The following is a 121,896-nucleotide window of genomic DNA, read 5'->3' as shown; positions in this document are numbered from 1 at the left end:
GTAAATACTACTTTGAGCAGAAATAGTAAGACTTTAATCACAATTTTAAATCTTAAAATTTTTAATTCATATTATACTCTTGGCCACAATACACTTGTGCCAACTTTTTTTCCCAATCATCGAAACAGTTGTTAAAGTCAATTTGCAGAATAACCTTCATAGCACAGAGCGTTTTTAGCATAGATCCAAGTCTCATCGTCAGTAAAAATCCCTTTCATGACATACTGGTAGTTGGAAAGCATTGTTTCAAAGACGTTACCCAACACTGTTTTTCGAAAAAATTTTGTGATTTTGGAACCAATCGTGCTTTCACTTTTCTTAGGCCCAAATGATCTTTCGAAATAGTTTCCACAGATCCTTCCGGTTGCGATAAGGCTGCATGACACCAATCTTGACTGTGTTCGCAGCATAGCTTGTGGGAATTTTACGTTCAGCTATATTTGCGTTAAGATGACGGTGAAATCGTGTGCAGAATGAGCGAGGTAGCAGCCGTCTGGTATGTTTTTTCGACGTGCTTACTCCACACTTATTTTTTCTGTTATACCTAGAGTGCATAGAGATCTATATGCTGAAGGTGCTCTAGGCTCTCCTTTCATCTTGTTTTTAGGGTCAGTCGATGTCTTTTGCATACTAGAACATGTATACTAATAAGTGGGGGTATTACTTTTCGATTTTCTTTATTATTACTACCCATATCTCATAAGGATTGGTAAGCACAATAAACTATCAAATTTAAATATTTTTATAAATTTTAAAGTAATCCTCGAAAAGAAAATAATGTCTTATAAATGCATTCAGAAACTCGAAGCAAAAAAAAAAAATGACCAAAAGGCCAGAATATTTTTTTTTTTAACTAAAGTCAACAGCCAATACTAAAACAAACAAAAAGAAAATAAATTAAAAGTGTCCCAAAAATGCTCGATGCATAAAAAAATTATGAAGAAGTTTGCGGAAAGCCTAAACAAAGAAGGCGACCTAAATAAATCAATATTTTTTCCTAAAAAATTAAAATACTAAGGCCAACAAAAAATTATTAAAATATGCAATCAAAGCTCAAGTATGCAAAACAAAAGTAAAGCAATCTGAAATTTTTAAAAATTAGAAAGCAAAATATGTGACAAAAAAAAATAAATATAGTAGTGAGTGCATTCTTGAAGAAAATTCTGAGATTTGAAAATAAGAAGCAAAAAGTAAATAAATATCATAGAAATATTAATAACATAACAAGTTCACACAAAGTATACCGGAAGCCGGAAAAAAATGCTTAGAAACTGCGCTCATGCCGCAACTAATGAAAAACTGGCACTAGCAAAGCATAAAGTTGAAAAGTAAACGAAATTGCGCCACCAACATAAAGTGCAAGTTAAAAGGAAAAGCTTTGAAAAGTGCATAAGTGCAATAAAAAGTAGCAAAAAATAGTTTGTGACAAAGAAAGTGTTAACGGTAAATTGCATACTTCAAAAAACAAATAAAAAAGTTAAAAAAAATCTCAAAAAAGGCTTTTTAAGCTTACATTTACACTAAAACCCGCTGACCACCTTGGCGTATACGTAATAAAAAAGCGCGTGCAATTTCAAAGAATGCCTAAGTTAGCAGAGGCTGCTTGAGCGGCAGGGGAGCGCGTGCGAATGCTGCTGCTGCCAGATTACGCTTTACAACATGGATGGCGAAAATCGGATTATACTCAATGTGGGTGGCATAAGGTGAGTGGCGTCGCGGAAATACTTACCATTTGCCAGCTTTTGTTGTCGCCTTTATTTTCAGCTATTTTCTTTATGATACTCCACGCTTGTAAAATAGTACGCTGACGTTGTTGGCATTGTGTTTGTGTGTGTGTGCGTTATAAACAGCGCTTAGCTGCGTAAGTGTGGTCATTTTAAGTGGCGTTTTCAGAAGTAATACCTTGAAAAATGCGCTGCAAAAGTGATGCCTTCGCTCGGCGTGACTTTGTTTACCTCATTATTAGATTTTTTAATTAGCTGTTATGTTTAATCACCCTTTTCATTTAGACTTAATGAAAGTTAAGCCATTTTAGTTTCTTTCAACTTACCTGCAAGTCAGCTAACGCCACTTTTGCAGCATTTTTTCGTATGTAGGCGTAATTATGTATGATTTTTTGCTGCATTTGTAATTTTTCGGAAAAATGTGAGTTAATTCCAGCAATCTCATTCATGTTATGGTAGTTTGGGCTAACCAAAGGTCTCTTTTTACAGAGACACTAACGATCACTTGTGGTCTAAATTTTCATTGACACGATTCATACCCAAAACTATAACCAAATTTTATGAGTTGATAAGCCCACACGTGTTGATGATATCTTCTGATATCTATCTGATGCCAACATGATGATCTTCAATCACAATTTCCTTAAGTTTTTCGATGTTATCGGCATTAACAGAAGTGGATGTTGATGACTCGGATGAGATAACTTTTTCATGACTTCAGAGCCTTTACTAGATGCGATGTGCCACTCAAATACTTGTGTTTGTGCTAAAATAGTTTCCTCATCTCGAACGTGCTTTTCATACCTAAAGAAAGGTAAACGCTTAACCACATTTCACCACACCTCAAGTGAACCTAAATTCGTGGAAGCTGCAAATAGCTCAGTAGACTTACTCGAAAGGCTCTAAATATATTAATTTTTACTATAACTAGTTTGTAAGATGTTGAGCTTATTTACATTCAATTATTATATAAGATAGGTTTCTAAATTAGAAAGCATGGTAATTGGTGTTTCGAGTTCATTTTTCTCTTCTTTGAGAAAGAGTATCAAATTATAAAATTGTTTCTCAAACAAGGAACTGATGTTGCCGTAGCTGACAGTACTGCTGCAGACAAAAGTTCTGTCCAAAGTAGAAACTGTAAAGTTCATAGTCTGCTGTAATCCAAATTTTGCTGTCGACTTCTCAAAACGAGTGCAAGTTTCTCTAAAATTGTCTCCCCCAAAATGTTAGAGGCTTGAAGTTCTTAGGTCTCCAATGAAGATTTATATCTTAGCATAGTCTTAAAAGAGGTGATGATCAGAAGTAGTGCAAGATTTTTTAAAATAAGCTACCAGAAAGAAGAATAGTCTTCCCCAAAAGTCGAAATATTACAGTCTTGATGTTTTTGGGTTTCCAATGAAGCTCTATATACTAAGATGCTCTTAAAAGAAGAGATGATCAGTACTAAAATCAGTTTAAATCGTTTTTTTTTCATTTTTGAGTTATTTTGGAGGCTAAAAAGGTATTAAGTCCAATATAGCCTACATAACATCCATAGGGTTCAAGATTTTCCAAAGCACAAATTGGTTAAAAAGCTCAGTTTTGTTATATTCATGTCGATAAGAGCTTAAAATAAACTCTATACAAAAAGTAAGTATATGTTACACACAGAAAAAGTGGATTTGAATCTTCAAAAGTTAGGTTAAGTTAACTTAGATTGAAGAGTTGTATCTCGAAAGAAAGTTAGCGTTGTATCTCACTTGATCAGTTGAGGACGTTGCTGCTCACAGATATTCAAAAATTCCTTAGAATTAATAACCAGATTCTCACAGATTGACAAAGTGTTTTGAGCTCACCACAAGTTTCAAGAAAGTTAATGTCAATCCCAGCCACTTCACTAGTTTCGAAGAAGGAGTATCTGCCGAGATACTTAACTTCGCCTTCCTCCATACTTCTTTAAAAAGAAGCGTTCAACAAAATGTTTAGGAACACTGCGTGTGAGCTTATTGAGTGTGAGTTAAGTTAGAACCTCTACAATTGCGGCTAGATTGACTTTCTTAAGAGCAAGTAGTTCATTGCAGCTCTTATGGTTTCAGAAAGATCTCACAGCCGCACAAGTTCTCGTTGTTGACCAGCGATTGCCGAGGTTCGTAGGTACAGCGCTAGTGAACAAGACGACAATGCTTTCAACCAGTTGAATCTGGAGTAATGCAGTTCATGGTGATTCCTCTGTGACTGGGCTTCCAAACAAGCCTAAAACAGATAAGTTTAAAGATATGGCTTGTCGAGTCATGCAGTCCTTGACTGGCTTGACCAAAGAGTCGCCTAGCTCATAGCCAATATTGCCGCTATTGGAATGAATGCACACCTTTCTGAGAGAAGTTGCACTTCGGAGCACTACATCGTCTGCTATCTTCATACCAGCCACCGTCACTTGAAAGACCATTGGCCCACAGATGATGGAGGGATGACAGTGGACGCTTAAAGTTTTTTATCTTAAAGAATCGTACCTAACATCGAATCTAAGCCATCTTCTCTTTTAGGTATACTCATGTACATATACATATATGTTTTTTCCTGTATTTTATTTTTTTTACTTATTTTAAAGAGCAATTAAAGTCAAAAGACAACTCAAGAGATGGCTAATGTGTGGCCGCTTGCGATCGAGGGTCCTTTCGAGCTCTCCTTTCATAATTATTTCTACTGGCTTAACAAAGAACTATTTAGGCCTGCAACTGGATATACATATTTATCCAAAGTATGAGTGTTTGGTCTTCCTTGATATACTTCAGGCTTCTAAAAGCGTTATCTTAGAACCAGAAGTATGCTTCTGAACTATACATTGGTTTTCAAGAAACATACGAACTTTTTTTCCCAGGAACTCATATATCTTCAAGACACAATAACATCAAATAAAAGATTTATGCCTGACAAACCCACGCCAAACTCTTGATACTTGTAGTAAGTTCTATATCTTTCCCTCCCTCTCGCTCTACCTCTACCTCTATCTCTACTTTGACCAGTATTTATCAGCTCTTAAAAATCTATTTACCGTTAAAAGTTATGCATCGCAACGAAAAATAATAATTTTCCACTTTTTAAGACCCAGTGTCCTTATTCAATCTGCTGTGAAACTAGTCTACAATTATTTCATGAGGATATGCCTTACTCTCACATCATTACTGCTCACATAATTTTTCTGCACATTCATTTATGAGCCTCTGTATGTAGCGACAAACTATTTATGTACATTTGTATGATTGAACAACAACAATTGTGCTTCGTTGGTTGCAAAGCAATTGACTGTATTGATGTGGCATCAGAAAAGTGACGCAAAATGCTTTTAAACACACAATTGCTGGCGCTTAATTCACCACCAACCGGCATTGATGGTGATGATTTTTTGTGGCAGGCATTCATAGAGCTATCAATCAATACAAAACGTAACGGTTTGCAGGTAACGGCCTAGTAGGAAAATTTTAAGAGACAGATAAATTTAAAAATATTCAATTGTAGTTATCGGGAAAGCTTAAGCTCGGTTAGGTTAAAAGGTCCGTCCGAACCAGTATCTGACTTGGACAGCTTATAGCTGATCCGTTATAGTATTTAGAACTTCTTATAAAACTGACCATAAAAACTCTCATAAATCGATGAAGCTTTTGAGCTGATCAAAATTTTGGTTTACGTGGGTAATGTCAGTTTCGGTTAACTTCTGTTGGCCGAGGATAAACCTGCCGAGATTCAAACAGAAAATGGACAATGGAAGGGAAAGTGCTTGGATGTTTCTACCTCACCTTCTTGCTTACCATTTTGACAGTTTCCGTCATACTGACTTTTTAGTCTCATTAATGCCTAGTGAAAATGCCCATAAGAACTTCTATGATTGTGGCAAGATAAACTTTTCTAAGGACAAGTAGTTGAGTAGATCTCCTACGTTCTATTCTGGACCAAATTATTCTCGGAGTCACGCAGAGACTAGTCGACGTCTACTAAGCTCATGCGTGATCCGTATTATGTTAGCGGGGTAAGTTACCAGCTTTTGCTCTATGATCAGGCACCAAAACGAGTTTGATAAGGAAGTAGCCGGATGCTATCTCTAGTGAGATTATAAACTCGTTCACTAACTTTATGACCACAGTGTGTAAGCTGAAAGAAACTGTATTCCGGATCCTGCTCCTCGGATACTGCTTCTTAATATAATGCACGTTTGCTGAGAGACACTACAATAATCCAGTAGCCTAAGGCCAAGCTTGTCGGAGTTCTTCTTACAGAAGTTTCCCCCTCTAATTTTCCCTCCTATCTCCGACCAATCCTTGAGAAAGCTCTATGCGTTTCTTCTTCTGCGACTTCTTCCCGTCCAAAATACCATCTTTGGTTAAAGTCCCCATTTATTCAACTTCTCTATGGACGTTTAAGACAACTGATGATTTCTTTACCTTTAAGTAGGTCGTTAACTTCCAAGATTCAAAGCACTGAGGAACGTACCCTACCTTTCGTTGTGTTCTTGTTTACCTTTCGGGATATATTTTGCATTATTCTCGTCCGCTGCAATCGTTTTGTCGTGAAGAAGATTATATATGAGATACTTGAGTTTAGATTCCACCTCAAACTTTTCGAAGGTTTTAACCACCGCACCCGCCCATACATTGATCGATGTCGAGAAAGGTGCCCATAGCAAATTCCTTGTATTTAAGGATTCTTCGCAGCAATGACACTACATCGTACAAAGCAGTGCCGACCGACCTGCTTTTGATGTAGACATGCTGAGCCTTTAACAATTAACCCCTCGATATTCTGCTCCTAATTTACATACAGATCCAAGTCTCACCAGCTCTACAACGTTTTCAAAAGAAACGTGGATAAGACCCACAAGTCTAAAATCCCTGGCACCGACGTGAGAGGTCTTTCTGGCCCTCCGTATAAATGCCACCTTAACTAGCCAGTTTTACCTAACACAGTTCGCGTAGATGATACCACCAATTCAAGATACCAAGTGTAGCCAGGTCCTTCTCCACCTGTTTTTCGAACTATTTCAAACGGAATGGAGGTCTTCTTTTTCTTCTGCTTCTCCAAGCGGCTACTGAGTCGAATACTCTCAGAGCTGGATCGTTTTCGTCCACTCTTCTCTCAATTTATTTCAATTACAATACAATTTCTTCAATCGGTTGTCTTTTGGTTACCCTCCGGATACTTGGTCTGATTTTGGAAGTCGTATGCTGCTTGAGCCATATGTAAAAGGGTCATTTCTGGCGACTCCCAAGTGTATGGCGCTCAGAGAACTTTCCTCACTTGCGTGAACTTCTGTACATGATTCCATCTTCCCGCAGATGATTCCATCTTCCCACACATCTTTTCCACTCTAGAGTTTTCCAACTGGGCACACAAACCGCACGTTTACATCCGGTCTCTATGTAAAAACAGCAAATGTACAAGCGATCATATGGGTACACAGCGCTAGCTCAGTGCACAGAACCGCAAAACCGCAGAGCTTTTTACACTGTTTTCAAGTTTTCCTTTCAAATATTACAATATTTTTTTGTGCTTTTGTTTTACCATTTTGTGTTTCATTACACATTCATGTTTTTTAAACATTTACACTGGCATTTTTTCCCATTTAGTGGGAATTTTTACCGAGAACACACAACTCACTCCACCTACACCACACACAGGTACACACATCTGCCATGTAGACACATACGCCACTCATAGTTTTACCGTTGCTCACCTTTTAACGGTACCTATGCATTTTATTTTATTTTTTTCACCGTTATCAGCTTACACGTTTCACTGACTTCGAGCATGTTCTGCAGCATCCCGCACTGCCCTGCCCGACCGCTTGTGTTCGGTTCCTTTGAGCGCGCTTCCCCACGGTGTGTCGGCTTCGTTCACTGCCAGAGCTCACACCTGCTCAGAATAGTATGCGTACAACGGGCTTCAACGCTACTATTATCGTTTGTGTTCGCAACATTTTATAACTATTTTATTTATTTTGATTTTATTGTTGCACTTGGTTTTTAAATTTACAGTTGTATTTTATTTCACTTTGTTTACACACGACAAGCGAAATGACCAACAGTTGCTTTTACCTTTGCTTTGCTTTTAATAATGGGTTTTTGTTGCTGTTACTTTATTTGCTCTTGCTTTCCTCTTCTTTTGTTCAACGGTAAATGTGTGTAATTTCCTTCAGGTGGGAATGTTTATTTTCTGAATTGATTAAAAAATAGCTTCACTTGGTTTAATTAAAGTTTCTGGGTGCTGGTCATTTGGCTAAAGCTTGTTTGTGAAGAGGGGTTCGGAATTATAAAGTTATCAGGTTAACAGGTCGCTTACTTCAAAAAATTTGATATTCATAGGTTTATGGAAAAATAAGCAATTATTCTCTAATTTCTTGATTTGGTCTATGTCTATTTAATTTACGTGAAGTTCGTAATAAATCGCAAGGTTTTTCGTTCAGTTTCATTTTGGTTCTAAATAAAATGATACTAACTTCTTTGAGTTTCCTGAAAGCCGTATAGGTGTCCCTACTATATTGTCTTAGCCATCAGAATATTTCATATCGAAAGTTTAAATTCCAAGTACTTTGATTCCATTCTTACAATATGTTCCAGACATAAGCCTAAACTAAGTAATGGATTAGATGACACCTGAAACTTCACATTGTGGTGCTTTCGGCTTTAAAAAACAAAATCATCGTCCAAGTGTGAGTGTTCTGAATGAGTAATTTTACATAAGAAAACTTTTAAATTCCTCCGATCTTCTGAATGAGTTCCAGCTTCAGCTTAAAAATAGTAATTTTGATGGTTCCCTTCCTAATATACAACACTTTTCCTTATGATTCTAAGATTCGATTTGTTAGAACGATCGACATGCGTTTTATCGATTTATTTTGGACCCTCTCCACATCATCGTCGGAAATCCAGTCATTCTGCATCAATGACACACTCAAACCCCTTGTTACCCTGAATGCAACAGCACGCTGTATGACAATCAGGTCAAGAGGGGGTGCACCTAACAAAACCTGCATCGAATCCGTTGAGACGATGCGACATACAGGCAAACAAGCCAGCATTACACAACGCTGGATTGAGAGGAGTTTTTGAGACCCCAAGACAGTCGTGGCTGCCTCCCACTATACGGCGGCTCAGGCGGCGGAGAGTAATTTCGCGACTATTTCCAAAAAATGTTCTGTCAATGGTCACTTCTTCTCTTGAGGCAAACTTTTCACCAGCGAATTCATTCGCCTTAGACAGGAACAGCTGCTTCCAGAATTTCTACTGAGTCACTATGAAGCCAAAGCTGGACGTATCTGGGCAATTGCTATTTTCAGATGGTCCAATTGTTGGCAGTGTATGTCCTAGTTAAGAATTTGACTATAGAGGAGTAGCTTATAGATAATTTCCAGCCAATTCCACTAAAAATATACTTTTACTTTCTTGACTTGGCTTGACTATCGCCTGCGTTGGCTTACCGCGATTCGTCCTCGACTGTTTTCGCTTACCCACTTTTCAGCAGTAAAGACTGCGGAAACGATTCGATTTTTTTATTCAGCACCGATTCTCAGATGGAAATTGGGTACATGAGGTTGATTTCACCCATATATTAAGTTGCCTTTTATATCCAGTCTTAGATTAACGGTTCTAAAGTTGTTTTGTACAATTTTTAGTTCCAGGGAAATCAAAACAGCGCTTACAGGATGGTAGGAGTCTACCGCCTCTTTTATTTTATCGACTTTTCCGACAACCGACATTCCAAAGCTTGAAGCATCTTTGACATTAATATTACTGGCACGAATTCGAAGAAACTAAAATTACGCTTGGTTTGCTTTTATAGTATCAGAACACCATTCTCATTGAAGGAAAACTGGAATCCTCTTCACCAGATTATACTTAGAACCGCTTAGCTATTAAACTCTATATAGTAACCTTCATAGGATCGGTGAACATAGTACTCCACAAGATCCCATAAGATGTACTTTGAGGAATTTGGGGATTGGGAAATGTTTATCATAATTCGAAAGAACATTTTTCAGTAAATATTTTTTGAAGATTATCTCTTTCAAATGTTGGCTCCGGCTACATCTCAGATATTCCATTCGTGCAGTCCACTTTTCGAAGACTCGTTCGAGCATTTCGACTGATAATTGGCGAATGAACGCGTGATTTTTTGCTCCAAAGCCTGAATCGAAGCGAGATTGTCCGCATAGACTCTAGACTTTGCATATTGCCACAGGAAAAATTCTCACTGTGTGACATCACACGTTCTTGGTGGTCAAGCGATCGGCCCAAAACGTGCTCACCGAAGTGTTCTCTCAATAAATCTATTGAGTGATGCGATGTGTGGGAAGTGGCGATGTTGCTTGGGAAGTTCGAGGAGCTTCAGTTCTATCATAAGCTGTATTTCGTAAGCTTTCAATTTAAAATCTCGACGTAAAATGCGTCAAGTCGTGCCATACGTCAATCCGAGTTGCTGTGAACGTCACTGAATTCACTCTCCACGGCCGTCGTGTACATTCTCAGCTAAGGCTGCTTTATTTTCTTCACTGCGTGCTGGACGTAGTCCATTCGTTCGAATTTTATCCAAGAATGAATGATGGGTTGGTCTCAAGATGGGTGATGGTGGACGTGGATTTTCGTAATAAAGTTGAACGATTTGATAAGTACCTCTACATGGATCATATATATTTATAAATTTTTGTATCACTTAAAACGTTTAATACCAAAAGTTTGATAGTATTTTGATCGAGCTGTTTTATTATGTAATAAGACACACACACCCAGCTGCCTATTAAGTCCGCACATATTAAAGGAAATGGATTTAGTACACGATTAAAAATATCCTTAAAATAAAATTGAACGACTATAATTAAATATTTATGCAGCAGTCAGTGCAAGCAACTCCACATCCTCCTCCCTTGCATTAGCAGGACTTTTTGATTTCTGCGCTCCGTTGCTTTGTGCAATTGCTAGAGAAATCCCAGCAACAATTTAATTGAATGTCCTTGCAACAATAAAAAATGATTTTTTTACAACCACTTGGTTATTCTTTCATGATACTCTCTCTCTAGCCATAAAGTCACCAACTGCTCGTTTGCCTCATTTCATGCAACATTACAATTTTTTTATGATGGCGACAATACCCCCGATTATATCGGAGGATGTGAGCTTGGTGCGTGTGTTTTATATGCCATATTGTGGCTCGTATCATTACATATTCGCTGATTCAGCATAATTTAGTCTGTGATTATTATCATTAAAACGTTTGTATGTATGCGTGTGTATGTGGTATATTCTTTGTTTGTCTAATACTTAAGCGGCACGTCTTCTCAAACCAGCGCTAGGCAGACGTATCACGCCCGCCTTTGGTGCCATAAGCATATATTATATGGAAGCCTGTATGTCCGTGTGTCTGTGAGTGCTTTCCGCGCTCGATAGCGCAATTTAGACAAGTTGATCCGCTCGGAGAGCGAGGAAATGCGCGAAATACCATAAGTGATTTTTTTGTTTCATTGAAAGGCGCACAAAGGCAGCTTTGGATTTGATTTTTATGCCAACTGCAATGGCAGCTGGTGTGTAACCCAGTTAGTAAATGACATATAACAGGGCGGAGAAGTAAAGTGGTCGAAATTTTAATGCAATTTTAGTGAAAATACTAGTCTATTTTTGTATTACCGGCTCTGAAGGTTCTTAATGGATTAAAATATATCCATAAAATAACTTAAAAATCGAATTCAAAGCCTTTAACAACTTCTTTTTCACGTGTTACTTTCGATATAGATCATATCTTACTCCAACTTCCTAACGCTTTATGAACCTAAGTTCTTGTTCATTTGGTCCGTCCTTGTAGATACTATCTTACTCTTTCTCATCAACCATTTCATCTCTGTTGTTTCAAATCGAAACTGTTCAGAGCTGGGTTTCATCTGATTCCACAATTCCTTCCACATATTACAGTGTAAGATGCTAGATCTGCTAGATATATTGGAATTTTAGGGATGGGTTTTTCTCAAACTTTCTCTCGATTACTCCAGTAATCACATAGTCTGGTTTGTTCTTTATGATCGTACCTCTTCCATTTATTAACTGTTAACTATTAATTTTCTTTGAGTTTCCACACGCCCCAGTTTCAACAAGAAGAACAGTGTTTTATTTCAAACGCCGATTCAAAATCTTAAATCTCGATAGTTGAGAGTTCGAAACTTCTCATACTTTCGTTTTTAATTGTTGATAAACTAAATTTGGGAGCTCAGAAAATCATCTCGCAAGAAAAAACAATAAAATATGTCAAGAGATTTACATTAGAACTGTTCTAAAGCTTCAGAAACAATCTGGAACTTATTAACACCTAACGAACAAGTACTTAATCAAAGTTCAAGCGTGAGTTTCAGTTTCGTGATTATTTTCGGGTAAAAAAGGATACAGACGATTTTTGGACATTTTTTCTGTATCTTTCTTCGAAATGAAGTTAAACCAGAGTCTCACTTGGACAGCTCGAGACATTCAGAGGCGACTAATATCAACTCCAGCGAATTCGGCGGGTTCGTTGAAACTTTGGCAACCGAGGTGCTTCAACTAAAGTTTGGTGTAAGCTGTATAGTAGAGGATAAAGTTGTCTAGATGTTTCCATCTAATCTTCTTCAGTGTAACTTTGACAAGATGCGACCTCCAAAGCCTACAGCCTCACCGCCTGGATGCCAATGGGACCGTGTCCAGTTAGGGCACTTATCACTGCGGTGATGTACACCTTGCAAAGAGCTTTCATTTTGCGGTTCACTCTAAACCAAAAATCTCTCTTAACCCCACAAGTGTTAGTTGCGGTTCAACTCACATGCTTTCATGAGGCCCATAGATCTAGCGCACAAATGAACGAAGACTGTGGCTCATTCCGAAGGAATGTGGGAAAGGATGCCTTTTCTTACAAGCTAAACGGCTTTACAATTTCAAACTATTATTCCGTTGTTGCTAGAAATTCTGACATGTTTAATATAGAAGCAGCTTGATGCTACTGCTAGTGAGATTATAAATTCTTAGTCTCGATTTGAGCTCACTCTCAGCGAGGGCCTGTATAGTATTCCCTTTTTTATCAAAAAACTAAAAATCAATTTCATTACTTTCTGCTTACTGGGTATTTGCTTCGTTCCACAGGCATTTTGTATTGGTTTCGATTTTTTGTATGCACGCTCAGATTTCCTTTCAATTTTTGTCCGTCGTCTGTTAGTGGCATTCGTGGTACTTTGCGTTTCGTTTGTCTGATTTGTACTGCTGTGTCACCCCGGCATTATTGGGCTTTTGTCTAGCGCCACTAAATTTGCGCTCATTGTTATTCTTGGAAATATCGCCGGCTTTATGGCTGAGCTAAAGTGGCTAATGAATAGCTTGTTGGTACGAAAAAAGAAAAATTAAAATAGAAATCTGTGTAAATGTGGCATCACTGCCAATGACATGGCTGTGTGAAGGTACTTAAGGGAGAAAAAAATTGTTGCTTAAATATTTCTATTTTTATTTGTGTAAATTGAGTGAGATATTCTTGAAGTTATTGTATATATTCTGAAACATGATTGAAAAATTATCCACATTTTAGTACCCTCAAAGCAGTTAGCATAATATAGAGTGATCCAGCCTATGCGTTTGGAAAGAAGTTCGAAATTCTATGGAGTTTAGAAAGTTCTGTTGGCTGACAAAATATGTGTTCATCGGTTCAAAAAATTATCAATTATAAGCGTTGTCCAACAAAGTTCTTGATATTTCATTTCACCCATTTTGTACAAATTTATCACAAATATTCCTTAATGAGCTAAGCCAGTCCACAACCACGTTTTGGCAGAGGGGTGTCAGATGTGTATGGGCATGCAAAGGTGCTTAGTATCATGCGGGGACTCGCACGCTGGACATATATGAGACGGGTCGATTCTAGATAAGTAGATGTTTAACCCGCTCCAGTATCCAGAACGAAGCTGCGCAAGGGTCACTCTCGATTCTCGTGGCAACTCGAGCTCTTCTCTTGTTGTCCGGAGTACATTGTTCTGATAACTCGTCTGCATTTCACCGCTTCCATGCGACCATTTTGGTGTGGCGTAGTTAAGGGCCAGCCGACCGATTAGACCGATAGTGACTTGATGACCTTGTTGCGGCTCTCTACTCTAGCAATAATCGGGGTCGAGCGAGGGTGAAGGAGCACAGGCTGTCGACATTTTAACGCCATCGACTACAATATTAAGGTGAAGTCTGTACTCCTTCTTCCGGTTTGTCAATATGGTCTTAGTGGGGAAAGTGTGAGTTTCCGTACAGCGAAATCGAGAAAGGTCGGAGAGATTGCCGTTTACTTTTAAGCACATACCATCAATTCTATTGCTCAATGTCATTATCCTGCAATCATCAGCGTACGAGGTCATAGAAATTCCCTCTCGAGGTTGAGGAAGTTTCGAGATGAAGAAGTTGAACATTAACGGGGAGAAGAGACCATCCAACACCGTGTTTAATTTATTTCAGTTTAGAGTTTTACCTCAAAACAGTACAGATGATTGTCGGCGGTCGGGTAATACATAGTCCACCTCTTCAGCCTGATGGAAGTGAAGATTTTTCGATGTCTTTAAGTAGCGTTGTGTGGCTAACTGTGTTCAACCCTATGAGGATAGGTTTTTGGTTTAAGGCTATAACTATCCGGCCGTAAGTGCTGTGCTGGAGCTGTGCTCTTTTCGGAAGCTATGCTGGTTGTTTGCTAGACTCAGGCGGTGCGTGAAAGTCGGGAGTAGCAAGGCCTCAACGCACGGTGCTCACCGAAGATGCCATTGCTGCTGGGGAGCAGAGTATAATCCGCAAGCCGTTACATCTTCAAAATGTACCTTTTTCTTCGCAATATGTCTACATTCTGGCATACGCGGAATCGAATCTAAAATGTAGTTTATTCTCTCAAATTCTAATATCTTGAAATTCTAATATAAAATTAAATATAAAAAATCATTAAACTTGAAATAAATTGAGGAAAGAAATTGTCAAGTTATTTAATAATAAACCGCATTTCTCTCCCTCACTATTTAATTATTTTACTCCCCGTTTAACAGACACACCCACCTGTCAAAAGCCGGTCCCTGCCACCATTTCATTCGCGCACCCAGCCAAAGGCCTGCTTAATCGCTGATAGCGCTGACTTCGGCCTTACATTGTCCGCGCGCTTTTGTTGGCTGGTGGGCTGGCTAGTAGGGTTCGCTGAGCTCGGTGTCTCCAACGGCTTTACGCTTCATTAAATTTTTGGCCTTTTAATAAACTGCGCTGCTACTGAGTGCGCGCCTTCAATTTCCGTGTATTCATTACGTTCATTCATTTCCGTTCGCTTTTCATGCGAAATTGTTTGGAAAGCGTGGAAGTGGCGGCGGGTTCGCGTGACAGGAGGAGGCGCCAGTGTTTCGAAAACCTTCAATGAATGCATGAAAGTGTGTTGCGTTGAGGTAGATGAGGGGGTGAAAATATGAAATGATAAACAGAAAGCGAGGCAATATAATGAAATAGCTGGCTGTCAGGCTGCTGTGTCCTTTCTAGCGAATTGCAGGCGTTCACAGTCAACTTCAGTAAAGCTGATATAAGATGCGTATGACTGTGTGACGCAATAGTATTGGAAATATAACCAGTGAACCATATAGTTTTTGTATAGTATATATTTCGATAGAAGCTATAAAGGATCTTTTATGAAGGTTCGGTCGGATTGAAATTAGAAAATTCATATCTGAAAACTTTCTATTCAGTACCCGTTAATGGAGCAGAGAAAGAGGAAGACCCCCACAGGTGGAGAGATCAGGAGGAAAAGGACCTGGCTGCACTTAGTATCTCGAATTGGCGCAGTCGCTTTCCGGCTGCCACCATATGCAATCTCTCCCAGTTTCTCTAACTCAATGCGATGTAAGATTGTTGCTTAACCGCCGCTTGCCTGTTGGCCGTTCTGATGTTCTTTATGTCGTTTCCTGCATTATAAGCTTGTATTCTGGTAACTTGAAGGGTCGTCTGAGATACAGGCATTCCATCTATCAGTTATTTTTGATCCATCCATGTTGAAAATTCTGCTGAGGGTTTGGCTTGAGATCTAGATCAAGGCGTACTCTCTATCAGGCATTTTTGATTTATCCGTGTAGATTTTGAGAGTACCGCTGAGGGTCGCGTGCTCCTGCTCATTCGCCATCTTTTAATGTGACTTATGACCAATTCTCTCAGCTAAAGCATGAGCGAATGTGGATTTTTTTTATGCAGAGCTTTCCACTGCAACGTCAATTGGTCGTATACACTGCTAACGTACCCGAAAGTTTAGGTTAGGTTAAGTTAATATGCTAACAGGGATCTCACTTGGATAACCAAAAACGCCGATCCGTTATAGTACCTAACTATAATACTCCGATATACTGGTTCATCACACCATTACAAGTCGACGAATCGCTTTGAGGCTCCCATTAATTCTCGGCTCGGCTGTATGAGTAAATGCTCACTTTTCTACCAGCTCACCTCGCAGCAGCACGTCTACCGCCACTTTGATGGCAGCCATTTCTGTATTAAAAACACTACAATAACCCTTCCAACCTTCCTTCCTAGCTTCGATCCATCTATGATAAAACTCATTACGCTTCCTTACCCGCGTCTTCTCTCCAACTACATAATTCTCGTCGTTATGTGAGCAGAGAAACAGCCACCAAGTGTGGCCTATGAGACGCAGTGATCCAAGTTTCCAGGGATGCAGTTGAAGAAAGAACGAATTTCTGCGTGTCCTGGTACGTATTCCTTCAGGTACCCATCTTCCCTGAGCCTAAGAGCATACTTCGCAAGCATACACCTAACGGCTATGTCCACGTATCGTATTTCGTGTTATTTTTGGTGTTGTCCGTAGTGAGTCCTTTTCGAGCGCCTTCCATCAGATGAATACATGGCAGAACATTATTGGATTGACTACGGTTTCGTAGAGCCAGAACACCATATTTGGTGAGAGTCCCTACCTTTTCCTTTTAGCTCTCCTATAGCAATATAATTCAACCGAATATTTGATCGCCATGGGCAGAAAATGATCCGTATTTTCATTGAAAAATCATCTTCAGCAATGAGGCTCATTTATGGTTGAATGTCAATAAGCAAAATATCCTGATTGGTCAAGCAGCAGTTCCCACGTACTCCATAAGTCACCACTGCATCACGAAAAATTTAAGGTTTGGTGCAATTTAGGGCTTGCGGCGTAATTGGGCCGTAATTCTTCCGTGATGCTAAAGATCGTCACTGTGAATGGAAATCGATACAATTTGACCCGAATTGGATGATATGAACTTGGACAATATGTCTTTCCGAGAAGACGCCATAAGCCACACTTTTATTGAAAATCATTGATATCCCAAACCGTTTTCGTAGCGGTTTTATTGAAAACCCCGTAACTTGTGTTGACGACTTAAGCGCTTCTACTCGTCCAGTTGGATACGAAAGCTTAAAAAAGGTTTAAATCTCGTATATTGAGGTGGCAACTCCAAAAGTAAAACTACATTAAATAATGAAAGAAAAATCAATAAAAGTTAGTCAAGTCAGTAGACAAACTAAGTTGATCAGTAAGTATCTTATTGTAAGCAATACCAAGTCTTCGAGATTTGCTCCAACCTTTTCGCTTATTGGGTAAACGAACATCATTTTACTGAATGTAGGCCATTTTCGCTTTAAGCACTTGTGGATGCGTACACTTTCAACTTCCGTTTGACGCCGCAGCTGCAGGCATTTCCGTGTCGCAAGGCAAAGTGCCTTAAGCGCTACATTGGGTCCAAACAAATGCCTCCAAACAAACAACATGTCATTGTGAATGTGTATGTGCGTATAAAATCCACCTAATGTATGTGACACACAACACTGGCTGCCAAAGCCAAAACACAGGTTGTATCAGCCTAAGTGGAGCATACACTGATATATACATATAAGGTATATATGCGTGCATACATACATACATACATAAATGAGAAAAATACATGCATATGTACATACTCGTATATGGTAGTATATGTACACACATGTAGTTGTAAATAACGTGGGCTCAGCTGCAAAAATGTTACGACCCTAATTTTGAGCCGAAAGCTGTCACGTACAAAAGTGGTCGGCTCCATTAAGTTACAAGTTTGTTGGTTCGGTTAGCCGACACACCCCAAACCAATTTATGTACTCATATGTTTTTGATTATTCATAGCGAGTAGCGCAATTTATTTGCTTTTTATACATTCACAAGCAGATATTTGTGAGTAGTAAAGTACTTGCGCACATGTTGCTCACCCTGCGGCTAAAGGGAAATGTAAAAATTTATTGGATTATTGAGGTCTTTAACAAAGATTATTAAGTTTTTTAAGTCAGAGTAAATATACTCGAAATAGACTTCGAATGAAACCGATTTCGCAATTTTTTTAAATACAAAAAAAGCTCTTTTAACTGAGTAAACTACATTCTGCAAAATCTACTAGAAACAACATTGATTGATTGAGTATACGACGGTCTACCGAAGAACCTACAAAAGTATAAAGAATCATAATTCTATGATTCACTACCAGAATCCTCAGGGTCTAGAAAAAGGTAAAGGTAAAAGTAAAGGTAAAGGTAAAGAAGAAGCTTTCCTAGGATCTATAAATTTTTGGTAGTAGATCATGAAGTTCTGCTCTATCATATCCCTCATACCTCTATACGTTCATCGATAGTTCTCGGAGTTGATTTGTTGTTGAATCATATAGATTTTGCAGAATGCACTGTAATTCTAATCGGTTAGCATGATATGTTTTGACCATGTTTTTAGATTTTGCATCGATTAATTCGCTCATTTGAATTTTTGTTTGGCCGTCGCGGCTTGCTTCCAGTCAAGCGACATCCTCTTAATGCTGTTTGGAGCCTTCCTCTGACTATGGCCTATCCAACGAAATCTCTTCTAATAACCGAGTTTACAACAGCGCACCAGTCGTTCTTCCGTTTCACTGTGAGACGCCAATTGGAGATTCCAAGTACAGCCATGTTCTTCTCCATCTGATCTTTCCCAGATTGAAGGTCTTCCTTTTCCTCTACCTCCTTACTTCTATACTGCGCCGAATACTCTCAGAGCTGGAGTTTTTTCATCCATTCGGACGACATGGCCTAGCCAGCGTCACTGTAGCCTCTTAATTCGCTAAACTATGTTAATGTCGTCGTATATCTCGTTCAGCACATCGTTACATCGACTGCGGTATTCGCCGATGCCAATGTGAAAAGGACCATAAATCTTCCGCAGAACCATTTACTTCGCTTCTTTGTCCAATCCTGGAGAAAGTAGAATTCACGGCGCGGTTGTTATGGCCAATGATATCGATGTCATCGGCGGATGCCAGTAGATGTACGCTCTTGTACAAGATTGTACCTTCTCTATTCAGCTCTGCAGCTCGAAATATTTTATCCAGCAGTAAATTGAAGGAGTCCCAGGATAGGGAATAACTGCAATTTAGCTCGAGTTATATGCTGAAGGTATCAGTTCACCTATGTTTCCATCAAGTAGTGCTATCGCCTTAAAGACAGAGCAAAGAAAGATAAATCATTCCTTTCCAACTTTTCAATATAATGTAGCGAGGGAGATTGAGAGAAGAGCTACGATTAGATAAGATAGATAGAAAAGGATTGCACCGCGACCTTAGGTCTATTGTGCCATCTCCTAGGACTCGCCTAGCCCCAGCATGTTGATAAAGCCTATGTACTGCTAGGTGGTAATGAGACGATGTATCTCTATTTGGAAATATGATCCTATGGCCTTTGCTCTGCAGGACCGCAGCCAATTAGCAGATGTTCTGGAAATTCAGGCTCCTTGTCGCAGAATTGCCACTAGGCTATTCAGCGTTCTCTACACCATAGGAGAGATATTGCTTTAAGTACCGATTGACAATCGCTAAGTATGGTTATACGTTTGTTGCGATAGTTGCGTTGGAGGTTTATCTCTTCGCACCGACTTATGGCAAAGATTTCTGCCTGCAAAAAGCTCGGCAAATTTCCATAGGTATAGAGAGCTTGATGCGTGGTCCTGCAACTTCTGCACTGATTCCCTCCGAGCTTTTCAAGCTGTCGGTTTACCACTTGATTGTACTACCCCTAAGTAATAGCTCGAGAGTGTAATCATTTTATTCAGCCTTGCTGCTAAGGGTAACCTTGAACTTCTTGGTGAGGTTTATCCTTTTGACAATGTTGTCCCTTGGGAGAAGGGCCAATGGTGTTACACCACCTAACTCTTTCAACCGCTGGGATGAGATTACCTTACCTCTGCCATACCCTTCTGCTGTCATTTGTAGCAGTGAGTGTTTGGCTACCTGACCGATTACTAGGTGAAGTAGTGTGAGCCCAAGCATGACTTCAAGTGCTGCCGTTGGAGAAGTGCGCATTGCACCCGACATGTAGATGTAAGCGAGTCGTTGCAGCTTTTTGTAGTTGAAGCCTTACCGAAGTCTGCGAAGTTTTGAAGGTCCAAACCACCGCCGCATACGAACATGTGTTACTACCTTCAGGTTTGTGGTTATAGGATCACCTCATAGTAGATAACTCTTTGCAAATTCCAGCATACGTATAGACAATTTTTCTTGACCTTCAATTCTGCCTTGCCACCGTTTCCACTGAAATCTTCTAATCTAGTCATAAAGCGTAACCTGATTGCACTCATACAACACTAGAGTAATCTGTATTACTAAAGCCAGCTTTGTAAAAAAGAATTTCTTCTTACTAGACTTTATATTATTGAAATAGCTCCCTTCGTATCATAAATATCACATTCATTATTGGTACATTTCCATACTAAAATATCAAGTTTAGCTTAGACACACACCTATAGCCTCCATACCAAAGTTATGTTGTATTACGGAAAACGGAATGCGTTAGACGAACAATGTCGAAATGGACGAACAATCTTAAATTCGAAGTAATTTCTCTTCATTCAATTTCCACCCACATTCTCCATGATTTCACACGTTTTATTTGAAAATAGATTGCACTTAAATTTAACGAGCGTGGTACAAAAGAATTTGTACCACGTCAAACAACAATCTGCTCATTACACTTGACATAAAGATGCGCACATGCAATGAGATGAGCAGCTGTAACAGCAACTAAAATGCCAACCAGCGCTCAACGCCCGGCAGCTCCATTTAAGTAGGTGTGTGTTTCGGCGAGTTTATTGACAGCTAAGTCCGAAGGATTCCTTGCGCGTGACCTGCCAGTAGTTGTGGCAAGTAGCAGACATTACATTGTCAACAGGAATGTAACAAAAAGCAACAACAGTAACGTTATGCTCCTTGAAACGTAACGTAGTGTGAGCAAAAAAATCAATATTCACTTGAAAAACAAACGAGTTGGGGTTCGTCTTCCCCTGTTTATCTCCACCAACGGTGACTCACTCTCACTTAAACAACCTTTTTAGCGTCACTTGAATGAGCTGGCAAATTAAGCAAAACGGCTAAATGCTCACTACCGAAAATGGGGCGCTGCTTAGCGCAACAGTTGCAACGCCGGGTTACCGTGCTCCCCACGCTCTGACTCCCTCCAGGGGTGTGCCTGCTGGCAACAGTTTCGCAAAATTAACTGGTAGCTGGTGTTAGAATGACTTTGTTTCGCTGCTGCTTTGTTGCGCCACGGCGCTGTTGGTGCGGTAAGCTGCCAGGGAGCCGACAACACACCGTAATTACAATTAATGACGGTGTTTGGGGTGTGAAACGCGAACTTGGCGGATTAAATGAGTTGTGGAAAGTTCAATGCGCGCAAAAACAATGACGGTACAGCTAAAGGAGATGCAGCGAGAAGAAGTAGTAGAAGAGGTGGAAAAAAGTTCACAACAAAAACAATACAAAGCGCCAACAAAGCGCTAACAACAATAACGTCTATTTCTATAATACATTTTCCGTCAGCCAGCGTTGCCAACTTGTGTGTGTGAACTCACGAAGTGAACGCGCTTGCATGAAGATTAGCGACTGCCGGTAATTAGTGCGAATTGTAGCAAAACTTTTGCCTTATAGTAGTGTGTAGCAGAGGAAGAAAAAGGAAACAATAATTACACATAAAAAGGGTTAAACTACGCGCGAGCGAAAAAGTAACTTTGCGAAGTGCAAAGAGCACATAAATGAGTGCGGTTTCGAGAAAAGTGCAAAATATCGCAAAATTTGCTGCACAATAACTTGAATTCAATTCTAATTGACGTGGTTGCTCGTGAAAAGCGATTCATTAGTGCACTCATTATTTAAGTTTTGCTTTGTGCGGTGATGCGATTTTTATTTAATTCGACATTTTCATGCATTTTATGCGCTATTTTGCGGTGGATACTGGAATGCTAAATGAGCGGAGCTATATTTTGCTCAAAGAAGAATGAGAAACCCCCCTTTCGATGACGAACATGGCAAAGGCATTAAGGATTACGATTTAAGACCATGCAACTGGAATGTGTGGTCCCTTAATTGGGAAGCTGCCGCTGTCCAGCTAGTTGATGTTCTCGTGAGGGTAAATGCTGGCATCACCGCCGTGCGATGGACAGGACGAAGGCTGAGATGAGTAGTCTTGTGGCATTTTACTACTGTGGCCATATAAAGGTGCGCAAATTCAGTGTAGAATTCGCGATGTGAGAGAGCCTCCGCCCTTGGGTCTTGGCGTTCACCCCGGTGTATGGACATAACGCTGATTGGCGCCCACGCCCCGACGGAAGAGAAGGACGAAGTGACTAAACAGATGTCTTCTATTATCACTTCGCACAACGGTCGGTAAATTCAGCCTCCATGATGAAATAACCTCAAATGAGTTGAGGCTGACCGACTTTGCCATGCCAGGAATATGGCTAACAGTAGTACTATATTCCAGCATAGGAAAATTCATCAATCAAGCTACCTGGGCCCTATTCCACAAAACAACTTATCAACTTTTCACTTTGCACTTGTCAATTGTTATTGTACTGCAAAGTGAAAAGCGTTTCTGTTCCACAATATTCTTTGCGAATCTCACTTTGCATTGAGCATATTTTGGCAAAGATTTTACGCTCTTTCCGCTCAGTGCAAAGTCTTTGCGCTTTATTGGCAAAGTCTTTGCACTCTCTTGCAAAGTGAGTGTGCAAAGTGTTCCACAAAGCGTTTTATCAACTTTGCATTTCTGTCTCATCACTTTTCACTTTGCATTTAGGCTGTTCACGGTAAGGTGGTTATCGGGTTATGTGGTTATTAAATTAAAAATAACCTCTATGCTTCGTGAGCACCCTATGTTGTATGGTTATTTGCTTATTTTTACACAAACAGCTGTTCATTGTTTTTCACTTTAGTGAAGGTATGTGCTTATTAAATAATCCGAATTTTAAGGGTTCAAAAATTCTTTGTATAAAATTTACAGATATCTTGCATAATTTGCTGATTGTAAACAAAAAACAGCTGTTAATAGCAGATTTTCCAATAAGAAAATCTAAATGGAAATGCCATTCGCTTAGTTTTATTTATTTTTTGTGCTGCCATTTAGTAAAATTTCAACGACTTTCTAACACTGGAAATAAGCAAACAACCACATAATCTATAAACAAGGGTTTTGTCATACCGCATTTTGTTGTTGTTTACTTAATCACATAACCCGATAACCACCTTATCGTGAACAGCCTAATTATTGCTTTATATGTGTTGTTAAAATGAGCCGCAAAATACAAATTGAAAAAAAACTTGCTGTTTTAAATGTAATAAAAGAAAAAAAAAGCATTTTATTTGCTAGTTTTAAAAACAACAGAGTAAGTATTTTTTAAATAAATAATTGTAAATTTCAAGCATATTTAAGTATATATTTCTTTGTGAAGGTTAGCAAATTAGATAAACAGGCAGCATGGGAGGATGTGTTAAAAAAGCCCAATCCCTACAACTGGCGTCAGCACAAAAAACATGGACCTATGCAAGGGACAGTTTGTTTGGGCTCTGGAAGAGCCGGACAATGGTAAGTACAACAATTTATTGCCTACACATATCAAATAACTATATTTGCATCATTTGTTGTTGTTGGAATTATTATATTGTGCATTGCTAATAACTAACAAGCATGTTGTTGACAACAACAAAACAAAACGTCATCATAGACATTGTTGTTGTGAGTTAACAGTGCACTCAATCAACAACTCTTGGTGATAACAACCGGTTTAACCAAAATATTACTAATTGCTATGTGTACTAGAGTGGGTCAATTTTTTTTTTCGACGAAGCGGTTATCAAAATCGCAAGCTACGATGAGTTCTAAGAAAATTTGCCCAAGAAACCATGGCTTTAAAATTAAAATCGAGCTTCCGGTTTTTAACGAGAAACTTTTTGTATTTTTGTAAATTTAATTTTCTTAATTTGCAGAGTAAAAGGGATAACGCCCGAAATACTGGATCCGGAGGTGGGAAGGACAAAGCAATAAATGAAGCTGACTTGGCCATCCTCGATATTCTGGAATCAGACTCAGCTGTGGTAGATGGTTTGAATTTGCCAGAAAGTTATGGCAACTCAGAAAATCTACCGTCAGCTGAGAATGATTCCAGAATATCTATTTCAGAAGAAACTATTGCCAATCCACCTCTAAACCCAAGAAAGAGGAAGCGCTCTACCAAGTTTCCAAGTGAAACTTTGGATAGAGAGAAAAAATGCCGGCTGGAGCTCCTTGAGGTTGAGGTTTACTACCGGAAACTTCAATACCTAAAACTGGAGAGGGAGCTCCTACTTCCACCCTCTGCTATCACACTGGGAATTGCAACGGCAGAAACAGAAAATATATCGCGTGTGTTATTTGAGGAGGTTTGATTACCAAAGGCCAATTTTTCATTTGTGTATATTTAATTTCTAAACATTTTATTTTGAAATAATTTGTGATAAAAACAAAAAAACTCTGAAATTAATAAAATTATGTATAAATACAAAAATACTTCCTTTATTATTTATTCTCTGAGACCTTAATCTTAAACCCAATAAGATACAACGCTTTTGCAGTGGAAAAAAAGTCATGACCAAAACACCACTTTTATTTTAAAACAATACTATAATAGTTGGCATTAGGTAAAGTATTGTAGCAGGGAAGTAACCCTTTCCATTCCACTCTCTTGATCTATATTATTAAGGGCATCATTTTCTTCTTCAGCATTTTCATCCAATTCCTCGCTTTCATTGTCAGTGTCTTCAGTGGGCTGCATATTTTCACTACTTCTTCCGATGCTACAGGCAATATTGTGTAAGATGGCACAAACTATGACTGTCTTTCCTGCAAACTCAGGCCTCAGTCGCAAATAATTTAGACACGGGAATCTTTCTTTAAGAATGCCAAAACTATTTTCAATTATGCGGCGTGTTTTTTTGTGGCAACGATTGAAAACTTCTTCAGCAGGATTATTGGGATTTCGGCGTAATGGTGGGATCAACCAGTTTTTCAATCCATAACCACTATCACCCAAAACAACAGCATCCGGAAATGGTCTCCATCCATTGTCAAATTTTTGACTTACAGCCGAATTCCGTAGGACCCTTGAGTCATGAACGCTGCCCGGCCAACTTGCATTTACACTGTAAAATGTGTAGTCTGGCCCACATATCATCATCACATTCAATGAGTGGTTTCCATGCCGGTCAACATATCCTTCCTCGTGTAATGGAGGCGCATCAATTTTAATGATTGTGCCATCAACGCAACCACACACAGAAGGGAATCCACCCATCAGAAAAAACTTTTCAGCAATACCACTGACATTATCGGGCCATCGCACTGTTTTTTGAAATAAAACGTCTATTATAATGTCGACAACTCTATGGATGGTTCTGCAAACTGTGGATTTTGCAACACCATGCAAGGCTGCAACTCCATGGTACTGGCAACCATTTCCGAGCCAATGCAGGCACAGTAGCAGTTGATTTTCAGCCGACAAAGCATGACTGCGCTGTGTATTGTGCTCTAATTTTTGTCCAACATTATTTAAAAGAAAATCCACCTGGATTCGATTTAAACGGAAGCACTCTTTAAAATTGAAATTTTGTAGTCCCGAAAAATTAATTCGGTCTCTATAATTTCTAGCTTTAACCGCGTCTTCACTATTGTCGAACAAAAACTCACGTCTTAACATTTTGAAAGCTTGACTAGTTATGATAATATGAATTTGCAAAGCGATCATTTACCTAGCAAATTTTTGACAAACTTATCAAATTTTGCTTTGCAAAAATAGAGTTTACAGTTTTTGTGGAACGGAACAGCATAATTATATGCAAAGTCTTTGCGAATTACACTTTTCAATATAAGCTTTGCACTTTGCAAAAGAGAACGTACGTGGAACAGAAATTGCAAAGAGAACATAAAAATTGCAAAGACTTTGCAAATTACACTTATCAATTTCAACTTATCACTTATCAAATTTCATAGTTCTGTGGAACAGAAAGCTTTGCAAATTGACGAAAAATTTGCAAAGTACAAAGTGAAAAGTTGATAAGTTCTTTTGTGGAATAGGGCCCTGGTTGTCTCCGGATCCAAAAGCCATCAACCAGATCGATCATGTTGTGAAAGATGGAAGACACGTCTCCAGTGTTTTAAATGTGCGTATGCTCCGAGGTTCTAACATTGACTTGGACAACAATTTTTTTGGGCGCAACCTTATCTGTAGAGTAAAAAAATACTTCAACAAACTCAAGGAATGTTGGTTAATGTTGATTCGACGTCGAGAAACTGCAATCACAATAGACAGCCGAATGATTTTCTGCGCGACTTGCACTCACCAGCAACTCGGTATAAGGTAACTGTGTGACTGAAATACCGTCTACGGCTGCTACGTACAGCTGCAAATGAAATCATTGGTTTTCGGACAAAGCAAAAGAACAGCTGGTTCGATTAGGAGTGTCGTGTCGCAGTAGAAAGAAAACAGACTGCCTACTTTCGACGTTACAATCGACCACAATACGTGCGGGATGGCTCCCACGTCACTCTTGACAGTCATAACTTCGAAACCGTAGGTAATCTCGTCTATCTGGAAGCAGCATCAAAACCATCAACAATGTCAGTCTTGAAATCCATCGCAGAATAACTCTTGCTAACAGGTGCTGCTTTGGACTGAGCAGGCAATTGAAAAGTAAAGTCCTCTTACCGTGAAAAAAGACTAAACTCTACGAGTCACTCATCAACCCCGTCCTGCCATATAGTGCAGACGCATGGACGGTTACAACACCTAATGAATCGGCGCTACGAGTTTTCGACTGAAAGGTTCTGCGGATAGTTCAGTAAGTTAAGAGACAGCGGCTATGCTGACTAGGACATGTCGTCCGATGGATGAAAACACTCCAGCTCTGAGAGTATTCGACGCAGTAACCGCCGGGAAAAACAGAAGAAGCGGTAGAACTCCACTCTGTTGGAGAGATCAGGTGGAAAAGAAACTGGTTGCACTTGGTATCTTCAATTTGCGCCAAATTGTGAAAAGAAGAAACCGCGTAGAGTTGTGTACGCCAGTAAAGAAGAAGAACTTGGCCTTTTTCAACGTTTTAGCAGGGAGATTTAGTACTTAAAATTTTCTAAACAAATGTTTTCCATCTGCGAATCGGTAGTCCATCGCAACCAAATCTGAAGCGGTTAGTTACTGGTGATGTAAAACTAGTTACTTAAGGCATTGCCAAGCGAAACAGGTCTTGGTTGAATCGCATTATCAGCAGTGGTTCAGTCAGGACTGACAATGAGGAAGGTTTTGTTATGTGTTAGGTGGGATTGGCAGGAAATCATCTATTACGCGCCACTCCAGCAATCGGACCAGAAGTTAACAAAAGGCCAAAATCAGTCAGCTGGACTGCGCAAGACTATGAACACATATAGATAGTCACTTGTCAGAAGCTGTGGGTTCCAATACAGCCACTTTATAGTCCGAACTTGGCACCAATACCAGCTGTTCCAGTATATGTCTAATGCAAACTGTTCTGGTTTTTTTTCAGTAGTATCGATGGTTTCTATTATATTATATCAGAGTGGCTTAAATATTCATTTCTCTTTTCACTAGGCCTTACATATTCGAGTTTTTCTGACACGATCTTTATACTGCAAATATGTTTACTGTACTCATTTCACGCAGAGTTCAAAGGAAATATCAAAAAGTTCACATTTAAGAAACGTGACCTCTACGATACTTCCACAAACGCGCGAAATTCCAGAGCAAACGTCACGTACGTTATTCCAAAACAAAAAAAAAAATGGAAAAGCAAGTAAAAACAATGCGTCAAAATGCTTTGTAATATGTGCTTCTACACACACAAAGCGAAAAATACATTCGTATTTGCTCACATCCTCAATTCTGAGTAATTTTGTATTCAAACACATGTCGGGTCATTTGAAAGCAAAAAAAAAGTTGAAAATTAAAAAAAAGACTTGTTCAGAGAAAAAAAGATCTTAGCAAACAACAATGTGCCGTGAGCTGTCGGCTGCCGGCTGCAGTAGCCTCAGCAAGTATGTGCACTTTTAGTTGCGAAGCACTTCTGCGCTGATTTCAAGAGCGCACTTGTAACTTTTTGTTGTTAATGCATTATGTTTTGTTGTGTGCGTGTGTTTGTTGTTTGTCGTTTTATGAGTGCAAGTGCAATATGCTTTACTGAATGCGAGTTGTTCAATGAATAGAAAATAACAACAATAAATACTTTTACAACCGGTAAATGCGTCTGGAACATAAAACTTTGCAAACCCAATGAACCATTTTGATTCGAGTCAGTGGAACCTTACACTGAGTTCCTCGTTACGGGGTTTTCACACAATATTAAGAATCTTGATACATTAGGACATTCGTAAATTATTTATTCTGTATCCAAAATTTTCGGCATCCAGGAACACACTCTTCCAGTCTCGAATTTTGATACTTGCGATTCTTTCGAAGATTTCTAAATAAATTCAGGTTTTTATTATATTTACTAGTTATTAAAATATTTTTCATACTAGCTAAATTTTCGGGATCCCGGAAAAAAATTTTCTAGAATAACACTTTTTTTATTTGCAAAATAATTAGTTTAATTCAGTTGTTCATTATTTCTTGTGTACATACAATTTTCGGGATCCCGAAATGCATGTTTCCAGTCCCGAAATTTTGATACTTGCGTTGCTTTCAAAGTTAGCTAAAAAATTCAGGTGTTCATAAAACTTACTCGTAGTTAAAATATTTTTTTGTGCTTGCTAAATTTTCGGGATCCCGAAATAAATTTTTCCAGACCAATAATTTCTTTATTCGCAAAAAAAAAAAAAATAAATTCTGTTGTTCATTAGGACCTACATACATACATACGTAAATTATTTCTTGTGTATACGAAATTTTCGGGATCCCAGAAAAGATTTTTCCAGTCCCGAAATTTTAGTACTTGCGTTACTTGCGAAGATTTTGAAATAAGTTCAGGTGCTTATTAGATTTAACAGTAATTATAATATTTTTCTTACTCGCTTCCGGGATTCCGGAATAAATACTTATGTATTTCCACACTCCACACTAATAATTTCTTTATTTACAACAGATCAATTCAGTTGTTCATTGAGACATAGGTACATATGTAAATTATTTCTTGTGCACCCTAATTTATCGGGACCCCGAATTTAAATCCCGAGGCTTAAGTTTTTTCCCTTGAAATAAGAATCCAATATGATTTAGCTTTTTATTTTCAATTTAAGACATGCCTAATTGATTTTTCTTAATATTTTATAGAATCCCGAAATTAACTTCTACAATCCCGAAAATGTTTCGTAGCTTATAAAATACTAAAAATATTGTTAAAGTTTGTTATCGAATCGAAACCTTATTTTGTGAAAACCCGAAAATATTCCAGTCCCGAAATTAAATTTTGCAATCCCGAAAATTATGTAGTATTTTAGAATACACTAGAAATGATATTATAGTATGTTATCGACTTGAATTCCAAAATAACTTTTCCAATCCCGAAATTTTTATAGTATATTCTAAAACAATTTTCAAACTTTTACACAACAATAAATAGTTTTCCATCAACTGTAATGCGCTTTTGTGAAATTCCGAAAATATTGGGTAACCCGAAATAAACTTTTCCAATCCCGAAATTTCTATCGTATTTTTTCAAACAATTTTCAAATTTTTACTTCACAATAAATTGATTTCCATCAATTTCAAATGCATTTTTGTGAAATCCCGAAAATATTGCAGAACCCGAAATAAACTTTTTTTATTCCGAAAATTTTATAGTAATTTCTAAAACAATTTTGAATTTTTTACAGTACAAAAAATAGTTTCCCATCAATTTCAAATGCATTTTAGTGAAATTAACTTTGCAGTCCCGAAATTTCCATAGTATTTTCTAAATCAATTTCCAAGTTTTTACACTACCAATAATTTTTCATCAATTTCAAATGCATTTTAGAGAAATCCCGAACATTTTCGGGATCCCGAAATTAACTTTTCTAATCCCGAAATTTTATTTTACAAAAAATTCGTTATTAACTTTAAAGTTTCGGTAAGTATTGGTATTGATCTCATAAACATAGCTATTTAGAATTCTTTTAATCGCACTGAGTAACGCTTCACATATAGAGTCTACAAAATATGGAAAACTTACTTCACCAGTTCTACTAAACAGCTACTCTAGTTGTATTTACTGGGTAAACAACTACTCATCGACATTTTACTTGTGCACTGGCATTGCGCTACGCGTTGAGCAGCGTGCGAATGAGCTTAAAGAAAACTGCATTGGCGTGCGATTCCGCTGCATGTTCTGAGATGCGCGCCTATTTATTTACATGCACCTGTTTATTATACATACATATACATTTATACATATGTATGTACATACATATATACATACGGATTACTGAAATCACGTGCCATCGCAGCAATGGAACAACCACACCTCCAAAGTTGTTTCAACAGCTGACTGCTGAATGATGTATGAAATGGCGCACAGCTTAGCGCAGCTCAGCTGCTTATTGTTTTTGTTGTTGTTGACGCGGCTCAACACAAAGTGTGCACACAGCTCAATGCACACGAGTGCACCGGTAGCGATGGGTCGCGCATCGAGATTATGTGCAGTGTATTAATGGCGCTATTGGAATGCCTGAGCTAAATAAATAGGTGTACACATACATATGTTTATATGTTTATGTGTATGTGTATGAATGTTTGTGTAGCAATGAACATCTTGGTTACTTGTTAAGAATTATTTTTAGCGTTGTAAATTTATGCAAAAGGCATTAAAAATACAACGATGGCTTTAAATATGTTTTACTAATTTTTATAGATGTGTACATATATGTATGTAGTGTGTTCATACTATATATGAGTGAATATACGATACATAAATTAGTGAATAAGCTGAAATAATTATACCATAAACAGGGCTCCCACTGTGTGTCTCTACGCGTTTTAGTGCTTAAATTTTCACGATATGGCGCTGAAATTTAGCAGACGTCCTTTTCTTTTCAAGAAGTCGCTTATTTGTTGGAATCAGCGATATCGGTTCACTATAGCATATAGCTGCCATACAAACTGATCCATCAAAATCTAGTTTTTGTATGGAAAACTTTTTTATGTGGGAAGATATTTTTACAAAATTTGGCAGAGATTATTTTTTATAGCAAGGCTATAATCTCTAAGTAAATTTTTTTAGATTGGATCACTATAGCATAAAGCTGCCATATAAACTGAACGATCAAGATTAAGTTCTTCTAAGAGAAACTTGTATATTTGTTAAGGTATCTTCACTAATTTTTGTAAAGATTATTTTCTATGGCAAGGCTATAGTCTACGAATAAATTGTTTTAGATCGGAATACTATAGCATATAGCTACCATACAAAGTGACCCACCAAAATGAAGTTCTTGTATAGAAAACATGTTTATTTGGCAAGATATTTTCACAAAATTTGGCACACATTACCCACTTAATCAAGGCTGCAATCTGTGTACAAATTGTATAGATCGGACCACTATAGCATATAGCTGCCATACAAACCGATCGATCAAAATTATGTTATTATATGGGAAACTTGTTTATTTGACAAGATATTTACCCAAATTTTAGCACAGCTCATTTTCTATAACAAGGCTATAATCCCCGAGTAAATTATTTCAGACCGAACCACTATAACGCATAGCTACCATACAAACTTACCACTTAAAATCAAGTTAAAGATCTTTTTACACCCTTCTATGCTATAAAAAGGCAACTGTGCAGGGTATTAGCTGCGCTGCTGTTGAAATTAACATTTGTTCTTGTTTTTGTTACAATGTTGCTGCTTTTTCCTTGCACAGCTTTCATACTGGATTAATTAAATCGTTGCATTATGCATTACAACACACCGATACGTATAAACTACACACATATATGTATATAAATAGATACACACACACACACAGTAACATACTCATTTACTAAAATGCCAGGTGTTCCATTTATTTATCGCTTTCAATTATTACTTATCAATAATTAAGTGTGCGCATACTTTATTGTGCTGTAATTTATTTGGTTACGTATACGCCATGACCCACCCATCATACGCCGCGCCTCTGTGTGCATATCAAAGTGACTCCGGTTGCTGCATAAATCATGGAAAAATCGAAATTTCATGTAGTCTAACCACAAATTCCATCATATTGTGTTGAAAATGTGACAAGCGTAGTTCAAAATTAAATTACTTGTTTGCATATGCGCATATGTGTGTGTGCGTGTGTGTTTGACCTCATGTGTTTTCGCTGCTCATCTGTGGTTAGCTGATACTGATACAACGCTTGACTGCATATTGCTATTTTAAACACGATTTGCGTTTAGATTCACAAATATTTTACCGTTGTTGTTGATGTTGTTTTTGTAAAAATTTGCATTTTATGCAGTTTTAGCTGGTTTAAGTTGGGGAAATGCTTTGACATGTTAGTTCTATTGAAGTTCATGTCAGCTGACATTTACCGCTAAGTTGTGTTTGTCGGATGTTTGGTTAGCTGAGCTTGTATATAATGTATATGTACATACTTATGCGATTATTTGTAGTATGTATATGTATAAGTAAAGAACGAATTTTTGAACTTGAATGTTTTGGGCCGCAAAAAAAGTTTGAAGATGAGGAAATGGAGCCATTGATCGTTAAAGATTGTTCCATGCACAAAAAGAGCTCGCAAAATCTTTAGAAGTTCTGTAAGCAGTCATTAGGTAAGGGCTAACTAAAAGTCATGGATTTAATTCTAGGATCATTGATATTCAATAGCCTTTAATGTTACTGAAGGGTCATTAATTTCATCTAAGCTTCAGGCTGCGTACTTTTCAGTTAACCTGTTATTGTGCGAGGTAAAGTTCAGCCAAGTTCTTCTCGACTGATATCTTTAACGTATATAGTATAGGTCTTCTTCTTCCTCTGCTCCCACCGGCGTGAATTGGAGTGTTTTCTTCCATCCGGACAACTTGACTCAGCCAGTGTCGCTGTCTTCTGATTCGACGAACTAAGTTAATGTCGATGTTCCATCGGTACTCGCCGTTGCCAATGCGCAATGGACCAATCTTCCGCAAAACATTTCTATCGCACACTTCTTAGGCCGACTCATATTGCAGGACGGGAATGATGAGCGATTTGTTATATTTGGCCTTTGTTTGTCGAGAAGGCTTTACTTTTCAATTGCCTACTCAGTCCAAAGTAGCACCTGTTGGCCAGAAAACTGGAACGATGAGGACTGATGTATCGCAGTGGAGAGAAAGCAGACACACTACCTGACATCGTTGCGATCGACCACAAAATGAGCTTGGTGTGATAGATACCAAGACTTGCAGAAAGAGGCCGAAATGTATAATATGAATCATACTCAGATACATACAGAACTTAAGATCCACAGACAGGGGTAGTGCTCCAAAAGTCTATGAAAGGATGCGACGACTAAAGGAAGGTTTCAAGACCGCAACTCTTGTAAGCCCCACAATGATGATCTAGTGGCTGATGTTCAGACCATACTGAAGTTATGCAAGGAACACTTTTCCAGCTTGCTGGACGGCAATGAATGTGCAACATCTGGAGATAACGAAACCGATTCCCCAAACGATGGAGCGAATTTTCCATTGCCCGACCATGAAGAAGTTCTAATATCTATTACCCGACTGAAGAACAACAAAGCGGCGTGGGCCGATGGATTACCGCAGGAGCTGCAAGGTGCATGCATCAGTTTGCCGATGATTGGAATCTCATTATGTTCTGCTCAATCCACAAAAAGTGGATCCCCTCACCCTATTTCAGGTGCAAAGCTTCCTTGGTTCAATTCCAGTTTTTGGCTACATTAAGTATCAAAGTTCGGAAAATGGAATAATATCCGATATCTATGTGATAACTCAAGCCACAAAGGAGGAAGAGCTCGGCAAAAAATCCATCGTGAATTAAATTATTTCCTTTATTTAGAAAAAAGCACGTAAAAGGAAAAGCTAAAGAGATCACTGGACTGCGAACTATACTAACTTATATGGTATGTGTCAATACCGGGCACTCGAAGATTAAAAACGCCATAAATTCGATTGGAAAATTATTTTTATTTCTTTTAAAGTACAAAATGTGTGAGAATAATCATCAATTCAGGACTAATTCACTTTTGATCGATATAACCACCTTTTGCTTTAACTATGGCCTTGAGACGGTCAAAAAACGAATCGCAGGCTGTCCGAATGTGACTTGCCGGTATTTTGGCCCACTCACGGACAATGGCTTTCTTCAGTATCTCGAGACTGGTGTTTTTTTTACTTCAGACCTTGTTCTCCAAAATGGCCCAGAGAGAATAATGAAGTTCGGAACGTTGTTTTTCAGCCATTCTTGGTTCACTTGCGCTTTGTGAGACGGTGCTGAGTCTTGTTGAAACGTCCATGGTTTGCAACCGAAATGTTTGTTTGCCCGCGGCTTCAAAGCAGCCTCCAAAACACTTTCCCGATAATATGGCGCATTTACTTTGACGCCAGGCTCGATGAAAACAATTGGAGAGCGCCCATCAGCGGCCCATTCCATTCTTTGTGGAAGTTGCTGCCTCCTGGTGGCCAACCAATGACTTAGATTCTCGTATGAACGGTCGGTCAAGTAAACCCTATTAGTAGGGGAGCCCGGAGTGCTAAATTTGCAGTTACTGGAGCGTCATGGAGACTTACTAGATTGTCAAGATAACGTTTAAAAAAAAGAAAGTCTAGGTGAAGTTTTCCATTTTAGTGGGGAGAAGAGCGGGAAATTGGTGTCAAAAATGTAAAAAAAAACAGTCACATGAAAATACTCAAGCGCGTCAGTCATTTATGGTATATACGCGCATTGTATTTCTGATAGTCGATATATATTAATCTGACAATCAAGTCAGGGTTGAAGGCCGTAATGACAGGTTAAAAAAAAAAAAAATAAGTTACTCGAGCGCGTCAGATTTTCTAAGCGAATGTTAATGAACCTCTAAAAAGTGTACCATTTAATATTCTGACAATTTCGACGTGGACAAAAGTCATTTATTGATTTTAAAACTTGTAAAAAAAAGGTGACCTTGAGATACTAGAGCACCTCAGATTTTTATACAGTGGGATGAACTTGCTGTCAGAGTCTTCCCAAAAGATAATCTGATAATTATATAGAGGCATATCGTTAATCTGACGATTTAAAAGTGGAAGAATTCTCTTTGGTTCTTGTTTTTGTTACAGGATGTAATAAAAACAGAGTATACATATACATATACATAGTATATATATATACATATGTATATGTATACAATATTATATGTATTTATTATGTATATTGTATACATATACATATGTATATGTATAGAAAATTGAATAATTTATTAATATGAAAATAGATCTAAATATTAATAAAAAAAAATTTAGAGTATGTGGAATAAACTTTTTTTCATACGTTTCTTCGCCACAGTAAACACATTTGACACTAATGTCACTCATTTTTACAATGGATGTAAAACTGATCGCTGTAAACGAACGAAACAAACAAAAGTGTCAAGCGTTTACTAACAACAACCACGCTATGGTGATTAGTACGCTTGACCTTTTATCGACGATTTTACCTGTATCGCCCCACGGAAATTGTCAGATTATATGATTTTCGTGATTCTGACAGAATTACCTTTAAAATGAAAAAAAAAAAATCTATCGCGCTCGAGTATTTCAAGGTGACGTTTTTTTTTTACAGATTTGTCACCCTGCTATTTCTCTAAGCCACCCTCAAACTGTCAGAATATTGAAATATACACTCGTCTTCATGCATTTAACATACCATCTCTTAATCTGACGCGCTCGAGTTTCCCGAAGGATCGATTTTTTTTCTCTAATCTGACGAGCCCCTCCCAACGCACGCCTCCATATTAAGGGTTCATATTTGGTAGGGGTACATAAAAGTGTGCAATGTTTCTCCCCATATAGTTTTTCTGACACGCTTAATTAACTACAAAAATCCCCTCTTGGGCTCCCCTACTATATCGTTTTGAGAGTTTACGAATTGCTCAATTAAAAAAACTTTTCATCAGAAAACACAATGTTCGGAATTTGACCGCTTCGCTCTCTCAAGTCTTACTTGTTGCTGCTTCGGAACTTGTGAGGTTTGACCTTGAGCTCATTTCTCAATATGCGGCGGTTGCTGCGGTCGGATATTTTCAGTTCTTTAGCCATTTGATTGGCACTTCGTCGTGGATTTCGCTCAAGTCGCTTCTTCATCTTCCGAACCGTCTCACGTGACGTTGTAAACTTTTGATGACCACCTCCATGGCGTTTTGCAATGCTACCAGTATCATTGTAAGGAGTGATGGTGCGATAAACAAAAACTTTATTCACATTAAAGTGTTTGAGCTCACGAATAATTGCGTGCAGTGATTTTCCAGCTAAATATAAAGCAATCACATTCCATCACTGATCACTTTTTTGCGTTCACTTTTGGCAAAACGCTTTTGTACACTTGTGAACAATACTCCGAACTGTCATTCAGCAAATTTATAAACAGCTGATTCCAGTGCGACTGCTGCACTAACGGTGTGAAGTTGGATACACTTCGAATGCCGGACTGTGTCTGTATCTGTGTTTAAAAATCTGTGTTTGTAAGGCCGAACGATGACGAACTATAAAATTTTATCTTACCTCTGTTGGAGGATTAAAATTAATAAGCATTTCGTCTAGTGAGAAATATATTTTATTCTGATTATATACAATTAGTAATTTAGTGACTGGAAAATTTGTTTTGGTAACTCGAATAATATGTCTATCTCCGCTCTAGAAGTCTCTTATCCCGAGTTCATTTTCCTGCTATCATAAATTAAAGGCACGTCCGTTCTATTGCCACTAAAAATGCTTCACATCTTAAGTACTTAACCTCACTTTATGATGGTGTCGTTTTATTTTTATCGGTCACTTAAACTATTCTCACACATACATGTGTAAAACACATATACTAACGTACGTATGTACGAATATATACGGAAACTCTATCTAAAATATATATATCTTATAAATCCTCCATGTGTATACCCTATGTGACATTGCATTGGTGATGCACTTGACAGTATCAGCAGCAGCAGCTTTGGCTCAATGTAAGCTGCAATGTGGTAAAAAATGCGTTGCCATTTAAGCGGGTTAAGTGGGCGGCAGCGTAGAGGTCAGAATATTGAAAGATTTATTTGTGTTTGGTTGGAAGCGTTTATCTCTCTTGCCGAAAAAAGGAAATTTACGCAGTGTGTGATTTTGGGGAGAAATGCTGTAATGGTTTGGCTTATGTGTAGGACAGAAAAAAATTAAAGTGAAATAGTTTTGTAATTCTAACTTATCTTTAAGGAAATTTATATGGAGATTTTTAATATTTTATGCTTTAAGGCTTGGCCTGGTTGATGCCTTGGAGTCATTACCAGTACTTCTCCTTGCCTACTCCTTCCTTCTTGCATAATATGTAGCTCCTTGATAGTATGAGGATCATTTGCTATATAGGAATCCGGTTCTATACGGGTGGAAGCTGCACTCTCTTTATTTTTTGCCCATATTAGGACATTCATTTATCTCTGAAAATTAAATATTTAAACTTTTCGGAATTCACTGACCATATTTGAGGCATCGTAGTTTGGCACTTCTGACATGCACAGCTAATAGCTACTGACCTTCAGGACTTAAAGAATACTATAAGCTTAAATCCAATATAAGCATACATATTTACGCATACTATAGAAAATCAGTTGAGCTTCTGTTTTCGGGAAATAAATTGCTTAAATCAAGCTGATGACTGCTGTGTGTGTGTGCATGCATTGATTTCGCAGAAAATGAAACTTTCAGCAGCATTCGAAGATATACAAATGTGCATACATACATATGTTATATATATATGAACATATACAGATATATTTACATATATATGCATACTTATATACCTTATTGCCTATCACTGTTCATGCTCTAAATGCATTAGCGCCATATGCCACAAGGACACAGCTGCTAAGTGTCACGACATATCGCTTACTGAAGTCTGTATATGTATGTGAGTAGGTCTGGAAGTTTATTTATGTGTATGTACGTGTGTTTTGCGATAGTCAAACACTTGGCTTTTAATGAAATTATGTGTCAAGGCTTTTTCAAAAGGCAAAAACAAAATAAAATGTCCTTACTGCCAGCCACCGCTGACTGTGACGTTGCAGACCACAAATGTGCTTCTTGTATATGTATTTGTATGTAATTGAATGTATGAGTGTATGTGTTGAATTTATATTTTTTTGCCTTATAATGTCATTTCTTGTGCCACTTCAAATTAATTATTCAAAAGCATATACTACAAGCATTTCTTATGGATATTGCTGATGTACTTACAGACTCATTTATATGGTACTGACATAATTACATATATACTTCCACGCTTACCTACATATATACATATACCTCCATGTTTACATTTATGTATATAAAATATCCCACTTCATTTTCTCTTTTCGCCTTTCGTCTCCGACTTTTAATTTTACATTTTATTTATTTCATTTCTTTTCTTGCTTGCAGATATGAAACTTATAAGGCGACATTGAAGAAAATACCCGCCACACGCCTCTCCCGCCTCACTGAGGCGCTGGCCAATTATGATCCGGTGCTGAATGAATATTTCTTTGATCGCCATCCGGGTGTATTCACGCAAATACTCAACTACTACAGGTGAGTGTTGTGCTGTAAATTTATATTCGTTCTTCATACATATATATTAGGGTGAGCCAAAAATTAATTAATGTCGATTTTATGGATTACAATAAAATGAATACAGAGAATTAATGAAAAAACTAAACTTCGTTTGGTCCAGTGCTATAGCAGCCTTAATAAATAAAAAAGTTTTCCATACAAGCACTTGGTTCCGATCGTTCAGTTTGTATGGCATCTATATGCTAAAATGATTCGATCTCAATAAATTTTTCGTAGTTTACACAGCTGCCTTACATAATAAGCCATGGCAAATTTGGTAAAATATCTCGTTAAATGAAAAAGTTTTCCCTATAATGACTTGATTCCGATCGTTAAGTTTGTATGACAGCAGTATGCTATAGTATCCCGATCTGAACGGTTTCATCGGAGATTATAATGTTGCATTGGTCATTATTCTTTGCCTAATATCGGGTCTCTCATCCGAGGCTGTTTTTGTCTGTTCATTGGGGATTTTTTACGTGGCAAGTCCCAAACCCAGCGCACAACCCCGTGGAGGAGATGTTTCGACTTCTCACTTTAGCTTGCTTTCAAACGGTTATTCTCTGGCTATCCAGAAAAATACTTGGTCAAAGACCGGTAGTCGTGAGCTGCTTGAGCCATATGTAAAATAATCGTTTTAGGCCACTCCTAAGTGAATGGCGATCAGAGAACTTTTCTTATTTGCGTGAATTTCTACACATGACTCCATCATCATCCAGAGGAAGAGGAAGACCCCCACTCCGGAGGAAGGACCAAGTGGAGAAGGACCTGGCCTCGCTTGGAATATCCAATTGGCGCCATGTAGCGAAGAGAAGAAACGACTGGCGCGCTGTTGTTGACTCGGCTATAATCGCATAAGCGGTGTCTACGCCAGTAAAGAAGAAGAAGAATATCGGGTAGATATATTGTCAAATAAAGAAGTTTTTTATTCAAGGACTTGATTTTGATTTGTCAGTTTATATGGCAGCTATAGGCTATAGTGATCCGATATCGCTGCTGCCGACAAACTAGCAGCTTCTTAGAGATAAAAGAACGTGTTCAAAATTAGAGTTTGATATCTCCAAAACTGAGCGACTATTTCTTGTATAAGCAGACGGACGATAATGACTAAATGGGCTCAGCTCGTCACATTGGTCATATACCTACGTACCGGGTTTTCCAGTAAAGATGATATGATATCTAAATGTCGTTTAGTTTTTAATATGTCAGGCGAAGTTAATCTGGTAGACTAGTAAGCCACGCATAGACCAGTTTTGGTCCTTTGTAATACCAGATGGAGTTCTGTTGCTAGTTCCAAGAGGAGTAGCCGTCCTTTAGGATGCCGTTTGACGCGAATTTTAACAGAGTCTGCGGCTTCACTATCGATACCTCTACTAGTGCATCAATAAGTGGGGACCCCATATGCTTGCAGCGTAGTATTGCCAATGCGGGATAAGTGCAAAGTAGCCTCTGTTCTAGACATTTAGAGGTCTTCTCGTTCAGTCCGCCCAATCCTGCGGGTGCGTGTCGCCACCAGACAGTATACCGATCATTTTCCTACAGTCTTTTCTATCGAGGACCAATAGGAATTCTGGGTACTTTCCATCTACCGTTTTTGCACACGATTTTTACAATTTTGCTCCCAGGTTTTGATTCTCTTTACCATGCTTCTGTCCAGATCGTTGTACAGACAATACATGACTTTCCCAATATAGATTACATTTTCAGATGTCAGCCGCACACTATTCTTGTCAATCTCGTTCACTATTTCATTGCCCTCGATGCTTTTGTGGCCCATCACTCAGTTTCACTTTCCACTCCTGCCCTGCTTCCCAAGATACTTCCCCAGAAGAGCAGTTTTCAGCGTTTGTTACCAGTTCAAGAGCCGCCGTTGGAGTTGTTCGTAAATCTCCCGTTACACAGAACGCAACGAGCCTTTGAACCTTTTCCATTGGCTTCCGGTAGGGGCACGGGTTGTGCTGAGCATCAGCCTTCACGCATATAAAGCATTACTAGCTTTTCTCACGCTTTCCTCCACCTTGTGTTTCCACAACATTTTGCTGTCCAAAACTACCCCTAGGTACTTTGTGCGATGTTCAATTCTGTACTACATTAAGAGTAGTGGTAATAATACTGCTGATAGTTTACTGACACCTACCCGTTATTAAGATGACAATGTCGTCCACGTATGCCACTATTTTAGGGCTTTGCCCTCAAGTTACTTAGCAGTTTATTCACCACTAATGCCCATAGAAGTGGAGTTAGCGCTCCAGTCTTCCTTATTCATTTTAGCGTCGTTCCATTCAGCTCTTATCCGACTGGTTACTATACAGAATAGATTTCGTAAAGATGTTGTTCAAGGCTCCAAATATGTCCAGGAATGTTCCAAGAGCATATTCCTTATGTTCAGGAGCTCTTTCGATATTAAATACCAGTTTATGGAGTGCAGTCTCTACTGATCTGTCCCACGTATATGCATACTGCGCCTTGGACAAGTTTCTAGGAGACGCCGTGCCCTAATGTGTACGTCCGAGATTTTCTCTAGCGTTTTCAGCAGGAAGGAAGTTAGGATTATAGGCCTTAGCCCTTTTGAGTAGGTTGGGTTGTTTCTGCCTACCATTTTAACCCGTGAATTCGAAGTGCTATTTTTTTTGTTCACCATACTTTATATAAATATACTTTATGTACTATATTTTTACCTATTTATCAATATATTTATTTTTAGAAGCATACTCGTATTCAATCTCATTAGTGCTCCACAAATCATTCTTTGAATTCTTGTAAAATCCCACAATTTGTGGCTAAAATCCGGTTCTGAGCGCATACCCAGCTCTATTGACATGTCAACCTTTAGGTTTTTGTTGCTTTTGTTCATATATTTGAAGTAATTTTGTAAATTACTCTTCAAAATATAATTTATTTGCGGTTAATTTTAGGTTTTTGCTCAAGTCTATTTAATTTATGACCGTAACATTTTGTTCATTAGTTGATTGACAGCTGAAGTCTCTGACGTCTGCTACTTCTAGTCTGTTTATATTGTTCTCGTATATACATACATATGTGCATTAATATCGGTATGTATGTATGTATGCATTTTCTGTCTGGTGATTGTTCTGCTGTCAACAATAAGTGAAGCTGTGATTAATCTATAAGTTGGACAGGCGGCACTTTAATGGCACGTATAACTTATATACCATACAACGAGGGTGGTTCAATAAATATCTACTTTGAAAAAAAAAGAAAGAATTAGGAAGCAACTAATCCTAAAGATTCACTTTTAAATCTTGTTACTTTTAAATAATTGTTGGTTCCGGGAAAATGAACATTACTAGTACCTGCTACATCTTAGGGTTAAGCTTGACGATTATGCCTTTTGGAAATAATCTTGTTTGCGTATTTTTACTCCGGTGTATTATAAAAACACAGTGACAAAAATTATTAACCCTTGTCTCAAAATTACTATTTCGGCTATGGGGATTCACTTACTGAAAATGTATGCGTCACGTCAGAGCGCTTAAAGTTTTTTTTTGCAATATACAAGATTGTAGATAGTCATTAAATAGATATAAATTTTTTAGTAACCTCAGGCATTTTTGTGAAATCCCAAAACTTATAATTAATATATCTATTTTTGGACATTGCGGAGATGTATAAATATATTATATCTATTAATATACGAAGGTGGTCAAAAATGTTTACACAAGAAAAATTTTTTGCACATTCCACAGTAATCGTGTTTTCTTGTTGTTGCTGTGCAAAAAAATGCTAAGTTGTTGTAGACCTTGATCTATGGGCTAGCCACTGAAGACAATTTGGTAAAAATAACGGTAGTAAAAAGTATTTACACATTGAGAATTATCATTTATTCTTAACTTTAATTTGAATCAAAGTAGTGCTTCATATCTATTGCTTTGTAGAATTGTAAAGAAAATGCCGAAAATAAAGGAATTGTCGATTGAAACTGGCTTGGAGACTGTTATGAAGTTCAAAAGTGCTGTTTCAGCTTCAGATTCAATAAATTGTTACAAAATTTCAAGGAAAATGGCTTACAATTTAGTTAAAAAGAAGGAAAATAATAGTTGCCTTGACAATCTAAAGCGGACAGGATGGAAACCGGTGATGACTAAAAGAGAATGTCGAGAATTAGTAAGGACAGTCATGTAAAAGCCCAAAATAAGTGCTGTTTGGATTGCAGCAGCATCGAGGCAACTTATTGGAAAAAAGTCAATGATACTACACGTTGCCGGAGATTAAAAGAAATTAATAATAAACACTTACGTTTTACGAAAAGTGGTCAATAATTCTGAAATTAATAGAGCAAGACGCCTCTCATTTTGCTTTAGAGTACAGCCAGAAGTCTACACAGTTTTGGTACAATATATTGTGGACAGAAGAAGCTGCATTTCAGTTCCAGGGGTCGTTAAGTAAACACTGCATTTACCACTTGGGAAGAAGAAAGATGCAGTTCATCCGCTAAACAGAATCGCAGGTAACACGGTGATGTGTCGAAGATGTTTGTCTTGCTACGGCTTTGATGATTTGGTATCAATTGAGGGCACTGTAAATCAGTCAGGGTATACCACAATTTAAAACGACCGTGTCTTTTTATCGGACAATCGACTTTTTCCAACTGTCGACTAGATTTTACAACACGAGAATGCTCAATGTCATAGAGAATGGTTAACTATGAAACTTTGTAATGAAACAAAGCAAGTTGTACTTCAATAACCTCCGCAAAGCCCCGTCCTAAACATTAAATGTTTGGGCCTTCATCAAATGACAGAAGACAAGGATCGAAAACGTAATGACAGAATGCCATATATTCAGATTTCCTTGACCGATTTCAACCAAAAATCAGACTTTAACCACATTTACTTTCCATATAGCAATGTTTTAGAATCAATTTGATTCTTTCACTTTCCGGTATACAAATCAAGAAGTTATTGATATAACGAGAATCAATTTTTCATCTTCATCTTCTTCTTAATTAGCGTAGACACCGCTTACGCGATTATAGCCGAGTTAACAACCTATTCTAGAATAGTGATTTTCAAGTATGTCACCTTATGACCAGAAATTTTCTAAATCGGACCAAAACTGTTCAAACCGCTAAGTATCGAATATATGGACCACAGTGCCCAGAGTTGACCCTTGACCAAAAATAACGGTCAATGTGTAAGATATGTAATTCAGAGAGAATCCTTTCGTAGTGATATTTAGTCTGTAGGTCAAAAACTTCTCATTGAAAAAGTCGATGAAATTATAAAAAATATTGACCAGAACTGTCACATAAGCAGCCACTACATCGCTAAGGAACTTAACATTCATCATCAAACGGGTTTAAACCATTTAAAAAAGGCTGGCTATAAAGAAGAAGTTCGATGTTTGGGTGACATATGAATTGTCTGTGAAAAATTTAATTTTAAGACCGAAATTAATTCTGCGATTCTTTGCTGGAACGAAATGAAATTAAACCATTTCTAAAGCAAATGATAACAAGAGATGAAAAGTGAGGTGGGGTGCGATAAGGCCATGCGAGATAACGCCATATGGCCTTATCACTCAATTCAAAGAGAGATAAAGCCATATTCACGTCAAAATTTCTGTATGGCTTTATTTCCAATTTCAAAGAGCGATAAGGACATATGGCGTTATCTCGCATGGCTTTATCTCTCTTTTGATTTTCCCTTTTACGGAATATTTTCTGTTCTATATGCATTCAAGAAGGTGTAAGCATTCTGTAAAAGGGAAAAATCCAGGTGCAATGAATAACAATTAAATGCATATTCACAATGAAAAATAAGGGTTGGGTTAGTTTAGTATCTCATTTTCACTGCTTATTCCTCTTAAATGCGTGCACGGATTTTTAAAATTTATATAGCACGGATAGCCAATGAATTAAGCTTTGGTTTAAATGTAAATTTATTGTTAAATGTTAATTTGTTTTTTAGATATAAGTAAGCAAAAAACGCACACTTTCCCATTTGCTCAAAAAATGGCTCTCTTCTTTTGAAGTTTTTGTTGCACTGCTTGCAAAAAATTTAACCAATTTAACACACACACATTTTTTGAAATATATTTAATTGAATTAATGATAAATTATGAATTTTAAGTTGCAATTTCATGTACAATTTAATAAATAAAACAGTTTTCAATTACGTGTTATACTGTTCCTTGAAATGTAAGCAAAATTACTGAATATGAACTGTCAAACGACTAAGAAAATAAGCACAAAAGGAAGACAGTAATAACCCAACGAATCAAAATGGTAGGTCTTATATACTGCGGCGCTTGTTTCAATGTAATATATTATACTAAGAATATAATGAAAATTTGGAATAAAAAATCGCGCGATTTTTTATTCCAAATTTTCGCCTGCGGCGCTTGTTTCAATGTAATATGCTGAAAATATAATGAAAATTTGGAATAAAAAATCGCGCGATGAAAACCCAATTTTATTATTTAGGATGTCTTGTATAAATGGTTGGTTGGGTTATCTTGGTACTTCAACTACTTGTATGCATTATTACCGATGCATATACAATTTTTAATTTTCAGTGTTTTTATTATTTAAATAAAGTGGATTTCCACTTTAATTCATTGAAATAATAAACATAGAGTCACTCTATGTGTAAAAATACATTAATTTTATAATAATTAGTGAATTGTATGGAATTGTATGGAAAAACTATGATTTTACACCATTTTCAGGAGGCTGCCCTAGAGCCCCCCGTGGTCCTAGAGGAGGAGGGGTGCTATTATTCAATAGCTCCATTCATTACCTTTCAAATGAGGGGGGTAGCAAGCCCCCAGCCCTCTCCCGCTTTGCGCAAAACCTCTTAAAAATGGGATACTAAACTAAACATTCCCCAAAAATAAATTCATATGAGAGATAAGGCCATATGGCTTTAATTCACAATTGACAAAAAAAAATATGGCATTATCTCTCAATGCGAAGCGTGATAATGCCATATGGCTTTATCTCGCAATTGGATGGGAGATAGAGCCATATGGCGTTATCTCGCATGGCTTTATCGCACCCCACCGAAAAGTGATTCAAATACGCCAAAAATGTCCGAAAAAGAACATAATCCAAGCGTTGTGAAGCTCAACAAATAGTCGCAAAGCCAGAATTGACGTTTCGAAAGGTTATGCTGAGTATTTAATGGGATTAGAGAGGTATCGTCCACTATGAGCTGCTCCAGCCTGGCCAAACGATTAATTCTACATTTTACTGTCAACAACCGATGAGATTGAAGCAAGCAATCGAACGAAATGGCCAGAACTGATTAACAGAAAGGGCTTCGTCTCCATCAGGACACTCGCTGGATCACACACAACCTTGATGACTCGGCAAAAACTGGTAGAGCTTTGCTGGGAAGTTTTGATGCATACACCATATAGCCCTGACCGTGCAGCATCAGACTACCATTTGTTTTGGTCAATGCGGAACTCCCTTAATGGAGTAAAGTTGGTTTCAAGAGAAGACTGTGGAAATTACTTGTCGCCGCTTTTCGCCGAGAAACCTCTTTATACTGATGGAATAATGTCTCTAGCTGAAAAATTGCAAAAACTGGTCGGCCAAAATGTTCACTAAACGATGGTTCGACGCTTAAAAAATTTTCCTGTCCCTCTGGAATCGACTGACTTCACACGTAAGCGGATTGACTCTCACGTGGGTGGGCGGGTATCCTGTAATTGTATCCGTCCTTCAAATAATCTGAAACAAAATTTTCCATGCAATTGTGCCCTTAGTTCTTCACGTCCTTCAACTGCTGACTTTACACAACTTATTCTTCCCACATTATCTGTTTTTTTTGTCTTTGTATAAATACACGCATAGCTGTGAGAATATATTTATATGTATATTATGTATTTACCGATACCACACACTGGAGGTGTTGTTAAGCTCCACTTATTTCTATATTATCTTTCCTCGATTTTTCTCACCTCTCCCACTTTCGTTGGTCTCACGCTTCCCGTCTGCAGGGAAAGCAATTTCCTTTATGGTAATAATAATTTAATTTCATCACGCTTTAGTAAAGCGCATTACCGCTTTTAAGCATTTTCTTAAAACGCCGCTGCGCTCCCATGCCTTCTCACCTCCTCCTCCCGTTCTCATCTTAATTCACTTACTCTTATACATGCATGTGTTTATCCACACACATCTTCCTTTACGGTTTTTTGTTTTTGTTGCTTAAAAAAAGCTTTGTTCGGTAAATTAGATGGCAAAGCCGCAACCACCTGCTGTGCATCAATGTCTTTATCATGCCTGTCGGGTACACGACGGGAATTACTAATTTTATTTATATCCGCTGTTTGGCATTACAACCACGCACATATTTATATACTCACATGTGTGTGACTGCGTTGATGATACAAACATCCGTTCAATATTTTTTAGAAATGTGTGAAGTAAAATGATGGAAGCTACCATTTAGCAACTGGTTACAATTTGCATATTTTTGGACTAGTTATGAACTGGACCGACATTATTTCAAAAGTGTATTCGAAATTTTTCTTTATGTTATGTATTCTGACTTTAGCCAGTTTCTTTAAACAACTAGGTAAAAATTAACCCGTTCACAACTAGTTACCAGACTAGTCCAAAACAAACTACTTGATCTCTCTCTCTCTCAGTCTCTTTAAACAACTAGTTACAAAAAAATCAGTTAGTAACTAGTTAATAAACTGGTCCAAAACCGACTACTTAAAATAAATCACTTTAAATAGTGTTGAAGTAATTTTTTGTTGATATATTTTGTTGCTTTCAAAGCATTTTTATTCAATATTGTACCGAACTCCTTCGTTTTATTGTTGGGTTATCACGTGTCCTTGGCGCGTTGTAAATTAGATTGAGCTGATTTTCGTGCATTGACTTAATTTTCGGTTTACATATCTTTTTTAAATTTTTAATACTTGAAATTCAGCTAACTGTCGCTTTAATGGTAGACCTAAAACCTAAGATATTCCTGTTTTTAGATAATTGATCTCTTAAAGTTCGGTATATATAAAGAATACACCGTAGAAACGACTGTAATTGATTTTGGGTTGATTGAGGTCTAACTCTTGGCCTTAGATACAGAGATAATCTCATTAAAAATCATATAATCGAATCGCCGAGGCTTTCCACAGCGTGAAGCCTTATGATCTCAAACCAAATATATCTACTAGTGAGATCCGAGAAAGTATTTCAGTTCTTAGGAACTCTCTGCAAGATGGAATTCTTAATTCCAACAAATTTTCTTAGTTCGCAGAACTTCTCCGCGAGAGAAAACTCTTAAATCCCTTGTACAGAAAGTTTTATGGTTGCTTTGGAGGCTATAGTTAGTTCGATTGTCTTTCACGTCCACATTGCCTGAGGTCGATTAACCAAAATTTGATATCGCCGATCTGCAGTATTGAAGATTACCATTGATGACCCATCAATGGGCAGCTGTTAGCTCTAATAATGATGGATTCAGTGGATCATAATTTGGATTGTGAAAATTTTGTGAGGAAATCTGATATTTAATTGATTTTTTTTGATTCGTTTTGCAGAACCCTGAAAGATTTTAGAATACAATTGACTTTTATAGACTTTTTACAATCCATCGGTCTAATAGAAAACTACATTTCCCGACCTTCGGAGTTTACACTAAGTCATATGCTATTCTCTTGCCTGAATTTATCAATTTTCTTTCCCATCCAATTCCAGTTCAGTTATCTAACTTTTAATCTCACTTTACTTTCAGAACCGGTAAACTACACTATCCCACAGATGTCTGTGGACCACTATTCGAAGAGGAACTAGAATTTTGGGGACTCGATTCGAACCAAGTAGAACCATGCTGTTGGTCCACCTACAGCATACACCGTGACACACAGGTAAAAGTGTAACCACACCCAAATAAATACCCAAAACAGTAGTTTTAGTCGGACTCCATTTTTCTCTTTTAGAATACTTTAGCCATTTTAGATAAATTAGATATTGAAAATGAAAAACCCTCTGAAGAACAAATTGCACGTCTATTCGGTTTCGAAGAAGCACTGATCAATGGACGACTTAGCTGTTGGCAACGCATTAAGCCGAAGGTGTGGGCGCTCTTTGACGAACCCTCCAGTTCGACGGGTGCTAAAGTACGACCGAGTCATATTACTATTATTGTTCAGTCTTTGTAAAACTTTCAATTCTTTTCGCTCACAGATCGTAGCTAGTATGTCGGTTTTCTTTATATTCGTTTCTGTGATATCGTTCTGCCTGAAGACCCATCCGGGTTTTCGTGTGGACTTTCCCGCCACTCACACCGAACATGGACCAAGTCCGTCGGCTGTACCGCACACGCCAGCCGTGCACATACCGAGTATACCTCATCAGCATAATATGCCACCGGTGCCGCCGAGCGCACACATAGCCACCACAGTGACGGCGGCACCGGGTACACGTAGCGGCGCTGTGGGCAATATGGCACCGCCGGTGCACGCGAACAACTATGGTGTGAACGTAACAAGTGCCAGCGGCATCAACTATACGCTGGCGCACACCTTTAAAGTCACAAATTATACAGCGCCGGGTAATGCCAACACCAGTCAGTCCATTGCCACATTCACGCTGAAAGGAACCGGCGGCGGCGGTCCATCCAATCGCAATCGCCTGAAACGTTCCATACGCAACGTGAAGGATTTAATACAACAGAAATTGCTCGGCGGTGTCGATCATCACGGTCATGGCTGGCATGAGTCGTACGGACAGCCGCACGAGGCTTTCTTCTACGTGGAGTTGGTGTGCAACGTGTGGTTCTTCATCGAGGTGCTCATCAGGCTCATTGTAAGTGCGAAACTTTTGCTAAAACTAAAATTTTTATCAACAAATATAATCTTTTAACGCAGGTCTCACCGAATATTTGGCAGTTCATCAAATCGCCGGTCAATATAATTGACTTTACCGCCACGCTCAGCTTCTACACGGACGTCATGCAACGTATGGGCGAATACACTGGGCTGTTGGAGGCTTTCTCGATAGTACGCATTATGCGTCTCTTCAAGCTAACGCGACATTCGCCTGGTCTACGCATCCTCATACACACATTCAAGGCCTCCGCGAAAGAGCTGACGTTGCTGGTTTTCTTCTTGGTGCTTGGTATAGTGTTCTTCGCCAGCTTGGCTTACTATGCGGAGAAATTACAGGTAAAGTAGCTTTAATTTATATTTTCTAAGTTATGTTAGAATAGTTCTAATGAAGTTATGTTAGAATGTTGGCTTAATCTTTATCTTTTCTTGTCTTTCTTTCTTCATTTTCATTTTAGGACAACCCTGAAAATCAGTTCAAGAGCATACCACTTGGCCTCTGGTGGGCCATAGTCACTATGACCACTGTCGGTTACGGCGATGTGGCGCCAAAAACTTATCCGGGTATGTTTGTAGGCGCGCTTTGTGCTCTAGCTGGCGTATTGACGATAGCACTGCCGGTACCCGTCATCGTTAGCAACTTTTCCATGTTTTACTCGCACACGCAGGTAAGTTGGTTGGATTTTATAGCATATAGTTGATACATGGAAGTGAATATATGATGTTAGAATGCTCAAATTCATGTTGAGAGGATCTGTTAACGATTATTTGCTTTTAAGCATAACAGAAGATATTTTACCTAAATAAAGCCCCTACACTTCTATTTAGGGAAGTTAAAAGAGATATCCGCCATACTAGATGGATTTACTAAGTCACGACGAGCCCTCTCGGTATGTACTATATCTAGTTGGGTGGACGATGTCCAGATGAGTTACAGAAATCTTGAAAGTACTGCTGGTAGCCGGGCACGTACTGGTTTTTAAATAGTTTAGATTAGGTAATCAGGCTGGTGCTCATGAAGTAACGAACAACCTCTCTTTGACAGCTGGAAACGCCAGTCCGTTGTGTTGCTCAGAAACCCTAAGTGTGGATAAATAAAACCCTCCCATATCTACAAAGCGCCTTGAGCCGACCACAGATTTGTTAAAGCAGCTAATATCAATTCCAGCTTCACGCTTTGTTAAGCGAAAGTGTTTCGATGTTTCCACTTCACCATTTAGCAAACAGTTTTAGCAATAGGCGTGCTTAAAAATTTTCATCCTAACCGCATAAATACTCGTATCAATAGGAATTAGTTAGAACACCTAGTATTGTGGCAGATGAACCTTGCTGACAACAAGGTGCTGATGGCTAACCAACTATTACTGAGCTGGCACAAGTTACACAGCTGAAGTGTAGAAAGCAAGTGGCCAGCGGAACACTAACTTGTTTCCAGTCTGATGTGACCTTGATTGTTATATCTTCAGTCTTGCAGTTTTATCATTTCCGAATGTAGCTGACCTTCAAATCCGTGAATATACTGCTACTTTTTAGACCCTAGACTGTTAGTCTCTCAGTGCTCTCTTCTAGCGTCGCCTTGGATATATGTATGTATGTGGTCGTGAATATACAGAGTGTAGGTGCAGTATTCTTAATTTTCTTCTTTATTAGAGGTTCCAACTGTAGCCAGGTCTTTCTCCACCTGGTCTTACCAACACAGTGGAGGTCTTCCTCTTCCTCTGCTTCTCTCATCATATATTGTCATCGTCCTTTCATCTGCAATATTTTTCCAAAGGAGTGCCTTCCTCTTCCTCATCTTCCACCGACGGATACTACGTCGCATACTCTCAGAGCTGGAGTGTTTTAGTCCATCCGGACAACATGAACTAGCCAGCTTAGCCGCGGTCTTTTAATTCGCTGAATTATGTCAATGTCGTCGTATATCTCTATTCACCTCTGCAGATCGGATTATTATTTTTATGATAAGTAGTCGCATTGTATGAAACCTCGTTTGATATCGAACGGTTCGGAGAGGTCCTTCCCGATTCTGAGAGAGCTTTTGGTATTACTCAACGTCAGTTTACACAGCCGTATTAGTTTTGCGGGGATACCAAGTTCGGACATGGCGGCATAAAGGCTGCTCTTTTTCGTGCTGTCAAAAGCAGCTTTGAAATCGACGAAGAGATGGTGGGTGTCGATCTTCGTTTCACGTATCATCTATTACATTTGGCGCATGGTGAATACCTGGTCAGTTGTTGATTTTTCGGCCCTAAAGCCACACTGATAAGGTCCAATCAGTTTGTTGACAGTGGACTTTAATGTTTCACACAGTCTCTCGTCCGAGACTGTTTTATTCTTTCTATTGGCGTTTTATTACGTGACAGGTTCAAAGCTAGCACACAACCCTGGGGTTTAATGTTTCGCCTTCTCATTTTAGCCCACCTTCAAACGAATTTTTTTTGGCTACCCATGGCTTGAGCCATATGTAAAAGAATTGTTTTTGGCCACTCCCAAGTAAGTAGTACTCTGAGAACTTTCCTCACTTGCGTGAACTTCTACACATGGCTTCATCCTCCAATACAGGAGTGGATACTGTCAAAGATTACGTCAGCTCTGTTCGTTTGGGTCTCAAACAAAGAGCTTCTATCAGGAAAGATAGCCAAATCTGATGTTTTTGGAGGTAGAAGCACGCGCATTATGCTAATCGGTCGGCTCTGGATCAGTAGATTCGTCTTCTTTATTGATACGCGGTTATAGCCGATTAGTACATTGTCTCGATTAAAATTGAGTGGACCTTGCCGTTGTTTGAGAGGATGAGCTTAAAGAAAGTTTTATTCTTGTTTCTTTTTCCTTTGATCGGTAAACTTGGTAAAACGAATTGAATACGAATATATTCAATTCGATTTCGAAGTCTGAGCAGCAGTAACATCTGTTCCGATATGACTACAAACTGTCTTCGAAAACTTCAGTTGTCTTTATAACTAGAACAGTCTACAATAAGTTTGCCACGAAGTTTGAATACCCAAAAGGAAACAACGGACGTCCTATGAAATATTCGTCTATGCGTCTGTAGCTCTGAATATGCTTGTTTTGAGATACCGATCGGAAATTTGACAAATGTTCTTTCCTCCCGAAGGAGCAGCTCATTTGTCGGTATTATCGATAATGGAGCATTATAGCACATAGCTGCCATACAAACTGAACGATCGGATTTAAGTGTTTGTATGAAAACCTTCTTTATTTGGCCAGATATCTTCATGAAATTTCTATATATTATCTTATAAAGCAAGGGCTTATACGAAGAAATTTTTCGATAGGCCTCTGTATAGCATATAGCTGTCATAGATACTGACCAATGAAACTCAAATTTTTATATGGAAAACTTTTTTATTTTCATGAGATATTTTCACGAAACTTGGCACAAATTATTATCTATGAAGAAATCGGATCGGGCTACTTTACCATATAGCTGCCATACAAACTGACCTATCAAACTCAAGCCCTGGTAGTGAAAACTTTTTTATTAGCGTATAGCTGCCATATAAACTGGCCAATCAAAATCATAATTACTCTTTAAACGCAGCTGAACTATAATTATTGATATCCATATTCATGGTATATAAGCATTTAAACCGAATACCACTTATAAAAAATGAATTTATTGAAATTCAAGGCCATAAGTTCAAGTAAAGTTACTCGAACCAAAAGTCTTTCGTCAACCCTTGCATGTCTAAAATAAAATACCCACTTCTGCTCGTTAAATTCAATTTACAATTTCTTCGAAATTAATAAGTTCACAGAGAATATGAAAATATGTAAGCACAGACTATAAACTTTCACTTCAATTACCAACACACACACACAGCTTTTAAGCACGCTCATACAAAGCAGGCAGCGCATATAAAGGGCTATTTATGCAAACATTACCCTTTCATTGATTATGCCTTTGGCTACACACATACACACACATACATATAAACTACTTGTAATTCAAAGCTTTTTATTTATCTTTTACGCTCACTTACTTACTCACTCGCTCCCTCTCTTTCACTCACTTTTACTTTCCAGGCACGTTCGAAACTGCCAAAGAAACGTCGGCGTGTGCTACCCGTCGAGCAGCCGCGTCGCAAACGTGAACAAGGACCACCGACACGTGGCCGTGCGAACGCCATAAAACAGACAACTTCACTGCCACATGGCCACCATGGCGGACACGCCGGGCATTTGTTGAGCGCCACCGGCCTGCATCATGGCGTTGCGACGGCGACGCCGGCAACAGCGACGACGATGTTCAAGGATCCTTTCGGCGGTGCCAAAATCGGTAAATTTAATTAAAATAATATTTTTTTTCTTGGGTATCAATTTCGTATTTGCCTTTGGGGCAACCTAACGGCGTTCACACATACGCCTCTTTGTGTGTTGTGTATGTGTTTACCTATGCAGTTTATTCGGTTTATACAGTTAATCAGCGGGCTTTATGTCATGCCAATTTGTTAGCTGTTAAGCTGCCGCGACACGACACGAGCGCGACATTAGCGAGCCGGCAGCTTAAGATTTTGCATTTTCCTGTGTGTCGCTTAGTGTAACGGTGTTTGTGTGTGTGTGTTTAAGGCAGATAATCTTGTAAAAACACAAAAGCGCACAGATATTTGCATACATGCCAAGTTATACTTATACATATATATGTATGAATATACATACAGATATACTCACATGCTTATAGCAATATATACTCGTATACTTACATATATAATTATACAAAACCACTTCCTTGTCCTCACATACATACTGAATATATCTACACCTATGTATATTTATATATTTACATAACCATATTTCGGTTTATATATTACATATACAAATTTATTTACATTAGGGTGTCCGTTATTACTCAAAGTTGATTTTTGCTGCTATAAACTGATCAACCTAAAAAGTGCTTGTATAGAAAACTTTTTTATTTGACACGATTTCATCACGAAATTTGGCACAGTTTATTCTTCAAGTAAACTATATAATCTCCGAAGAAATTGTTCAGATCGGATTACTATAGCATATAGCTGCCATACAAACTGATCGATTAAAAGTAGTGCTTGTATGGACAACTTTTTTAATTGACGAGTTATGTTCACGAAATTTGGCATGTATTATTGCTCAAAGCAATGATGTAATCTCCAAAGAAATTGTTCTGATCGGGCCTCTATAGCATATAGCTGCCATACAAAGTGAACAATCTAAATTAAGTTCTTGCATAAAAAAGTATTTTATTTGTTAAGATATCTTCACGAAATTTAGCACAGACAATTTTTTCAAGCAGACACTGCTCCCTCGAATCAATTTTTCAGATCAGACGACTATAGCGTATAGCTCCCATACAAACTGTATAATCAGTAGGTAATCCTTGTATGGAAAACTTCTTTATTTGACAAGCTATCTTCACAAAATTTGGCATGCGTTATTGCCTAAGAAAGACTCACAATGTCCTAAAATATTTTTCAGATAGAACCACTATAGCATATAGCTGCCATACAAACTGAACAATCAGTATGAAATACTTGTATGGAAAACTTTTTTATTTGACAATATATCTTCACAAAATTTGGCTAGGACTATTGCTAAGATAGAGCCACAAGCTCCTAAAATATTTTTCAGATGGAACCACTATAGCATATAGCTGTCATACGAAATTAATCAAAAAAAAACAAGATTAAGTTCTTTGTATACCCTTTTATGCTATAAGAAATACATCGGCGAGAGGTATTATAGCTTCGTTGCAGCCGAAATTAACTTCTTTTTTATTTTCAATTTAAACCATGACTAAATATTTTTTTTTTGCATATAATTTTTATTTTTTGATATATTGCATTCAGCGAGTAAAACTACAACTTTGAGAAAGTTATATTCTTATACAAAGCTCTCCGCTCTACAAAAAGGTCTTAATTTTTCTTCAAAAAGCCACTACTTTACTAGTTATACGCAGCTAAAGTTATACATCAAATGACAGGAGCATTTATACTAGTGATTCATAGTATACATTATGTGTTGCTCATACGGCGTGGTGTACTAAATGATTACAGTACATTTGATGCATAACTTAACAGCGTTTAACTTTTAAAGTATTGACTTTATGAAAAAAATCATTAAAAGCTTTTTTGTAGAGTGGAAGATTTTGAAATAGAATATCAGTCTGCCAAAGTTGTATATGTATTTACTTAGGAGATAATAAATTTATTGTAAAAGAGAAAAAAAATTTCATATAAAAAATGCGAGAAAAAAATTTAAAAAAATACGGGAATCTGAAATGTTTAAGACACGGTATGAATTGTAAATAAAGCATTTCTTTATGCTAGATCATTCCATTTAAGATCAAAAACTGAAAGAGGAGAGCTTATGGAAAAAGTAACTGAGATAACGGACACCCTATCATGTCTATATGTTTATAAAAAACCACTTTATTGTCCTTTACTTACATGTTATACTCTCTACATATACAATAGTTATGTATATACCTACATATCTACATCTGTGCTGTTATATTACATATACATATACATTTATATATAACCTACATATTCACATATGTATACTTAAACACGCCGCACGTTTAGTGAAGCCGCTTATGTTTTTATTTTGGCGAATTTTATTTAGATGGTTTAACCAGATTTTCACACGTATTCTTTATATACATACATACTATATATTGATATTTGTACACGTGTTGTGTGTTTAGCTGTTTTAATTTTTTGCGGAAAACGCTAAGAATATAGCCGTCGTATTAACCATGTGCAAACCTATAATATATACATATGTACAGTGGCTAATAACTTTTTAAGAGTTTTATTTCGCTTCCTTATATGTATTCTAGTCAGTTTATCGTTTCAGACTTCGCAAATTGAGTTAGTTTACTATTATATAATCCATAAAAGTCTCTTGTAGACTATCAAAGCGCTAGTTTCTGATATTTTTTTCAAACTAAACCCGCTTTATTGTACGTTTTAGCTGAGCAGGATAGTCCCTATACATATGAAAAGGTTGACAGACGCATTAGATTGAGATAAAATACCCTAAGGTCGTGCAGGTCATGTACAAAAGTACCAAAAAAACACACATGCTTTTTACTCACACGGCTGAGACCGCAAAACGTTGACGTAATGACAGGCCTGGTCTACTACTTCAGTCCAGCATTATATCGAACTCGACTTAGATACTCGTATATAGGAACTTCGCAGTTTAAAATAGTATTTCAAAAAAGGCTAATTTAAGTGTCAAAATTGGATATCAAGACGCTCTTAAAGTTCGCAAAAAATGTTAGTGTCGTGTAATGACGAATACTTCAGCTCAAATTATACTGAACCTGCACTTGACGTTACTTAAGACCAGTAGGTCTATATATGGAGAGGCAGGTACTATAAGCTAACATAATCTTCCTACAGGTCATTAGTAAACGTCACAAGATGAGGAGTCGCCTTGTTCTATGTTTCGAACTAGTATAAATACGTCTAGGTTTGGAAAGGTGCTGCAGGTGTTGCTCAACGTCATTCTATAAAAGCGTATTAAATTTTGCATGTATATTAAGCTCAGACAATGCGGTAAACCGATGACCCTTATCAAGCTATGAAAAGCTGTCTTGTAATCGGTGAAGAGTTGGCAGTTGTCAAGTTTATATTCTCAGGCCTTAATATGGAACAGTGTGAATATTTGGTCAATGCTGGAACTACTCAGTGCAAAGCCACACTGATAAAGTACAATCAGTTTGTTAACAAGTGGTTTCAGTCTCTTACACAATATGATTACAGAAACTTGTACACGTTATGCATCAGACCGGTCCCTCCGTAGTTGGCTTACTTAATAGGGATGTCTTTCTTTAAGACAGATCACAGTGTAATGAAGCTCCAATTTCGTCTGTTCATATTTAATAGAGGGGCTGATACATTTTTTGTTAAAGAGCAAGTTTAAAAATTATTGCTTTCATATTTTCTGTGCGTTCTACGTATTTGTTATCAAATCACCGAAATTAAAACCTTAAGTATGAAACTTGATCTTCTGATAAAACTTTCGAATATCATTCTTGCCTTTACATACCTCGATCTCTACTCGCTTACGGCCTTTTGCTCCCGTTTTTCGCGTCTCTTTTCCATTCTCAACTTCCAATATTGTTTGCAGGCTGAGTTCTCAGCAGTGGTTTCGTAACACTTTTCCTCATACTAATTAGGGGTATTTTGAAACCTAGTACGCAGTAGTGCAAAAGAAGTAGGAAATGGGGCTCCATTGTTTGCAGGCATCATCGGGATGGAAGTTTTGAGTTCTCATAGAGTTGAGTTGAGCAGCAGAGACACATGCTTGTCTTGTATTATCCCAGTTTTGCGAAGTCGAGCTTTCTTTGTTAGAACGGGAACTATTATTGGTGCTCAATGCAACCTTGTTTTGCGAAATCGACAATTCTGAGGTTTTTTTAGTGGCCGTGAGTAGACTGAATTGCCTAACTGTAGAACTAAAAGAACTTTCTTGCCCGATCTTTGCGTTAAAGTCGTCTAGAACAATTTTTAAAAAGTGAACATACGAGCGATCATAACTGTTCTCGAGCTCAACCGAGAAGGCTCGTCCTTTTCCTACGTCGGGGCATAGTAGATGTCGCACATCGTTTTCTTCGACCAACATTGTCGAGAGCATCTTCGGAAGTGACGTCAACTCTATATTTAACGAGTAATAGTCGTATAACGTTACCTTAGGTTAGGATAGATTAGATGGCTGATTCCCCAGGAAGGGGGGGGGGGGGGATCACATTTAAACTGTTATATACGATTCTTTGTCTACCTAGGTGTTTTATTAGATCCGATGTTCTTACAGCTCCATCCCAACCAGGCAGTGTGCAGTATGAATTCCCACAACTATTGAATAGCGGATCATGGTGAGAGCAAATAGCTTCTTTAATCTCTTTCGATTTACTCTGGCCAGGAGGGCTTTGCTCTTAATTTGTTCGGAATTTCCGGTGATCGCCGACTTGTAATTATATTTCCGAGATTTTTCTGTGGTCTTAAACAACTTTTTATATAAAGCTAACAAATTAATCCAACGGTTGCCCCAATAGCTACCCTAAATAATATTTATGATACTTTCAAACTTTTTTTAGCCACTGTACATACATATATACATACATTATATACTTACTGTACTGTACTGACATATACGCTTACCATATAAATGTACTAACAAAAAAATTAATTTATGTGTACCTAAAAATGCCGTTATACACGCATATTCGTCTTTTGCTTTTATATATTTAACGATTGTTGTTGTTGCGTATTTATATATATACATATATATAGGTATATAATATATGGTAATTAATTGTGCTCGCCTTGGCCGTGTATTGTTGTATTTTGTAAATTGTAAATTGTATTTGTACTCGTATGCTTGAATCGTGCAGGCAGCATGAATGGCGTTAATGTGATAGGCCTCAACATGCCGGGGCAACAACCAGTGCCTTTGACCGCCGCCACGGCCGGTGCCACCTGCGGTGCTGCGAGGATGCCCTCACCATTGCCAAATCATCCGTCGGGTTCAACGTCGGCAACCGCGCAGACATCGCTAATGCTGACCAGCGGCGGCCCAGCGGTCATAAGCTGTAAGTTTGCGTTTGTGCGACTGTGTGTACATTTAGTTGTTGTTGTATTTTCTATATAATATATATACATTATTTAGCATTGATTATGCATGCCTTTTGCTAAGATTTTTTTTATTGTCGCGTTACATTTTCCTTTGCTGAATTGCTAAAATGTTTCTCTTCGTTTCCTTCTTCTCTCTGCTAACCCTTTGTAGTCATTTTAAAGCACACCGAATCGATTTAAATTTATTTCTTCTTCTTTTTTATTATTTTTCTTCTCACAAGTTGAATGCAAGTGAAATGTGCCCACAATAAGCTTTAGTGCTTTTTTATGTAAATTGCGTAAATGCCTTTTTGATTATTCTCTTTCGAATATTTTGTCAATTAAGGAAGTCTACATGGGCTTTACTGGCGTTGGCTGTGTTCGGAGTGTAAAGTTTTTGCATAAATTAAACCACTCAACATATCTGTAGGAAAAAATTTGCGACTGAAGTGCTAAAAGGGCTGTGGGGTAGTTGACTTGTCCTGATTACGAGTTTGAGTTCAAAAATTTCTCAGCACGTACAGTTATGTTTGTCATTTTAGCAAATTGTGGTGGTTTGGCCTATACAACTCTTGACTTGAAAAGATCAATGTACTCTGTTTCATATTAATACCGGGAGCTCGAGCTTCTACAAGAGGCCATCAAACGAGTCAAAAACGAGTCAAAATCTTTCAAAACTTCTTTTGATCGCCTATCAGCTCACCTTTATTTCAAGCTTTAGATCTCTGCTGGAAACTTTTATGTGCATCTTATCCAATTTTTGTGGTCAAAACTCTCATTCTCTACGGTGAGGAACAATGTTATACCATAAGTTCATAGCAGAATCGTTATGCAGTCTGTGCTCAGCTCCTAGAGTGAAACTCCATAATAATATATCTATGTGCTTTGGTATTGCGCGATTAATTCAGCTAACACTTTCTTATGCTTAATAGGCGTTTTGGTTTCAGCGAACATTTTTTCAAGCTAAAGAGTCTTTTCGTCATTCAGGGCTTATTCAGCTGGCATTTTCTTAAGTTGAATATATTCAGCTATCAATCCCTTAAGCTTAATGAACGTCCTGATGTTCAGCGATATATTTATCTAACAATTTGTTAAGATGAATAGCGTCGTGATATTCAGCACTTTATTCAGCTGACATTTTCTTGAGCTGAATAGGCGTTTGGTATTCAACGAATCACTCAGCTAACTTTTCTTTAATTTTATGTGAATAGACGTTTTGATATTCAACACTTTATTGAGCTAACATTTCCTTTAGCTCAATAGTTATTGTGGTGTTCAGTAATTAATTCAAATGTAATTTTCGTAAGCTGAATAGGCGTGTTGATGCTCATAGCTTTATTCAGCTAACTTTTTCTTAATTTTATTTGCATAGACTTTTTGATATTCAGCGCCTTATTCAGCCATTTTTTTAAGCAGAGTAGAGGTTTTGATATTCAGTGATATACTCACCTAATATTTTCTTAAGCTGAATAGAAGCTTTGCTATACAGCGATTCATTCAGCTAACTTAAAAATTCATTTTACTTGAATAGGCGTTTTGATATTCAGCAATTTATTCAGCTAATATTTGCTTAAAATTAGTCGTTATGGTGTTTAGCAATTAATTCAGGTAACATTTTTGTGAGCGTGTTGATATTCATCGCTTAATTCAGCAAACTTTTTTTAACTTCGTTTGAATAGACGCTTTGATATTCTGCGATTGATTCATCTTCATATTTTCTTAGCTCAATAGTCATTTTGAGGTTCAAGAACTTATTTAGTTATCATTTTGGTAAGCTGAATATGCGCGTTGTTATTCACTGCTTTATTCAGCTAACTCTTTCTTATTTTAATTTAAATGGAGGTTTTGATATTCAGCGCCTTATTCAGTCAACATTTTTTGAAGCTGAATAGGTATTTAGGTATTTAGCGACAATTCCTTTAGCTTAATAGCATTGTATAAGAATATTGAATAAGCGTTTTGATATTCAGTCATGTTTTCGCTTACGGTTGCTTACTTTCTACTAACATTTTTTTTAAGCTGAACAAGTATTTTGGTTTCAGCTAACATTTTCTTAAGCTAAATTGTTTTTTGCTATTCAGCGGATAATTTAGCTAATATTCTCCTAAGCTGTGTAGGCATTTTGACATTCAGCTCATATTTTCTTGAGCTGAATGGGATGTTTGCTATTCAGCGGTTTATTTGGCAACGATTCCTTAGGCTAAATAGCATTTTCTTTTATTGAGTAGCCGTTGGATATTCAGTGATGCATTCGCTTATGTTTTCTTACTCTAAATTGTTGGTTTGATATTCAGCTGACATTTTTTTAAGCTGAATAGGCTTTTTGGTATTCAGCCATTTTATCGGCTAATATTTTCTTAAACTGAAGAAGTATTTTGGTATCAGCTAATATTTTATTAAGCTAAATGTTTTTTTTTTGGTATTCAGCTGATAATTCAGCTAACATTTTCCTAAGCTGAGTAGGCGTTTTGACATTCAGTGGTACATTCAGCTAATATTTTCTTGCGCTGAATAAGATTTTGCTATTCAGCGGTTTCGAAATTGAGCTATTCTGAAAAGTTGTTTGATTAGCAATTACTTTATCTACCTCTCAACCGGGTATATTTCTTCTTCTGATATATTTTTCGGAAGGTGTAAAAAGTTCAAATCAATTAAAATATTAAATTTCTCTCCTATTCCTATATGTCATGTCTATTTTTAATATACCATCCAATTAAGACCACACTCCTCGGCTCAACTTATATCAAATGATGGAAATTTTACCACAACAACTTAAAGTTTTCGAATCTGTCATTTTTGGCAACAGTAATTACTTGCACAACATGCTCCACTACTCACATCGCCTTCACTCATGCTCACATTAACGGTCCACAGAGTGCGGGAGCGCGCGTCAAGAGTGAGAAACGCAACGCGCATAAAGTCAACTTTAAGTTTTCATTACAATTTATTTTAACTTGTATCGCACTTGAGTCGCAAGGCTCCCAAAACGATGCTACGAATGAGAAAAAGTTGTAAGTTTTTGCTTTTTATTTTTTCTCTTTTTCTGTCTTTCTCTTTGCGAAAATGACAGCAAGTTCTTCATAAATAATTTCTGCAGCTGAGCCAAAGCGACATGCAGAATCAATGAGTCGGCAGCTTACTTACACAGTTGCTTACTCGTTTGTTTGCTCAGTTACTAACTCACAGGGTGTAGGGAAGTAAAAAGTAAAATTCACTCACTTAGTCGCTTACTCACTTGTGCAACCGTGCGTCTACTGTGTTGCTCATTTCTCTAGATAAACTACACACACTATTTTTACTTTGCTTGTCCCACTTAGCGCTTGCTTTTTGGTGAAAAGTTTAAAATTTACTTTTGGATAATTACACATCTCAATTTAAAGTTTTAAGCGGACGAAGAAGCACGGAGATTGAGTTCTTGCAAAATACATATATAGATATGCTTATATCTTGATTGCTCTTTGCTAGTTTTGGGTGGTCGTATTTATACCCGAACCTGATTGCTGTAGAAGAGTATTTTTTTATTTGTCAACCTACCAACGACCTTCAGTGTTTCAAACTGAACTTCCATTTCATTTTACAATGGTTCATTCAAAGCGAGAGAGCCATAGACACGAGCAAAAATAAGGGTCACATTCTCTCAGAGTTGTATTAATGTAATAGGCCCCACCTGATAATATGCACCGGAGTTCTGTGAATGACTGTTAAAGTTTTTGAAAGAAGAAGAAAAATATACAAGAAATACGGAAATTGTTTGAAATTTGAACAAAGCTTTGTGTAGAGCTTTAGAGAGCTTTTGCACCAGTCGAGACTCGCATAATGCACGGGGAATCCCGAAAAGTGAATTGCGCAGGTAATGTAGAAAATACATCTCGAAACTCTCGTTAGAGCTTTTGAGGACTTTTGTAGCTATCCAGGTTTCTATCTTTCGATGAAAATCCCGAAAAAGTCAATGAACTGGGCAGAAAATACAGATAACATTTTTCTCAATAAGAGCATTCAAATTCCGTAAAGTCCAAAAAAATATACAAGAAATACGGAGCTTGTGATTAGAATTCGAACAAAGCTTTGCATAGGGCTTTCGAGAGCTTTTATAACTGTCCAGAATCGCATCATACATTGGAAATCCCTAATAGCCAGTGAATTGAAGAGATAATGCAGAAACTATCTCTCCAAACTACCGGTAGAGCTTTTGAGGACTTTCGCAGCTGTCCAGGCTTCCATCATTTGATTAAAATCCTGAAAAAAATCGATGAACTGGACAAGAAATATGATATTATCTTTCTAAAATTATCATTCAAATACCGTAAAAGCCAAAAATATACTAGAAATACGGACGTTGTTTATTTAGAATTCTAACAAAGCTTTGCATAGAGCTTTCAAAGCTTTTGCAACTTTTAAGACTCGCATTATACATTGGAGATTACAAAAAACCAGTGAATTGGAAAAGTAATTCAGAAATACCTTTTCAAACTCTCCATAGAACACTTTTTCAGCTTTCCAGGCTTCCATCATTTGATCAACTTTCTCAATATTAGCACTCAAGTACCGTAAAAGCCACAAAAATATGCAAGAAGTGCGGAAATTGTGTTTGGAATTCGGATAGAGCTTTTCATTGAGCTTTCGACAGCTTTTCCAACTGTCCAACATAGTTGTACATTGGAAATACCGAAAAATCCGTTAGTTGGGCAGATAATGCAGAAACTACTTTTACAAAAACGATTTCAGCTATCCAGGCTTCCATCATTTTATGAAAACCTCGTAAAACTCAACGAACTAGACGGGAAATACAGATATCATCTTTCTCAATAACAGCATTAAATCATATGACATATAAGAAGAAGAACCTATGCGCGGTTGTAGCTCTGCTATTGTTATAAAAGCATTATTTTGAACATTTCTCAACAGTGGGTCTTTGGTAAATGGTTTTCCAATCGATGAGACATGGTACTTAAGTTTTATATTCTCTGTATTTGTGGCAAATTTTAGCTACTTCTAAAAAGGACTGACCCGTAGTCATTGGATTAGTACTTAGTACAGAGTTTAGAAATCACTTCATAATTAAATCCAAATTCCATAGCTACGGTTCTCACTTGTGTATCACGTCGTCCGCCTAGTATTGATTCCTTCTTCCTAAAAAGTCCTTTGGTACGTCTGTACCATATTTTTACACCCTGAACAAAGTATATAAAGTTTCCCACGAAAGTTTATAAGACCGAAAAGGAAACGTCGGAGACTCTATTAAGTATCCGTTCCCACGACAGCTGAGTCTACGTAACCGGAACGGATTCGGATTCTTTCAAGGACTGCCAACTCGACAGCATTCTACAACAATAAAAACAGCCTTATAACGTATATGATATCTAAAAATAGTCAGTATGAGGACCTGTCTCGATTTAGTCAAGTCCGTCTGTTCAGCTGTATATACGAAAATTAGATACTCTTTTGAGATATTGATCTGAAAGTTTGCTCACATCCTTTTCTCCCCAAGAGGCTGCTTAGTTGTCGGAATCGACGACATCGGGCCACTATAGCATATAGCTGCCATACAAATCGAACGATCAAAATCAAGTCCTTGTATGGAAAATTCTTATATTTGTCAAGATATCTTCACAAAACCACTATAGCATATAGCTGCCATACAAACTGAACGATCGAAATCAACTTCTAGTATGAAAAACTTTTTTGTTTCTTAAGATATCTTCGTGAAATTATGCATCGACTATTTTTTAAATCATCACAACAATCTCCGAAGAAATTGTTGACATCGGGCCACTATAACATATAGCTGCCATACAAACTGATCGATCAAAATCAAGAAAAATATCTTTTATGCCCCTTTATGTTATAAAAAATGTGAAGGGTATTATAGCTGCGGTTCCACCAAACCTAACGTTTTTTCTAGTATTGCTTACCTTTGGGTGCGTTTTCGCAGCTACCTTACTTACTTTCGCTGTAATTTATGTTCACTTTTCTTTTTAGCCACTTTTGATTGCTTTGCGCTAACAATCGCCAAAAATGCCGTCATTTTTGGCCAAACTTATTAACTCATTAATGTAAAATTTGGTGAGCTTCCACCGTTGCTCGCAGCACAACAGCGGCGGAGTAGTAGCAGAATTATGGTTCAGCAGTGGAAGCCAAAGCATATTGCTGCTTATGAAACGAAATATGGACGACACTAAACGGCAGCTAGCCGCTACATACAATAAGTGTACAGTATGTATGTGTATGTATTAGTGTGCGCGCTCATTTGAACAACACCAAAGCCAGCCGCTGAGCAACAGCAACTATTACGGTAATCTGCGTTAAATGGAAAAACTTTTTCAATTTCAACGCAAAAGTCTCGAAAATGCATTGCATACCAGAGCAAAATATTTGGGTGCGACGGTACCAGTATACGGCGCGACATTTGTGTGGGTGTGCAGGCTGCGGTAGTTGCTTAAAATTTTATGCATTTCAATTAAACTAAATTTTAAACATTCCGTTTAAGTGATGAAGGGCCTTCCGGAGGCAGACGCCAGGCAGCTACTGAAGCGTCGAACGTAAATTGCTGCAAGTCTGGGGTTCATAACTGCCACACATATATACACATACACTTTCATGTGGACAGCCGGTTACCTTCCCCCACACTTTGTCAGCAATAACAGCCATTTTGTAAATATGGTTTCATTTGCTGTTCAAATTTTTGTGTCCTCTGTTGACACGCGCAACGTAACTTCAAAATTTTACATTAAATTATAACGTAAATGGCGGAAAATTGCTCAAAAGTCCAGCAGCAGCACATAAAGTATGCACATTTTCAATTGGGGCGACGCGACGCTATGGCGCCTGGCGATATGCAACGATATTTAATGGCGAAAATGCAGCGACTAACTGACTAAAAGCACTGGCGCGATTGTTGTTGTTGTACAGTTCGTTTTTATTGTAGTTGTAAGAAAATTGTTATTGTCGCGGCTTCTTTGTTGTTGTAAAAAAAATATTTGTTGTTGTAATTATTACACATTACTGTTATTTTTCATCTACATTTTGTTGTTGCTATTCAAAAAAAAAACATTTGTTTGTTGTTGTGAGTTGTTTTACATAATTTTTGTTGTTTTCATTTTTACAAAATTATTTTTTTCACATTTGTTGTTTTTGTTGTTGCCTTCACAATATTTGGTTGTTTTTGTTTTTGTAATTTTTCCTCTACAACATTTTGTTGTTGCTATTAATAAATATTTCCTTGTTGTTGTGAGTTTTTCTTTCACATAATTTGTTATTTTAATTATTAAAAAAATTATTTTTCTCATTTTTGTTGTTGCCTTTAAAATATTGTTGGTTGTTGTTGTGATTTTTGCAAACGTTTTGCTTGTTGTTGTTTTTCCTGTAACAACATTTGATTCTTGTGATTATTACAAAATATTGGTTTGTTGTTGTTTGTAAAACACTTGTTGTTGTTTTTATTGTTGTGATTTTAACAAATAATTTGTTTATTGTTGTTGTTTTTTTAATTTTTATAACATTTTGCAGTTAGTTTTTTTGACAATTTTGTTGTTGTTGTTTTTAAAAAACTTTTAATTGATTTGTTGTTTTTCCTGTTACAACATTTGGTTTTTGTGATTTTTAGAAAAAAAATTGGTTGTTGTTGTTTGCGAAACAGTTTTTGTTTTTTATTGTTGTTGTTTTTTTACTTTTATAACATTTTGTAGTTGTTCAAATTACAATTTTGTTGTTGTTGTTTTTAACGAAAATTTTTGCTGTTTCTTGTTGTTTTTATTTGTAAAATTTTTTTTATTGTTTTCTTATTTTACAAAATGTTTTTTTTTTTTTTTTATTTTTATCAACCTTTTAGTATGTTTTTGTTGTTCCTCATTTCTTGCCTTTCCTTCAGCATTTACAACAATTCGTGTTGTTTTTGTTGTTGCATTTCCTATTATTATTGATGTTTTTGTTTTTGATTTTTTTGTTATTTTTATTGCACTTCCTGTTATTATTGCTGTTGTTTATTCTGTTATTATTGTTTTTGTTGTTGCTTTTAAACAGGTTTATTGACTTTCTTTAGAATTCGTATGTTTTTGTTGTTGTTTTGTTGTATTTCCTATTATTATTGTTGTTTGATTGTTGTTAGCTATTTTATTTTTGTTTTTTTCTTTTCTTTGTTGTACATTCCGTGATAATTGTTTTGTTGCTGTATCTGTTATTATTATTTTTGTTCTTATTGTTGTAGCAAACTATTATAGTAGCTGCACTCCATTAGCTCACTTCGGCGAGCAGTTAGCATGAACTGCAAATACGAGTAATTTTTCATGCTGTTGCTTTTATTGTTGTACTAATATAGCGCTTTTGGCCTTTTGCTCCTTCCATTACCCTTAAAAATATGTTCACTGTGAAAAGTGAAACTTGTTTGTCGCCGCTCGCAGCGCAGCTCTTCTGTTGACATTTGCCAATTATTTTCAACACTTCAACGAGGTCCACAGCGTGGTCCACACAGCGCGCCAACACAAGGGGTGTCTGTAAGTGAGCTGTGGCACTTGCAGTCCTGTCGCATTGCTTCGCAGTGGGGTCATGTAATGTCGCCGCTGGCAGTTTGCTTCCCCCTCAACGAGTCCTTTAGATAAAAACAACAACAATAACTACATCAAAAGTTGTTTTTAGTGCAGTACAGACCATTTGTAGTGTTATAGGGTTTACCTTAGCAATAGTGATGATGTAATGAATTTTGGTTTAAAGAGGTTGTTGATAGCCTTTTTTTTTGTAAAAAAAGAAGGTAGAAAATCCTTTAGGTAGAAGCATGTAAATCTTTTTCAAAAAATCTGAAATATTACGTCCCGACTCAGGACTAAAGTTACATATAAACAGTTAGTTTAATTGCATCGGCTTATAAATCTACTTCCAAGCTTGAGCTTGATCCCATCTTGATCGATCTAGTTACCAACTTTTCGAGAACTTACGAGCTCGATCCATTTTCTTGTCAGGACTCGGTAACGTAGTTTCTCTCCCACCCTGAATCCCACACCAATTGTATGCTCCTTTATATGACCCTTGTGGGAAATGTCACAAGAACCCACTCTCGTTTTTGTCCCGTCTATCGCATTTCTTGGACGGCGTTGATGTCAGTCTTTAGTTTTACGAGGACACCAACCAGCTAGGCATTGACACCTTCCCAATTAAGATGCCAAAAATTCCAGTTCCATGTCCTTAAATCATCGTAGAGGTTCCCAAACTCAGCGCACAACATCGCTAGGCTTATACCCATTTATACAAGGTCTGTCGCAAAAGAACAGGACTGTTAAAAAAACAACAAAAATTTAATATTTTTAAAAGTTATAAGGATCCTAAGACCTTGTATAGCGGTCCGCTTGTTTCAAGTCTCCAGTTTCTACAGAGGTTGGCTACCGCATCTCACACAAGGGTTAACAAACTCCGTCTGTTTCGTCAATTTGATAGAATATATAACTGCCAAGTGTTTTCAACCTCAGTGTTTCCAAAGCTGGTTAGTTGGTTGTATTAACCTCACCTTCTTCCACAACTTGACATTTAACGTCTGAAAAATATTTCAACCGTACCGCAAGCGCGCTAATTGGACAATATGCGGTAAGAACTCATGCGATTGCGACAAGATCCACCTTAGTTAAGGAGCTATCAGATGCATAGAAACTAGTTGTTTATCGGCGTTTGCTAACCAACAAAAACCCAAAATCCGGAGATCCACATAATTCGATGTAATCGGGCAAGTTCCCTCTGGCAAGTTGAACGGTTTTGCATATTCCTGTGATTCCGCTATGACCAGGCATTCCGACGAGTTCATCATCAGGCCCGTCTGGATACTATTGCTTGTAAGGTCAGATACTCCATGAGTTCTGAGTTAAGAATCGCTAAATCGTACTTAGCAGAGTTTAATCTTAACCTTGTGACTCCAAAGTTAAGCCCATGTTATTTGGTGACTGCGTTATGAAGGATGATCCATATCGAAGTTCCCTACTTTTTTAATGATAAAACACAGAAACTTCAAATTGAATGGGAAATGTTTCTTATCATTCGAAGGAACATACTTAGGCATTTATTTTTTGAAAATTATCTCTCTCAAATGCTGGAAGCGCCTATGTCTATTCGTTGAGTCCAATTTTCAATGACTCTTTCGAGCATTCCGACTGGTAACTGGCGAATGACGCGCATGATGTTTTGCTCTAAGGACTGAATCGAAGTGGGATTGTCCGGATAGACTTTAGACATTAGATATTCCTACAGGAAAGAGTCTAACGGTGTGATATCACACGGTCTTGGTGGATCCGGCCGAAACGTCAAATTATCTGCTCACGGATGTGTTCTCGCTATTGACGGTCTCGTTTTTAACGGCATAAACTAGACCAAACTATTGTTTTTTCTAGTTGAAATGGCAGCTCTTAATGCTCTTCGGGTTGCTCTTCTCCCATTGAGTCAGAAAAGAGCCTTATTGCTGAAAAGAAATTATTATATCTAAGAAAGTCGTGTGCATGTTTCAAGTCAATAGAACTAATTCAAAGACAATTTACCTAAAGGGAATGTATTGACCCTCAAAGTATGTACAGTTTCGAATTGTTAAGAGCCCATTAAGCATAAGTACATGCCCGTTTAAGATCCATTGTAAGCTCACTAAGTCAAGAAGCTCCATTTTCATTAAATCATTCCAACACGAATATCATTTTAATTGCCACGAATCATAAGCATTTCATTTGTTCACCAATTTGTTTGCCGACTTCTTGCACGCGCTGTCCAACTGCAAACACGTGTTGGGGAAAGTTTTAATTAAATTCCAGCTGACCAACCTTTTCCACGTACTTCCTGCCTTACTCTACTCTACAAACTTCTACTTTACACGAACTCTCGTCGCCGTGACAAATTACGAAATCATTCAACACAGTGTTCTCACTTCCGACGACTTCCTTCAAACGTCAACTGGCTTTCGGCGACCAATTCGCAATTCCCACGAACGCATTGTTGCACGGCGTTGGCCGAAAGGGGGGGCGTGCGACTGTGCTGCCCTTCTATACTTCGTTGCGACTCTGCGACACAACACAAGATGTCCGCTAGTCATTTCGTGTTTGACAAATATGACTTCCAACTGTGTGGCAAGCCGGCAGCAACATATTGTTGCTGTCACGTGATTAATGTGCGGTACAAATGATTGCAGCGCCACAATACAGTAATAGAAATAAGAAAGAGAGAGAGAAGAGAGCGAAGCGTAAAAACACTGGTGAAGTGAAAGTCAAAGTGGAAGTATAAAAAAAAAATTTCTTCAAAAGGCGGCGGCTGCCGACTCGCTCACTGCTGCCTGGGTCCTTGCTGCCCTCATCCCTGTTGATGTCTTAATTAGCTGCTCTGTTTCTTTTCTTCGCTTTGAATTGGCCTTTTCTGCTTCTTTAGCTCGCAATAAAACACCAACAGCAGACAGTTTTTCTCGTTTTGTATTCCACCAATTTTGCCGTGGCTCGCGGTCTTTTGCCCGCTCTGTGACTTGTTGACGCCCAACTTCGGCTTATTTGCATGCTTGCCCAGTTTTACTAATTTCCGCAATGTTTGCTTGCTTATTGCACTCATATTTATACACGCTTTGTTTTCATTCGCATTCTTCTTTGTTTTTCTTTCTCGAACCGCCACTGAATCGTGATTTTTTCGGAGAATTCTCAGCTGCCGTCGACATGGTTTGCCTCATTAACACTGTTTATTTTAGTTGTTTGCATTTGTTTTTGCATTTTAATTTATTTTTTGTTCTTGTTTTTCTTTATTTTTCCAACAAATTAAGTATGCATGTGCAAATGATTTACAAGCAAAGGCGAAATGACTGTGCAAGAAATGCAATTACAGCAGTCTTTTTGTTGGTTAAGCTGTGCTAATTTATTTTTTACCGAAAGCAATCTTGGAAACTTCGGGAGCGCAATTGAAGACTGAAGGAAAAAGCAATTAGTTAATTTGACGTGATTCCATTCAACTTGATGTGACTTAACTTGGTACGTCTAGACCTTGCCTGATTTATGTTGATGGTTCTAAACGAAGTAGCTCCAGAAAGTGGTTTAAGAAGTTATCAGTTGTTTGATTTTGACTTAGTATGACCCGATCGGACTTCAAGTGACTTTAGCTGGGACGACATCGTCAACTTGTCGTTAAATTCGACTCATCTACAGAAGATCGGAGCTGGTCTATATAAACAGCAAGCACAGACCGAATCCATATTTTTTCTCCAGCTTGGTATATTTATCTATGTTCTTGTGAAGTTTGCTCCCCATATGTCAGTTAGTCTGGTCTGGCTGTTTATTTTCGAGGCAAAACGTTTGTCTATCGATGTTTACTGTGGTATTGTTAAAAATACTCCATAAGCATTTCAGGGAGTCCACTTTATAACGAACTTAAGTAATTGAGTGGCACAAAACATTCAGTGAAGGTCGTGAAATCATCGAAAACTTGTCTCAAGCGAGGCGTCCATCCACCTCTGTTAATAACGATAAAATCAAAAAATTAAGGCATCGTCTCAACCAGTTAGGTATGAAACGTGTCAAAGCCTGAAAATGCTAGACTTGTTCCTAGTCTGACCTGATTTGGCTTCCTGTGACTTTTTCTGTAAATACATACTGCCTTCTCTACATCAAACAGTTCGTAGTACCGTCCTTTTCTGTACCCATCGCTCACACAGATCTCTCAGATGCTTAAAGTGCTTCATCATCCCGAGTTTGTCATCATCCATGTTTCTGTGCCGTATAGTAAGACGGGGATGATAAGAGACTTATAGAGCGTATTTTTTTTTCGCCGAGAGCTGGATATGCTTCTCAATCCCTTGCTGATCCCAAAGTAGCATCTATTGGCAAGAGTTAAATAAAAATGAAGTTAAAGCAACCCAAATTGCCACTCTGCACCCCGTGTAACAAATTTAGACTTTATACGACAGATAATATTCTTTATTCAAAGCTAAACTTTTTACTGGAGAGGCATAACAAATCCAAATCAAATAATCATATCTGAACCTTGTTCAATGTCAAAAGCGGACTTATTTAAGCTGATAATCCCACATACTCGTCACACTGCGATAAGAATTGTATCCCTAAAAATATCTCAAGTAGAAGATGAAAACAAGGATAAAGTTCTTTTTCAATTGGATGGCAGTAAAGTACTCATAGAGATAATGTTTAGATATTCTTTGTATATGTTCTGCATTCTCCCAAATTAATCCCGTTGTAAGTTAAAATTTTTTTCCGAATCATTATTATTCTACTAATACGTTCTATAACTGAACTGAAAACTATTTACCTTATTTGCATGTGACACCCTTTCCACGAGGAAGCAGAAAAGGTTGATGATAAGACTTCATTTATCTATATTTTCTATATTTCTTTAAAATTGGCTGAGGCAGGTGTATATAAAAACTCTGAGGAACTTATTCTCTTCAGAACTTCAGTTTTATTCCTTCTGGAAATATATATATGTAGCTAAAGCAACATCCAAATTATCTGAACATCAAAGTAATCGGTGTGTGTCAGATTCGAACTATAAAGGGGATTCATAAGAATATTCCATACAAGCGCTCGTAGTTTCTGGCGAGTCAGTGTCGATGTGTGTCGTCTTTCGTTGTATGTGGCCTATCATTGTCCCGATCGAATACAGTTCTGTCCTATTGACTAAATCTCGTTTTTTCTGGAATATTTCCTCTTTCGAGCGATCCAATTCTTGATAGTACAGATCCGAATTACAAGCTTGGGCGTAGGAAGCAACTCATAGTAAATGGTTCCCCTGGTGATTATCCCCACCAAATATTTACATAACCAAATAATCTGTAAACCCTGGCCTTGCTACAGTTTACGGTGGTTCATCGTGATTTTACCGGGATCATTTTCGCTTGACGTTGTCATAAGTGGCCCACTTTTTATCACAAGATCATAATTTGCATCAGAAATAATTTAAATTGTTTCAAACCAGCAGTTTTACGTTAACTCGTGTGGCAACCATATATCCTTCCTTCCTTTTGTATATAGTCTTATTTATGTAAATGGCTTTAAACAGTGTTCCATGAATTTTTTAGCTACTGCATTGTTGCAACAGCGCTTACATGAAGATCGAACTGACAGTTTCCACTATTTTAACAATATTTTCTACAATTGGTCTTCCAGAGCATGGTGATCTTTAACATCAAAATTATAGGAACTGAATCGACGAAACCAAAATTGCACGTGATTGGCTTTTGCAATATCAGGCATATAAACAATATACATATGTATTTTAGCGGTTTAGCTTGCGTTTTCGCCTTATAGAAAGAAAAACCGTAAAAAATTGCGTGTTTTTCATTTAATGGTGACAATCTTTGACGTCTGCTCAAACAGTACTGAATCAATCAATCAAAAAACTGTTTGAGAAGTTGCTGTATTTTGAAATCTTATCTCTGAAACACCGAAAATTAAATTTCCTGGGTACATAATATTTCAAAAAGTGCTAAGTTGCTAAGACCATTCACAGTTACGTGCCAGTCTTGACCATCAAAACCGCACCAAACCGTAATTTTTTCGTTATGCAAACGTGACCCATGTAGTTCGTGTGGATTGCTGCCTGACCAATAACGCATATTTTGCTCATTGGCGAAGCCATTCAACCAGAAATGAGCCTCATCGCTGAAGATGTTTTTTCGATGATAATCCTGATAATTTTCAAGTTGTTGCTCAGTCCAATTCACGAACATACGACGATTCTCGCGGTCAAGCGGCTTCAGTTCTTGTGTCAAATTGATTTTGTCGAGATGTAGACTAAGATCTTTTCGCAAAATTCGCCACAACGACGTCACAGAGATTCCTAACACTTGAGAACGACGTGTGAGAGACTGATTTGGGTCTTCCTCAATTGATGCTTAACATTTTGTATTGTGCCTACGGATTCCAATTTTTCCACAAGAGGCTCAATTGTTCTAAAAGTTTAGGCTACTGACTTCGAATTTCTGTAGTAAATTTTAATAACTTCGACTCGTTGTTGGATTGTATGTCTCTCTATGATGAAATGGCAAACATTACTGAAAAGAAATGTTAAAAAAGGGTGAAAATATAATTTCAGAATAGGTAAGTAGTTACAATTGCAACTAGTTATGCATGCTAACGTATGGAATGGCACGCCAGATGTTTGCTTATGCTATATACTTTATATAAATCTTATATATAGATACATATGTATACTATACTACCCGCAATATATATATTTATATATCATATATTTAATGAATTTTAAAATATTTTTGGTATCATGATATATGTATGTACAACTATATTTAAGCATATTTATACTCACAGTACTATATAGTTGCTTGAAAATAAAAAATAATGAAAATAAATAAAAAGTTAATGAAGTAATTTTTGCATTGAAATCTTTCGACTTCTCCCTACATTTAATAATATTTGAGGTTAGAAAATCTTTTCTCTAAATTTTCTAATATTTTACTAAAATATTATTACTCACCAATAAGTTATTTAGAACAGTTACTATTTTCTCGCCTTCTAATTTTCACTTCATTCGTCTTCTCTTTTCTCAAATCATTAGCGGATTACTTGAGCGTGCCGCAGGTACAGAGTTTACAGCCGCGCGCCGCCACAACGGGACATGACTTTATGCTGCCACTGCAACCTAAGCTGCTAGCGCCATTAGGTAAGGTCACCGACTTGCAACGACTTGCAATTAATATGCCACATACCATAATTCTGCATTTCTACTTTCTTTTATGTCTTCACTGCCATACTGTATGCCTTTACTCTCTCTCTTCTTGCTCTTTCCCTCATCCCTTTAGAATGCAAAGATCATCACGCGCTGCAGTTGGCGCCGCAACATCTGCCTGGCGCCGATGGCATGCATAACGGTGTACAATTACATCACACGCAGGCGCCCTACCACATCACCGGCGCGCATCATTGCCTCAGCGGTAGCGGCGGCGTTGGTGGTGGTGGCGTTGGCAGCACGGACAGCCTCAGTGGCAGTCACACGGGCAGTCGCGCCGCGTTAAATGTGCCGCCCACTATTAGCGTGGCCTCCGCGCAAATGCCGCCTGGCGTACGCACACCCAACCTGAGCGCGCGCGCTGCACAAATATTGGCTGCGCAACAAATGCGCGAGCAAGCGGCCGCCGCCGCCAGTGCTGGTCACGGCAATGTGCATCATTCAACTGGTTGTAATATAACGATTGCGGTCAATGATGGCGGCGGCAGTGCGTTGCTGGAGATGGACAACGCCAATGCGTATATGGAACAGCAGCAACAACAGCAACATCAACTACAGCAACATAAACAACAGCAACATCAACATCAGCAAACACAATGCTCGCCGCAGTGCACACAAAGTCCACAAAAGCAACAGCAACATCACTACCAACAACAACAGCAGCACACGCAACATCATCACCCACCGCCGAAGGTGACGCTGCTGGACGATGGTTGCAGCAGCGATTGCGCCAATGCGACGGATGAGGGCGAGGACGACTATGAAAGCCGTAATGGCAGTGTTAATGAGTATACAAATGGTGATGATGACGATGCTGTCGGTGCTGGTGGTGGTGGTAGAGGTGGCAGTGGTGGCCGCTTATACGGCACCGATTTGCGCTGATTGCGGGATATCGGTTGGAAATTTCCATTTTAAATGGACGCAGCTAAATGTCTGTATGTGTGTATGTATGTAGTGGATAGCCAGTATAACTGTATATTTCGTGTTAATTGTGTATGGTGCGGTCAACGGTTGGAAGCGGATGTAAGATAGACAGTTAATGAGTTTCAACGAGCAGCCATTAAGCGCAAATTTATAAGGCTTCTAGTGACGTAAGTTTTTGTTTTTGTTATTTTCTTTGTTCGTTAAGTTTGTAGTTTATATAGTATATAGTATTTTAAGATTTTTAATTGACTTAAAGCGTAGCGTAATTTAAATATGAACAGCAGGTGTAGAAAATTAATGTAGATAACTTAAGTGGAAAGTCGGTGTTTAGCAAATTCTTCCATAGATAACTTGTTGTGGGGAATGAACTTGCAATTTCCGTTTTTCGCACTAATAAAATTATATAACATCGTGACTTAAATCTCTTCTATGAATTTCATTTCTTCCAAATCCGAAGGGTTAAAGAATTTTGATGAGCCTTTGAAGTCGAGCTTTGCCTTCGAGAGCCAACTGTTTTTAGAAAGAACGTTAACTTCAAGGGCTTAAGCCCTGACCTCCCAAATGCGGCACTGTCAAGAATGAAGTATTGAGTTGCTTTCATCTCGTCTTCTTCCACACAGCTTGTGCAGATGGATGAAGATTCTCAGTATTACAGGATGAACGTCAACAGGACAAAGGCTTGTTAACAGCCACCCAACTAAAGAAAGGCTAGCCTTGCTGAGGGCAACTATCCTGCATTCGATCTTGAGTCGAAAGGATTTTGTGAAGCCCAGATATCTAGCAGTAGAGCCAAGAGAATATGGGCCGACCTGTTCCCATTCTACAGATAACGATTCTAAGGCGATTCTTACTAGCTCATCAGCTTGACAATTGCCTGCATTTCCGCTCTGGGCTGGCACCCATATCAGTCTTACCACAAAGATACTCGATGCTATTGAAAACTAAATTAGGCACTCCTTGACCAACCCAAAACGCACTGTTAATGAGTTCAAGGACTAGTATCGCCGCCCTGCTAACGGAGTGGATGGCCACTTCTCTGAAGGAGACTGCACTACGAAGCAGTAGATCTGTTACTACGGTAATGGCTACAATCTCGCCTGGGAATAGTCAGGAAGTCTGAAGCTGGAGTCGATACAGCGTTCCTAAACTCCTCCACTAACCTTCCTCCCAAGCTTTGGCCCAACCGTAAAGAAGTTCAGTTTCTCTCTCCTCCAACGGCTTCTTCCCACCCGCCACTCCCTCGCCGATATATGGGCAGAGAAGAAGTCGCCAGAGTTTTGCCATTGACAAAAGGTTCCTCTACAAGAGTACAAGGTAATCGAAGCGTTTTTCGCTCTCTCTTCGATATTCCGCTTACATGAAAGCTTCCTATTCATGATCAATCTTAGATATTTCCATCTCGGTTCTATTTTTGTTGATGATGAGACCGCGTTCGACTCAACAATTTGTTACGACGCTGAGATACCCTTGCGTCAGCTCACACACGATACTCTGGAGCTTTTCTTTGACCATAAGCTCTACATCTTCTGGACTTCTTTCCAGGACCAAAATCCATAGAAGAAGAGAAAGAACTCCACTTTGATTGGTTCTCTTACTTACATTTTGTCTCGCATGGGCATTTGCCCATTCCATTTCTGTGCCACGTTATTGAAAGCTTCGTCTTTATCAAGGAACAGCAAATTGCTTAACCGTAATGGCTTCCTCAAGTCATGGCACGATAGTATGCAGGGCAGTATTTACTGATTTGCCTTTAAAATAAACATGTTGCGTTCCTTATAAATGATCCCTCGGAATTTGTCTCCTTATGTACCAGTCCATCAGACTCTCCAGACTTTTTAGTAAGAAAGAGGAGAGGCTGATGGACCTGAAGTTCTTTGGCCGTAAAATGAATGAAATATCACCATTTTTAATTTGAAATAAATATGTCGCATACTAAAAATAAAATTTTAAATAATAAGTCAGTTAATTATTCATTATTATTATTCGCATTTAGTACGCCCACAGCTTTCTTTGACATATATCTTTGACAAATTGTCTAAAAGTGAAATCCATTTATCAGCGGATATCTCCCATCAGCTCACAATGTATGTGTATTAGGTTGAGCCTAAAAAAGGTTGGTTAGCTTTGGTTAAACTGGTAGGTGAATAAGCCACGCATAGACCAGTTTTGGGTCTTTGCTATACCAGATGGAGTCCATTTACTAGGTCCATGAGGAGTAGTCAGCCCTTAGGATGTCTTGACACGAATTTCAACAGACTCTGTCCCTCTGCTATTGATACCTCTTCCATTGTATCATACCGTGGAGACCTCAGCTGCTCCATTGTTTCTCTGGTGTCTTGATTTAGACATTTCCTGGAGTCTTCTTGATCTAACAGCTCGATTCTTCGGGCGTGTCACGCCACCAGACAGTGACCAGTTAGTATTCTGATCATGTTCCTACAGTCTTTTCTATCGAATGCCACTGGGAGTTTTGTGCACTTCCGATATACCGATCTACCGATTTGCCTATGATATCGATCGAATATTCTGCACACGTCCTTTGCTCTCCTCTAAGCTGCTAATTTGTTGGCGCCGCCAATTTTGGATCACTTTAGGCTGTAGCTGGCATACAAATGGACGATCAATATCAGATCTTTGTTAGGAAAACTTTTTTATTTTTCGAGATAACTTTACGATGTTAGGCACAGATTATTTCACAAGATCTGCATATATGTCATACAAACTGATTGAACAAAATCGAGACAAAGATATTTTTATACGCTTCGCTGGTACAGAAAGTGCACCTGTGAAGGGTATTATGGCTTCAACGCGGCCAAAGTTAAAGTTTTTTCTTGTTTTCTCTCGATTTAAGTTCATCTAAACCCATAAATTCAATATTAGTGGTTTTGGCTCACCCTAATATACATATATAAATTCCATAATCAAGACCTTTTCCCACATTTCAGCTCTGTCAATGACTTATACGTCATGCTTTTAGCACACATTGTACCCATCAACACACATTCCCACACACCCAACTTCGTAAAATTCCCCCAAAACAAATTTTGCGGTGCTTACCCACGATTCGTCATACGCAAAATAACAATTTGAGGCTTTATGTGATTAATAGCCGTTAAAACGGCAGCTTTTATTTAACAACTCTTAACGGAAGCATAAACAAAATTTAAATCAACAAACTGTGCCAAGCAAGTGCGGTGAAAGGCAAACACTTGCGGCGCGGAGGCAAATACTCAAGTCATACGAGTGATCGTCGTCGTCAAGTGTGTAATAAATGTGTGAGTCCCCGTGCGTTGTAAAAAATACAAAAAAAAAAAAATACAAAAAAAAAAAATAAATAAAAAGAAAAAAATATATAAATGAAAAAAAAGGAAATTTGACTGTAAAGACATGCACATACATATGTAAGTAAAAGCCAATCAAATAGAAAAAAGTGGCCACTCTGCCACGCTTCTTGTTGGGAATCACTGCCAGTTGTCGGTGTGTATTTCATGAATGCAACTCATATAATATTAAACTTGTTGTTACAATGCAAGTGCCATTGTAGCAAACGTTATTTACTTTTGCTGTACAACAACAACAGCAAGAACAAATGCCCAGAGCAGTTAACCAAACTTTGTCTTTGACACACACACACACACACACTCATACACCTAAAAAGCAATGCAAATTCACATACTCACCCACAGAGATGAAGTTGGTTGCATTGAGGAAAGCTGGCGTATTCTTCTATGCATGAGGTGACCAGATTACGCAATTTTCTAGAAAATCTTAAAAATAAAAATAATTCAAAATGCGAAAATTCCGTATCGAATTTGGAAAATTTGGTCTCAAAAATATTTGTGTCAAATTTTCAGTAAATTTTTTGCAAAAAAAAATGTCAAAAAAGAAAACAAATATTTTTTTCAAAATTCCTTTAATGAGAATTTTTCATTATTTTTTTTGCAAAAAAAAATATTAAAAATGAAAATTTTTTTTTTTTCAAAATTCCTTTTGAGAAAAATTTCCTGTAAATTTCTTTTAAGAAAAACTTAAAAACGAAAAAAAACATTTTTTTTTTTCAAAATTCCATTTATAAATTTCTTGCATGAGGTGACCACATTAAGCAATGTTTATGAAAATATTGAAAATCAAAAAAAAAAACCAAAACTTGTGCTTTTCGTACTGAATTTACTTAAATTTTTACTTTGTTCTATTTTTTGAATACTTGAATATTAATTTTTGTTCAGTTTTATTTATTATATACCCATCTCATCAATAAAAGCGAGAAATTGAAGGTCTCAGAGCTGGCAGGAATGCAAGAGTCGACCTTACTCCGCAAGATGTTTAGGTTTATCAGACTGAGGAAGTCCTTAATCAAGATCTTATAGAAAATCAAATATCAGTTGCCGTGTCTTAACAGAATATTCCCAGAACAGCCGGTGTTAAGATACCGGAATTGATCCAAAAGATTTAATCCACAATAGAGTTGTTGATTCGGCAATTTAATCCTTGAACGAGCCTAGATAACCGCTACAACCACAGTAACAATATCAATTCATTCTTTCTTGAAGGTATCAGCTTCTAGAAATTCTGTAAACACTTAATATCACCTGTGGCAGCGAAAATCTCCTCATTCGTCACATATTTCTGTCCGGTGAATGACTGTCAAGGCGAAGTTAGGATCTGTTACTTCAACAGTCTAACCCTTTATGAATCGGTTTCAGATAACCGCTATAATAACAACAACATATCTTAACAACATTAAGTCAGTCCGACTGAAGAATACTAGCTTCTGAAAACTCTAAGACTTTCCTTGGCCGTGATAACTCCCTCATTAGACTCATATTTCTACCCGTTGAGTGACTAATTGAAGTTTGGAAACAAAAGGAAGCCACAAATACTGAAATTTGAAGATAAAATGCTGGTTGTGGCACGATTACGTAGCCTAATTCAAACAACTTGATACAATCCCTTAAAGCAATTCGGGTATTGCTAACCACATTTGAACAGAATGGAGTCGGTTTTTCTGAAGGCTATTAACTTCGAGAAACTCTGTCAGTAATTAAGGCCTTCCGTGCAGGTTACAAGCTCCTCCTACCCATTTGAAACATATTTCTTCCCGATAACTGACTTCTTCGTTTTCGGAAACGATAAAAAGTCACGATGGTTCAAATCATAGAGATCTCAGTGAATAGTGGGTAGAAGTTTGTAGGTTAATTCGACAAATTTTAACGTGGCGACGGCGAAAATGTAAGCCGGAAGATAGATAAATAAAGGAAAAGAACTTTTTTCTTTGGTAAATAGGGCAAATTTTTCCTCAAACGGGTGTCGAAAGTACAAAATAATTGCAACTCATTTGTCCTTTTCTAAGTACTAGATGTTGATCAGATCTTGTTAATGTCAGAAAATGGGGGTCTTTACCTTTTCTCGGTCGTTAGCCCAGTTTTCGTCTTTTAGATCCAGGTTTCGTCTACAGTTATGAAACGACGCCGAATCTCTTTCAGGGGGATACCGCAGTACACGCCTTATGCAGAACACTTTGACCGGGTAAAGTCCACTGTTTCGACAATTGGTATCTTTTTTGTACTATTAGGCCCTGGTTGTGTCGACTCTCAAAAAGTAACGCAGAAACTCTTTCGGCTTGCACTTAAACAGCGTCATAAAATTAAGCGAATTGATCACCCGGTTGCACTTATTGTCTGAAATGAGTGAACGTGGCTCGTGGATGTGCCGTCTGCTGTCATCACAGACTTTATTTCATTGCGCGACTCCAAAAATAAGAACCGAATCATCGTTAGATAATGCTTTTTCCATTTTAGGAACCACAGGAAGTTTACAAAGAGCGTCCATTTATCAATTCTATTTCAATGTGTTTCAGTGAAGTAATTAGTAAAAGAATAGGTTACAAAGAAGATAAGATCAAGGGCGCTCTGTCAGACTTTGCAACTGCTCAGCTGCCGCAAGATGTCTACCTTCGAGCGGTACTTTTACATCACAGAAGTTATAGACCGGAACAAACCCCTTAAAAACAATAATTAAAATATTAGTTTTGGATTTTTGGAATGTCTTATCGCTTAATCCTAGCAATGACATATGTGGACCAAGGTCCGCGTACAAAAAATTGGACTGGTTGAACCGATCCAAACGAACCCCGTTCCCACGACAGGCAGGTCTACGTAACCGGAACAGACCCGGATTTTTGTCCATCCAAGGACAGTCAACTCGACATAATTCTTCCACTATAACAACAACAATAACATCCACTCAAACCCTCCTTGGAAATGTTGAAGGAAGACTTTGGAGTTGAAAGTCTTTGGCCGTATAAATTCCGTCCAAATTATTTCAGTGATGTCTTCTGCCACTACAAAGACAGCGACTTTTCCTACTTCTGTATATCCGATGAGCATTGCTAGACATTACTGACAAATCATTTTGTATTTCGAATATTTCTGGTCACCCTTTTCGACATGTCAACTTTGCGAGTGAATAACAGCAAGCAAAGACACCAGGCACTCACAGTGAGCACCACAAATATTGTCATGGCAAATAGAGAAAGTTCTGCTGCAGTTTCATCCATTGTTGTTATTGCTGCTCGTACTACAACATGAGTGGCACATACTGAGCTTCCTACCGCTTTGGTATACATTCGTACGTCGGCTGTTGCTTCCGGCGACACGTTGCCTACGGCATTGCTTTGACTGCCGCTTTTATTTAGACTCGACGCGTTTTACTTCACGACAACCCCTCGGCAAGCAAGCGGCGGCGGCGGCGGTGCTCTTTGGTTGCCATTTTTGCTGTTTCTGATTACCAACTGCTGTTGATTTTGCTTTTGTTGTCATTGTTGAGCGCACTTCAGTTGCCACCGACGGCTTCCCACGCCCGCCTCCCCGCCAAACCAGCAAAAGGTTTATTGTCAAGTGCGGCCGCCCCCTTCTAGTGCAGCGCACAGAGTTTTGTTGTTGCTTTCGAAAATATATGCCTATTGTTGCTGCTGTTTGAGATTTCGTTGTTGTTGTTATTATTTTGTCATGTTGGCAACGCATTGTTGATGTTGACAGGCAAAACAAAAGCTACAAACCGCAGCTAAGGTCGCAAGCCTTTGGCACATTACAACCAACAACAACAATGCATACACATAAAATCTAAACAGCAGCAACAACAGCAAAAACAAATTTACATAATGGCACATAATAACACATCCGCAGCATTTTGTGTACACGCTTTGTTGCGGCGCTGACACGAATGTCAAAAATTCTGCTCGACCTCAAGTTTAAACAGGTGTATATATATATTTAGGTATATAAGTATGCGTATATGTATGTGTAAAGTCTGTATTTGGTTTATGCTCAACTATTTTCTAACCTCACAAACAACCTTGCTTCGTTGGTTAGAACTTTGTGTCCTCAGCGCCGGAACCATCGCATCGCACAGGTGTCATTAGTGTTGACAGAAAGTAGCATAATTTGTTGAGGAAGCATGCTTGGTTGCCGCGTAGATGCTTTCATAAATGACAGCACAATTTACTTTCAACGGATACACATACTATGTAGTAACAATTCGGAACGACCTGGAAGCATACAAAGCTTTTCAGACTGCTTGGTTGACCACACTACGTCGGAGGTACGGATGGTCGGCCCATTGTTCAGGTTTTGAGATCCTTAGTTCAACTGTAAAGCTATAGCTTTATCCCAAACCAGCTCCTTTAAGGCTTACTTGAAGAAGTGGAACCTAGAGGAGCACCTCAGGTCTGGGACGACTAGCAAAACAGTGACGGTCAGACTAAAAAAGTTGTATTTTTACTTGTATCTTCCTCTAAGATCTTACCTTCACAAAAATTTGTAAAGTGAAATTAGCGTACAGCAGAGCTTGCGTAGAGAATGATAAGACCTTTTTACCTGGAGCCTTACCTTTGTGAATGCACAACTAGCATTAATGTGACCACTAAGTCAAGCTGGAATCCTTGGACTACGACGTCTGGTGTGTTTAACGTGGGTAACTGCTGGACGACAGCCTTACACCACGGCGCTCAAGAGCACAGAGAATCAAATGAATGCGTTGATCAGCACCCTGGAATTTTAATACCAATTGGGAGTGGGAGTGGGAGTGGACATATTAACCACCTTGGTAAGGTTTGAGATCCATCTAAAACCACTGCTGGAGTACCGGTACACCCGGTTGCAATGCAACTTTACATTCAACTGACAAAGTGTCAGTTCTTCCCGCATTCGAGTTTTAACCATAGCCGCCACGATACTCTCCGAGGGGCCAGTCCGCATGAGCAGGTTGGAGCTAACTCCGAGGGCTCTTACACCTCGTGATTTCAGAATTAAGTCTCCGTTCAGACCTTGTAGCCGAAACTACTACCAGTTGAGCTTCCATACTCTGGACTGGTGACCAGGGGTTGTATTCACACAAGAAGCTAACCCTAATTCTCAGTTAAATGCATTCGCCGCCTAAACAATTCATACGTAAACGACCCTAACTGTTCAGCATTCCAACTAGTGGGAATCACATCACTAGCATCTAAACATCCATCAGTTCAGATAATCCCCTAATCACCCACATCCCTAAAGTCAGAGTACACCGGGCATTCTGTAATTACATGCACTTAGTCCTCTACCCCCACCCCACAAAATCAAACCGTCCTATCAGATAGGTACCTCGGATGCAAAAATGCATTCAGAGGTCTTTGCTCTGTAAGCAGAAAACCCAGACTCACACAAAATCTGAAGTCTGGGTCATTGTAGTCCAACACCATCTAGTATCGCCAACTGGTCATGAGGTGGCTCATCAGCCTACCCGACTTACCTAATAGCAACCTAGCCTTCAACCGCAGTGGTGTATGAAATCAGGAGTTTTATCGAATTCACAGAGTTGCTGAACTTGGGAATACCATTCACAGCCCTAATGATTGCCTACGCTTTGGCGCTCACTCTTTAACCAACCAACCAACCAACCAACCAACCAATCTTCCTTTATCCTGGCTAAGACCCTAAAAATGAGAGTTTTCGGTTCCGCCGTGCTTCGTTCTCGGTAGTTACCGTTTGTTATTAGCATCCTTAAGCTCTTTTTTTAGTGGTAGTCAGTTCATTTAAATCTCAATTCATTATACTAATGTGGTTATAGACAGTCTCTAAATGTTTTGAGAAATGCTGTTGGTTAACAGTTCATGGCTCGATATACCTAGATAAATGAAGGTTCGTTTTGATAGCGTATATCCGATCGTTGCTGAAACGGGTGCTTAACCTTGCTAATGTTTGCGCTGAGCTACGCTATCGTCCAAATTCTCAACAACTGTGGACTCCAAATTGTCATTAGACTTTGTCGGTCATTGGTCGGAATAAGGATTAAATACAGGTTTTGCGTAGTGTTAGTCTAATTCTATAACCAATTCATGATATATTCAACTTATTCTAGCATTGCGATGTCCCAATTCCAAATGTTGACTGGCCAATTGAATCTCTGCCTACCACATATCTAAATGAAAGGTCCATAAATAATGATCAAAGCATTGTCAGAGTGAGTAATAGCATTATACTTGTATTCACTAGGCGCACATGGGATCAAGCATAAAGTTGTTCAGGGAAATGAGCGTTCAAATCCATTGTGAGCAATAATTTGGCAGCTGTCACTGTCACCGATAAAGTCATACAACCACAGCACTATTGCTTAACTAGCTGCTTACTTACATACATATGTATAATACATTTTGCATCGAAATTTGTATGTACCTGAGTATATGACCACAGCTGTCATATGTACTTCTGTATGTGTCACTACTTTCGTCACCGTCAATCCGTTTATTATGCTGGTGAAAATGATGTATCGTGATGAGCGCAGCGCAACAATGGAGCTTATCGACCCAATTTTCACAACTAAATACATATGTATGTATATATGTTTATACAGACTTGTATGTACGTACTGTGTACATATATGAGTTTATAGTTGTGTGTATGTACATAGTGTGCGAAAAGCGGATCAATTTCTCATATTGAATTGTAATGCGAAAAGAAGCTATCGAACTTTTGCTTGATTGCATCCACTAGGGTGGCACAATAATTTTGTGGCTAAGGACAATGGGAGACAAATTCCAAACAGCTATAGTTTTGATATCGATTTTTTTGGAGATAAATAATTCATAAAGGAAGGTGTGAACCTAACATAATTTCACATAACGTAAACTAACATCACTTAACTTTACATTACGTAACTTAACAAAACGTAACATAACTTAACGAAATGTAACTTAGCTTAAAATTTTTTTTTTATTGCATTTAATTTTTCATAACTTAACGTTACATAACTTAATTAAACATAACTTAACGTAACTTAACTTAACAAAAAAATTTAAAAAAATATATTTTACTTATTTTTTTTATTAATTTCATTTAATTTTTCATAACTTAACGTAATATAGCGTAACGTAACATAACTTATCGTAACTTAACTTAACACAACAAATAAAAAAAATATTAGTTTAATTTAATTTTTCATAAACTAGATTCACATAACGTAACTTAAAACAACATAGCTCACCGTAACACAACTTAACATCACTTAGCTAAACATAATGTAAATTAACTTAACATAACGAAAATTAACCTAACGTAACGTGACTTAACTTTATCAAACTTAACTTAACGTAACTTAACCGTAACGTAACTTAATTTTAAACAAAAAAAACCGGTTTTTCATACCATAACGTAACATAACTTATTGAAACTTAAGTTAACGTAATTTTTCAAATAAAAAAAATTGTTACTTTCGTTTAATTTTTCATAATCTAAGTTAACGTAATACATTTTAAAATGACTTAACTCATCGTAAAATAACTTACCATCACTTAAGTTAACATAATGTTAGTTAACTTAATTTTACGTAAGATAACTTAACGACCTTAACCTAACGTAATGTAACTTAACTTAACGTAACTTAACAAAACTTAACTTTAAACAAAAAATCTGTTTATTTAATTTAATTTTTCATAATTTTATTTAACGCAAAAAAAACTTAACGAAACTTAATCTTATTTCATAATGTAACTTAAAAGAGCATAACTTATGGTATCATAATATAAAAAACTTAAAGTAACGGGATTTATCTTAATATAACTTAACATAAAATAAAAAAAAAAAAAATTATTATTTCATTTTATTTTTTATAACTTAACTTGACGTAAAGTAACTTAACAAAACTTAACTTAAAAATAATAGTTATTCCATTATATTTTTGAAAACTTAACTTGACATAACGTAACATTACATAACCTAACTTAACTTAAAATCAAAAAAGTTGTTATTTATTTATTTTTTATAACTTGACGTAACCTAACGCTCCGTAACTTAACTTACCTTAAAACTTAACTTGACGTAACGTAACATTACGTAACTTAAAATAAAAAAAGCTGTGATTTATTTATTTTTTATAACTTAACGTGACGTAACGTAACGTTACATAACTTAATTTATCTTAACTTTACTTAACTGAAAATCAAAAAATTTATTATTTATTTATTTTTTATAACTTAACTTGACGTAACCTAACGTTTCATAACTTAACTTACCTTAAAACTTAACTTGACGTAACGTAACATTACATAACTTAACTTAAAATAAAAAAAATGTTATTTTTCTATTTATTTACTAAAAATTCAAATTCACAAACTATTTACCCAACCCTCGTAAGCTAACGTAAGCTCTTACGGTGCTCAGCTGTTTATTTGTTGCTGCCTTTTCGCAGATGTTTTCCACTTCACCGCGCTTATCAATTCATGAGCCAGCAAAAAAACGACGACGCTCACAATAAATCATTTTAATACAAGAAAGTAGTGATTTTTATACCCACACACACATACACACGTATACTTCGTTTGTCGAAAGGAAAATTACGAAATTGATTGAGCTGCATTCGCCAAGAGTGCAGTAAAATAATCAGAAAGAGTGGCGGCCACACACCAGGCGCATACATTTTGTTTGTGAGAGCACAAGCGAAGAGATATTACCAAGTGAAGCACAACTCCTTAGTGTAGGCTTTACGTCAGGCCTCATAAAATTTTAATAACGAAACATTTTACGAAGAACGGAAATTGCAAAAGTAATGCAAGAAGAGACCAGGGAAAGAGGAAGAAATTATGTTTTGCGCTATGGACGAGAGGTAATGGATAACGCACAACGAGAAGTTGTCTATTTTGGGCAAAACCTTGAGCAGTAAACAGTGCAAAAGGTCAGTTATTGATATTGTGAGAAGAATGAGATTTTATGAAAGAGCAGAAAACTTTTCCTAATTGAATAGATTCAACTATGTAAATATTGTACAAAGATATGAGAGGTCAAAGCGCTAAGAAGCCCACCAAAAGAAAACGATAACTAGCTGAGCAGCTGGCTTTAAGTAGCTACAGCTAAATAGTGCGAGAGGGGCGGGTGTATTGTGTGTACTTTCCGAAGTCCGTAGAAGAGTATAATACCAAAGTAAAATATTAGCAAAAAACAAACTAGTTTTAATATGAAAAAATATAAAAATAAAAAATATTATTACAACATTAAATATAAAATCTGTTGCTCAAAGTACATCCTAAATGAACTAGTTGTGTAAGTAGTTAATTTCGTATATGTATATAGAAATACTAAATTGAAAACTCAAATGCATGAATGTAAGCATTTTTAAATGGTATTTTAAGTAATTAGGTTATATATTTTAAACTTTTCATACACACAGAACTACATACATACATACATTCATAAAATACGATTTCGTTGGAATTCTACAAGGCCGTGAAGGCCGCAGCTCATTTTCTGTTATCCAAGAGACACTGTGTGGAGTCGAACCTGCCTCACAAACCCAAAATATGTTTTTGAAGTCTTTAAGGTTTCTAGCGACATTTTGCAAGTTTTGAGCTTATTCATGTGAAAAACTGTGTAATGGGCTTTCTGTCGTGACTTCAGTATTTTATCCACATAAGAACTCTTTGCTGCTCCGTCTGCTATTCTTCATTCTACTGCTCTTCATAAATTAACAATTTTATCCTCTTATATTTTGTTAACCTGGTGTGATTTCAAAATTTGACAAAGTTTAGTTGGACCTGTTTGACCCATTAAGGAGTTACATCACCTCTAGATGCTTCAAAAATGAGGTTTCGTTTCATAGAAGTCATATCAATAGCTCTTTCCACATCCTCGTCGTCGACATAAAACATCTGACACCTCAGGGAGAGGGAACATATTTCTTAACTAGATAGTGTGTGAACACCTCCAAATCACATTTTCTCCTAACGAGTAAAGTGATGGATCTAATGCAATGGTGCAAAATATTTGGGGATTAAAGTAGATGGTGGCACACTTGTAAAGATAACGTAAAAATTATAAGAGTTCAGTTAAGATTGAAGTTGGCGCAGCTATACAGGCTCCTTAGGCCAAGATTCTGCCTCAACCTGAAGAATAAATTGCCAATATATAACGTTATTGTTCGGCCGATCTGGACGTATGACAGTCAAATCTTCCTTTCTAAAGTTATTCGCTGTAGAGGAAACAATTGATGAACTTTCAGCTATGATCGAAAAGCCCTTGTAGTGTAGTGTGGTATTTAAGGAAACGCCCGAAAGAAGATATCTCTTTGGTTAAAAGCGAGAATGCCTTTAAAAGGCTTTAAGTAGTTCAACTTCTCGAATACTGCATTAAACCTAAATTCTATTACCACCTAAAATGCAAAATAACGTAACATCACTTTTCATAAGTTTACAAACGAAGGAAAAACGATTTAAAAACCCGCTCATATTGAAACAATATATATTGGTTATATCTAACCGAGGAAGCTGAAAATTATATGCACATATATATAATATGACGTAGAGAATCATAAGAAATAAAAAACTCAATTTCGATATTTTTCTTGATACGTTATTTTGCATTTTAGGAGATATAAAACACTTGTCAGCTCGTTAAGTGAGAAAGTCTGTTTATTTCCCATTTATTTTTTGCCATAAGATGAGTTTTCAGGTATTTAGTTACATTAATGCTTATATCGTTGAGGGAACTGCATAATTAAAAATATATTTAAGTTAAGTGCTAACAGTCATAGTTTGAAGAGTACTTGAATTATACCGACATATCATTCTCAAGTGGTGATAAGCACTTGATTAACATGATTGGGTCATTAAATTGATGTTTATCTTGCTCTTGCTGCGATTTTTTCTGTCGAAAAACGAATACACTAATTGTTAACGAATTCAAACGTTTTTTATTTGAATGTGAAGTACAGTCGATATAATTAAGTTCTAAATACTGCAAGTTTCAAAAGTCTCCACGACTTCTTTGCTGGAACGAATTCAAAGAACGCGATTTTCGATTACCTTTGCCACTAAATCGTGTAAATCAAATCGTATGTCATGAATAGCACATTCAATATTGACTTTTAAAGCATGAAGAGTGTCTGGTTTATTGTTAAAGACCAACGAATTCAAATAAGTCCAAAGAAATCAGTCTAATGATGTTAAATCACAACTTCTTGGCGGCTGTTCAATGCTACAACTTCTTCACCATTCGAATCTTTGAACTTTTCTTGCAATGATTCGGTTGTTGCACGTGCTGCGTGACACATGGCTCCTTAATGTTGGAACCAGAAGCGGTTAAGATCAACTTATTCCGATTGCGGCCATAAAGAGTTGGTTATCATCGATTTAAATCGATCTCCTTTGATAATAATGGTCTCACCAGCTTAGTTTCAAAAGAAGTAGGGACCTTCCACTATACCAAAAACCACACATGTTAATTAAGGTGAACTTCAACACAGAAGATTATGTTGTTAGGTCTTCTACGGCGGTGCGTTCTTGTTGTCAACGCACATACTCGTATTTGTATCGTATAGGAATCTCGGCTCTTCGACTTTTCCCATTCTGTGAATATACTTTTTGCCGGCCGGATAAGAGCTGGATTGTATTCTTCAAATTTACGGCTTGTCCATGAGTTTAGGTATTTTATTAGTCTAATCGTCCATCTTCCTTGACGCTCATCCTCTCACATTCGTTGTCATGTTCTTGTATTTTTATTTAAGCACATCTGCCCAGATCTAAACTCCTTATAATAGGACGCGATAGTCGTCGGCATTACGAATTTTCTCTTTTATTGTCTGGGATACCTATGTTGGCCAAATTAGTCTGATAAGTTGGAAGGTGATTTTCGCTGCATTCTCCGCGGATTTGTATCCAGTCTTACGGCTAGGTAGTTTACTGCTTTTTGTGTCCTAAGTCGTTTGCATACTTATTTCGAGGGGTATGTGCTTTTTCGTTACCAGTAGTAGCTCTGTTTTTCGCTGTTACGAGCAGGAGTTTGTGTGAGTCGAGCCAAGCTTGCGTCCGTATCAAAACCTGATTAAGCTTTCTTCACGCCTCTTCAGTGTCTCCTGCTGTAATTACTGCTGCAATGTCGTCCGCGTAGACAATTAAGTACGATTCGTCTGGCATATCTAGTTTTAGTATAAGCTAGCTGATGTTCCACAAATCTGGGCCTAGAATGGATTCTTGTGCTGCTCCTGATGTGACAGCTATATGTCGTGACCCCTCTCTAGTTTGTTACAGCAGTTTTCTGTTATTTAGGTAGCTCCGCGTCACAGAGATAACTGACAAAGCAAGCCATAGGTTTGCACTTTTAATAATGACTTGCTGTTTCCTGCTATACTGCTGTTGCCAGGCACCCAAACCAACGTAATCACTAAGTAACTCCATACCGGAGATAAGCAGCGTAGACATCTCTTCAACAGTCTCAAGGGTATTGTCAGCGAGCTCAAAGCTAATATCGCCGCGCTACATTCAGAGTAGATATTCACCACACAGAAGGAGGATGGCTACTTCTTGGAAAAATTTAGTCCATTTTCAGACTGAGTTCGGAGAGTGAGAGTGAACTGTTCAGGTATATTTTGATCCCACTTTGCATCCCTCAATAATGTGTAGCAGATTCAATGCTTCATCTGTCCCCAAGTAGGCCTTGCATTATCTTCCGAGATCCGTTCGAGTCTCTTAAATCATAACTTCCAGCAAAAATTTCTTTTAAACTTAAAGCTGTGTGATTTAAAACGCTTCAGAAATCAAAAACGAGCAGCTTTGACGGCGAAAACCAAAAAGCATTTACACACTAACACACACTCAACCAGTCAACCACATACTCATATTAGCACACAACATCATAGATACTAACACACACAAACCGTGAGGAAAAGAGCAATAATTCAAGCAAATGTTTGCTCAATCAAGTTGTAGTTAAATTTTTAGTACGTAAAAAGAAATTGCAAAAACAACAAGAACACTAAAGCTAGTTCAACACTCTAGTTTCGGTTAAGAACAAGTTAGAAATGAAAAATTTTATAAAATAGTTAAATATTTAACAAATTTTATTAAGTGCTAACCACCGCATAGAAAACTGAGTGAAAACACACATGCATATTCCTGAGTGTGTATGTATGAGTGTTGTGCATGTGTTTGTTATTTACATAGATAGAGAGTAGTCTAAGTAACAGCAATCACTTTATGTGTTGGTGTGTATGTGAGTGGTTGTATGTATGTATGTGACTACATAAGGATTAAGAGCAAACGCAGGAATAAAAGCATTTGCGGCTAAGCGGTTGAATATGGCAGAGAAGTAAATTGAAAATGACCGTGTGCAGTGTTGGTAAACCAAAGACAATGTAAGTGCATGCAAAACTGCATACATATACATATATGTATGCGTGTATGCGTGTAGGTGTTATTTGAAAGACTTGAAAAAAGGAAAATATAAAATAAATTAAAAAAATATTAAAAATGAGAAAAATTTGAAAAATGTAAAATATAAAAGATTTTAAAAATACTAAAAATGCTAAAAATGGGAAATATGTGAAAAATTAGAGAAATTAGCAAAATGTAAAATAAAATAAAATAATAAAAGAAATATATACTAAAACTAATAAAAGGTGTGAAAAATTAAAAAATATAATAATAATAATTTAAAAAATTGTAAAATTAAAACATTAAAATAATTTCTAAAATATTAAAAATAAAAATAAAAAATAATTAAAAAAAAAATATTTTCAAAAATTATTTAAAAACATATTAAACAACACTGTTAACAAATACTAAAACAACATTTTCAGGAATTTTGAATTCAAAAAGTATAATAATTTTGAAAATAATTTTTAAAAAAATTCGAGAGTTATATTTGAAATAAATTAAAAAAAAAAAAATATTTTAAAAATTTTGTTACAAAAAATATGTTATTTTTTTATTTCACAAAATAATTAAAAAATTAAAAAAAAATAATTTGAAACTGAAAAAATTTGTTAACTTCGAAAATTGTTTTAAAATGAAAAAGCAATAATTTTACAGCTAAAAAAATGTCTTAAATTATGTTTGAGTATAGAAAAAAAATTTGAAAAATATTTAAAAACTGTTTAAAAAATAACAACATATTTTCAGAAATTTTGAAAAATAACAAAAAGTATACTTTAAAAAATTTTGTTTTTAAAATATATGTCAATTTTATTTTAATTTCGAAATATATTGAAAAACTAAAATGAAAAAAATAGTTTCAGAAACTGAAAAAATTATGTTAATTTCGAAAATAATTTTAAAATGACCAAATAAAAATTTTACAAATTAAAAAAATACAAAAATTATTTTTGAAATTTATTAAAAAAATATTAAAAAAAATGTTAAATAATATTAAACAAATAATGATTTTGCAAAATAAAAAAACTCAAAAAATATTTTTGAAATATATTAAAAAAATAATAAAAAAAATGTTAAAATATATTAAACAAATAATAATTTGCAAAATAAAAAATTCAAAAATTATTTTTGAAATATATTAAAAATACACGTTTAAAAATTTTGAAAACTGACAAATATTATGTTAATTTCGAAAAAAAAAATTGTATGGGAAAAAACTTTTTTAAACAGAAAACAAATTTTAAAACTTTTATTTTGAAATAAATAAAAAAAATTTACAAAAAAGTTTAAAAAAGTTGTATTGATTCCGAAATAATTGTTTAATGAAAAAATTATAATCTTACAAGCTGAAAAATATTCTAAAAATTATTTTTAAAGTAATTAAAAAAATAAAAAAAAAATGTTTTAAAAAATTTTGTTTAAAAAATGTATGTTAAATATTTTTAATGTTGAAAAATAGTGAAAAAAAAATAAAATTATGATAAGATATAGGCTAATATAAGAACTAAAACCAGAAAAATAATGATTTAAAATTTTGTAAAATTCCACAAATTAAAACAAAAATGTATATAAAATTTACATTTTCAAACAGGAAATGAAAATTAAACTGAAAACTACACTCCAGCTGCAATAACAACGCAAGTCAGCTGCACTAAATTCTAAGTAACAAATTTTACATTTCTTAAAAAAAATTTAAATTAAATAAAATAGCAGAAGGCGAGCGCAGTAAAGGAGCCACTCACTTTGTATGCAAGAAAAGTCAACGTAATAACTGTAATTGAGGTAGAACGTTTTATTGTACAAATATTTTAAGAGAAAAAATGTAAAAAAAAAAAACAAAAGAAATTACCGTTAAGAGCAGAGTCGGGCATTATGATTCATGCGACAATGCCGATTGTGAACTGCAAATACACATACATACATATGTATATACTCATATAAAGTATACATACATATATATGTATTTGCGTAGAGGTGAGCGCGCATTTGTTGCAAGTTTGTAGCTGGTTTGCTGCAAGCATAAGATACCGTTAAGGTTATGGTTATTCATTCCTTCGTTTTTTACTCCGTTCTCGCTCATAAATGCATATTGAAAATTGAATAAAGTTAAGCGAAGAAGTATAAGAAAATAAATTTATGGTCTTTTGTTATTTCTTCGAACCTAACGGGAGTGGAATTGTTGTAGCTAAGGTACTTAGAGAAGGAAAAGGAATTTCAATAAATTAAGAAGTTTGAAAAAATAAACTTGGTGGATGAAGGAAAATATGTTAGAGGTGAGTAAGATTTTTTAAAAGTTTCTTTTTGCAAATATTTTTAAATTTTTCATAAATACAAAAGTGTTCCCAAATAGCAGGAAAAAAACACTTTTTTTTTAATTTAAAGCAAAACATTTCATCTATCGACCGCTCGCGAAAAATATACGAAAAATTTTTGTACTAACCAAACATCACTACTGAGATCAGACTTCTTTTCGGGCCATTTTGAATCTCTGGATCATCTACTTCTGCTTCATGGAGTTTCAAGGTGGTCTCTAGCATCTCATCTAGTTCCTACTCGACTTCACATTCGTTACTCATAGCAGAGAAGAGATTTTGACTACATTCAGCCAACCCACAGCATCAAAAGTTGGCCTGCCTGAGTCTCCATCGATTTTGGCGAAGAGCTCATCGGGCAGCTTCAACTCCATTGCTTTCCACTGCTCTTTTGTTATTTTCCGCAGGGGTTTGAACCGGTCAATGAGCGCTTTGGTTGAATTCCCTTTGACCAACTTAATGAATTTTGGTGCCGCCCATAGTGCAGGTTGAAGGTTTCTCCTGGTCTAGCTTACAGCGTCGTCTTTTCACTGTGGTGGTTTAGCCTCTTGGATACTATTTTGTTTTCAGCGGGCAACTATCTTTTGACCACAGGATCCAGCTCGTGAACTTCGAATCCTTTCCGTGACGTCTCTGCGCTTAAAAGCATTTTCAGTTTGACATTTAGCATTACCACCGTTGTGAACTGATCCAGAGGTATGGTCGTTGTCGTCACCGCAAGCAGACTTACTGAGCCAGCGGTGATAGTAGACTCTTTTCTCCTCACCGTTTCTGTTTTTTACATCACCCTCCCCTAGTGTCGAATCCAAAGTTACTATACCTTTGCCTTAACTAGACGCCCCCTACCCGCATCGTCCAGATTCGCTTTAAGAACTAGCCTAGTACCCAAGAACGGTGATAGCAGAGGGGCCTATTACCCAGTCAGCACCAGTCAGAAGCAATTTCGAGCCGCGAAGTCAAAGAAATATAAAGAGTTACCTACGACCTTAAACCAAATGATCGATAAAAAAATCTACGATAGACAGAACAAAAACATATCTAGGCCTAAGTAGTTTAAAATGAATGAAAGTAATATTTATACACTCTTTAAATGCTCCTTTGATGCTTTCGCTAGTGTGGAGACTAAGGTCTAATCACGAAAACTATATATTCTCAGGTTATTCCATGGCAATACTGGGTCAACGGATTCGAAGGATGGAGCCATGTATAGAAGTTCACGCAAGTGAGGAAAGCTCTCTGAGCACCATTCACTTGGTAGTGTCCAGAAACAACTCTTTAAGTATGGCTCAAGCAGATGACGACTTCCGGTATTAGAGCAAGTATCCTCTGAGTAAATGAAAAACAATCGTTTGAAGACGAGCTAAAGTGAGAAGCCGAACAATCTTCAGGGTTGTACGCTAGGTTTGAGACCCGCCACTTAAAAGCACACAGCCTTCAGTGTTGATATCAAAAAATATAAAAATAGGAGGCTATATTACTTTGTCTGTGCAATCTGAAAAGACCGAAAATTGGCAACATTGCTTTGTATTTCTCGCAATCATTTCGTTCTCTTAGCAATACCGGTCTTAAACACGATTAAGTATGAAATCTAAAAAAAAACGGAAACAACAAATATATCATTCTATATTTGTCCTTGTCACACATTTTCATTTTTTGTGGTGTCGGTATTATTTCCTATTATGGTACTTTTTGTTGGTATGCGTGTGCGTATACTTAAGTAAGATTAATCAGCTGTCTCACCTGCTGCTGCACATAAATTACGCAGTGGCACACGAACACATATGCGTAAATTTTATTCTCACATTGATATGCTATGGTACAGACACACACACACACATTCACACGTGTGCGAGCCTTCGCACTCATTCCAGTCGTTAAATAAATTCCGTCACGTCTGTTAATGCGCGTAATCTGTTGCTATTTTGCTTGACATTCGCTGACATGTCGGCGTATATACACATTTTGTCTGGGAAATTCAAGATTTTTCGCATAAAAGGGAGAATTTAAGTTATTTGTAGCTCTAAGCAAGGATTCTGATACTAAAGAGTATGGCGACTTGGTCTGTTTGTGTGGAGGCTCTTTATTAGTTTCTAACCAAAACGAAGGATGATGCTTCCCACGACAGTCTGATGTACGTAACTTGAATGGCTTCGATTATATCTGGTTAAAGACTATAAACTCGGCAGCGTTTATAAAAATATTTCTTAAACATTTACGGTCGCTACAATAACAACGAAAGTATCTTAGTGGCGTTCAAAAAGCACTATGATATCTTCTATGAGGTTGCGTCCAACTAACCACTCTTTCTTGACTGTTTCCTTAACATTAATAAATAGTGTTCATCCCGTTAGTCTCACTGAATCTGCCAAATATTAATGTTCTGAATGTTAAAAGATGAGACTTTTTTCATACAGGATCTGCAAGACACTCGTAAGGCATCTTTAAGATCATTTAAGTCTCTAAGTGTTTGGTTTTAAGTTTTTTATGTTATTAGAAGCCTGGGTCAAAAATGGTGTTATCTCTGGCATCTAAGGAATATATGTATAAACCTAACATTGGTTCATTTAAAACTCTTTAGGCCTAGAAATGTTTGAGTCTAACATAGACTCCTCTATCGATCATTTGATTTGAAATCATAGGTAACTATTTATACTTTTATGACTTGGCGGCTCGAAGCTTTTTTAGTGAAACTGCTCCTCTAGAGTAAGCTGCTTGCTGTGACGACGGTGTGTCCATACCCGTGTTATGTAGGGATCAGTTAACAGCGGTTGCAGTGCTAAATGTCAGAACCGCTTTACAACGCAGAGATGGCACGCCAAAAATCCGAAGTTCGCGAAACGGATCAAAGAGTATATTGCAGCTAAAAGACAGCTGGTCGCTGAAAACAAAACAATAGAATCAGCCAAATGGTCAAAGTAAAAAGACGACGCTGTAAGCTAGACCAGGAGAGACTTTCAACTTTGAGATAGCCAAAAGGTACTCAATCATCGCGCTCATTGACCAGATCAACACTCTGCGGCAAATAACACAGGAGCAGTGGAAGGCAATGGAGTTTAAGCTGCCAGATAAACTTTTCGCGAAAATGGATGGAGACGCGTGCAGACCTATGCCAACTTTTAATCATGCGGGATGGCTGAATATAGACAAAATCCTCACTCTGCTGTGAGTAAAGAATGTGAGATCGAGTAGAAAATAGATGAGATCCTATAAGCTACCTTGAAGCTCCATGAAACAGAAGTGAAATATTTTTAAACCGAGAATACAATTATTTATAAAGATCAATGAAGGATCATTTCCAGCTATGAATCAATTTCACAATTTACATTACGAAGTAGGAAATCCACAAAAGAATTTTTTTTTTGTAAAATGGCGATTTATTTAGTAATAAATTCGATACTTTTGGCACAGCAGTTCTCCAACTTCTGCAACCAGTCTACAAGTTATATTTTCTCTAAGTCTTCAAAGTAAGCTTCCTTGATCAAGCCTCCTCATTCGACTCGATTTTTAATCCGAAGGTGACTTTAAATTTGGAAAGAAAACATAATCGTACGGAACAGAATCTGAAGATTGATAGAGAACCAGTTTCTAACTCTTGCCATAGTATGCAAAACGTAAAGTACAAATGGGTCTCTGGAGAGCAGTAATGGAGTTTGTGTTGATCTCTGAGAAGCAATATTAGAGGGTGCGAGGAAGATTTAAAACTTCTGGATTGCAGTGATAATTGGAATACCTCATACGATTCGTCAACTTAGGAACGAAGTAATGGGTGACTTCGCATTTTCATAGAAGAAGAAGGACAAAGTCAGGAGATATTGTGTCATCTATGGTTGATGTTATATTTTCGAAGAAGAAACAAAGAAATAGGGCGGAGGCAGCGGAGATATTGTCATCTAGGGTACAAAATAACGGTTGATCTCGAATTTTAAAAGAAAAAGTAGGGCAAAGATGCTCTCATCTTGGAATCAAAGTGACGATTGGGTCCCATTGCAGAAGAAGAAGTAGGATGAATATGCTGCTGTCTTAAGAAAAAATTAACGATTTTTAATGAAAACGTAGGATGTAGATATTCCCATCTTAGGAACAAAGTAACGATAGACTTCCCGTTTCGGAAGAGGAAATAGAAATTAGATACTGACATGTTGAGAACTAATAAGCGGTTGGTTTTCTATTTCGTAAGAGGCAGTAAGACGGATCTATCTCGAAGGAGCGAAATTAGTCGTCTTTTCTACTGAAATTCGTTATTCTACTAAGCTTTTATTTTTGCTCCAAATGTGAACTAACCTTCTTCAATAAAAATAATTTTTACAATCGTCAACTAAGCGCCAAATTACACATTTTTCAATTCGCATGCACATTCTATTGAATTCTTCGACCTGCAATCGAGACATTTTTATTTGCTACCACATTCATTTGTCGCCGTACCATATCCTTGCAATGCATCCGCTTCCGTTCGACAGTTTTTCGCCCACGAAGAATGCAAGCATAGAAAAAGAGCGATTCCGAAATACAATTTTCCACAATAATGTTACTAGACCACCGCAAATAGTCGCAGCACACAGCCAGAAATGCCATTAGCACTCCTGCAACCCGAGAGACGCACGCAACGAGTCGTTGTTTAGGGCCGCAGACGCCGTGCGACGACGAAACCAACCAAAATGTGTTCGCACATAAACAAGTCATTTATTTTCCTTTGGCTCGACTTGATAAAATGGCATATTTCCGCTTTGTGATTTTATGTGCAGCGAATGAGTAGTGAGCACAATGTGAGCGAAAACCCAATGAGCCAGACGAAGTGAGTGAGTTAAGCCCGGTGGGAGGCATTAAGAGTCATAGCAGCTATTATGCGACTGTGCTGAGTGAGTAGTTAGCTGCTGAGCGGCCGTAATGTGGATTGTAAGCTAGACCGTATGAATTTTATGGGTCTCCATGTTTCCTCAAATACACACGCACACACTCACAAACGTATGATTTGTATGTGACCCATTGACTATATACGGTGCTAAGTATTACTAACATGCCTGGTGCTGAGCGCTTTGCCGAGCACTTTAATGCGACGAAAAAGTGCCGAAAAGGAAACCGAAATGTATGTTCGGCGGTAGATAAGCAGAAAACTAAGGAGTGTTGCCGGTTGGGAGCGGTAAAGAGTGTGGACACGGCGATTTGAACGCATATCGAGGCGGTACCGGCTTGAGACCAGGCAATAGAGGTCTGTATGTATGTGTGCAGACATGCGTCACATTATTATTGGCTGCGACAAATGGCGCAAAAGAGTTTGCTGAAAAATGATGTGTAAAAGTATTCCTAAAAACGAAAAAAAAGAAATGGCATCGGCGTGTGAAAAAGTATGTTACAAAACAATGCAAAGTGAGTGCTTGTTGCAAATAAAAACAATACCGACTCAGTTGCACAAACAAGAAATTGGGTCAAATGTGTGGCGCGCGACCAAGCAGACAGCCGAAGCAGCGGCGGGTCCCTGTGGTGGCGGCGACAGCAGCCCAAAGTGGCTGAGACACGGCGCAGCAGGCAAGAATGTGCGAATATGTACATATGTATATACGTGTGTTGTGGTATACATGTGTGTCGTTGGTGTCCAGAAAAATAATGATTTAAAAATTTTAAAATGAGGGCTAAAAATGTCTTAAAGACTACTAAAGCCTTTACTTGCTGGAGATTTGTAGGTTTCGCTAGTTGAATACATCTAGATTTGAATCTTTTTTTAGTATGGAAGATGGGCGCTAAACATTTTTTTACTTGAAGATATAAAGAACTATCAATCTGAGTGATCTCTTTTTCAGCTGATCAGGTAAAAGGGGTTAAATATCATAGATAGATAGAGAATGAGTAATGAGATTTTGCACTGCGATCTACAGTCTATTGTGCCCTCTCCTAACGGGTGATTTTTTTGAGGTTAGGATTTTCATGCATTAGTATTTGACAGATCACGTGGGATTTCAGACATGGTGTCAAAGAGAAAGATGCTCAGTATGCTTTGACATTTCATCATGAATAGACTTACTAACGAGCAACGCTTGCAAATCATTGAATTTTATTACCAAAATCAGTGTTCGGTTCGAAATGTGTTTATCGACAAATTTTGTTCAGCGATGAGGCTCATTTCTGGTTGAATGGCTACGTAAATAAGCAAAATTGCCGCATTTGGGGTGAAGAGCAACCAGAAGCCGTTCAAGAACTGCCCATGCATCCCGAAAAATGCACTGTTTGGTGTGGTTTGTACGCTGGTGGAATCATTGGACCGTATTTTTTCAAAGATGCTGTTGGACGCAACGTTACGGTGAATGGCGATCGCTATCGTTCGATGCTAACAAACTTTTTGTTGCCAAAAATGGAAGAACTGAACTTGGTTGACATGTGGTTTCAACAAGATGGCGCTACATGCCACACAGCTCGCGATTCTATGGCCATTTTGAGGGAAAACTTCGGACAACAATTCATCTCAAGAAATGGACCCGTAAGTTGGCCACCAAGATTATGCGATTTAACGCCTTTAGACTATTTTTTGTGGGGCTACGTCAAGTCTAAAGTCTACAGAAATAAGCCAGCAACTATTCCAGCTTTGGAAGACAACATTTCCGAAGAAATTCGGGCTATTCCGGCCGGAATGCTCGAAAAAGTTGCCCAAAATTGGACTTTCCGAATGGACCACCTAAGACGCAGCCGCGGTCAACATTTAAATGAAATTATCTTCAAAAAGTAAATGTCATGAACCAATCTAACGTTTCAAATAAAGAACCGATGAGATTTTGCAAATTTTATGCGTTTTTTTTTTTTTAAAAAGTTATCAAGCTCTTAAAAAATCACCCTTTATATCACATATGGTCACCAAGGTCCAACATCCTGAACAAATCCAGGAGCCTTTTGGGTGCTACTGAATTGATGTGATCCCTGTTCTCGTAGATGAAACCCAGGGCCCTAAGACTGCTGCCGTAAAATGATGGGCAATCCAGAATCCGGCAATTTGCGCAAGAGACTATGCCTATGATGGACAAGAGGGAAACCTGCAGTGCCCTGTGTAAAGCGCAACAAGGAGGCGGAATTTGTCACGAGGCAGGTTGATTGTTTCCCTAAACCTTGAGAGGTTGTACCCTCCTAGAAGTAGCTTGCTATGGCGCATTCCTGCTCTATGTGCTATTCTATACCCACACTCTCCTCCACGCGAAGCAGCTCCTTAAGAGTATGAGACCCCACTGCGATGCATGGTTCTGGCTTCGTCAACTTGGATGCTGCTGCAAAGCAGGCAAGTACATCGGTTAGCTCTTTGCCGGCTACCCCTTTATGACCCGGCCCTCAGATTAGGTGTACCCGGTTGCCCACTGATAGGCGGTTCAGCCATCCTATACGCTCATCTACTAAAAGCGATTTAACTTCATATGCTGAGATTGCTTTTAGTGCCGCTTGACTGTCGCTAAGTATAGCGATACGTTGGATATGATAGTTGCGGTGGAGACTGAGTTCTACGCACTGACATATAGTGAAAATTTCTACTTCAAAAAAGCTCGGAAAACATCCCTTTGGGAAGGATATTTTGGTATGCAGCCCCGCAGTGCCTGCTCCAATTTAAAAATTGTGTATTTCTTCATAAGACTTATCGACTAACACTTGTAGATTGAAGTTTATTGGAGGTAGTTTACTACGAATGTAGCGTCATGACTTTGAATTCGGCGTAGATTTGGAATTCTAAAGTATAATGAAAGACTTTGACTTCTTTCCGGTTCGCCTGACTATTCGGTATTCAGCCAGAAATGTATCTCATCGTTGAAGATGATTTTTCGATGAAAATCCGCATCATTTTTAAGTTGTTGCTCATCCAAATTCACGAACATATGACGATTCTGGCGATCAAGTGGCTTCAGTTTTTGCGTCATCTACGTTGGTCTTATAAGGATGTAGGCCAAGATCTTTTCGCAAAATTCGCCACAATGACGTCACAGAGATGCGCAACACTTGAGAACGTCGTTTGAGAGACTGATTTGGTTCTTGCTCAATTAATGTTCTAGCGGCAAGAATATTCTCGACATTATGGGCGCTTCTTTATCTCACTAGCACGATAAGATTTTGCACTTTCCACTTTGCCTGAATTTAAATTTTTCTACTAGAAGCTCAATTGTTTATCTGACTGTTGGTCGACTATAAATTGAACATACTTATTTACTCTTTTACTATATTCTGAGAAAAAGTTATTTAGTTTGAATTATTGTTTTCTGAATTATTTTTTGTACAATTTTTAAAAAATATATTTTTTTTTGTTTTCATTTTCTCACTTAGACTCAAAGCACACTGACCTTTCCTCGGACACACATACACCCTCCAACTGAACAAGCACGCACTTCCGCTGCAAAATACTTGTAAAAAATGTGCAACTACCGGACAGCCGCTGAAAACTGAAAAAGCTAGAAAATTTGCTTAAACAAATAATTTGAGTGGAAGCTCTTACCGTTACATTTTTCCAGCATCCGCTTTCTACAACTTATCGCCGACATTTTCATATTGTTGTAATGCTCGCCAGCGCACCAGCAGACCAGCTGAGTTGGAGGGTGTGTGTGTTGAGGCGTACTTTATGGGCCGTTGCAGGCACAATGTAACCACATCCGCTACACTCGCACATCCGGCACAAGCGAGCACAAACAAACAGCACTGACAAGCCAACCAACCAACTGGAGAGTAAACAAATGCACGCGCTTACAGCTGAACGCATCCGGGGCCATGAACGCTGGGCGAAAGCAGCAAAGCGGCAAAGTAAAGAGCAAACAGAGAGATAGTCTGTGATGTGTTGACATGTGTGTGTGCATATGTATCTATACTATATATATTTATATATATATGTACATACATATATATATTAGGGTGAGCCGAAAAGTAAACATTTGAATTCAGGGGTAAAAATGATAGAAAAAATATCCCTTCAAGAAAGGATTTTTAGCTTAAATTTGAAAGGTGTTAATAGGCACTCAAAGTTTTCCATATACATACATACGAGTATGTATGTAAATATCATGTAAAAAATTTTTTTCGTTTAAAATACCATAACTTTTAAGCCGCAGATTCTTCTAGAGCATACAATTTTCCTCCAGCTTAAAACTGAAAGAATTTTTTCCTAACGACAGATTTTTCTAGAGCATAAAATTTTCTAAAAAATTTCCCTGAAGAAAAATTTTTCTAGGATGATCCAGTAAAAAATTTCCACGAATTTAAGGATAAAATAAACTTTTTGAAAGCGAAGTCGACCAATTTTTGAAAGGAAAAAAATTTCCTTGAGTGAAATTTCTTTCCCAGCGACAGATCCTTCTAAAGAGCATAAAATTTCCTAAAAAACATGTTTCCTAAAAAATTTCCCTCAAGGGGATATTTGGGGGAAATTTTTTTCAATTCAAAATTTAGTATATTTAACTTTAAAAAAGTTTATTTTAACCATATATTTGATTTCGTTTCTATTTTTATTCGCTCATCCTAACAAATATACATTTACACATACCAAGTCTGCGCTAAATTGTTCCCGTTGCGGTTAAATGAATTCAGAACTTCTTCTGTGTCAATATACGCTTACTTTATGCATATACATATAAATATGGTATCTACCGTCACTTATATACACATATGTATGTATGTATGTACGTATATCTTGATTTCTGACAAATAAACAAACTACGAGTCCCTCCACGAGCGCTTTTGAGGAAATGCAGTTTAAATGCCGGAATATTGCGAATTATTGAGAAGCATATTGCAATAACAATAACAAGCAATAATATCAAATCAAAATAATGTATATAAACGGGTGATTTTTTGAGGTTAGGATTTTCATGCATTAGTATTTGACAGATTCACGTGGGATTTCAGACCATGGTGTCAAAGAGAAAGATGCTCAGTATGCTTTGACATTGAAAATAGTAGCTTACTACGCTGCAAATCATTGAATTTTATTACCAAAATCAGTGTTCGGTTCGAAATGTGTTTCGCGCGCCGTGTTTTGTTCAGCGATGAGGCTCATTTCTGGTTGAATGGCTACGTAAAATAGCAAAATTGCCGCATTTTGGGGTGAAGAGCAACCAGAAGCCGTTCAAGAAACTGCCCACCCGAAAAAATGCCCGAAAAAATGCACGCATGTGAATGGTGTGGTTCGATGCTACGCTGGTTGCATCCACGAAGGATATAATTTAATTTCCTTTGACTTCGCTGCCACACAGCTCGCGATTCTATGGCCATTTTGAGGGAAAACTTCGGACAACAATTCATCTCAAGAAATGGACCCGTAAGTTGGCCACCAAGATCATGCGATTTAACGCCTTTAGACTATTTTAGTCTAAAGTCTACAGAAATAAGCCAGCAACTATTCCAGCTTTGGAAGACAACATTTCCGAAGAAATTCGGGCTATTCCGGCCGAAATGCTCGAAAAAGTTGCCCAAAATTGGACTTTCCGAATGGACCACCTAAGACGCAGCCGCGGTCAACATTTAAATGAAATTATCTTCAAAAAGTAAATGTCATGAACCAATCTAACGTTTCAAATAAAGAACCGATGAGATTTTGCAAATTTTATGCGTTTTTTTTTAAAAAAAAAGTTATCAAGCTCTTAAAAAATCACCCTTTATGTATTAAATAATATATAAGTATGTTATTGAAAATAGCAAAACTAGCGTTTAAAAGGGGAACACGACAAGAATGAAAACTTCAGATTATTGCAAACTTCTTCAAATTAGCTGCTTTTTGTCATCTGTCAATCAGGGGTGCTCAAAAATCATATCAGTTGCCTCATTTGATTCACAACAAGTTCATTATTTTTTGTGTTGAGAGAACAATGAACAAAATGACCACAAAGAGTTGGGTAGATGGTCCATAGAGTTTGATTTTATATCCGTCAACTGTCATTGAACGTACATAACTGTCATCGATACCATCTGTATATGTCGTTCAACTTACAAGTATTTGAAGTTTAGGTAACAGCATTGTTTCGAGCAATGTATGAAATTTAATCTTGCTCGAGTTAGTACCGACTTGAAGATATCTAGGAGTCTTTACCAAACGCTGTATCAGTGCTTGTAGAGTTATATAGCCTTTTGATCCACTCATGAACTCAGTGCAACCATACCAAAACTCGAGTCTAAGCATACTAACTTTTTTTTAAATAAATAAGTAGGCAAGTTTGAACTAAATCATTGTAGTAAGCTCCCCGTCTATGATTTTTAAGGTTCAGTAAAAGCTAATGTATTTTTACTCGTTCGGCCATCTGTTGTAATTGCAGCTTCTCGACGTCGAACCTTCTTTGTGTTTGTTGACGTGCCTTTTTTGCTGGAGTGTATCTTCGCTGCAACAAGATGTTGGTCCGTGTCGATGTGAGGTCCTCGGAGCATACGCACATTAAGGGCACTGAAGACATACTATTCATCTATCACAACATGGTCGATCTAGTTTCGATCTTTTTGATGCGAAGGCGTGTGTTGGAATGTAGTACTATAGACAACAAGATTTCACTTTGGGAGCCGGACATTTCAGATGGATGCTCTTAAATCATGATTCTTGTCACGCTTGCTGTAATCTTCATCATGGCGGGACCCGACCTCGCCGCACAACTTCACTAGGCGAGCAGTAGAGGCTTTCATATACATTTTTATAGCGAGACGTTTATTCCAAGACCGTTATTGAAAGTGTAGACGGCGCACAGCGCATAAGGCATAACTACAAAACAATAGTGTTGCTGGCGACTTTAGCTGTCCGAAACGCCTCCAACAGCGTTGGTTATTATTGACGCTTCGAAAAAGTTTTAAGGTTCCCGACTACCTCAGAGCTGTGGTCATTTACCAAACTAGAGAGGGATCACCACAGATAGCGGCGACGTCAGGAGCAGCACAAGGATCCATTCTATGTTTTTAGTGACCTGTAAGTGACACATTGCCTGCACGACAGCACTGATGATCGATCAGTATTACTCCCCACTTCCTAAACCTCCTGCCCTTCCGACTAAAACTCAAGCTATTGAGTCGCTGGATTGTGCTAAGGGCGGGAAGATCGTTAACACTCTTAAATTGTTAGCAAAATGTAGTCTCTTACACATATTCTTATTACTAATACTGCATATAATGTAGTATAAAATAGAGTTCTTTGTGCATGTGCACTAATTGTTGCAAAATATTTCACTTCCAAAAATTAAGAGTTTCCTCTTAAAATGTTTCAGCTTTAATTCCCCAGCTGTCATAAGTACCTCAATTAACACACCTCTTTACACACATAAGTGCCGGCAAGCAACGGGGGTCGAAAAGCAAAATTGTGTTAATAAGAAGAAGCTAAGAGCTCAGCTATGTAGGGATATTATATTTTTGGGGGGAACAGCGGAGTGTGGTGCACACGCACGCCCAAACAAATCATATTTAATGCTGAGCTTATTATTTGACTTGTTTGTGTATAAACAGTATTGCTGCTGTGTTATTTTAATAATTAGAATACAAACATATATATTTACATAATTATATGCATGAGTAGATGTACATATATGTACATACATAAATATATTCTACATATGCATGCGTAGATATACATATACATATGTACATATTTATGTGTGTATGAGTTAGATTTGTGCGAAATAAATATATGTAGCTTGCATTTAGGCGCAACACAGCAAATACCACACTTAAGCATACACATATTTAAATAACAGCAATTATTTATGTAAATATACATAATTATGTGTGTGGTTGCGTGCGCCATTAAATCCTCAAACCTAGACTTTAGTATGTACGTGTGCGTAAATTTCCCTTGCTAACTTCCTTTTCACAAAAGTAGTCGCCACAGTACAGGCTTTTATGTGCTGTAGACACTTGTTTGAATAAATTTATTTGCACATATACATATTTATATATATGTGTATTATATAATCACGCATTAATAAGTACATATTTACCTACACACATTCCTCACACACACACTTAAAAGCTCTTATGTACTCAACATTGTCTAAAGTTAAGTCTTTTGACTGCTTATTTAAGTGTGTTTAATAGTTCTAAGTTGTCTAAGTTGTCATCGCTTGGCACCATATAAAGTAGCACGTAAGGCTAAAACACTCGTACACACAAAAACACAAACACACACCTGCAAGGGCAAGTAAGATTGTATGACGGCAACAGATATGCTTAAATAAAGCATTCATTCACCTTCATGCCTACGCCATAAATCTGTAAGCATATATACTATATACCAGCATACATACATATATGTACAAGAATATGCTTAGATATATAAAAATATACAAGGTTTACCAATTTGAACAACTTTGCGTTTTCGATGTCTTACGATTATTCAGTTGTTCCAAAGTCTCCTCTCGGGCTTACTCCTATTACACTAATACCAATGATAATATATTGGTTGAGAATTACACAAACTCATTTTTAACCAAAAAAAAAGTGTGTTGTTTTCCTGCTTTTTGTTCTTCAAGGTTAACTCTTTATCTTTTGGAAATCAAAAGTACTGTTTCGATAAATCATAAGAGTCTACATCTTAACTATATATCTATTCACTTCAAAGCACACTCATTATTGTTTGAATATTGGCATGGAAAGCTTAGAGAATCGGTTCCATATATATTCTTATATACACTCAAACTTTATGATAAACTTCTCAACCCTTTTCAGTCCATTCAACTTCTTATTAGCCTAACCAGAACCCAAAATTGCTTCTTTGCATTTGAAAAAGAACGCCAAAAATATTTGTAAACTATTCGTCCGAAAAAATCGAGCTTTTCATCTTAAGGTATTGATTTCCTAGTGTAAATCTAGACGCATATATAGTATTGTATCCTCCGAAGATAAACTTGCAAACTTCATAATATCCCGGTGCCGTTATGGCGTATCGTTTTAACACATTATCATTGTTCTTGAGGGTAAGTAGGCAACGCCAAAGATTTCTGTAAACTTTTCGACCAAAGAAATGGAGCTTTCTTTCTTAAAGCATTATTGTATCGATTTCTAGATCTAAAGCTAGGCGCATATATGCTATTGTATCCTCTGAAGCCCAATTCGAAAATATCATAATATTCCAGAGCCGAGTTGCTGTACCACTTTAAGACACTCTCATTGTGCTTGAGAGTGAGTTCCATCTTCGATACGGTTAAATTTGACGATAGTCTACGCAACACTGATTTCTACATTCGAATACTTACTCGCCTTAGGAAAATGAAAAAGTGCTTCAAAGTTTTTGAAGAAGAAACTCAAAGGTTTCTCAATACTTTTTTGCCAAATAGTTTGGGATCCTACCTCAAAGCATTACCGTTTCAGTATCCTGAACTAAATCTGGAGCGATATATGATAATCTATCCCTTGGACTCCACAATAAAAAGTGCAATGTACCCGATCATCTATTACTGGGATGCCGGATCGATTACAACTCTACCAAGATATTCTTCGCAAACCCTTACTCGTCCATCCAAAGTCTTATTAGCCTTACCAGAAAGGTGCTTCGTAGCATTTGAAGGAGAACTCTGAAAGTTTTTGTTTTTTCTAAAATTCGAGCTTTCTACCTAAAGGCAAAACTGACTCAGTTTCTTGATGAAAATCTAGTTCGTTGTATGGTAATCTATCTTTCGGACCCTAACCAAAAAGTCTGCAATATACCATAGTTCGATGTTCTTCTTTTTCTTTAAATACTAACGATATTATTCTTCGAAACTCTTATTCGTTCATCTAAACAAAGCTAAAAACTGCTTCGAAATATATGAAGAAGAACCTTAAAGATTTTTGTGAGTGGTTGTTGTTTTTTGCCAAAACATTTGAACTTCCTGCTTTAAGACATTATTGTGTACATTTTTCCTTTGACAATTCTAAACTGATATATTGTAATATGCTCTTTGGAGTTAAAATCTGAAAGTCCACATTACTATGTCTCTAATATTCTAAAGTTAAATATTTTGGCTTCTTCTGCCGTCGACGTTGTATATAAGAGCGTTGCAAGCCCCTCACAACATACTGACTATCAGTAGGTAGGGTCCATCTTATAATGGTTCGATAATGTTCTCGTAGGAACTCTCGGACAGCGGTTTCTGCAATGGAAAGAAGATAAATATGGTACGTATGTTACGCCACATAATTCCATGATTTTCATCGAAATGCCAAAAGCATCTACACAGAATTTCTTAGATTATTTTCTTAAAAATGGAATCTGAGGACAATAAAATAGACGAAGTGACGGTGTTTGTCGATCCGCATGTTCTCGTTAGGAAATGTCCAAGCTCTGATTTCATTCAAGCAACGCTGATAATGTAAATCAAGGTTGAAGCTTGAGAAGGATCCACAATATTGCCCAGCGAACTTCCAAATCGCTTTTCATGTTGCTAAAAAGAGTTAATCAGCACCTATTCCTCGGATCAAATTATGCCTAAGTTGTGGTTTATACAACTCTCTTAACTACAGATGGACATACTTGAAACGGGTTGTAGCGACCGACTTCTAAAACTCTCCCATTTTTATTATGCTTACATATATGTACAAAGCTACTTCCCTGAAGATCTCACTCGAACAGATCTTTTACAGATACAATGTAGAGGCTCAGCAGTATGACTATACCAGCACTTAAAACTAGCTTGGAGGACGAGCTATGTTTCTTGTCAGACTTTCTGAAGTCTCAACCGTATGAAAGTAGACAATCGTCATTGTATATGCTTACGAGCAACCCACCTTAAGTTTTCGCTTTAGCTCCATTATATCTTTATTATACTAAAGTAGAAATGCTGAGCTTGAACTCGGCTCTCAGATCACTATTTAAAAATTTTTGCGAGAAACGGCGGCGATAAACTTTCCATTATGTCCTCATATACAGCTTTCCCCAAAAATCGATCAGCCGTCCGAATGTGTTAAGAGTCCAAAACGAAGCTGTGGTAATATTTTTTGACATATCTTTTAAAGCCATAAGTCTATGGAGGAATACAACAACCATCTTCTTCTTCTTTATTGACAATACAATAAAAATCGAAAGAGATTTTTGGCTACCAAACCCAGTTACTAAACCTAGATCTTCGCTTCCATTCCATTAGAGCTACAGCAGAAATGTCGAGCTTGAACTCGATACGCAGTGCTTTGTATAAAATTTGTCATGTTCAGAGCGTGTTCCATAGTGATTATCTGCCCGATATGTGCCTGAAATAAAACAAACTTTTCCTAAAACCTATTAACCGATCGACAGTGCCGCGCTTTCCAAAATGTTAACTGTGTTGATAGCTTATTTCTTACTCTTCAAACTCAGCTGGCTCTTATTAGAAGCCCCTTTATGAGTGTAGACTTCTATCACATCCAACGTCTGTTATAAATTTCGTGCTTACATGCCTTGAACATAAGTATTACGGTACATTGCTTGTAGTTGTGGCGGACAGTGATAAGCATTGCAGTTGATTTATGATTTTGTTGAACTGTTGGTATTTTTCCCGTATATTTAACCGTCTCGCTGACGGTGGATGTAAGCATTAGGGTGTGCGTTATTTCTCATGTTATTTTCTTGTTGCATGCTTAGCCTTAAGTTATAAATTAAGTGTGTTATACGCAGTCAAAGATGTACATCAAATGTACTGAACTTTTATAAGTGATTCATACATTTTAAGTTGCTCATACGACATGGTGTACTATATGATTTCTATGAGTACAGTACATTTCATGCATAACTTTAACTGCCCAAAACTTGTAAAGAAATGTTTTTGTGAAAAAAATCAATAATACCTTTTTTGTAGAGTGGGAAATTTTTTAATTACTTCTTCACACTTTATGTTGCTCATACGACATGGTGTACTGTATGAATGCAGCACACTCGATGCATAACTTTAACTGCGTATAACTTTTAAAGGAATGACTTTATGGAAAAAATTATTTAGATCATTTTTATAGAGTGGAAAATTTTGCTTTCGAATATCAGCTTTCCAAAGTGTTGGATCTATTTACTTAGGTGATAATTAATTTATTAGAAAAAGTTTAAAAATTCCTTATGTAAAATATATGGAAAAAGTAAAATTAGTATTTTTACTTTGGATCTTTTTTTAGGTAAAAACTGAAGCTTTAAGGGATTTAGCAAAGAAAATTTTACTTCGAAAATAACGAACACCCTAACAAGTATGTATGTATTTATGGTCTGTATTTTATTGTTTTGGGTGGAGTGCCAAATAGTCACAAGCTTACATGCATGCTTGAGTATGGAAATATATGTATATGGGGTCTAATGCATATTTAGGCCTATTTTCATATATTTTTGTACATGTCTCCTTACATATACCACGTACTTATATATACATATCTATGTTAGCACTTATGCATACGCATGTTTCACAAAGCTCGCAAAGCGCTCAAGTCTCCAAGTAAGTGAATATGTCGCTGTTTAAATAGCTGCTTATGCACATAAATTTCTTTGCTGCGCTTGTAGAATTATTGCGTAAATCTTACAAATTATGCAAATATTTATGGCTCGTTGGCCAGTGCCGCTTGAGTTGTCCAAAATAGGGGCGTTTATTCATGCACAACTTAACTCAGTTCATTTGAATGGGCTAACACATACCCGCTACATATGTGCTGTGCATAGAGTAAGTGTGAAGTAAAGTCCACAAAATAGTGCTTAATATTTATTAGATGTAATTTAAATGAGTGCAGTGCTTATGAATGAGTAAATAGTTTGTAATTGCATATACTCGTATTATGTAAATTGAAGTGGTTTCCGGTAAACATAACTGAAACTCACAGGAATTCTGGTGTTTCTTTTGGTAAATTAACCACCTGTCTGCTATGCCACTGAGCACTGAGAAACTTAAAGTGAGAAAGCAGCAAATAGACCGAATTCCTCAATATTCACACAACATTTCTCGAGTTGACCGAATATTGCATTTTAATGGAGTTCAATTAAATTTGTCGCAGCTAATTTTAAATTATCTTTGAGTAGCACTGCTGTGCTCATAAATTCAAATAGTTTGATTGATAACTTCTTAACATTTGTAGGTAATTTGATAACGACACTCTTATAGAAATGTACTCGTCCCAATTGACAAATCACTGAGACAGTCGACTTTCAAAAGCTTATAATTTTTCATCAGGCAAATCAATGGCTCATACAGCATGGTGTGCTCTCCAGTAATAATATCTAAAATTCTTAAGACTTCCGACATTTACAGAAAGCAGATTCCATAGACATAGACAGAAACAGTTAGCAATCTCTTGGTACTATGAGTTGTATGCATCACAACCCTTCAAACAATCTCCCTGAGCTTCTAACTACTCATAATCGACTTGTGTAGCCTGGAGTTGTGCTGATGAAACACAATTTAATTCCTATTGACCAAACCATGGGCGACTGCTTGCTACAAACTTTCCAATTATTGACATTACAGCTCCAAATTAAGAGTTCAGTTATAGTGAAGCATTTCATATTTGATGATTTCCTGCCAATCACACCAAACGCACAGCAAAAACTTTGTTACAATTAATCCTCATAGCCATCATATACTCGTATGCCGGTTCGAAATTGATCATTTCAGAATTCCTTTGTAAGGTATTCTTTTCTTTTAAAAAATTCCACCATCGAGCACAGGCTTTGAATTATCGCTACCACCAGTTTGGTGGGATGTCTGAAGGTTTTTAAGTCTTGACCTCCCAAACACAAGACAGTCAAGAAAGAAGTGTTTAGTTGTTATCACCTCATCTTCTACCATACAACTTCTGCAGATGGCGTCTGCTAAGATCCCCAGCCTTAACGTATGGATGCCAACAGGACAATGGTCTGCTAAAAGCCCCACAACCAGGAACAGGGTAGACTTACTGAGGGCAAAGGCATCACTATATCTCTTGCAATCGATCCTTGGCCAAAAGGCTTTTGGGACAGGGCATGTACCGATGGTAGCCCAGCGCTGGTCACGCTTCCGTGAAGAACACAAAGGGATACGGGAGCACTGACCCACTACCCTTCTACTGAGAGCGATTCTAAGGTGCCAGGTAAAATTTTTTGCGATTCCGCTGTGGCCTGGCACCTACACCAGTCTTATCACAAATTCACTACCATTGACCAACCCTGGACGCACTGCTAATATGTTCGAGGTACTAACTTTCCCATCACCAGCTGTCTGAGCGGATGGTCACTCCCTTTAAAAAGACTGTACTTTGGAGTAGTAAATCTACTGCTAACTTAATGGCTGCAATCTCGGCTTGGAAAGCACTACAATAGTCAGGAAGTCTGGAGCTGGATTTGATACAGAGCTCCTGTCAGTAAACCCCTCCTACAACTTTATCGCAATCTTTAACGCATCAGAGTTCGGTTTGGCGACTCCATAATCTAAGTGTTTCAGAATGAAGTCAAATCCTTTGAAGATTTTCGAGTGTTAAGACCCGTGTTCATTTAGGAACCCAGATTCTCTGAGTCTGATAGCAATTTTGGCAATCACACACCTTCCGACGCTGTTTACGGGCACAACGTGCAAAATGGCGTTAAGCGCCCTGGACCACACATGCTGTTGAGCACCGCCCGTTGAACGCTCTCAAGTTTCTTTGCAAGTGGCGTCTTTTCTAAGGCTATACCACGCAAAGACTCCATAAAATGTAATGAGCTTGACTCGTCTACAGCAATATAAAGCAATCGATGCTTTTTATACTTTCTATTCGATATTCGGGTTCCATGAAAGCTGCCATGAGCCCAAGATATTTTACTGTATCTGCCGGTTTCAGACGGATATCTCCCATTTGCGGCAGCAGTGTCACCGGGAGCTGGTATATTCTCGTTGATGGCGAGACCACTTCCATCCCATTTGTTACAACACTGGGATACCCTTGCGTCAACCAGGAACTCAGGCACTTTTTTTGAGCATAAGTGCTACATCGTCTCTATTGGCAATCACCTGAGAGCCACAATCCTCAAGTTTTTTAAGCAGGTTGTTAACCACTGGCATCCTTGGACGAGGATAGAGAACTTTACCTTGTGGGGTTCACCTACTACCATTTCGTCAAGCGCGTGTGTTTTCCCATTCCACTTCAATCACTCTACCGCACAGAAGACTGAAAATGAGGTGTTTGACGTTTGATTTAACGCCAAGACCGTCCAGAGCAGTTACGACTGCTCCCGGCAGAACATTATTAAAAGCTTCCTCAATATCAAGAAAGTTTCCAGCAGAGAATTTTTTAATCGTAATGACTGCCGCAAGCCATGACACGACAGTAAGCAGAGCTGCATCCACTAATTTTCCTGTACAATAGGCAAGTTGTGCTCCTGATAACAGGTCCCACGAAATGCACCTCCTTATACACCGGTCCATAAGACACTCCAGAAATTTTAGTAAGAACGGGGGAGACGCTGATGACCCGAAAAAATTCCAACGAGCCGCACTCTGTCAGCATGTCCGAGAGATAACATTATTTTATTCTTTTTTATTTACAGATTAATAGGTATCAGCTCGGTGCACATAGTAAATGGTTGATTTCAATAACTACCTATCTCTTGCTTCAGAGAAGATGCGTCATAACATTCCACACTAACCTTCCAATTCTTCATACGATTCTCAATATGAATGCAAATCGAGTAAGCCACTTCTATGTCACTCTAAGTCAAATCTGCAAATCTCATGCAGTGCGCTGTCAGCTTTCTGCAAATTGCCTCGTTTATAAGGCAAAAGTCACAGCACAAACAACAATGTGAAGGCTTTATACTACTCTACAGTTACAAATAGCACACTTTCATAGACACATATCATAGTGAAATCATATATACTCATGTGCTGGTATCTATCTCCATTTCATGCGTTGCATATTAGCTGTGGCTGCTCTCATTGTTCGCCCAGCAGCAGATCCTTATAAGCACTTAGTAATAATTCTTAGAATAGTCACTCCATTGTGGTTATTTATGTGGTCGACGAGCGCTAGTCAAGTGCGACAATTTGCCATACACACACACACATACGTACAGACATTCATTGTATACAAATATGCGTACATACGATATATGGAGAAGAACAAGAAGAAGCAGCAATTGTCTGCTAGTGTGCTAAACTATGCTACTCGGCACAATGAAGACGACACTACAGCAATAATTAAGCATTAAATCGTAGCACCGAAGTCTTGTTTACAACAGCAATACAAAAGTACATGAGTATGTGTGTGTCTATTTGTTTGTGTGTGCAGCAGTAAAGACAAGACCAAACAGAGGCGTAAACAATTTCCACTTGTGTAAGTACAAAGCTCTAAATTTTAGTTACACACTTAGGCGGACAAAAGTGTGTGTATGTGTGTGAAATGGTAACTTGTAGTTTACTGACAATAAGAACGGAGGATATTTGGTGCCGCAAGAAGTCTTATTGTCTTGAAGACTAACAGTGAACTGATGAGAATGAGACAGCAGAAGAAGAAGCGTAGTTAAGTTAAAAGGTTTCCCTAACAAATACCAGTCGAACTACTTATCTGACACTTATTCCTTACAAGGATCTTTGTTAGGACCTCAATTCTGGTAAGAGGTGGAGAGGTAGTGCTATTTGGGTACTTTAGATGGTGTTTCATAGTCAAAACTACGTACTAAACGAACTTTTCAGGCAATTTAATGAATGATTGCCTGAGAATTATTTAAGAAATAATAGATAACTTTGAATCCGACAATACTGCAAGGACTGTTTCGTGATTGAAACGCGACGGACTCATAATTCAGAACAGTACTGTCAATATTTGGAATGTCTCTAGGGCATCGTACAGGCATTGTGGTACCAAGTGATTCCCTTCAGTTACACTCCCTGGCCAATCATTTTGTTGGTGAAATATTCGTCTCAAAAAAATCTTGTGAAAATCGTCCTTTCCAGATTTTTGCCAATTGTGACAAGGCTTTATATGTGAGTGGCATTATGAAATTACTAGACGTTGTATGTGGTGGTATTCTTAAATTAGGATGACCTTGGCGGAATAAAAATCCGGGTTCATTTCAAACAGCTGGACCCGACAGTCTGCCTTCCCCATCGTCACATATGGTCACAAAGGTCCAGCATTCTGAACAATTCCATAAGCATGCAGAGCGCGGCTGCGGCTAGAGTTTCTAAGCGAACGAAGCGAATAAGAAAAACTAATATTGCAAGTGAACAAATTTTCGCAGATTAAGTATATAAAGTGAATAATTCCTAAATTATTTGAAGTAGACAATTATGGACTAGTTGTGGACCACTCCATAAAGCATTACTTGAAGATGTTATTTACTGCAAAATGCTAATATTTACATGTAACTGAACAATTTGCTCATGTTCCGTAACTCACTCCAATGTCACTAGTTAGTAACTAGTCACTACGAATTTTCCCCCAACCGCTGGGTTGTGAGTGTTCATTACATGATTGCTCGTTCTTAAATTTTCGCACTTAACCGCACTACTTATGCACACATGCTTATGAAGTTCTTCAAGTGGCTGCTCGCCAGAGCAGCATGTATAAGTGGAGTCAGAAAATTCAAGCCACAGCAGTGCAAACGCGACGGTAGGCAGCGTTAGCAGTTAGTAAGGCTTACACATACAAGATACATACATATGTATCTGTAGTTGAGTTATTATACACACATCTGTGTATATATACACTCACTACTGTTATTCCGCCGCATATTTGTAAACACATATATTTTCGCTGTCACTTTAACATTGCCACCAGTTTGTGTTTATTAAGCCCCTGCATGCGCTCTCACTTTCCTTACCACACTTTCTTATAGTTATGCCCCATTTTTGTTGTAAATGGTGTTGCATAATTTTCGTGTAACCGCAATAAGTAATGTTAGCCTCCGTTGCCTCCCCTCAGCTGTTGTCCTGGTTGTAATTGTGTTGTCTGAATAGTTATTACATGCATTTAAGCATGCAGTTGTTATTGTTTGTATCCACCTAATTGACTTTTTGACTTAGTGTGCTCTAAATAACGGTATGTACTTGAGAAATCGGTTGACAGCAGCTCCTGAGAGGCCTAAATTATTTAATTAGTATTTTTAGTATTTGCTAAAGTGTGGTTTTAGACTTCAAAAAGGCGGCTTAGATCTTTACATTGTCGGATTGGTAAACTTAATTTACCTTAGTACTTTAGTGTTCTCATAACTTCGCGTTAGTCATTCTGGAAGCTCTTTAAGTTCGCACCATAACAATGCAAACTTTCCATAAACTTCATTTGATCTTCAATATGGTGAAGCTTCCTGTTTCCCTTAACATCTGCCCGTTGGCAATCCTTCTGAGCTCCCTGTATATTTGCTGAACTTAAATTCGCTGATCTGTGTCAATAACATCTTAGGCCTCAACAACTAAATGCTGAAGAAGATAAGACTTCTCGTCATATTGGGTTTTTAAGCCAACACGGCTACCGTTGCTATCCCTAGTTCCATCGAAAAATCATCATCCTGTTCGAGGTTTCGTAGTTATACTTGTATAGTCTGGTGACTGAAATATATCCATGAAAATAACCAATGACAAATTCTGTCTCTTTGCCATTATACTAGGTGCGTTCCAAAGTAAACAGGACTTTAGAAAAAAAACAGAACAAATGTTGTACTTTCCTCTTCAAGCAAATTTCTGTTAAAAATAAATTTATGCTAGCTTAGGTCGATGTTAGGACGGCAATTATTCGGACCAGCCAATAAGAGCTTTGTGAGTTCACAAGGTGATTTCATAACACGAAAAATATTCATGATTATGCATAATTTTCGGCAGAGCCCATTTGCCTTAACGGCATGACCATGAGAGTTATAACTTCGTCGCTGTCTCAACAACGCCTGAACGATAAACCATTTGTGTACGTCTGAATTCAGCAAGCATGTATGCTGGCTGTAGGGTCAACGAAGCTGAGTCGTAAATCGAATGACCTTTCTCATAACTTTCTCTCTCTGTCTCATATATTGGCATATATGTATATGCCATCACTGTTTGAAGCTCTCTGAGTAATTCATCATATGAATTCGCTTGATGTCCTGCTTGAATCAGATGTCTTATGAATGGAAAAGCACTTTGCTATACTTCCACTTCCAAACTCCAATTGGTGCCGAACTGCGAACAGAAAGAACGAGTGGCGAGCTGTTGTAAACTTCTCACTCAAGTCTTTTGCCCCACGGAACCATCGGTTAAGTATTACTTCCTGAGTATGGACATGTCCATTTAAGTTGCTCATCTATTGTGAGGACTGACAAACTGTTAAAAAATCTCAGGTTTTATCAATTGTGAAGCAGAGTAAATGGGTCCACTTCGTTGACGGCTTTTCATTTCTCTGTCGACTGACACAGAGTATCGTTGAGTTATTGACCGAAAACTACCACCGTGTAAGGTTTTAGTTTTCCCTTGTATTTGAAAAGTGAGGACAATAAAATGACATGTCAGAGTCTTCTATGTCTTCTATAAACGTCGGACAGTTCGGAATAATGTCATTGTAGAGCCTGTAAAGGTAGCTTCTAAAGCACATATGCCCACTAACTATTTGTCCTGGTTCCCATGCGTCTGTCTATCCACGAGTGAATGTCCGGAATAAGTCTGTTGTTCCACCGCTCTTTGGATGAGGATTACCACCGCTGTCAGTCACTTTGATGCTCTTGTTCTCTTCCGCCTTTGCCAATACTGTTCTGTAATAGTTGATATAAATACTCGAGTTCATCTCCCTGAATATCAGTGGGTGGCATACTTGCTAATGCTTCAGCAGCTTAGGTTAATATAGTCCGGAAAACAGTTTTTATTCAAGGTAGCTATACACTAGATGTTTCTTCAATTTTAATTTTAATTCCAATGTTACTCTCAGATAATTGAGCTGCGGCTGTGAAGTAATTTCGCACCTGTCCATGATGAGTTATATTCGTTCTTCCACCTTGCTGGTGTTTATGAGCAAAACTTCTGTTCAGTCAGCCAGTTAGAGAGTCACAAAAGAGAACCATTGACGCTTAAATTGTACGCATCCTGGAATAATACCGTAAATATATCTGCATTTAATGTACGATTTCCAAACCGCTTGTAGGTTGGTTCAGTGGTGATTGAGTTCATTGGATCTCATAACTTAATCTCGTATTCTCTCTTCTCTGAATAAGCTCGCTGCAAATAAATTTTTAAGAGTTTATAATTTCGTAGGTCTTCATATAGAAAATACTTGCATCCCACATTACATTAATTTGCAATATAACCTAATTACTCATTTAACAGTAAACAAATCGCAATGTGCATATAAAACTAAACAACTAGATATTCACTCTCGCTACCAATCAAATATGTTACGTATACGCCACCTACAACTACCAAATTGAAACTGTGACTTTTATGTGCTTAGTAATTACCATTTCTGTATAGTTGCGGAAATTAATTAATGTAATAACAAACGTGCAAACCGAATTCTCGACTTCTCTTACATAACAAGCTATAAAACTATACATATACACGTGCAAATGTGTTCGTACATAGATTTTAATTTAAACTAATAGCAAGTTTAAGTGATTGCTTATAAAATTTTCATCGCCAGTTGAGTTGTAAATTTTTATTATCATTCGTTTATTACTTTTGACGCCCAAACTTGCTTACTTGCTCCCCTCTCATATACACTCCCCTTCGTTAAATTGATAATTTCGTGACTTATCGCGTCCTTCACCTTTTGTGTCTGCCACGCTTGCTTGCCTGGCATTCTTCAGCGACTTCCTTAGACCGGACCAGCATGTCGTTGCATGCTTTATGTGAACTTATGATGGATTCACTTTGCAGTTTGTTTACATAACGGAAACTGAGTAATAAATTTAATGTACTCATCACGCACACTACTTGCTCAGCGAAACGCGTACATCATTATTGGGAGGCGACCTTTGGTGCATGTCTTGTATACAAGCATATACAAGTATATACATGTATGAATATATACTCATATGTTCGTATAGATATATATATGTAGTTGTGTGCATACTTACGAGTATTGTGTATAAATTAGCAGCGACGGGAAGCCTTGACTGGGAGGGTGCTGAGTTTATGCTGCTCTTTGATCGAAAGGAGAAGAAGACGGCAACTGAAAATTTATGTTTATGCAGAAGGGAAACGTCTTGTAAATGTTGATATATGTGTTCTATAACACAATATTTGGGAGACGCATATGTCGAAGAGTTTAATGAAGATGGGAGGAACACGGCGACAAGTTCAGCTATAGCGGCATAGAGACAACTTCTTTTCGTGCTGTCGAAGACGGCTTTAAAATCGACGAAGAGGTGGTGTTTGTCGATCTTCCGGTGAAAATCTGATCAATTGTAGGTCTTCAAGGTTTAAAGTCACACTGATAAGATCCCATCAGTTTGTTGACGATAGCATTCATTCTTTCACACACTTCGTTCGATAAGACCTTATTTGCGATATTAAGAAAACTTATTTCATAGTAATTGGCACATATTGTGGGATCCCCATTTTTTGGACTAAGCAAAACACACTTAGGTTCCAATCGTCGCGCATGTATTCATCTGACCATATCTTGCAAAGAAGCTGATACGTTCCCCTTACAAGTTTTTTACGGCCGTATTTAAATAGCTCAGCTGACAATCCATCAGCCATCGCCGCTTTGTTGTTCTTCAGGCGGATAATTGCTTTTCGAGCCTCATCGAAGTCGGACAATGGAACATATATCCAATTATCTTCGATTAGAGAAAATTGTTTGCCATCTTCATATGTTTCACTTTCACTGCCGTTTAGAAGGCTGGAGAAGTGTTGCCTCCATAACCAGATAGTATAGTAGATCACCACGTTGGGACCTACAAGAAAATCGTCGAATCTTTTTATAGAATTTTCGAGCATTACCCTTGGCGGGCAGCTTATCGAGCTCTTCGTACTCTAGTATAGTATTTCGGCATCTTTCTTTTTTTGTCAGCATATGCGTCTTCTTCCCTCTTCAACTCTTAAAATCTATCCCACCTCCTAGTATTGTGGGCGATCGTAACATTGCATGGTATGCTGTCTACTGTCTGGTTTTGATCTGGAGACTGCTAAGTCGACCAGGCTCACACTATTTAGAGAGCACAATTTTTCCACCGTGGCAGACGGGGACGTCAACCAGCAGGGTATCGGCACCTTCCCAATTCCAGGTGCATGCCCTTTAATCTAGTCCTTATTACG

At 37.5% G+C, this 121,896-nt stretch overlaps 1 protein-coding gene across 2 annotated transcripts; it reads left to right on the top strand.

The window, feature by feature from the left end:
* The first annotated feature begins 663 nt into the window (after positions 1–663).
* Positions 664–76,796, top strand: LOC115066332 (uncharacterized). Of its 2 annotated transcripts, XM_049454993.1 has the most exons (11): positions 1,651–1,703; positions 38,640–38,789; positions 48,524–48,656; positions 48,729–48,908; positions 48,976–49,596; positions 49,659–49,955; positions 50,075–50,284; positions 53,664–53,916; positions 59,020–59,217; positions 74,759–74,863; positions 75,003–76,796. In XM_049454993.1, exons 1-11 carry the CDS (start codon positions 1,660–1,662, stop codon positions 75,809–75,811), a joined length of 3,000 nt encoding a protein of 999 aa, XP_049310950.1. In that variant the 5' UTR covers positions 1,651–1,659; the 3' UTR covers positions 75,812–76,796. The 2 variants fall into 2 exon arrangements, with proteins under 2 accessions (XP_049310948.1, XP_049310950.1); XM_049454991.1 differs by lacking the exon at positions 59,020–59,217 and having other exon boundaries at positions 664–1,703; positions 75,003–76,793.
* The last annotated feature ends 45,100 nt before the right edge of the window (positions 76,797–121,896 follow it).

This window comes from Bactrocera dorsalis, chromosome 1 (assembly GCF_023373825.1).
Source record: "Bactrocera dorsalis isolate Fly_Bdor chromosome 1, ASM2337382v1, whole genome shotgun sequence".
Lineage (NCBI taxonomy): Eukaryota > Metazoa > Arthropoda > Insecta > Diptera > Tephritidae > Bactrocera > Bactrocera dorsalis.
This window is presented reverse-complemented; position numbering and strand designations above follow the sequence as displayed.

What these genes read in the sequence shown, in the direction of transcription:
- LOC115066332 (XM_049454993.1), top strand. Translation starts at nt 1,660, where the DNA reads ATGGATGGCGAAAATCGGATTATACTCAATGTGGGTGGCATAAG. An exon ending in ACTATGCGGAGAAATTACAG is followed by an intron (nt 49,956 to 50,074) that starts GTAAAGTAGCTT and finishes TTTTCATTTTAG; the next exon opens with GACAACCCTGAAAATCAGTT. An exon ending in TAAGCTGCTAGCGCCATTAG is followed by an intron (nt 74,864 to 75,002) that starts GTAAGGTCACCG and finishes TCATCCCTTTAG; the next exon opens with AATGCAAAGATCATCACGCG.